Raw genomic sequence first — 113,312 nt, 5'->3', positions numbered from 1 at the left:
AACGAAGTAATTTTAATGTTATCGTTTATAATAAAATTTCTAACCTACTTGACCTTATCTGGGGCATTAAAAATGTTGTTCAACTTCAAATAAACTCAAAGTAAAAAATACTGAACTTTCTTAACAACAACAAAAAACGGAATAGGTCAGATATCACCTAAGTAGAAAAAACATTCGCCGTCCTTCAGCACATCGTAAGCATTTGGCTAGGAAAAACAAATATTAGTTTTTACTTTCTTCGCTCCAATAAGTATGTGAGATAAGCTGTGAAGTGGCTCGAGTTGTTGACTCGAATTAATTTAAGCGTAGAAATAAACATTTTGATTTATTACTGCTGAACGAAACATTGTTAGTATTTGTAAGATATACTGTAGACATGTCTATGAATTTCATTTCGACATGTGATTAATGTGAAAATGCTATCTTTCTTCTTAGAATAAATATACCAAAGATCATAACTACGAGTGGTACCTATGATGCACCCTGACTCGACGTAATTGGTAACTTCATCGCATAAAAACAAACTTGGTACAACCCTACAGGCCTAAGCTGCTCTTTTTTTTAAAGTAACAACCTCTATTGTCCATTGACAAAATATATACATTTATACACACAGTACCATTAACGATTAACCTCAAACTAAGGCGAGTTATAATAGTTGCAAGCTGAGGTAATTACCGAGAAATTACGGGAGCTAGAGTAGAGCAATCCAATCAGATGACGTTCATAGGCTAAAGGAATCCTAGTTACAGGAAATTGTGTTCTAATCCGCAAAGCTAAATGGATTGTGAATACTGGTGCTAGTACTATTTGTCCGGGACGGTGACAGTCCGGCGAAACGCACTGAAGAAACGACTTGACATTTATTGTTATGCCCACTTTTATAACAATTTGGGTGCTGTTACACCAGAAATGTGCTATGATACGTTGCTGTGTGTTTGGCTTCCACCAATCATATACATTGGTACACCGATGGAAACGGGTTCAACTAAGGTATGTTTTTTATATGGAAAGATGCGTGCTATGGATGGTTTCCCCTACTATCGATACATCGCATACTCGAGCTGCGCATCTTCGTCGTGCGGCACATCTTCATAGCTCATGTTACTCGCACCGCTAAATAGCTTAGAATCAGTGAAAACAGGTACATAGTTTCATAGCTATTACATCCTCGCAACATAGCTATATGGCACATCTTTGTTGGAAAGGGGAAAGCAATTATCTGTCATGTATTTAATTCACAGTAGCTATAACTTTTATAATTTGCTGTTGTATTTGTAAATGAATATTGTAATTACCGTGAAGCGTAAGTGAAATTATGTAATGATTTAAATTGTTTTGCTGCTAATATTCATGAATCAACTCAATTCTACCATTGAATGGATTGTCATACACAACATAACCACTCACAATTCAAAATGCATATAATGCAGAGATATAATAGCAATAAAGCAGTTTCTAAATCATAACACTAATTTCATCCTCAGCAGTCAATCTTGAGCTCTATGTTACGTCTCACATTATGTTAAAGAAAAAAATAAAACACCCACGTAATTTTTGTTGTCTTAGACAACTTAATAGCAAAAATATACAAAGGAATAACATAGAAAATGTCCCATGTTCAAGGAAAACGACTAGCTCTCAGCGTAATACTGCGAGACTGCGACCCATTCTTAAATAGAGTGGCACTAGTTTTAATGCTAGCGTTCTTGGAACTAACATAGCACTAATGTATGTAATACATTACCCATATATACATAAACATGTTTAGTCAAATACATATCTCCTATTATTTAGAATTCAAAATCCATTATAATTATTACATGTATACTACGAAGTCCATTATACCTAATTAGCAATATGTTAACAGTTCATGTTGTTTCAGTGTGGCTGTATTAAAAAGCTCTTACAGTGTTTATTTTATCTTGCAGGTAAAGATGATGGGGGATTTGTGTTATGTATTTAAAATAAGTCCACCAATCACTAGATAGAGTATGCTTTTTTTTGAGGAGGGGAATCGTTTAATGACTTCTTCCCGCCTTGGGTTAGGAGTGTCAGACTCTTACTTACTAAAAACCCTAAAATCCACCCCGTTCCTTCTCCTGTTTTTTAGTAGTTGGTATTGTATGAATTAGAAACAAAAGAGTAACGACGAATATTTTTTGATTTATTGCATTGTGATGAGATTAATGTTCAGTTTGATTTTTTAATAGGAAAATAAATATTTTAGCCTTAATCGAATGTGACGCCATCAATCATGAAAGTATTGAATCTGTCAACGATACTCGAAGCGTTTCTATTGCTTCCAGATTGCTAGCTAAATGTGGGAACCTTACAAAGTAAGTCAGTACTTACGTGCATGTATTATAATGACTTACAGTTACATCTGACGTCATTCCAATTGTTTAATTATTGTGAAAAATAATATCTTAAGAGTCAATGTAAATGTCTTATTTATAGGCCGCAAAACAGTATTTTTAACAGTATCTTGACGATGAAATGAATTGAAATACAAATAAAATGTTAATTTGTGTGTTATTTTGAGAACAATGAAATGTATTTCAATATTTTATTTCTATGGTGGTTTCAGTTATAATAGTTAGATAAATATTTATTCAGCAAGTAAAAAGGTTTGCGCTATTAAAATAAAGATATAAAAATGTTTGCTAAGTGCATTGTTCTCGAATTACCTTCCATACTAATCTGTACTTAAAAGAGATTAGCTGAAGGTACCATTTGCAATTATTAGGATTTTCAAGGAAGTTATTTTTTTCATTCCTAGGAAGAATTCCGGATTAGTGTTGGGATTCATTATGCGGCTTATCCTGCTTCTGACTTTTGTAAATTACTGCGGGCTTATTTCGAAATTGAAAACATTTCTGGTTTACAGATCTCTGATTTCTGCTTTTAGCTTTAAAGGTTATTTGGTTTACTTCTTCAATTTAAACGACAATGATAGTAACATTTTTTATTTGAATATTTTGAATCAAAATCGGTTAAATGTCCGTGTACTTGGTGTTACAGCTGTCAGCCCTTCATAATCCATTAGGGGTGACACGACATTCTTAGCAAGACCCGACGTCACATTTTTCGGGTTCCGAATGTCCTGATTCCCCGTAACGATTGTCGCTAGCTTGTACGAGAACGGAGATATTGGAGATCAGGAGATATTCCCATTGACCTTCGACATTTCTTATCAGATCCTTCCCATTCAATAAAATCCTGCTTTTCTTCCAACACTACGTAGTTACGTAAGCAGCTTTTTTTGAGAACTCTGCCTTTAGGTTTACTCTATGATTTTCTCCTGTGTAGTAGGTACGTTTACAAACATACAGGTTCATATGCACATGACACCCAGACCAATACTTTGAAACAATAATTTGTGGATCACACAAAGAGCTGCTTCGTGCGGGAATTGATAAATCTACACGTTGCAGGGCAGTCAGTTGTCCAGTCACCGTGCCAACCGTTCAGTCGTGAAGCTTTATTTTTTTTAAACGTTGTCTCACGTTACTATTTTCTTCTGTATAGGCGTGTTTATAAAAACACCATTTCATATGCACATCACACCTAGATGCGGAGCAACAATTAGATCGCATAAAGAATTGTTACGTATGGGTATCAATCCTGTGACATATTGCCATCCTAGTCATTACGTAACAGTCCTTTAAAATAGATTGTTTACTTTATTGAAAAATCGTAAGATTGTAAAAACATGACAGATATCTACATAGGTTTTGACACGAAAACTTACATAGAATTTTAGTTCCAATTAACAGCGTAGCAAAATTTAAAATAGAACTAAATCCAGTTTATTATTCCATGGTCCGTGTGTATGATCCCAGATTTATTGGGATCGCGTCTTAAGGTAGCTGTTTTATTAGTTCAAACAAGAATATTGACCTTATTTCCTAAAGAAACACCAAGAGAAGCTAAGCTGCAAATCGTATGTATAGTCTTCAAACATCACATAACATTACTATATAAAAGTTTGTACACTGTACACTATCTTAGGAAGGTAGGAAGTGGTATCTTTAACTTCTTTTTTAAATACTTATGTATTTAATGGCGTGTATAAAATTTGATTTTCGTTATTCTGTGATATCTTGCACATCTACAATACTCACATAACTTGGTTATGAAAAGCAAATAAGTACGGTACTTATAATTTTATATATTACATACATTTACGAGTGCATATTATGCTTCCAAAACTAACGGCACGGTTGGCGCGGTGGCGGCCGTGCAACGTGTAGCAGTTTCCATTCCCGCACGGAGCAACTCTAGTGTGATTCACAAATTGTTGTTTCGGGTCTGGATGTCATGTGCATGTGAACTTGTATGTTTGTAAACGCACCCACGACACAAGAGAAAATCCTAGTGCCCACACAATAGCGTGCATTGCATTGCATTGCCCCAGCAATGCTTTTTAAAAGAGAAATAGTCTAAAGATATAACATTTTCAATCACTAACTGTATGTTGGGTAAATAAATACGAGTCTTATTACAACAAACTAATTATTATGATACAGATGACATAATCACCGATATCATTGTTTAGGTAAGGATGATTATTAGAAATTAATACGTTGCTAATTAATTTGCCCTGAAATTAGATTGGCCAACTGATATTATTGAGATGGTTGCTTTGTGGAGATTAATAAGAGTTTATTGAGAAGTAATTAATTTTCTACGCAACCGAACAAAGGGCTTCTAAATTGTCGGGTTGGACAAAGTGTTATTGGGATTTTCTTCCAATTGATTTCTGATAAACGTAGTTGAAGACTTTATGATACACTTTCTTTGTTTATCTCTTTTAAGAATATATGTATATGTACCTACGTTTGATGTGCAGTTTTTAATATACGGGTAGTTCTTCGAAATTTGATTCTTCGACTGATTCATATGGCCAAAATTTAATTCCACTTTAAGATCTGTAACACGTGTTCATATGAAAATAGTTATACCAAATAACGTATATTTGAATGAGGGACTCGTTTTAAAAATATAGTTTTCGAAATATCGACGTTTGAATATTTTCTGCCCAGATGAATCAGAAATTGTTACAAATGAATCTGTTGAACAATTGAAAATTGTATGTAAATGAGCTCTGTATTTATTTTAATTGTTAGCATACCATTTTCGAGTACTTTCGCACAGAGAAGTCACGAGCATTCATCATCACGCTTGCTCAGGGCGGATTAGCAATTTCAGACTCATATTAATTAAATTCCTCACAAAAAGATTTTAAATTGTAGCTATAACATTTATAGCTAAGTTAATTTAAAAATAAGACTAGTAAAAAAATGGACAACGCAACAAGAGCATTATTTTATGATTCATATGCGGTTTTGACCATACGAATCAGGCACAGATAAATCAGGATTTTGCTTACAATCATGCATAACTCATCGTATATACAGACTTCATTCTTATCACTTTTCTACACGAATGTATAACCAAAAAGCTTCACACGAAACATAGATTGAAGTTTTAAAACTGTAAAGTAAATTTTATAAAATAGGCATTGTAATCAGGATGACATGTAAACCAAACACAGATGAATCAGATATTTACCTTAGTAACACCTGGATCTAAGCCAACCAGCCGCACGTCCGCCTCCTAGCTTGTCCGTTGCACACCTGGTTTCCCTCCGCACAGGAAGCCAGACTCTCATTATTAATACCCGACCAAGTATGGTCATTCGTAGCTTACGCCATATTAATCAGTATTATACGCCGGACACTTCTTATTTATTTATTTATAATCATACTAACATAGTTATAACGACTGCATATTTTTTTTTGAAGAGGACAACTCATCTCCTTTCGATGTAATTATAATTTATATTGAAGTATCAAAGGGAAAATGCGAAATCGACTACTTTGTTCCGGAAAATGGCAAACGGACACACCATATGAATCAGAAGAACAAGCTTTAAAAAAAATATTTTGTACCTAGACTGCAATTATTTAAAAAATATTATTTGTCCTAGTAACTGATATAGCTAAACTGTATTAAAAAAAATATTACATGCCGTTTTGTTAGTTGGTTTCAAAAATATTCCCAAAGACATCGAAAATTTTGTCTCTGAAGAACTACCCATACGCGAATTTTCGGCACTCACAATCGCGCACATATTTTAAACATATTTCAAGCGATTCAACGTTGCGTTCAATTTTAAAACGGCCGTACACTTACGTACGTACATATATAACATACATATATCTCTACGGTTATATATTGACTCGTGGTTATTCGTTACCGGAATTGTCGAATAAGCCGTATGGAATGGAAACTTAAAGCGCAGACATTTTCATGCGAGTTCAGTTTTCTGAAAACACAAGCTGTTTAACTGGAAAATTCGCATACGCATATCTACTTAAATGATAAATTGTTAACAATATCTCAATTTATTAATGAATTTATTCTTCATACAAAATAATTAAATTTCATTGGCGGATTTAATGCTACGTACATTGTCACCAGACAATCTTTGATGTGATGCAGAGAAAAACGTGTTTTTGTTGTTCTGACATTTTATACGCTTTTATTTATTTATGTCCTTTTGTCTGTGTGTATGTATGCAATTCAACCTTGTAAAGCTGAATTTGACCCATTTCCAGTGTAACGGCTAAGTAAATATATGTATTATTAGTTGGATGACAATGCAATATTATGGCAAGGTGAATAAATATGAATGTCATGTGTAAAAGCTTGGCGCCAAATTACTTGAATTTAATTTAATAACAACAAGCTTATGTGTATCTAGTAAATGATAGGTGAGATTACGTTTAATTTTACTTTTTTTTGGAGGACTCTTATCATCCAATGACTTCTCTCGCCTTTGGCGAGGCGAGAGGGAGTGTCAGACTCTTACTGACTAAAAACCACCCCGTTCCTACTCCTGCTTTTCAAGCCGGAGCCCCGCTAGGTAGTCCGCAGCCCCGGAACGTTTCATTTTACTTAAAAATATATTTAATAAAGTTTAAATAACGGTTATTTTGTTTGTACTGCGTGTTTTTAAGTCAGTAAAAGAATGTAATATTCTGCTTCGTAGGCGGCAATTAAATCAATAAAAATAAAATAAATTTCAATTCAATTACGGTTTTATTTCTTTAAAGAGACGGTATGAATGACTATTGATATATTTATGGACATAGCTACTCAGTCCACAATACTAGACGCTGTAAGTACTAAGAATTTAACCATAGAAAAATCAATAAAACATTAACCAACTCTGCGACCAAACATGGCAATTAACAATTAAAGCAATTTCATTCTATCCATACCTTTGTCCTTACCAGAAGAAAAGAGGTCTTTACTAAAAGGCAATCCAATCATATGTTGTACGGAGTCTTTCTATTGTTTCAAGTTCGTTTTATCCGAAAACCTAATAAAACCGATGTCGGCTCCTATACGCTTATTAGATCTCCGGCTAAACTAAAAACTTTCCTTCTTTTTACAATCAGATCTGATTTACTGCTTATAGGCTAGCTCATAACTGTTGGGATATTTTTTTCTTTATGTAGCCCACTGACAATGTAAGGGCCTCAAACTTTTTACGGTGGGAGGATATTTGCATAAAGGATGCGAATTTCTAAGGTTTTATATGAATATAACGGTATTAAATGGACGTGTTTCGGATATCAGCCAGAATGGAGGTTGACTTTTAATAAAATACGTAAAAATCTTGGCTGCGAGTGCGGCGGGCGGCGGGACCAGTGTTCCGTATCTATTCGACTGTCTGTAACGGAGATGACAGTCGAGGAAGATACTTGCAAATATATTTCACTAATCTGATGTAATGTAGATGAATCACGATAAAATATTACGCTTTATTTTAGAAAAGGTTTTATTTTTATTTTGACAAGTAACTTTATTATTTTCATGTTGACTTCATAGTTTCAGAACCTGTTTTACTAAAGAATTACCAAACAAAAATAAATGATTTTCATTGTCAGGCAATTTAATTCAGTAACAAGTTCGCGAGCAACAACAACCATCACGCCATTCTATTACTTTCTCAAAAGTAACAAAAAATTATAATTCGTTTTAGGAGTAAAGAAAAGAATTTTGTTGTCACACAATCTGAAAAAACTTAGCTAAGTGAAAACGGAAATCATGTTTGAAAGACTTAAATGAAGTGGGCACTTAGCAACAGTACTTACCGCAGATCTGTTAAACTCTTGTTTACGTAACTGAAATTGTTTACAAAAAGTAAAATTGAACAAAGTAAACAGTTATAAACGGTAACTGAGTCCCGACGTAGTTTTGTTATAGACGTCTTGTCAGTTATGTCAGACGGATAACCGCCGCCTTTCATGAGCTTTTTACAAAAAATTAACTCCCAAGTTAAAATTAGGATTTCCTGTAAAGTTCATCACATAAATCATACGACCGAGGCGCGTGCCGCGAGCATCGTGGAACATTAATAATTCCTGTACCTGTGCGCTTACATATAAATATTTATGTACTTACATTCGTACATTACGTAGCTTAGGATTTTGTTAACCCCAAATTACTAAAGCAAGTCGAGCTAAATTCATTTTATGAATAAAAATAAACACCGGTATACAGTGCTGTAGAAGGTAGGTATTCTTAAATAACATTCATTTTTAAAATAAGTTGGCAAAATAAAATCTTATAACAGAAATAAATTCGAAAATCACAGAAAAGTGAAAGAGTAGCACATCATACCGGAGAGAGTCGCTAATTTGTAATACTGGGGTTTAGTTTATTTGTAAAATAAAATCTAAGTAATTGTTACATCAAAATGAAATGTTAAGACTTTGTCAAGCATAAATTTAATTAAGCGGACCGTTTGGCGAAAGTGTCCGAGGGATTTAGTATTCCTGTGGAGGTGCCGTACACTACCACCGAGTAGGGCGCCTGACAGCGGCCTATGTCAAAATTCTAATTAATTTACTCAGTTCAGGAGGCCATCGACGGTCTATAAATTAAATCTGCGTCTATTTGGAACTTCAATAAGGCTTATGGTATATAATCCTCACAGACAGACGTGCCAGGTTTCACTTAAAATGATCGATCGGAGTTGCGTTACCAATACAAAAACAAAATTAAATTGTTCCCAAAGTTTTGGTATGAAAACACCGCGGAACTTATAAGCGGTTTCAGTATGGGCTTGGTCAGCGATTCAGTTGTTGGAACCAAACAACAGTAACATGTTGGATTTATGTTTTGGGGCATTTGTAAGTAAAGGCAGTTTGTTAGGTGATCGCGCATTCGCCTGGGATGACAAATAGCCGACATCGTGTACAGATGAAACAGCTGGCATGGCTGCTGGAGCAATTTCTTTCGGCTCTCGTTACTCTCACGTTACGTCACTGCGTGGAAACTTTCACGTGCCTACATGTTGTCTACTGTGTACTTTGTACTGTATTCATATTTATTGGAAAACTTCTGGAAACTAATACGAACCTTTAAAGTGTATTCCTAGTTAATATTTTATCTAATAAAACCTTCTTATTATTATACTTTTACGAATGGTTACGTTTGTAAATGAGAAAACATCCTTTACCTTCGTCTACCCCCGACGGAAATAAAGATTTTTCCGCTTGAAAATATCTTATTTAAATACGGGAGAAATGGTTTTTTAACGCACTTCAAAAAAGAAGAGTTTTGCTCCATTCGACTTTTATATATATTCGGACTAACTCACCCGATAAATATATGCACCGGGTTTTGATTTGCTTTGGGGGAGCCCTTTTACATGTAATGCGTGTTTGATGATTCGTCTCGAAGTTAAGAAAGGAGGTTTAACCAACATAGACTCAGACTTTTATTTAATCTTATGCTACAAATCCAATAGTTTTATATCTGATATCGTAGAAATTAAATCTATTTATATGATATTAATGACTTGGAAAGTTTCGCTAATATTTTAGATGAAAACTAGCCTAAAACAACGAAGTCTATTATAATAACAATGTAAATCAAACAAGACTTTACTTGTAGTCAGTGACTAAGTCAAAATTATTGGGCACTTGGCTGCTTCAAGTGGCTACTAATAGCACTCTCTAGGGGGAAATGATGTCATAATCTTATCCACAATGAGAAAACGGGAGAGGGATAAGTGTTTCTATGTAAGTGTTAGTGGTTAAGGTAAGTACACAGATGTTGTTTGGCGCATACCAAGCTGTATCTGTGTCCGACAACATTGTTTTTCTTTGACCCTAAGAAAATAGTCTTCTTTTTCTAGGAAAATCTATTAGCTAGGGTTCCTGTAAAATTAGCATGCAATCAATATGAATCTAGTTAGGTTGTAATTGCAGTTTAATGATTTCCTTCCCTAGCTTATATGATTTATTAGGTATATGATTAAAGAGTACGTAGGATAAGTTCTAGCATCAAATTCCCGATAAACATTGCACTGATGACTAAAAGGAGCTCTGCTTTGTCTTTAACTAGAGAGAGATAAATAGAATAGCTTACCCAAATACAAAACATCTATTTATCTCGGTCTCTTTCACACCACTGGGAAATGAAACAGACTTACCTAGGATTTAAACAAAAGCACTGAAAGTTCGCGAGAAACTTAAACACATGGGTTTTAAACACTCCCTAAATGCGATGGAATTAAATCGTGAACTGGTTTAATCAGTTTGTTTAACGGAATACAACGAACTGTTACCGTAACTGTTGAACAATGAACAATGAGCTCTGTTACAAAACTAGAAAGTTTCTTTTCAAATAGAGGTTTCAATGTTACTGATGTGCGAACAAACATTTCACTTTTTCATAAGGTTTTTAATGATCTCATTTCTATCTTTGCTTTACAAGATGTAACTGAAGTTGTTATTTATGGTTTTATGTTGAACATTAAACATAAGAAAGTTGGTGCCCACGCAGATATGTCTGATAACAAGACGCCTACCTATTATAAACATTTGCTTACATATTAAATGTACGTAAGGAACTGTAAAAAAAGAGGAAAATGTACGTACACAATGTATTTATAAAAATTACACATATGTAGCGAGAATATCATCCGTCGCGTCGTTTACGTGCTGTGTTATAACGAGAATATCATCCGACGCGTCGGTTACGCGCTTCGCGCGCTAACGCAAGCCGCGGCGTTCCCACCGCTCCTCACGTCGCCAGTCGGCCCTACACGCCCGTAGTGAAAGCACATGCGCGCGCGACTGCGTCGCGCGGCGCCCTACCTTGTACCTAGATTATTGTTTGAACTATATTACTGCTATCTGTGTGTTACCTAATTGTGATTGTCACTAACTGTATAATTATAAAATAATAAACTTTTGTACATCCATTACAAAATGGCGCCCAACGTGGGGCTCGTGCTCGAAAGTACCTACGCGAGTGCGAACGTATTCCACGCTCTGTTGAAGTCTGTTGTGTACCTACTGTACCGAGGCTGTAACCGTCGTGTCTCGAGAAGATGCCGAAAACACGCGGACAGACGGCCATCGAGAACCGCAGTAGTGATAGTGACGAAGAGTTCACGGATACGCGAGTGGCGGGAACCGCCGCGGACAACAACATGGCGGCGGCGTCACCTACCACAACGGACCGACGCGATACGAATATGATCACAATGACGGAAGACCAGCTATCTAGGATCCTGGCCAGCGTGATGAGGGGGTCGACTCAACCTCCTGCTACAGGAGTGCACGCGGTGCACACTGCGCAGAGCAATTTTACCCGGTGCACGGCTCGGTTCGATGGAGCCGCCTGCAACGCCGACGTCGTGGAAGCGTTCATCGAGAGCGTGCTCGTCTACAAGGAGTGCGCAGGCGTCTCAGACGACCACGCGTTACGAGGACTGCCGATGCTGCTGACCGGAGACGCCGCCGTGTGGTGGCGAGGAGTGCGACCTACGGTGGAGAGCTGGGACGACGCGTTACGCCGGCTGCGCTTCATGTACGGCGCGGCGCGCCCAGCCCACAGGGTCTTACGCGACATATTCGCGACAGAACAACAAAGTGAAAGTGCCGACGTATATATTTCGCGTGTGCGTGCTAACATTTCGCGGTTACCATATCCTTTACCAGAACAAATGCAACTCGATATAGTGTATGGCCTGTTACACCGTAGAATCCGCAAACGTGTTCCGCGTGATAGCGTAAGTAGTGTCGACTGTCTACTTGAGAGAGCTAGGTACGTAGAGGAGATGCTGGGCGAAGCGAACCAATCTAGTACATCGTCTCACAACAATAATACCGCGAACACGAACTTACGTGATAAAGATAACCCTTCAACCTCGACCGGTAAAAATATTAACCCGCAAACGGCTGCGGTGAAAAATGTTAACCCTCAAACGACTACGTCCGACTCTAGTTCGAACATAGATAGTAGTAGCGCGACTTCTAAACGTGTTAGACCACGCTGTGCACGCTGCAAACGTTTCGGACACACGATGGACGAGTGTAAGTCGAAAGGTAATGAGTTAGCTTGTTATGGTTGCGGTCGTGAAGGCGTTATTCGGTCGAAATGTCCCACTTGTAAAGGCAAGTGCAAGGAAGATACACCAGCCGCGGCCGCCGACGGGAAGGTAAGTTTCCAAAGTGCTTATACACACGATTCCTCCACGTCGCAGCCGACGATAAATATTGAAGTGGCTTCGTTATTAGGTGTCGCTGTGCTTGATACCGGCGCTACCGAAAGCTTAGCTAGCCCCGGTTTGTATGCTATTTTGTTAAAGAACGGGACTAGTTTTACATCGGCCCGCCGCACGATAGGGTTGGCCGACGGGACCCAACATACACGTGACGTGTTGTTGTGCGATACGAATGTTGTAGTACGGGGACGTATTGTACCTACAACATTTATTGTTATACCAGGGGCGGAGAATAGGACGCTTCTCGGACAAGATTTTATTACGAAATCTGGTATTTTGCTTGACCTTCAACGTGGTTGTTGGTACTTTTCAGATTCCACAAAGGTGAAGGTACCCTTTGTGCGCTCTTACAGTCTTATGTCCACCAGTGACGCAGAGCTGATGCAGGTTAACACCACCGGCCTGGCACTGAGAGAAAACGAGGGATCTAAGCTGTCACCTGCTCAGAGGACGCAGCTCAACCAGCTTATAATATCTAAGGCTGCACGCTTCGCCACCGAGGGACCAGCTACATCTTACGCTACTCACCACATTCGAGTAGGCGAGAGGCAGGAGCCTACCGCCTCACCACCCTACCGGATGTCGGCAGGTAAGAAGCAGCTGCTGGACGGTGAGCTCGAGAAGCTGCTGCGAGCAGACGTTATAGAGGAGTGTGAGTCGCCGTGGGCCGCGAACGTAGTGTTGGTGAAGAAGAAAGACGGTGGCGTCCGGTTATGTGTGGATTACCGCAAGCTCAATGCTGTGACGGAGCCTGACCGGTACCCACTGCCGCGCATAGAAGACGTTCTTCATGCCGCGAAGACCACCGCCTACATGTCAACGCTCGACCTTCATTCTGGCTATTTCCAGGTAAGTGTCGCGGAAGAGGATCGTGACAAGACCGCGTTTGTTACGCCCTCTGGTACCTACAGGTTTAAGAGAATGCCCATGGGATTGCGCAACTCCGGTGCCACGTTCCAGAGACTGATCGACCGGTTCCGGTCGAACCTGGTTGTACCAGCACGGACACTCGAGACCAGTGACGGCGCTGTGACATCCTCAGACCCCCGGGGTGGTGGTAGATCGGTAAGTATCCTAGGCTACCTAGATGACCTGATTGTTCTGTCGCCCACATTTGAAGAACACCTCGAGGATCTGGAGGCAGTCTTCGATAGGCTGGATAAATTTAATCTGCGTGTTAACCGCAAGAAAAGTTGTTTTGCCTGTGATTCGGTGCGTTTCCTGGGTCACATCATTGTACCCGGTGGTTTACAGGTAGACCCGGAGAAGACCTCAGCCATAGCTGACATGCCTGCCCCGAAGAACGAGAGGCAGCTTAAAGGTTTCTTAGCTACGTCAAGCTGGTTCCGGCGATTTGTGCCGAATTACGCCGCTGTCGCGAAGCCTTTAACTGACCTTCTCAAGAAGAATAGCTCGTGGAGGTGGCATGAGGAGCAGCAGGCTGCGTTCGAGCACATCAAGAGACTCCTGGTCACCGCGCCCATACTCCGTCAAGCCGACGAAGGTAAGCCCTTCTCTTAATACCGACAGTAGTGGTTACTGTCTCGGAGCAGTTCTGATGCAGGGGAGGGCCCTGATGAGAGGCCTGTGGAGTACGCCAGTCGGTTGCTGTTACCAGCTGAGCGCAACTATACCACCACGGAAAGGGAGGCACTAGCTGTGGTCTGGGCGGTGACTAAGTTCAGGGGCTACATCGAAGGATCGGAGGTCATCGTCAAATCCGACCATCAACCCTTACGTTGGTTGATGAGTTTGAAGTCCCCCAGTGGCCGTTTGGCAAGGTGGGCATTGACCCTTCAGGCTTATAACTTACAGATCCAGTACACCCCCGGTAAGGTGAACGTGATTGCAGACGCGCTAAGCCGCCCCGCCTGCTGTGGAAAGGACCCAGGTGGATGCGAGGTATGCTTAGTAACTGTAGATATACCGCACAGGGCACCTGCCGACGTACGTGATAACCAGCTCAAAGACCCCGAACTGAAGACGATCGTAGAGGATCTGGAGGACTCCGATCCGTCTAGGGGGAGGGGCTGGTCAGAACGAGGTTATCTGATGTCTGATGGAGTATTGTATCGGTGTGCACCCGAGGCTGACGACGCTGACTCCGCTTGTCTCGTGGTACCGAGTCATGAAAGAGAGGGCATCCTTGCTGACTTCCATGACGCTCCCACCGCAGGTCATTTCGGTGTTGAGAGAACCCTGCAGCGCATCAGAGCTCGCTACTTTTGGGTAGGTATGAGAACCTTCGTTGCTGACTATGTTAGACGTTGTGCTGCTTGTCAGCGTTATAAAGCAGACAACAAGAAGCCTGCAGGACTACTGCAGACGCCTGCTGTGACTCGCCGGTTCGAGGTCGTGTCAGTAGATTTGTTTGGACCTTTGCCGAAGACGGCTAAAGGTAACCGTTGGATTCTTATTATAGAGGACGTGTGTACTCACTGGGTTGAGTTATTTGCGTTGGAGACCGCCACCAGCGTAGAGTGCGCTGAGATTTTAATCGGCGAAGTCTTCTTGAGGTTTGGAGTCCCGCGTAGGATGGTCAGCGACAACGGAGTTCAGTTCGTAGCTGAGGTGATGCAACAGGCATGTCACGTGATGGGTATCAAACAGTCTTTGACGCCGTTGTACCACCCGGAAAGCAACCCCGTTGAACGCAAGAACCGGGACCTCAAACCCCAGTTGGCAATTCTGGTGGGGAAGGACCACGCCTCTTGGGATCGCCATCTCGCAGCTATAAGGTTTGCGATGAATTCAGCCGTGACAGCGAGTACGGGGTTTTCACCGGCTTTTCTTACCTTCGGAAGGGAGCTGCGCGCACCATCTGACGTCGTGGCTGATATGAAAGCCATCGTGGATAACGATAATTTCGTACCGAGTATTACGCCTTACCTTCGTAGGTTGTCGACAGCACTTCTAGATGCCAGGGATGTCCATGAGCAGGCCCAGTCCATCAGGAAGAAGTATGCTGATGAAGGTAGACGTACGCCTCCGGATTATAAGGTAGGTGACCTTGTCCTCCTAAAGACGCAGAGTATGAACGACGCAGGCCGTGGACAAACCGCGAAGTTCATCCCTAGGAGAGACGGCCCGTATCGTATTCGGGAAGTGGTAAGTCCCACCACTTATGTTATCGAGGGACTTACGCGAGCTGAACACATTGGACGGTACCATGTGTCACACTTAACGCCATTCGTCGGCGACATCGTGTCTCCGGTTCGTGAGAAGCGCAAGCGTGGTCGACCCCGTAAATTCGATGCTAGTCCGAACGCGAGGGCGCTATGTCCGAACTAGAGGGGGAGTGTGTAGCGAGAATATCATCCGTCGCGTCGTTTACGTGCTGTGTTATAACGAGAATATCATCCGACGCGTCGGTTACGCGCTTCGCGCGCTAACGCAAGCCGCGGCGTTCCCACCGCTCCTCACGTCGCCAGTCGGCCCTACACGCCCGTAGTGAAAGCACATGCGCGCGCGACTGCGTCGCGCGGCGCCCTACCTTGTACCTAGATTATTGTTTGAACTATATTACTGCTATCTGTGTGTTACCTAATTGTGATTGTCACTAACTGTATAATTATAAAATAATAAACTTTTGTACATCCATTACACATATACATTATAGGTACACCGTATTCCACGAAAGTATAAGCAGAGGTGCACACTAAATAGGTACATATCATAATTATTTACTACCAGTAATGTACTGAGCTTCTTGTCAAAGGCGATGGGAGGCGATTCCTGAAATATTATATTCGGCGACAATACATACACCTACTTGTAATATTGAAAATATATGACCTTTCAGATTTCGTTATAGTGTAGGTAGATTTTAATTAATTCAATTTCAAAGGACAGCCGCGGCTGGCGCCTACGCTTAGGCTTATATTAAGTGATTTCCATGGCTTTTTTCTAACGAGCCTCCTACGTAAACCTAAACCTAGCTTTTTAATATTATCTAGGTCACCGATTGGTCGTTATCTCGTCTAGTATCCACTCTTGTCTATTACTAACGCATTTACCTAAATTCTATTTTCTGTAAATAAGTACCTTATTAGAAACTAAAGTCTAGAATAAAATTGTCAATTTGCATTTTTTTTCTGAACACGATGAAACCGATGAATTATTCATTTACAAATACATAATACATTTTATGTATCATACGAAAAATATTTTGTAAGTAAGTAGATAATATTAGTTTTTAATACAGAAAGCTAATATTAATTTTGCGTATTATCAACATAAATTTCTTCTGTAACAATCACGGTAGGTAATAAATCAAAAGGTTTTACTATGAAAGAGTCTTATAGACCTCTACATGCCCTTGGGCCGGAGGATTGCCATGCATGAGGATTTGCATACATAAAAACACCCTCGTTGGCCTAAGGCTTTATATATTTCCATAGTACGCCAATTTACGTACGAAATCTGTTTGGGTCGTGATTTATGTAATTAACTAATTAGTGGTGTACAAAATCCGAAATACTGCCTCTTATAAAGCTCGACTTCTGGGCAACGCAATGTATTAAGTTGACCTCATTGGAGTGATTTTAGATCATGATCACTGTAATAGATGACTAATGTTTATTTTAATGTTCGTCTTGTAGGTTAGGTTAGATTTTTATTTTCTTACGCAAACAAATACTTTCGAAGATATTGATTTGAAATGTCGCGGAAGATCACTACTTGGCGAATAACTTACTTAATAAAATTTCTTCTAAATAGATTTTAAATTTTCATACGCAGTAATCGATTTCGTTGATTTATAGTAGATACCCAGATACAAAGGCGGCATGTATTGTTTTGTATGACTTGAATGTATAAAGGTGTGCAAGAATCGCAATAGGTGACGCTATACAGTTTCTGCTTACCCCCGTGGCAGAAAATCTTGAGTTCATGTAACAGAATGTATCACAGACTTTTTCGTAAATCTAGACTTTCCAGACCCTTCATACCAAGACTAGTAGAACGAAGGTAGGAATGTGTGCCCTATGTACGGCAAAGGTACGTCCTCTTATTACATGGCACTTATTACATACCTGGTAAAAACAGGCTACATTTAATATGAGCGTGTACTTTCGCCTACACATTCTTCGAATAAAAGGTTATTACGTTATATTTGTATTATGCTTATGAAGCTTATTAAGAGCTCTTAATTCCAACAATTAGAGCTCCTAATGCGTATAATATTAGGATCTAAAAAGAAACTAAACAAAAATCTCTTTATTTCGGCAAACATGGGCGGTATTGGTAGAAGTATCTAGAGTTTTTGTTCGTAATGGTATCTACTATAGTTGGCGAACTATGGGCCGATTCGTATGCGCCGGTACAACGGGCACCGTGTGTACACTGACGAATTTACACGATTTCTCGACCCTTAATTAAAAATGTTCGATCGGTTTACATTAGTTCGTTTGGCGAGTGATGTGGTGGAGAAATCCGAACCAATTTAACTCCAATATAAGACTAATGTTGGCTCAATATGTTGTCGATGATGGATTATTAGTTATAGATTACAGATTTAGGGTCATTAACGAGGATCGACTAACGAAATATTTCATTAATAGCTTATAATTAGAATCATTTACGCAAATTAGGGGAAACGATTAGTCTAAATGCCAATAAGCGCAGATTGCAATTGCGTTTATTTATCTAATATTCTAATGAATGGTGTGTACTTAAAATTCCTGCTTTATTGCTACAGTTATCTAGTTTGAAGTGATTAAAATTATGAATTTCATCATTTTTAAATTGGTCACATCCTTTCTCATGGATATTAAAAGTTGTTTGTCGCATGACTATTATTCATATTCAGTACTTGTCGTTTTTCAAAGTAATCTAATAGTTTTAGACTAGATACGAAAATAGATTTAAAGACGTTAGTGTTATACATAAGTGCTTCTCTTTGTTGTATGTCCTTCATCCGACCCTTAACACTATTGCCATGTGGGCAGATGGTCAAGGACTCTAGACCAGTCCAGCAGTAAATTACCGACAATGGACACAATTACAAACTATTACATACTTAAATTATGATGACGTAATTACATATACATATGTACCTAAGTGTCATTTCTTTAAATGCCACAATTACTACGAGTATAACGAACTTTTCTATTCGTCATTTTAGTTTCTAACATGTACGTTAAACTTTTTGACGAATTATTTTACTAGTTAGAAAGATGTGCAGAAGTATTGTATTTATATGTCAGATACAAAATATACAATGGGTTTGGCATAATCCTCACGCTTGGTCAGCGACTTGGGCTCAATAGCCCAATGGCTGTCCACCCCACTGTCGTCGCAGGCTCAAGTCCTCAGGTTTTAAAACTGTTTTTAATATTACAAAATACATACAAAACTTCACGCCTGTCTCCCATGGGGGTAGGCAGAGGCAAAGGACCGCCAATTGCTACGAATCTAACATAATACATTGTTACATAAAATACTTATTAAATAAAAAATGTCCACCTCAAAGCAACGGAAGTATCTATATTGGAAGGAAGTCTAGATATTGTGAGAAACGAATGAATGAACAATATCTGAGTACAATTTCCGATTCATGACAACCGCCTCGTTCTTATGATCGAATAATATCACTTTGGAACGTCAGATAACGAAAACATGTCTGGTATTTTTTAGCTTTAGCTTCAATTCCTCAAGCTAAGCCAAGGTCTAAATAGTTATAGAGAAGAACGAGCATTGTCCTGATCTATTCATCTATTCCCGTACCACCCAAAGAGGCGCTTATTGAAATCCGGCAACAATGTACATAGGCGTCCAATAACACGCTATTGTAAACTATTAAGTGATATCAAGTAAATTCATTACAGGTACGCTTCTGGCCACCCATTGTATCGCCATGTAATGCTACAAACAATTTCCGACACAATAATGTTTGTCACACGTAGGACGGCTTACGGTCACCGACAGACGTAGCCAATGGTCATTGATTTCAGGACCAATATTGGTTCACTTAGGTACATACAGCACTGCCGCTTCAAGCCACCACCGGTTAATGTTTGTTATCAAATACACATTATCTAGCAACTTGTTTACATAATCGAACACACTTTTTAAGTAGGTAACATGAATCAATAGATACCATATTTTTTTACTTGTAAGTAACAAAAACTTATAGAGCATATTATGAAACAAAGAAACTTCAGTCGTTTTCTGATGTTCAAACAATACGGAGATTAGCTTAACAATGAATCACTTACTGTCCATATTTCCTTTTTACTTTGTTGATTTGTTTGCCGGCCATTTTATCGATAGCATCCTTATTCAAGTAACCAATGAACCAATTCGACCAAGTTCACCGAATTTTTAAGAGTACTTCGAACTTTATGTTTTTGATGAATGGATTTATCGAGCGTGTGCTGAATAAATTCGTAAATATGATTTGTTTATAGAATCGTAAAATTAACAGAGTATCAAAGATTTCTTGTTTATATTGAACTTGATACACCATTTAATCAGAATCCACGTTCTTATTCATGAAGTATTCCTCTTCTGGAAAATCCGTAAAATATCAAAATCGGTTTAGACGTTAAGGAATTTCATTGCAACACATACACGCCATCGCCCAAGACATTAAATCGGAATGTGTCTGACTTGAAGAGCAGATAAGGGTAGTTCTTCAGAGACAAAATTTTCGATGTCTTTGGGAATATTTTTGAAACTAACTAACAAAACGGCATGTAATATTTTTTTTAGTATAGTTTAGCTATATCAGTTACTAGGACAAACAATATTTTTTAAATAATTGCAGTCTAGGTACAAAATATTTTTTTAAAGCTTGTTCTTCTGATTCATATGGTGTGTCCGTTTGCCATTTTCCGGAACAAAGTAGTCGATTTCGCATTTTCCCTTTGATACTTCAATATAAATTATAATTACATCGAAAGGAGATGAGTTGTCCTCTTCAAAAAAAAATATGCAGTCGTTATAACTATGTTAGTATGATTATAAATAAATAAATAAGAAGTGTCCGGCGTATAATACTGATTAATATGGCGTAAGCTACGAATGACCATACTTTGTCGGGTATTAATAATGAGAGTCTGGCTTCCTGTGCGGAGGGAAACCAGGCGTACAACGGACAAGCTAGGAGGCGGACATGCGGCTGGTTGGCTTAGATCCAGGTGTTACTAAGGTAAATATCTGATTCATCTGTGTTTGGTTTACATGGCATCCTGATTACAATGCCTATTTTATAAAATTTACTTTACAGTTTTAAAACTTCAACCTATGTTTCGTGTGAAGCTTTTTGGTTATACATTCGTGTAGAAAAATGATAAGAATGAAGTCTGTATATACGATGAGTTATGCATGATTGTAAGCAAAATCCTGATTCATCTGTGCCTGATTCGTATGGTCAAAACCGCATATGAATTATAAAATAATGCTCTTGTTGCGTTGTCCATTTTTTTACTAGTCTTATTTTTAAATTAACTTAGCTATAAATGTTATAGCTACAATTTAAAAACTTTTTTTGAGGAATGTAATTAATATGAGTCTGAAATTGCTAATCCGCCCTGAGCAAGCGTGATGATGAATGCTCGTGACTTCTCTGTGCGAAAGTACTCGAAAATGGTATGCTAACAATTAAAATAAATACAGAGCTCATTTACATACAATTTTCAATTGTTCAACAGATTCATCTGTAACAATTTCTGATTCATCTGGGCAGAAAATATTCAAACGTCGATATCTCGAAAACTATTTTTTTAAAACGAGTCCCTCATTCGAATATACGTTATTTGGTATAACTATTTTCATATGAACACGTGTTACAGATCTTAAAGTGGAATTAAATTTTGGCCATATGAATCAGTCGAATAATCAAATTTCGAAGAACTACCCATAAGATGTAGTTAGGGCTTAAACAATTGATAATAAGCAACATGATATGAACATACTACACTTCATTATGGTCGTATCGGATTGCCGTTCCATCGGATAATAAGTGACGGAACAAAGTGTACATCATGCACGTGCTTTATTATCTAGATTATAATGAAGTCACTAAGTTTAACTGGGTGATATTTATAAGGTTGTTATGTTAGTAAATTTTAACTTCTAGCTAGTAAGTGTGAGAGAACCTTGCTTCGGCACGAATGGGCCGGCTCGACCCTAGTGATACCACGGCCTCACAGAAAACCGACGTGAAACAACGCGTGAGTAAGGTTACCGGAGACCCAATTACCTCCCTTCCTAATTAATATCCTCAATCCCCGATTCCCCAACAACCCTTAAATACCTAACCCCCAAAAGGCCGGTAACGCACTTGTAACGCCTCTGGTGTTTAGGGTGTCCATGGGCGGCAGCGATTGCTTAACATCAGGTGATCCGTCTGCTCGTTTACCGGCTTATACCATAAAAAAAATATGTATTGCCGCAATCAAAATAGATTAATTAGGACGTCACATTCTAACACAACTTAGGGGATAGACAAACGATATTTAGCGCGTGTTTTGGAATTGGATATGGACATAATTACTGTTATAGGGTTTATGTACAACATAAACCGCAACCACATAGTCCGTGGCTTCGGCATTTCATGGAAAATATGTCGAAAACTGTGGTGTATGTGTAAATAAATCACATAGTGTATTTGGATAAAGCGAGCTATTACGTGAAAAGGTTTCGTATGAAATTCAATGCTATATCATAAATGATAAGCTGAACCTTTTACGTTTCGTGTGTGATTTGAATTTATTTTTTCAGAATACTTCTTGTACTCAGTATGATGACCAGGATATTAAAGTAAACCCAGTTTATATCAAGTTTCATCGTAATCGGACTGGTAGTTTTTGCGTGATGCTTGAACATAGGGACAGACAGACAGACAACAATTTTTTTAATCACATGTTTGGCTTTAGATCTTAGTGTCTTTCTACTAACAGTATTTTACTACTATTACTATTTTACTAATACTTTTTTTATATTTTCAAAGTACAGAATTAACACTTCTACAGTTTTATTGTATGTGTAGATATATACATGATTCCATCGTCAAAGTCCACAGGGGTTTACTATTCTTTCCTTTACCAATAAAATTAATAGTAACAAAGGTAATAGAGGAAATTATTAAAGTCAATTATTAAATAAAGGTAGGTACGCCAGTGTCCTCTTTCGAGTATTTTGCTACGGTCTAACTTTAAGTAAATATTGTTTCACTTTGAAGATACTCGATAGCCCTTTGATCGACTTTACTTAAATAAATTGCTTTCATATTAAAATGAGAATTTTAATTAAACAAATAAAATTCTATCGAAGAATATTAATTATTGAAATCAGTCTATAAACTACTTTGTTTTATATCTTAAAAATTTGACCAACCATCTAGCGCCTAGCTTTAAAAGATCTATGACGTAACTGCGGTCCCAGTCAAATGTGGAGACGATGGCTACCCTCTCTAGAAATGACCCTTTATCCTCCCATGAACGTAATCTGACTGATAATGATGATGGCTGGTGATGGTATGTAATATGTGTATTATGAAATTACATACGGTTGATTAAAGTATTAATAAGTTTTTTGAACTTTTCAGGACCTTACAAACTAGACCCAGGAATAGTGCTCGACTTTTATAACTATCGTAATATAACTCGTGAATAAGGTAGATAACTAATTTTTATTTTTATGTTCGTCTTGTAGATTATTTTAAAACGTGTCCAAAAATTAGTGTTTAATATTTTAGACATGTATTTTTTATTTTCTTAGTGAAACATATACTCTTAGATATATTGATTTGAAATATCGCCTCACTTCTGGGTACGTTTTATACATAGAAATGACGTATTTGCCCCCACTCCTAAACTTTGATTAGTTTTATCTGAGTATCTTATATGACGTACAGTGCATGTTGTGATACCTTAAAATGTTGTGCATTATAATTAATTATAACATTAGTGTTAGATGTAAGTCCGATTGTAACTACAACTGGTTGTCCAAATAAATAATAAATAAAAAAAAATCGAGTCTATTATTTTTTGATGACATCATCATCGCTATTGTTGTTACAAAAAAGAATCAAGTAAGTAGTAAGTAGGTACCTCATATTTTAAAAGAAGTTTGTTAAAATGAACTTCACGTTTGTAAACGCTTATTTGCATATCATGCAGCTGCTTTTCAATATTTACATATAAACTGGAATATATTTTATGTATGAGACTAAGTTCATATGTACTGGGTAAGTACATCACTTTAGTTATTTTATGAGTTAGGTAGAGCCAAACTATATAGCACAGCATATCGAATGAACTTGTGGTCCACATTACAGCTATGTAAAAGGGGACAAGTCTTTCACTATTATTACCATGCACTGGGCAAAGCTCCAGATGGTGTGCTAATATAATAGACTCGAGTATTGAACTCAGTTCTACAAGTTTAACAGTTCTATCACCGACCACTAAACAGTGGTGTAAAGATGCGGTCTGTACCAACTAAATATTGTTTGCAAATTACTTGAACGACGTAATTTATTAGGTATGAAAATTAATGTGTGAGTAGAAAGTTAGGTAAGCGTGCGTAACCCACGGCAGGTATTTTTGTGAGCCACATAAACTTCGTTAACTAAATATGTGTGTATAGGTTCGTCGGCAAAGCCTTTGATGCTGGCACATTTCCGCAAATATTACTTGTTTGGTTTGGAGCCCACAGTTTGTAAAAATATCTAGGCCATATTGTGTTTCGGGATTACTCGTTAATAAAGGAAAGCTATTATTTTGAATGGATACGATGGAGGTGGGGAAAGGGATGATTTTTTATTTTTATAACATTATTTGTTATAGGTTTTAGTGCGTATAATATTCTAACATCGCGTTTGGGTTTCGATAAGGATGTAATGTATGTTAATTTTGTTAAACATTTAATAAAATATAAATAATTTTTTGCTTTAATTTATTTGAGCTTTATGCCCGAAACCTAAAGCTGGATAAATACTAAAATAAAATCAATAACAGATTGCAATCTTTAATCGAGCTCCGTATTTAATGAGACCCTCGAACTGTGGCGAATATTTCATTCGAAGCAATTGCAGCCGCGTTCCGGCGCGGTAGTATTGAATAGATTTTGACAGTCATATTCCGGGTACATACAGTATCTATCAAATGATGGAACAAATGTCTGACAATGGAAGTTCGTGAGTGAATATAGCATGCATGTAGACAATGGTGAATTATCAGCGATACGACGTCGATGCTGCTGCGGCGGAGTTAGAAACGTCGGCTTTCTAAAGTTCCCGGATTACACGTCACCATGATTCATCTCTGATTTGACAATTGTTCAGTCCCTGCATTCATACGAACGTAAAAACCGGTACATTTCCTACTTTACTCGTAAAGCAAGTCAGAATTTCAGGAGTCCATTGCAAAATTTTCATCGCAATATCAAGCCTCGCCCCGAGATCAAAGCTTTTCAAAATGGGCAGAAAGGATATTGCAAGTGTTTATTAAGAATGAAGGAAAGTTGAGAGTCTCTGGAATGATCACAAGAACGGGTATCTTGACCCGGCTCAGTGTGAAGAATTAAACAAAATATCGAGTGTGTAAAAAGAAACCCTCTTGGCCGTTCTCGTTTTCTGTCAAAAATTGTGAAACCGAGCTTTGTATAAAATAATTTTAAATATTTTTTTGCATGGCGTAACAAAATGTTTATTAATTTATTTTTAAGAAAAATAAAAATAAATACAAATGTCATTGCAATGTATGGATGATGGATGCATCACACACATCGTATGGGTAATGACTACGCTTCAACTACAGATTCGTAACCATCCCTACGCGTTGACTACGCAGTAACTATGCAATAGCTACGAACCGGCTACGCAGTAACTACGCACACCCTACACACCGGTCACGCAGCAACTACACACTGACTACGCATTGGCTATGTACTGGCTATGCACTGGCTACGCACTGCATTTGCTGTGTCTAGGCACTGGCTACGTGCTGACTACGCAGCGGCTACGCTACTAATGTCTACTACGCAAGGACTCGATGACCACGTATCGTCTACGACAATAGGGTGGTTTTTAGTCAGTAAGTCTATGCCACTCTCTCTCATCTTATACAAGGCGGGAGAAGTCACTAGATGATTCCCCCCCCCCAAAAAAATGTAATTCAAGCGTGAGCAGTTCAGAATTAGTATGTGTATGCGGAAGTTATGACGTGTGAAATAAGAATGAAACAATAATAATCAAAGTCGACATTTATTTATTAAAATATCACAAAAAGCAATGTAATAATTGATTAAAGAGGTGTTATTTCTCTCTCGTGATGACTTATAAATCGTTATTGCCATACCTGGTCCGAGGTTTGAACCCAAAACCCCATTGCACGTGTAACCACTGGCTAAATCAACGAACTACTTTACGTTTCCACTTTTTAGTAAAATGTTACTTACTTAAAATGTACTGAAGTTAAACATATTTGTCTTGGAAAATATAAGAACATATTTTATAACAATTTTATAAAAATGTTGTAAGTTTTTAAAAGTATGTTATAACTTTTTCCGAGGAGACAAGACTGCCATCTAGTGAAAAACTCGCAAGATGGCATTAAAAACGACGCGTTGTTGCCACTTCATTCCCGGACAAGACAAGGCAAACTTTATTATCTGTCTATTTCACTCGGTTCATGGTGCCGTCTCTGTCTCGCGCGCCGCTTTGTGATTTGAAATTTATTCAGCCTTGGGCTAACCGTCGCCCGCGTACAACGTGCCCATGCTCGCCAGTAACGGAAATTTCGCGCCAAAGTTTACATTGAGGATTGGAAAATGAAATTATGTTTTGAAGTGCATCAAGTTTGAAAGTGTTAAAACTGCCTGTTCTAGTCAATTGGACTGACAAAAGTGTATCAACCGGCTACTTGGGAGTGTTTACGTGTACTTTGTGTGTGCAATGCATAACAGTTAAGTTGGAGTTAAGCACTTATTAAAATTGTGCAACATGGGCGCATAAGATTTGTTTGGAGTGTATAATTGATAGAAAGTATCCGGACTGCCAACATGGGGACCAATCGGCTGCTTTCACCATTTACTTTGCTGCTGATTTGTACAGGTAAGCGGAGCTACCTACTTACTTTCTGAGTCACCTTAGCTCAGCACGCCGCCGACGCTGCGTCGCTGTATCAACAAGCAAGGCTCGAGGCACAGTCCGCCTGTGTGCTAAGGTGTGACTATAAGTAGTACAATCACCTATGTGTGCGTTTGTTGACTCTTTAACCGTGTGCTGGGGAGGCTGGTTTAGCTACGTGGGGTAAGATAAACCTTTGTACGCGCTGTAGCCTCCTCAAGACGGACACTAATGTTTAGATTTATGCAATGCTGCAAGACCGCACTTTGTGTGCACTCTCAGTATGCCACTTTGTTAATTATGAGTAGCCGCAGTAATAATACACGGTTAGATTTTGTCCCACAACTACATACTTAGTTGACACTTAATTTTGCAAAGCATAATTCAAATTTATAAAATGGCACGCGCAATGCGGTATCCTTCCGTATAACGTACAATGCAATTTGTGATGATGGTTTGCTACACATTTAGAAACTGTTTAACTTTTAAAATTAAGTACTGTAGGCCCGTATTTAGTTAACTTCAATTGGAAGCCCTGGCATTATTATGTCAATAACAAAAGGAAATCAAGTCCTTTAGACAAAAAAATAAACCCATTTTTTGCAGAAACAAAATCCGGCCGGCGTGTTATTTTTTTCTAATTCGTACTGCTTTTTTATTACGGTCATAAAGTTAAATCAAAAATGTTCCTTTAAATCTGAAAAGGTATTTCAAGTTTATGTCGTTTTTTTTAAATAGAACTCATAACATGACAGAATTTGATTTCAAAAGAATGAATCCCTAGCGGTGACGGAACCAATTACTTTTGGGATTTTTAATGAAATGGGTTTTAATAAGTCTTTATATGTGTATGTGAAAATACTTCTGTGTGTCATAAATAATATACACAAAGAGGAAAAAACATAAGATACGTAAAATTAATTCGTTTTAAACCCACAGTTTATTTTTACTCGTAAAAAAGAAGTACATAGTCCAATAATTTCAAAACACCGGCTGTACATTGTCAGTAACACAAAACAGCCGAAAATTTTAACAAAAAAAAAAAAAATGTAATTTCTGTTTTGAATGTCGACAATTTTCTGCTCGGAATAGAGAAAGAAATATTCGTAGCCGACTCAAAGTTGAATGCGTAAATTAGGCAACGCCGGTGGTGCCGAGAGAGTGAAATCATGTTTATAAGAACCGGTTTTAATGCAGGTGTGCGGCGTTCGAGCCCGAGTAGGTCCACTAGTGGTCTTACCAAGTTATTTTAGTAGATCTTTTATATTATTCTTGTGTCCAACTATGCGTATCAATTAATCCACTTTTAAACTAAAGCATGCAGTTGTACGAGAAACAAGTAATGATGTTGATTTTTTAAACTGAGTGACAGTAATGAGCAGACAAATACAAATTGTTATTTTTACTTACATGCAGCGCCACGCCTTTATTTTTCGGAGTGTAGTCGGCCAATAAAGAATAAGTAGATACTAAAAGATTCATGTTAAAGTTGTATAACAACTTTTCATTAGTTTTGAATCGAAATAAGATAGACTTTGGCCAAGCTGAATTTTGGCCAAACCAGTTAAGCTGAGTTTTTACTGGCACTGCACACTGCATTGTAGGTATCTACTCTGTTATTAATCCTTAAGTAAGTTTGTTTTAATAGTTATCCCAAGAACAAATCTCCTATAAGCCAGTATTACGATTTTGAAAATTCAATAGCTTAAAGTTTTGGTTCAGCGAATCTTTATATTTCTGCCTAGAAATCACTTAGCTTTATCTAAAAGAAGAATCCAAAGTAGCCCAAAAATATAAATAGCATATGTAAAAAACAGCGAATACTTTTATTGTTGCAGCGAACAATAGTTTGTAACTTTATCGTTTTATATTTTCACTTCATTTTTGCATTGATACGTAAATGTTCACATTTGTGTAAATAACAGTACATAGTAACAATATTGGATTTCATTTCAATATGCGGATTATTTTGGAAATCCAGAGATTCTGGTTTTTGTTTACTAAAATCGTACGTTGTGATTCGGTGTAAGTCTTTTAGTTTTATATCTTCGGCCATCATCAATCAACTTCAATGTGGCTGCCCTCTCCCGCATTAGGTCCTCAAATCATGTCTGCTAACTTCCCAGGTTTATTTTTCATACCTTTCCTTCTTGACATTTTGTTTATTATTCTTTTTTTCTATGTAAATACATGTAATGAGATATTATCTATTTACTAGGATTGTACAACGTTAAAAAATACACATTACTTATGGGCACAACTTTTTAATTATCACATAAAATTAAGTATTCTTTTCCAAAGGATTTTTTTCAGGAACAGGTCTGTAGGTGCCCTTTTCTTTCGTTTTTTTAATCACATATTTTCCTAATGATCACTTTATTAAAACGGATAATTAATAATTACAATCGTTTAACAAGTAGAACCATAATCAGTTCACAAAAATGTATTAATGAAACTGACATCATGTAAATTGGGCATATCATTTATCGAGGGATGAGCATTGATTGAGTTGCAATCCAGCAATAATAAATAGATTTAAACTGAAGTCACTGCCGCTTTTAATGGACAAAGCATTTCCTACTGAATTAAATCATTCAATCCAACAGCAGCTTTGTTTCGCTTGCAATAGAATTGGAAATCCTTTGACTACTCTATATAGAATAAGCTAGAAAAACTTTTAAGTAATTAACAATTTAAGTTTAACCAACACAAACACTAGAAATAAACTTTTTCTAGATACTTTAAAAGTATACATTGTTAGTAAAATGGAGGGAAGCATTCAGGGTTTACATAACAACATAAAAGAAGACGAGCGTACCCGAGTGCTTCAACAAACTTCTCAAATTGTCCCAATAATGTAGCCAAAACAATTTACTAGGTTCGCAAAAATACTACCACTTGACTCCTTACATTATTAAAGTAGCTACGTAGGTACTTGCTGTGCAAAAACAAATAACTTTTATTGCTTAACTTTCCCTCTCTGCAATCGCAGTTACAGTTCGTTCCAAAACTCCTTTAACTACCGTGGATTTTAATGAACTAATCCAAAATAGCACTGAATTATTTTTCCCTTTTCCATCGCGGCCATACTATCTGTGCTAAAATTAGTTTGGGATATTTCAATGTGCATATTGCAGCCTGTTGGACTGCATGTAAGCATGTCCATATGTGTTCAGCAAGTTACTGTACTTGAGACAAGCGGCGCGTATTCCAATTCTATTTTTGTACATCCTTAGGTATCTTTCCAGTCTCCATTCTTAGCGGTTTGGATCCGTTTAAAATCGTTCGGTTTTCTTGAGAATGGTTTATTGAAATACTTCAAGTACTTAATTCAATAAACCATTCACTGTCAAATCGTATTTCTCAAAGAGTTGGAGGGAAATTGTTAGAAGCAGAACAATGAAAAATTTAGGATGAGAACGAAATTATATTTACAGACGATTGGAATTTTTTGGAAGACGCTTGTTCTTTCTAGAACCGAATTGTTAACACCCAAGTACCTATGTAGTTATATTCCAAAAAATGCTATTATTTCAAACAGATAATTTGGTAATTGATATTGCGCAGCACTTGATGGGTGTAGTGACCTCATTAGTTTCGATAAATTTAGGAGACAGGGTCACTTAGCAAATGAGCCTTATTACAATGAAATTTTAATTCTTCAACAATAAGTATTTCGTTCCCAACGGTTCGTTTGGTCGTCGTGGTTCAGTTCACAAGCAGCTCGTTTTCTTTTATTAGAACCTCGCAGGCGAACGAGGGCTTCCGTTTGCATGGGACTGATTGTCTACCGGTCCTTATTCGCCATTGAGTGACCCCGTCATATCACTCTTCATGCGTGAAACAATCGCTCCGCATCAAATAACCCCGTCCCTACCTGTTCTCATTATTATATTTGTTCCAAAGATAAACGATAAAGAACTTTCTGTACGGAATTGATGATTGAAATTAATAATTAATAAAGTTATGTGACAAGTTATTTTATACGTAATTTGGTGCCTAGTCCGTAACTTTCGTAACTCCGACACGTAACGTACACGTGTTATGTAATTATTTCCTTTTGAAATTAGTGAAAGTAATTTTCTTCAAGTTTCCTAAATTGTGATAATGTGACGTCCCCACCTTAATATATTAGAGGGCCTGTGTACTTGTTTACTCGTAGTTTATATTATTATGTTTAGTTGTACGAAGTAAAATGTTTCAATACATAAAATTCTAACGTTTTCAAATATATCTTTAGAGGTTTTACGACACCCAACACAAGTTCTAACAATTTGCACCGGTATTTACAATTAATTTAACGGCTTTCTAAATTGCTATAGTTATTCAACAACAACGAAACCTGATATGAATTGTTATCGTAACGTTTAAGATTTTTTCTTTAAAAAAGTAATTAATAAAAAAAAATCTCGCATAGGCACACGAAACACAACGAAATGAAATCAGAAAATTTTGAAACTAGTTGGTAACAGACATATAATGTTGTTAGCGTCATAATTTAAGTACTTCTCTCGGTAAAGAGGCTATTTTAATAAATTTAATTAAACATTATTTTTACTTGTGTAGTCTTAAACGCCTAGACACCTGGCTAGCCTAGCGAGTATTTTAATAGTGGTTTAAACTCACCATGTTTTATTTTGCAAGAAATTCATTAAGACCAGTATGTTACGAAGACTTCGATCGTTTATCGAATCGTTTTTGGAATCATTTGTATCTGTCGCCCAAACGTGACATTTTCCTGTAGGATTCTTTACTTACATGTCTGTCTTCTTTCTAATTTATCATCGACAGTGTGTCGAGAATGGTACAATGCCCTTATTTCATCTTAGACGTAAAATCTACATGTATCATCAAATAACACGAGCCGATAACACAGTAAATGTTACGAATGAACTCCTATTATTTCACGAGACAACAGCAGCTCATATAATAAGCTCTCTACAGCCCCCAAGCGGTACAAGACTGGCTGTCTAATGACTTACTCCGTTTACCTGTGATTTTTGCTTCTCCTGCACTATATTAACTTACATTTTCCTTCTATTTATACCACATATACGACACGTAATCCTCCGATCCAATTGGGTTTCCCTATAAATGTTATACGGTTAACCAATTGATCAAATATCGCGGGGGTATAATTTGGAGTCTCCTCACTGACTATGCTGACTCACGGTTCGTACGTCTTATCGAAAGTACGTTAGGTCCATTATTATATCGTTTTTCGTTTTGATATAGTTTCTGAAACTAAACGAAAACAGCGTTGGCTTATCTTATTGCCCCGAAAGTTGTTTTTCAGCTTAGTAAAAGTTTTCATATTGTTGTTTTGCGTAGGTGCAGAGCAACCGAGCCAAGTTGCTTGATTTCGGGGAAAACTGCGGTTTTTCCTTTTAAACCTTCGGGGTTATTATTACGCTAAAATTGTAATGTGAGTGGATACTACATGAAAGAACCCAAGTACGTTTTCGAATAGTGCTAATTAGGTTAACAAGTATCTTCCTACCCTATTTTTTGTAATAGCATATAGTTAAAATGGTTGCAACACAGAATTTATTTGAGTTTAAAAGATCACTACGTTTCGGATTTTCACATTGTCAATTAATTTGGATTAATCATTCTGTCAGTGACAGCACACACACTTACTGCCTGACTACTATCTATATTACCTACTGTTTTATGGAACACATTATTTACTTATTTTTGTTCTCGATCGATACATTAAAGGTTATGTTATGTAAACACAAAGAAGTTACAACAACAGTTTCTTTCATAAAACTCGCCACAAGTAAACTTGCGAATAATGTCAAACAACTTTTATTCATTCCATAACAGGGGTAAACTTTGCCTTCGTTCATTAATTCTTATAAGATGTTCGATAATATTGCAAATATTTCAGCTGAATATTCAGCAAATACTCTAACATAATGACAACGTTAATGATACCGGCAATAGAACCAATTTTGAAAGTGAATAGATTAAATTATGTAGAGCTACATTCAGTCATTCAAATTGCAAAATTCATTGGAATGTTTAGCGCCTTTGACCAAAACTTCATTTATGAAAATCATAGTTCGGGCAAACAGAATTTCGAGAATACCTTTAAGTATTTATCAGATATGATTAAAATACGAATTTGTAGTATAAACATTGAATTTTGTGTCATATTTGTTAATCAATAAACACCTTCACAAATGTATAAAAATAATTCGATTCTACATTTCCACGATGTTATTTTTTATTATCTTCCACAAAATGTAACAGGAGAGCGACACGACGCGCGCCGTCGAATTCGTGACAGTCAAGGTTCGAAATTAAAACCTAAACAAAAGAATGTGGATAGGTATCGCAATTTCGGTTCGAACGATTTTCGTTTTGGCCTGCGCCTTACAGCGCAGCGGCAGCGGTCTATCTGTAGTTGTGAAATAACTCGGTTACCCCGATCACGACTGTGGCTAAGAACTGTTCAAACTCTGTTCAAGAATAATTAACATTAATTAAGTAGTTTAGGGTTAGAGAGAGAAAGTGATCATAATTAACTGTTATTGACAATTTGACGCGCACGTCGCAAGTAGGCACAGTCTGCGCATGATGTCGAATTTAATAAGGTAGGTAATTATTAGGCTGGCAATTTTCATCATACGCCATAATTAATTCAAAACTTGTGAAACGCCGAACTAAGTGCTGCGTATAGAAAACGTATCGCAGACACGTTGAACAGAACTTGGCTGAACCCAAGAGATTTGCTACATGTGGAAATGTGACTAATTGCTTAAAGAGCATTTACTGGGTTTGTGATAAAATTTCACCGTATCAAGGTAGCGATCGTATTACGTTCTATGTTCACACGATAGTGCATTACAGGGACGTATAATTATACTGACGTGACTGGACATAATTTAATAGTAAATTATCCGACATCATGAAAAGATTGTGACGACACGCCTCTATAATATTCCCTGTCATTAAATTCCTAAATAAACAATTAAATTTAAATGGATTGAATTCTATCATAATATTATGAATTGAATGATGAAAAACCTAATAGTCTGTTTATTACAAGTATTAACCTAAATCCTTAAACATACCCATACATTACACGTATTAATAAATTGAAAATAACACACACACAAAGTCATAATAATAACGTTTATAAAACGGTTTTTAGTTAAAGTGCTATGCGCATTGAATAATAAGTAGGTGAGTGTTTGTTCTATATAAGCATTTACCAAGTAAATTAGTAAGCTAGTTTCAAATCGTGCTACGTATATCTAGATCTATGGAGCCGGTTTAACGATTATTTTCCTAAACTTACTAGCCCATATCATGTAATTATATTGTATCACGCTAACGCCACTACGGCAACTCGGTGCATACTTAAACGTGTTATGTATTAAAACAGTAAATACGTTATGTGGTATGCCGAGTCTTGAGAATATTCCGAGATATTTGCAATATTTCCAGTGGCTTTGTAGGGCGGCGCCGCGCGTTGTCGCCGGCCGGCTTGTCAACCACACTAATGGTCAGGGTGGAAGGATTTTGTAACGGAACAAAGACAATCTCCAGCGAAACCTTTCATAACTTGCTCAATTTCCGTTTTTCTTACATTGAGGGATTACTGCCGCATCATTTTGTTCTAATTATTTTCTTAATGTAGCTGGCTATTTGTGCGTCCGCCTCACCGACTTGTTATTTTAACGGTGAAACGACCATTAATGACAAGTAAATGGTGAATAATTTGTAACAATTACAAGTATGGTAATAGCTGTCTCCAAGAACTGTTTAGGTAAACTGTTCATGATTAATTGATACAGCAATCAATCATCATTCATTTGTCACTATTTAATGGAACATTTTTTTGTTTTACTTGCGCTGATGTCACTATTTTTTTAGAATTATTTCTACTTTACTGTAGGTATTTTCTTTATGAATTTCTTAAGAGCCATTTGTATTTCCGATATGAAGAACATTACCTGTTGTTTCATATAAAAATCAATTTTTAAAAGAAGGTGTTATTTTCTGTTTGTAATAACAGGCTATTCCACGTTCCGCATTGGTGTAAAGGGATTCCTTTTCACCAATCTGGAGCATGTTCGTACGAAACTCGAGGAAAACGGCGCAACGAGAACGACATATTAAGTGCGTCTATGTGGCCCTAGTTACTGCTCTCCTCTTCACCTTTTCTTTTAAAACCTTTGGAAATGGCTGCGAATCACGATATTTCGGATTCTTGGTGGTAAACAAAAGTGTTTGGGGTTTTTCGTTATTACGAGTATAAGACTGAAGTCTTGCGATCTGGGAAGTTTGGCGATCTTAAATATTTAGGTATTGTTCTTAGAGCGAGTGGAGTGTATAACGCTGCTTCTTTGCACTCAGCTGTATTATAATACTAAATAGGGAGACTTGCAGACTTGAGTAACCCGTGCATGTAAACCCTAATATTTTCTGTGTCAAACAGACTTGAATTGAATACTACAACTTCAACTGGTTAAGTAACGTCAGTGACATCAGATTATAATACGACCAAAATGGATGAATAGAGGGATGTATACAAGAAAGCTAACAACTCAATATTACAGCGCACCTGTGTGCCTACCCATCTATTTCACAGAGCTACATGAACGTTCTGTCAATACAATGAATTATTCAGCCGAAAACGAAGCGAACAAATTATGAACGTTTCATGTGCGTGTCATAATACAGGTTATCTGATAGAAAATTAATTTCCTGCGGTGTTCCATTCGATTTTGATGTTTGATCTTCTGTTAATTATTCAGCTAAGTAAGTTTTGGCAGTCAGACATTGCTTTTATGGCGGAATAGTTGCGTTTTCATTATAGTCGATAGCCAAGCGCGTGTTGCAAATAGCTAGGAGAGTACCATTCTCTTTAACATGGGGTTAAACAGACAAGTAATGGATGTACAAAAGGGTGTTACTATTCACCCCTTAAAAGAAAAACAACCGTTATGGTAAGAAGTTACGCTTTTTTAATATCACGTGGGTGTACACCTATAAGGGCGAAGAAAAATGGAATAAGCACCGTGTCCTATTTAAAAGAACGTCGATCTTCGCAGTGAATGCTTGACACTTATACTTATCTATGTATACGTATTATGTATTGCGCCAGTAATTCACGTGTTATGACAGGTAGCGCTTTCACCCCGTTGTTAACGTTGAAGTGAATTTTCTTGTGGTACCTCCTTGACTATCACAAATGATGAATTGTACTTTACCTAGAATTATGTCATGAAAAATAAATTACGTATTTAATGTGCTACTAAATATAGCTTTTATATTACAATGGAGTGAATTGTGAATGTGAATTTCATGTTGTGTCATTGTTTCGTTCATTAATTTACCTACGAGTACTTGTAATGAAACGATCTTTATAATTTGAAGTATTTGATTATTCATGTCATTTGCCTTTGTTGGTTTCTGAGATACACAAACCACTGGTTAAACATGGACGATGGATTCTTGAAAGCGAAATATTATTGAGTTCCGAAACTGACCACGTCTCGAAACTTTAATATTGTGTTCAGTTTGTCACAGACGACTCCCCATATGTCCACTAGCATATGATACTTCCGAATAAATAACCAAGAACTATGAACCTTTTTGTTTGTTTTGTGATAAACTTATTATTGATTTACGTTACATTAAGATTAGAGAGAGAACTTCATACAAAAAGAGATTTTCAGTCAAGCCAAGCCAAGCAGTCGCGAGAATTAAGACACGTACTTATAGTGGGCACTTTACTTCTACCAGTAATTTGATTAGTTCCACTGGCGAGGTGCCAAAGTCCAGGCAGGGAAGTAAATTCGTAAGAAAACGTCAAATGTCCTTTACTTCTTAGTTATAAGTAAAAAACTTAGGCAATGTAGCTGATTGATGATCAACTATACATAATAAGGAATAATTTAAGTTATTTATATATACTTTTTGTATATAGGTATCTTATTTACAAAGTTGATAACAATAGAATATATACTACAATCCTTTACTAATTCGTCTAATAACCTAACAAAACTATTAGATGTTGCCAAACTCACAGCTCACTGAGTTTGTACAGATTTCCAATTGGCACGGTTAATCGTTTCATCTCCAAAACCGCCTACAACAAACTGACAAATAGCCTAATCGATTGCAATATATCAATGGCTATCACTGTTTAACATAAAATCGGATCTAATTGTGGTTTCCATGGAAACTTAATTAGGGAAACATTAATTGCTGAAATCGTTATCGATAGTGCTTGTAACCATGAGCACTAAGGCTCATTTTCAGATTTATTTTTATCGTCTTGCATTCAATTTTCTATTCAGGTACCATATTGGTCAGGGTGTCTTGTAGTAAGCATACATTCTTTTACACGGAACAAAATTATGGGACATTATTGGCGAAAAGTGGGCATTTCTCTGCTTAAGCCCTAAGAGAATGATAGACGGAGTGTTATTGTCTCCTAACATTTAATATAGGTGATGTTATAAGGTATATTCCATGCAGACTAGTGTAAGTCTTTCTTTGATTACTAGTTCTGTTATTATTAGTTGCTCCATTACAAAGTTTCAATTGCCATGCAGCACATTAAACTACTCTAATCAGTGAAATAGGTTTTCAACTCTGTCATCAAGTATTAAAGTAGATAATCTATTGAAGAAATTTAAAAGTTTGGAGTATCTTGACTTGAAGCTGTCTGAACTACGGACAACTTGGGAATAGTTTAATGAAACTAAAAATATCTTTATGTATTCTGTATATTAGCAAAGTACCTAATTTACTGAATTTAGATGTTACGTCCAGTTTAATAAAGTTGCTAATTCAATGAACGACCTTTTTGATAATTTTTGTTAATACATAACCTTAATAACGTTTACAAGATACCTAATTATCTTTGGTCTAGAACATGACATTTAGAAGGACATTATACATATATTTGCTAAGTCGAGAAATGGTCCACCGTTTAGTCCAAAAAACTACGCCTACTATGTAATAAGGGACAAACATTCATACGTATAAACAACTCTATGAATATCCGATAATATTCCCTTATTCATTTGTTTACAGACAATATTCCAACCACACTTTGTGTTCAAAGAAAAACAGAAGCTTTTGATTAAAAAATACAACATCACATTTTCTTTATCCAATAAACCATGTATTAATGAGGAAATTATTCATTTAAAATATCACCACCACATCTCATGTACACGCATCTCGCGTCCGTGTACTTAACTTTTATTTAATGATCTCCTCTGTACGCTTGAATTCCTTGTCTCTTACATATTTTTTATGATTTACAACGCTTTTCCAATATAACGGGAGCGCCATTATAATAATCCGGAAAACTGGAATACACTGCTGGCAACGTGCTAATCTGTCATCTAAATACGCTAAGCCCATCTGATATTCGGGTTTAAGAAAGATAAAGATGACTCGAACAGCTAATCTTTTACAATATTTTGTATAATCTCCAGTTGGGTATTTGACTTTATTTTCTACTTAATTCATATTCAAGTCTTTTCTGGTTTTTAATAAGTAAATGGGATAAGGTAAGTTAGTAAAAACTTTTTGCAATCAAAGTATTAATTACTGCTTTATTAGGTACAATACTCTCATTGAAATAATGCCAAAAATTACTTGAATGAAACAAGTAAAAACTTTCCAAGTTAGGTAAAGCATACCAATCTCAAACTTTTACTATAACGTGGCCAACAAACACACGTAACACAATACAAAATATAGTCAATAGTTTGTTTATTTCTAGCATAAGATACGCTATACATCACTGTCCTCATTATTCTGCCCATTACAAAGGTATGTCTACACTATAGCAACCACATTGAGAGAGAAAAAAGTATTAGAGGTATTTTCACAAGTTAAAAAATGTAAAAGTAAACAAGGGTAGAACTGTAACCGTGCAATTAATCGCGCTGGTTGAGACTATTTGTTGAACACTTTAAATAGTAAAGAGCTTTCTGCAAACACTGTCCTCTGACCTCTGTATTAAGTTTACTCAGCTATCTGGCTGTATGAGCGTTATGGCTTTACTCATTACTTCGCAATTAGCAGCTACGTAAGTGGATAATATTTGTTTTGTGTGAGTAAAACTACATTATAAGGACATATGTACAGCCAATCAATAGCATTTAATATGAATAAAAATATGTTACGATCAGTTCTACGAATAATTATCAGCTATCTCTAATATGTATAGTCGATACAAAACAAAATTAAACAATCTTTCCCCTTAATCCCGTGTTATGTTAAGGCGAAAATATCATCCCGCCCACAAAGCCATTTTCTCGTAAAAATAAAATATTATGCTCCTTCATTGTTGGCTGTATGTGTTTAATCAATCAATATAGCTGTTCCCAGTGTACTGTTTCACGTACTCTCGCATGCCTGTGCCAATTCCCCCAAGTTCCATAACAACACCAGGTTTTCATTCATCATTTGTAAGAATTTCTTTTTTTCCCTACATTATTACGATATGTACCGAAACTTTTCAGTCGTGTTAGTATTTCGAATTTGTTCGTCCATTTTTGTTGGAATTCGCTTTTCGAATGAATAACAAACAAAAACTACTATTAATTGGTAAACGTCAATTAGTAGTAATCTGGTTTGTCGATGTACCTAAGTGATTTTTTGGGAACAAAGCTAATTTATGAATTACTTCTATTAAAATAAATCTCCAACAGATTTATGCATACTTATTTGTTTTTTAAAGTAAGTCATACATGACAAACCGAATGGATGGGGTCAAGGGACCGGCACGTATTTCAATCTTCTAGATGTTGAATAAATAAATTCAATACAAGCTAAATAAATCCACAACGTGCCGAATGTAGTGGTGGCCTACCTTTATAAAGATTCGACGGGCTCTTGTTTTCGCATAAGATAGGAAAATGTGAAGTCGGCCTTGTGAATAACTTTTCCTTCCCCACGCATATATCCGAGGATATAAAAGCTAAAAGCGGTATAATAAAACAATATGGCCTCCGAATAGAGGTGTCTAATTAAAATGTTCAACACGAGGGAATTTGTACAGTTCCAGATCTCAGACTGAGGGTCGCGTCGTCGACTCCATGAACTCTGAAATCTTTATTAACTGGAATAGCTTTGGCTTTGCACTTTAATAATTTTGTCACTAGAATGAAAGGCGACGACTGCGGAGGAAAGTTGAAAATGAAATCTTTTGCTACTGTTTGCTTTCTATAACAATAATCTTTCGTATAACGCAGCTCTTCGCGGATTTTCCACTTAAGTTTTCTTTTTCGAAAAGGGTTTCCCCGGGAAAAGTGTTTATTATTTATCCAGGGTTGGTAGTTTTATATACGTATTTTTTAAATCACAACCAACAAAAGGTTCTCAGTGAAGATTTATAGCGGACGATATTTGACGACTCGGCTTATGCGGCGAATTCATTTAAACTGAGTTATGTTTCCATTGCATGACGCACGATAACTTACTTTGTAACCGTTCCAAGTCATGGAATAACAACTATTATAAAATCGATTACTTAGGCATTTTGTTACCTGTTGATTACGCGAAACGCCCCGCAAACGGTTAGTCTATTCAAATAAGCAAGTTAATTCCGGGTCCTCTGTAATTACTGAAAGACATAGACCGCGCACTGTATTACGATTGTCCCCCTGCATCATCCACACAGTGTACGTGTGATCCACGTTATTTCATACCATTTTCTAGTAACTGCATCGACGTTACATATGTAAGTGGGTACTTCGGTGTGTATTGTTCGTCGTCTGCAAAACAATAGTCGCGCGGTTATTTGCACGCCACTGTTCGACCTGATACAATGGGTGTTTGTGTCTTATCTCTCCGTTCCCACTATCCCATTCGCACAAAATTTTCTCATTACACTTTATTTCTTTTTGTGACGGAATAAGGTCAATGTGCGTAAGAAAATGTCTTTAAACTTACATTACTATTCATTGTTCGTTGGAACCAACTACGAGTAGAGTTGTTTACTGCTGGCATCCTTTCATAGTTATAAAAAATATTATTCTGATTTCATGTTGGCAGTTATTTTTCCCTACGAATTCAAAATATAACACCCGTTTACGGTCTCACTTGCAGTCTCACTCGTAAGGCGTAAGTAATACCGCTTCATTGATACAAGTACAATCTCTCCGGGGTCGAGAATAATGGCACCAACTGTACGGTTTCCAACATTTATTTAAAAAGGCATTGGTGAAGTTATCTGCAAAATTTGTTAAGTGGAATAACTTCCAGTTTATTTCAGCTAGAAAGTTGCGGAATGTCGCTTTTGGGAATTGTTTAAGAGCCGAACTTGAACACAATTAAGAAACACTTAGAAGAACTACGGCTGTTGAAAGTTCGGACGAAAGTATGAGTGGTAAGAAATACTGTCGTAAAAACAAGATTGTATTCGGTGGAGAGGTTTTTGAGGTCAAAATGTTTTAGAAAATTCTAGTCTCGTCCTGCCTATATTCACTAAAATATGACATCCAAGTACTATTTTGTCTCTAGAGTTGAAGAGAAAACCTCAGAAAACCAAAGTTATATAAGTCCTTACATAAAAGCTAATGACGCCTGTAAGATGACGGATAGGTCTGAAAATGTGGGGCAGTCTGCAGGGAATGTGGGAAAATATAAAAGATTATTGTAATTATCTTAAAAGTTTCGGTCCTGGCCCTTAATCACGGAGTTTGGAGCGGGTCTTGTGTACATTGCGTTCCGCGTCACGTGTGAAGCGTCCGTTAACGAAACTGCCTCACACTCGAGATACGAGGGCGCATTATGTATTCCTCGCGTCGCGCGAGTACCGGCGTGCGGCGACAGAGGCTTCTAAGGTCGTGCTATTTGTCCTACGAACAGGCACGTGTGAGCTTGCCCAACGTTTGCGAGAAAAAGATACTGGTTTTTGTGGCGTCGGATTCGGCAGCTTAATGACGCTCCACAATGAAGACGATCTGTTATCAGACGTATTGACGCGTACCCGCAGACTTATTGTCATTTATCAATAACGTGGAGCTTCCATCAGTGCTACGGTGGGCGAAATGAAAACATTCCGGAATTTTATTAAAATCGCTGAATTGCTGCAACAAAATTGTCAATTTAGCCGACCTTTTATAATAGCGAACCAGATGTTCACAGATAAAACATTTATTTGGCCATAGGCAAATTACATTCGGGACCATGTAAATAGGAATGAAAACATTTTTTTAATAACGAGAAAGGTGAAATCGCAACAATAATAAAATGAGACGATACTCCGTGGACGTGTTCTAACGTCTTAACAAAAGTGATACGGACAAAGGAAGAAAGGGGAATCAGGATTCTAAGGGATAGGTAGGGTTTTTAGCAACAAATAGCGAATTAGAAGAAAGTAGCCCATTTATTTAATTGCCAATAAGCCTGATATAATAGACAGAGCCGAGCAAACAGACTACAAAACTAAGGATTACACGTCGGTTTTGTTCCCAACAGTATTATCTGACTTCTACAGATTTTTATTATAGTTACGGAGAATTTTGTATGACGCCCTTTGTAATCAGTGAATGGTTCCGTTTATAGTGCGGGGTTTGATTGCACTTTAGATTACATTTTTAATTAACGAATAGGAATATTCCTTGTAGGCAGTACTTATAACGAAAAGTGAATTAATCAAAGGATTAAAGTTGCATTGTAATTCAGATATCTCAGAGGTATGCAGTAGTACATATAACAGTGAGAAACCGCACATGTGATTAGTATATAAATTATATCGGTACATAATTAATGTTTGCCAAAAGGCGAACCTCATGTTGCGTGTCTGTTGGCTACTTGACATTAATTAGTAAATAACCCTTCGCTGTACTTATATATTCGAAAATAATGTTTGGTCTGTAACCAGTAAAGGGCCGGATGGTTAAACATAAGCTGGTAATTAGGGATCTTAGGCGAGGAGCCTGCTTACCGTCCGTAATCCAAAATTTCTGTTGAGACTCTTCTCATTTAGCCCTTCGTTTACTGGTATCATCGTAGACATTTGGCTCAGTAGAGTAGCGCTTTAATTTACTCCGTATTATTTCATCACGAAGAGAATCTTTGACCTTTAAGTTTTTTCGTTTTTCCTATACAAAAAAATAATTTAACTTTGTACAAGATACCTAAATTACGTTTATACGTAGTTATGTACCAGTACCTATTTAAAAAAAATGTTCTTTGATAAATAAATCTGTTTGTCAGCTAAGATATTAATTTAACAGTATTAGTATGTAGATGAAATAAATAAAGAATGTCTCTTATCACTTTTTAAGTATTTACTATATCCGTTCCACTCGTGTTTATTAAAACCAGCACTTTCATTTTGTTTTGTAAACTTTCCAACATCTTCTCGCGTCGTGACAGACTTTAGCTTATAACAACCATAATAAATGATACACTCAAGATTTGCAGTTTATTAAATATGAGTATAAACTGTAATTAATTTATTATATGAAGTGGAATGAAACCACCAACGAGGAAATTTGTCAACGAGGGAACTAAATATAACACAAGGCTATGCCGCGCGTTAAAATGTACAGCTCCAGTCATTAAAACTACCCAAACTTCGAGTTCTCGACCCCAAAATATAATGAACGATTTTCGAGTGATAACTATGAGAGTTAATTAAATAAGAGCGGGTTCGAGCGCGAGATGTTACACGTCATTAGCACGTTTCTGTTTAATCGAGTTTAATTTCGAGTTGTAATTGAGGCCACATAAAACCTATGGTAGGTAACAAACAAGGGAGGTTAACCTCCCCCGGCGTGTGCCTAAGCGTTGCGGCGCCGACCAATTCAATTGCTCCGCTTTTCTTGCTTTAACCGAGCCCCGAGCTTTTTGATTAAAACTTTAATAAAACCGAGCTAAGTGGAATATTAACTGCTATGCAACGTTTAATTATCAAAATAAAACTGATTTCATATTTTAATGTGGAAAGTGGATATCACTTATTGCATTTAAGTAACTCATTGTTTGCCTAGAAAACTTGAACTGAATACTAAAATTCTAAAGCGACCCTTTGTACAAAAAACGAGTAACGTTATTATTTAAAAACACGATTCAAACCTTAAAAAGCTATTAGTCTGACTTTGGTAAAGATTAAATTCTAACACAATAACAAACTAGAATAATAGGGAAGAATTTTGCGAGCAAAGATGAAACAGTTTAAGGCCACGCAGCCCACGCAACACGTTTTAGGTTGAGAACAGCTTATTATGTACAGATATATATGTATAACTGCAGATCTACTATACAACGTATATCTACCTGAGTGGTGAACAGACGGTCGATGCATCTGGCTTCGTGATTTCGGTGTACGCAGGGCGGCGCCCGCGCCGCTTACCTGTTCAGCCAGTCTTTGCCATCCCTTTCTTTCCCTCTACCAATAATAACTTGATCTCTGTCGCACGTGAATGTAGCCATGCAACATCGCTTCTACGTATAAACAGTGCTGCCAACGGTATAAGACGAATTGAGATGTAGGTTGTAACTTTCTTTCATTTTGTTTACTGTGAAAACAGCACTGCTTACGTTATTCGCTAATTTGAAGCAAACATTAGACCAGTCTTGGTTCTATCAAATTTAGATTAATGCCGCTACAATTGGTCTACATGTAGAAAAGTTTATATTGCAAATCAAATAATAAATTGTTCCACACTATCTGTATGTATTTCCTAAATTAAACCAAATATTTGCAAATACAAACAATTAAATTAATTAATCTAGAAATGAAACAGTTGAATAAACTCTATCACATTTACAAAATTTTACTGCGTTTCTGGTAAATCCATTTTATTTACAGATTAAATATTATCTCGATGTAAAGTTTAGATATTGGCAGCACTGCGTGCCACTCAAGCTGTAGGGCCCGCGCTCACGGCCGGCCGGCGCGCCCGCAGCCGTTCTGAAACGTGATCGTTTTACTTACCTGACGGCCGAGTCTATGCATAATGCCTTCTCTATATTGTAGATGATCACAAGTCGCCAAACAGCGTTATTTTAACTGTGCCATATGTTTCACTCGCTCGTCAAGGTTTTTACAATCTCGTTGACATTTTACAATGCATGCGTCGTTGGTCATTATTATTTATACGAGATATATTATGTTCAATGTATCGAATGGAATCCGAACCAATCTCGCTAAGACCGTCTGTTCGTGTGTAGCCTGTTAGTAGACGTGTACTGGAAGTTAGTAGGAACCACTCGACATTCTGTGCTGAACCTGAACGAAGGTATTTGGCAATGAACGAGTCGAGTTGTAACGGTATCGGTGGTATGACGACTGAATGCAAAAACACTTGGCCTTACACATTCAACAGCTAAGTGCACTTTTTCATTTGATTCTTGATCTAACACCGTCTCACACTGTGTAAATAAGCTGCAAATAATATAATTCGTTACTCACAATTCTTTATTATATCTACGGCCTCAATGATGTGCAGGTAGCAATAAGATTTGGTGTCAGGGTCTAACAAAGTTTTATTTTTTAATTTGCAAACACGGCACAGCCCGGTTCTGCGGTTGATGAGAGTAATTAGTTTACTCCCTCTCTAAAAGTAACCTCCTCGACAAAGGAAAATTGAGTGTGAAGTTACGTTCAGAGGTCCCAAGGAATTATGTAAATAAGAATTAGATTGCTGTTATACTTGTGTTGAAATCATTTCAATAAGCTTTTATCTAAAGTATCAGCATTACCTTAAGTAAGGTAACACGAGAACTAACGAACGAATTACTGGAAAGCTAATTCAAATTCTTAGTACAGATAAGGAAGACTATGGCAAAGAAGCCCTAAAGTCTTGAATCTTATTCACAAAGATATAAAACTTAGTTTCCTTTTGAGGCCAGAGCGCAAAAGATTGTGAAAAAAGAATATTAATATTATTCAACGTTATTACACTGAAATTCATAAATCCGTAACTAGCATTTCTCTTGAATAAGATGAAACGAGTAATAAACCAAGAAACAGACAGTGTTAGCTAAGCTTGAAATATTATAAATATTCATCATCAGTCATCTTGTCTTCAGTGCGTTTCATTATTCGCCTTTTTGTTTGTGTATTGTTGATGAGTCCGTAGTGCTTTCTGACCTAGACAACGTTTTTTATTAATCAATCGCCCGCTGGCCGCTGTAAATAGCGAAAAGAAAAAAGAATTGTCTTGTCTCGCACAGATACAAATACAGTATTAATTGTTTATACACGTTAATACGAAAGCTATTCACGTGAGTGTCAGTGAGGACGGGCAGAGTGGGGTCGGGTGTAGCGGATTCTGTCCCGGATGTGTCGTCGCCGCGTGAGGAGAACGCACCACATGTTAGCTTTTACCAAGAGTTGCCCCTCGTTCCACGCACATGTCGAGCTTTGAGCAAAAAACGCTCACAAATATGTATAGCACCCATGACACGTTGAATAGTTCCTGTGTAATGACACTTTGAACTTGTTATCTTAACTATTACTTTTCAAGTGGGCCTTTGGCCCGACACGTGTTATTACAAAACGATGGCTTTCTTGTGGACGTCACAGTCGCTCGCTGTTTGATTAATAACCCTGCCACTTCAAACTTAACGCTTAAATTACATTGTTCCGTTTCCAAGAAAGTTAAACTGCTTCGAAAACATTGTCAGTTTTCATAAAACAAAGTAGCTTGTAGATGATTTCAATTAACAAATTGGCCCTTGTACTTTTACATTTATTTTTATAATAAAATTTCACCAAAGTTTAATCGACCAAACTGAATCGGCTCGACGTTTTGACGCTCCCAAAGCGGGGTCTGATATTTATACAATTGTATTGCTATAGCAGTGATTGCCGGGTAGTTCAATAGACATTGTTCGATTTTTTACTAACATTCTGTTAGAAGGGACCGTCAGAAAGTGTTATTATTACATAAGCTTCGTATCTAGACCGAGGTTATAACAAGATATTAAATAATTTAGCGATAACGCTATCCCGTCATTAATAGCTTCCAATTTATTCATGTTGGTGCTGGTACTTCGTCGATAATGACAGGAGCAGCAAGTCGAGTGGCAATCCAATCTAGCTAATGACAAAACTTCCTCCTAGGAAATTCGCTCTACGCCATGCCAATATTAGCAACACAAATTAAAATTGGGTAAAAACTTTCGGCAGTTTTAAAGTTTCATTCTGCTGACGCGGTGTGTGTAGGCAGCCACTAGTGAACCCTGGCAACAACTAAAATGTATGAGTTTGTACATTGAGATTGGTTGTTCGCACGCGATATGTATTATTGATGGCCCTTCCTTAAACTGTGATGAAGTGGACTTCTAATAAATAAAGATGATAGTTGCGGGAACAGTCTGGAAACTTGTCGCGTACTGCTCTAATACAGATGCTATTTTGTTGTTGGAAACACTTGTGCATTAATTCTAATTTTGGAGTGTTGCAGTACATCAGAGCAAACAACTGTTCCGTAACTACTAATACTGTGCTCGGCGTAACAACGCGGTTCCGTCACCGCGCGCGTTGCTACTAGCACTGGCACTACTAGGGAAGCCGTTAAATGTACACTGGATGCATTTTCAGCGTTTGCGTTGTAAGCGATCGCAGTGATTTAATGTCGTATCAAGAGACTCGTGCATTAGCCACTCCATGCACGTTATTAAGCTTCCTACAAATACCTACCAGTTTAGTCATTAAACTTTCCAGAAATTTCCTTTTAATCGCCTCAATTCAATGGTGATTAGTTACAAAGTATTTGAATATAATTCCAAAGTAACTTGGTAGGTACATTTGGGTTCACAAGTCCGCGTTTTAATGGGCATCGGATATTTTAAAATGTCTCTACATTCAACAATACAGTGTCAATACACAATTTCGCCAAGTGTATGGTTCTTTACAATGTCATCTCGAGTTTCTATGAGGTCCTATTGCGAGCAGGTAGGTACGTAACGACAAAAGGACTTGGGTTATTCTTGAATACAACAAAGAAAGTAAGGTGTACCTTCTTACCTGAGGCAAACTCAAACATGTACGAGTATAAATAATATTTCAGATGGTTCTACTCAAACATACTTTTGAATGAGTTCTACATTTTCGTCGTGGTTATTATTATCGTTTTAAGTGTGCAAAACGAGGGTTTAAAACGGCGCAGTGGACTAGTTAGTACGGCGGGCCCGCGGGACGTCCTGCGAAAGAGATTTATACATCGTTAGACCGACACAAATGTCCGCGTCAATTTATTATGTAAATAACATAAAGATATATCCAAGCTTCGCCGAAACATTTTTGTAAACCATAATCTATCCCCAAGTTTTACAGCGACGCGTTTCCCGGCCCTGGGGGGAAATCAAAAATGTATTCGTTTCAAATGTCCCTAGCAGGCTCTGGCTGGTATAATCATAAAGTCAATTTTAACGAAAGGAGACAAATGCGTTAAACATTAAAAGCTTCCGAATAATAAGTCTATTTCAATCTTAAGAAATAAATAGCTTGTCATGAATTATTGATGTGGATTAAGCCAGGTGGGGCGTTTTGTTCACGTTTCAGCAATTTAAAATTGTACTAGGTATTAAAACCTTTTTAATGTGGTTTTCATAAAACATGTCTGTGCGATAAAACCAATCACATTCCTGCAGTGAACAGCTTTAAAGCAATGTAATGAAATGTAAGAAACCACAATATAACTTAATTAAATAGAAATCTGTCGGTTAAGACTCATACCTACGTAATGAAATTCCAAGGCTGAATTGGATTTGTAGCAAATAAACGGGTCAAGCGTGTGCAGAGCACGCTCCGATTGCAAATTCTAAGTAAATAAATAAATTATTGTTATAATAGTCTAGTCACCTTCATTTGTTTATTTCAAAAGGCACGTATAGTCTAAATTCTTATAATTTCGACATAATTCATTAATTATGACAGTAAATTTAATATAAAACAAAATTTAGACTTAACAACGCGCAAAACTTTAACAAATTAAAGAACAATTTTAAACTTTAGCTTTGCGGACTCCTAAAATGCGGGCGATACATCATCTGCATAGAGGCTTTCGGATTATCCCTTGTAATTTATGAAAGGCACCAGTTTCACGAACTTCCTTCCTTAAGTACATCACTTTAATGAATATTTGATTTTCTATAAAAACACTTGGATCCTTGTACATTAGCGCGGTTAGTTTACGGAGTTTACGCCGTCTAGCCTTCTAAACTGACCTTTTAATGTTTTACTTTTACGGCCGTCAAACTCACAATTATAAACTTGTAATCGAATTTTTACCCACATTCCGTCAACTCAAGTTTAAGGGCACGGCTTTGAAGGGAATAACTTCTAAATAAATTGTATTAATACGCAGAAATTTCGATGTTAAATTATATTTTATGCCAATTATATTGCTCTTTTCGATCTATTTTGTTGACTCTAATTATATTCATTATTCATTTAAACTATTTTAAGCCAATATAGGCGTTATGAATTAGCGAGAAAGTTCATTGTCGCGTAGCTAGTGTTATGATCTGATAATAAAGTCGTATCATCCTACGAACTGAAATGACAGAAAATTGGCCTGAGGAAAATACGTTGGAATTTAATATTGGCAATTATGGTAATTATATTAGTATCTAGGTACTTGTGTGTTTTAATTAATTTGTTCTATGATTTTCAGTAATTAGTAGACGCTACATTTACTTTGCTAATAAGCGAAATACAAATTGAATTTTAGATAGTAAAGATCTGCTTCGTAAACCTATTTTGTGCAAAATTAGGCGTTAATGCTGTCAAAATAAAGGCGCTGTCGGAATGTCAAGATGTTACCGTAATCAAATATACGTTTACCTGATATGGTATATGTGCGTTCGTACATTAAGTCCCCGGGTTCTATTTATAATAATTTCCGGGAAACGTTAGCTACGTTTGCCAGCATACCGTGAAACTCGACTATATAAAATTACCACTACAAACGAATTTCAGACGGGCCAAATGATCACACGTACCTAGGGCGATAAGAGTGCTTATCTACAATAACCTCTTCATGTTTTTGTAATAGTTTCGTGTAACATTCAAATTATAACACTGAATTGAGTAAATATCTTTTTTTGTTGTTGTCTAAAGTAGTTGTACGAGTAAGGAGTGCTGAAAACATCATATCAAAAAAAAAGTTTAATAAGCATATCAATTCACCCCATAAACACACACAACAACCATCTTCTTACACAGATAAGGTTTGAGCATTAATCACTCAAATTTCAAACTTATAATTAGGAATTATAAGTTCAGGTTTCCTCTCGATATTTTCCTTTACTGTTTACCAGTGGCAAATTTTGAAAGTAGATATAACTTGAAAATAGTCACTTTGCTATTTGCCGTTGGTAGGTTTCACCCCACATCCATGGAATAATTTCATTAAATAGTAATAACTTCTAGTTGTTGACATGCCGAATAAAAATTCCACGTTTTCAGGTACATTATAATTAAGTGTTTTTCACAATTAGATGCTTACAAACATGTTGGTATCACAGCTCGGCAATCATAAAACATTTTTCCTTACAAAGTGTTTAATTATCGAGTAATATTCGTTACTGTAGCGACCGTGTGGCAATTACCGTCTCGTTGACAACCCACTTAAATTAAATATTAACAGAAAATTAAATATTTTCACTCTCATTAAAATTCTTTTCCGTTTATTAAATAAATACTTACCAAGTTACCGATATAACAGCTACAATATTGCTCGACTTGTATCGTGCGGCTCTTCTACGAAATAAAGTACCAAGAAAAATCTCCCTGTGGATAAATAAAGAAAGGCACTGTAATCACTATAATTCGTCTGTACTAGGTAGGTAGACTCCGTAATGATACGATATTAATATTAATCTAAAAATCGACTAAGTACTTATTTAAAATTTAATACGTCTCTAGCCAGTAGGTGTCTAGAGCCAGACACAATAAATTTTACACATAAAACGCTACGTGCGTAGAAAATTCTTTAAATATTTTAAATGAAATAACATTCTAATAATTTCTATTATATGTAGTTGTATCGTAAATAAATATTATATTATAAAACCTAAAATTTTATTAACTATTGTATGCGACATATCATTAAAATACTATCTACAAAATGTCGCCAAAAAGAATGGAAAAAAATCTTAGAACAAAAATCGTACAAACATAAGATTAATGAATGGAGTCTATTTATAATATCTAAAACAATTAATCTAGAGGGCGCAAACACGTGTAGCTATAATGTGTATGTACATATGTATGTAGGCATTGTTTTGTTTAGCTTCCCCAGTCCTGAATCTAAAACTAAAAACCCACCTGTTGCAATTTCAAAGGATAGAAATATTCAAAAACGTTTTTAAAATAGGTAGTACAAAAGAGAATGGCCATTTGAAAATACTGTTTTTTGGTGACAAAGAAACGGTTTTCTGTGCAAACACAAACGGCATTGCGTTACTTTACTCGCATGTTAACGTAATCCACTTATTTCGCTAAAAAATGTGAGAGAACAATGTCTAATTCAAAAGACGTGTACGTAGATGTGAGAGAGGACGCTGAATACCAAACAGCAGACATTCGTAGACTTAATTAAAATAGCAGTAGTTTCAATTAAATAAAACATATACTGCGTACATACACAAGTAGCAGCTTTAACATAGAAAAATAATAATAAAGATTTTTATTACATTTTGTTCATTTGTGACGTTTTATTTAATTTATTTTCAGTACATGACTCCCTCGTGGTCAAGTGATACAAATGCGATACCGTGTCATAAAAAATGTAGTTGCTATCTTTAATATTCATTTTGCATATTTGCAGTTTTATTGTTCGATTTTATTCCAACAATTAAAACTATTCGATCTATTAAATAAACAAGAATCGAAATAGCACAGTACTTTTAATGAAATAATATTTTTATTGTGGAAATAAAGCTGAAAATGGCCCTCTTGTTGAGTTTTTTTAGAAGTCCGGTATATAAAAATAAAACCTCACATTAGATAAGTATTTGGGTGCCTGAATTCGACCTAAATTGCACATGTAATCCCAGTGTCTCGTATGTGCTTCTGTCTGTCTATTAAGCAGTCTGTTTTAGCTTAGTTATTTTAAGCTTGGTTGACCCAGAGTAAACTATAGCTTATCACTGTCGAATGGAATTAACAGTAACCTTTGCCTCACTTAAATAAACTGAACAAATGTTGCATTAAAACGCAGACATGGTTGAAATCACTTGAGCTTCACACGGCACATATTGATTGAATCGGGTACAAATCCCGTATATGTACGTATTTGATTAGCGACTGCCATCTTAGCTGCATATGTATGTTTCTCTACGTATAGTAGTGGAACTACATGTCTAGGTAAGCCGTGTCGAAGTGTCACGACCGTTACCTGCACGGCACCGCCTGTCCGAGACCTAACCACTTCGCACCTTACCGTAGCCAGCTTGTGGTGTGTTTAATCTATTGAAGGAAAATCAATTATTCACTTATTCCAGTCTTAGTGGGTTTAAGATTTACGGTACTAAACAGTTAAGCTCAATTTTTTTGCTCTGTCTTTCTAGGTAAAGTTCAAGGGGACTTTAGACTGAGCTAAGATTTAGATTAAATGTATTCTGAAGTCGTATTAGATACACATTATATCAAAATTTTTGTGAATACGTTACCAGCTCCAATTTAACACGGTACCATTTATAATTAAGATGAGATCAGCAATCAACATTTCCTGACTGACGAAGAACAAACACGCTGCTAAATCAGAGGTTTATAGTCCCTTTTAGAATACAAGGATTTTATTGGAGATAAAATATTTTCATGTTTGTTATGACTAGTCCAGCCATGTATCTGTCAGTAGTCCGCTCTTGAGCTGGAAACAATAGCCAAAACTCGACGAACCGTAACAATACCATTAAGAAATAACGTTCGCCATATTTTTATCACCAAGTTACTGGCGTGTGTAACGTGTTTAATCAAGTTGTAATTGTAACGTCTCGCCTTCACGCCCGGGTACAGTTGATTGCTGAAACAGTTTAGAGCAAAGTTTCAACCGCCGTCGTGTATTAACTCACGTGTAGCAATATCCAACCTATATTCATATTCCGAGCAAATTCTACTTAACATTTCCCCTTTGTCGGTCCTAATTGATTTGCTACTAAAAATCCTTTTCTGGTTTTGTTCCTAGTATATAGCAATTAAGATTCGTCTATTTTATTATTCGTATTAATTTTATTAGCCATACAAATGTCTTACTTTAATTTAAATTTAGTGACGGTTGTGTTATAGCTGTTTCAAAGCATCAGCTATTAACTTTATAGCAGTTTTGTGGTGCCTGTCCGTCCTCGAAGAACAGCTAACGCGATAAATTAACAATTTTTTATAACTTTAGTCTACTTAAATCGGTACAATCGGGTCAAATGGGCAGTTACTTAAAGAATCCATCAATACGAACACCATTGATTACTACTTAACACACTTTTAGATGGCCAAACACCTGAATATTTATGACGTAAACGGTGACTGTCTTAGTGTGAGTGACTCATATCACGTTTTAATATTAAAAGTTTATGTATTCAATAGTCCAGATGTGTTTCTGTGATGTGTTTATTTACAAAAGCCTGGCGCTGCGGCTGCCGACCAAACAGGAGCAACGTTATGTATATTGTTTGTTTGCAAAGGGTTCAGGGATGTGATGGAATTATTAGATTGCCACTTTCGTTCCCAGCCACGCTGTTTAGGTCTTGAACTTCATTTCAAATACTCGTTTAGATGATCAAATAAGGCATTGTGTGGAGCCGGCTGGTATCGGAATCCGAAAAACAAGTACTCATTTCGGGAAAAATCGACATTCGGAACGAAATATCCGAAGTTATGTTTCTAAAAATTCTATTTGTTAGGAAATTGGTAGAGACAAAAACTTTTGTGCTTCTTTTCATTTGTCGTTACTTTAGGAAATTGTTATTTTAGCTTATCTCGTTTTCTTATTGAAGTAGTGATTTCGATAATAGATATTGGTGTCAGCAATCTGTGCGAATGGTGTCGGTTGTGTAGTAAGCCGACACGCGGCGTGGTGGCTCGGCGTTGGTGGCGGCCCGCATGCTCCCACGGTCTCGTCTTACGATGCGTGCGCCTTCCCACCGCGCTCGCCACTTGATCAGACAACTTGGTCGTGCCATTAACAATGCGGAACACGTGTGTCCAAGTGCCTGTATACTGAACTAGAACAAAGACTGCTCAATGTTCATTCGTACTCGCTGATACACCCGCTTAAAATAAATACCCAGCTATTTAACACCGCGGACTAAAATTGTCATGTATACGCGTAGGACCCAGTAATTACGTTTGTAATCCGCTTGTAATTTGATACAAGATAATTCTAATGATAGCATTAAAGTTAAGTATTTTAGCTGTTCTACAATACAAGATAACCCAGAAAATTTCATTATTCGAAAATACTCTAGTTAGGTACACGTTTATATGCTCATATTTATGTTAAGCTAACTAAGTATATGAAGTTAGTATTTTACCATAAATTCTGTTATGCTAAAACGATTTTAGCTCGAGGTTATTAATTAGCCATATAGAGCTTAATATTATTTGATGGGAGCTATACATACAAGCTAAAAATAATATAAGCTCGTATCAACATAGAGGGTGGTCGGAAAAGCAACCCCAGGGCAAATATTCTCTTGTAAACACTTTCTCATTAGCATGTGAAGTGAAGTGTAAGTTGATGTACGAACCTAATGAATCTTAATTAGTTAGTATGTAGCAACTGTTATTAATACATCGATACACTAACATTGAGAAACATCTGTCGAAACAATGTGCGCGGTACTCGTCACACGCTCCGCAGATGAAACCAAGATTGTACAAAACAATGTATGGGAATAGAATATATCACGTTTTACCGACGAATAAAAAAATCTATGGTCGACTATGTCCTTTTTTCAATTTATATTATCAATAAAATTCTTTCACATAAATGGGTGCCATTTGTTAGTGGCCGGGCGCGCGGCGCGGCGTGCGTCGACCGCTGTCGCCGGTGACATCCCATGTTGATTCAAATACGTACACGTTCCGACAATCCGCGAACCGTACTTATGTACACGCAATTTGTTCTCTAACATCTCTAAAGTTATATTAAAAATGTCCACCTTTCATATATGTACATAATTTATTGGATCACTCGAATCGCCAACGTTGACGTTGATACGTTATTTTTATATTTTCTGGGTAAACCATTCACAGACTATTTTATTCTTGGTGTTTTATTTTGAGGTGGAAGTTTCAATTTATAAATAGAAATTATATGAAAATGATGGATTGGTCCGCCGCTTTGCGGATTCTTTGGATCGCAGCTCGTGGCACTCCTTTAGTTAGTTTACATTCAATGAAAAATTGATTGTAGCACAGAGTTTAAAGCTTTGTTGTTTCTTTGAGTCAACTCAACTGTCTGGGGATTATTTATGAATTGCTTTGAAATTTTCTTGTAGCAATTTTCAATCACTGTCAATATAGAAAATTGATCAAACAGAACAACGTCTTTCGTTGAGTAGACAACTGATATAAACTTAATTTCCCAATAGTTACCGCCCTGATCAGTATTCTTGGGAATAACTTGAGCTAGTACGAGTATTACAATATAATACAGTTCAGGAAAATTATGAAATAAATGAGGTCTTGCCACGTAATCACATGTCGGTTTCAGTAATTACTACAGCCTCGGTTTCACGAACATTTCGCTCTAAGTTATGTTAAAAGTATAATTAAAACGAGGACACACTTTAAATACCAACATTTGTTTCACAATTGATACGAATGGTCAAATTTTAAATAGCAACTTACTTAAGTATTTGTTATTTGTTTCACTTTGTTTATCTACGAAGGTCAAGTTGGTAATAACATAGGTCATGTAGGGCTGTCAAGTTTTCTACAATTTTATTATAAGTTATTATATATGTGGATATCAGTTGCCCTACTTACTTCTTATCTTAAAAAGCTTTCAGTCTGGCAATTGAAGGGATCGCTGTACCCGAAGTTATTGACCTTAATTGTCCTATTAACTTGTTTAAAAATAATAACAAATTAAGAAGGAATTTGTGGGAATTTGGTCTAGTATTCGTACACTTGTGATTGACGAGGAATGTGTGTGTATGTGCTGCGCTCAGCTCAGGAACATTGCTCTATAAATCATAAGTGAAAACATTGGTACCTACTTCGTGCACACGATATGTACACGTCCGGATTTGTTGACCCAGTTTTGCTTACGATTGCATTACTTTGTATATTTAAAAACTAATATTTAAACGTGTGTTTGTTTGTACGCCAATGCAGATGTAGAGCTATTTTAAATAAACTCTTACAGCAATTTGTTTGTTTGATATGAGGAAATGATGAAACTTTCGATCGGCCCGTGCGGTGAAACCACGTATCTTAGAAGAAATAGATATGTATGCGCAATGAGGCAACTTCGAAATATATCGGTACTTTCATATGTTTGAAGATATTTTTGTTTTTACTTCTAAACATCCCTAATTGATGACTTTTTTTTTAACGTTGCCCACACTAGGATTTTCCCTGTGTCGTGGGTGCGTTTACAAACATACAATTTCACATACACATGACACCTAGACCCAAAACAACAATTTGTGGATCACACAAATAATTGATCAGTGTGGGAATCGAGCCTGCTACACGTTGCGCGGTGGTTCATCGTATTAAGTCCTATTTCTTCAGTTCTAACGTGGTGAAAAACTAGTATTTTTCTCTTATTACTCTCCTAATTACATTAGTGATGATTATAGTTCACACAGAGTCCTACATCACGCGCTAATGTACAAATATGACCTTGCAGATATCAACTAGGTATATACAGTTGCCCTTAATACTGCCTTTTACTACTTCAACATTTTGCAATTCACTGTGATTTGTATTTAGTGTACGTGATCGATTCACAACACAATCACGCTGATTATATTATGTTCGATTATATTTATTATATTGGTATAAATAATATATTCAACTTTCACTTTTTTCATAAAAGACTGACAAATTGCGCTCTACTTTAACAATTTATCATTTTTTGCGAAACTCAAAAAACGTGCATTGTGGTGGATGTTAAGAGAAAATGTTTCGAAACTAACATAATAATGTTAAAAATAAATATGTTTTTATAATGGTTTAGATAATGAAAAATGAAACTGTTCTTTTATAAATATCATACCAACACGTTTGTTTATTTCAATAGTTATCTAGTAATTGGAAGCCCAAACGTTATTTAATTTACCTATATGATTAAATAAACTGGTTTAATTTTATTTATACTACATAGGTTTTACGTCTTTTCCCATGTTTAAAATATCAACACACACCCCATTGTCCTTTTAAATATTTCTATGTAAATTCCATATTACATAAAATTGCTCTTGTTGTTATTCCCTGAAGAGAAAGGCAGAGGGGTCCTCAGTACAGCCACTTTTCAACGACTCTGTATTAATCCCTTGTATGTCTTGCAGTATTTGTTTTGGACTCAGAGTTTAATATTTGTTTTGTATCTTGTCAATGGAACCTTTAACATCAAAGATTCTTAATGAGTTTCCCAACATATGTAGAAGCTTAAGAGCAAGTTTTAATAAAATAATTAGAGGCACGAGTAGAACATTCCACGCGTGAAACAAATTAGGTTACGTTAGGAACCTAAGTAATAAACGTATAGGGCTTTATACCCGCGTACGTTGGTTGTAATATAAAGTTTAATACGATATCAATAGGTGGCCCCCACAATATTATTATGGAGGCCGTATATTCTGAACACATTTTCCGAGAAATCTGTATAAGTTTGTACCTATTCCGACCTCGGGCAAAGCATATCCATGAGAGAGAAAAAGGGATGTTACAGTGTTATGCATCCGAAAGCATTACTACCGTACCTTTGCTAAATAAAATGTAATGTAGTGGAAGAATATACGTACTTAGATGAGATCTTATGCGGCTCGCCTACGTCGGATTAATTCCACGTAGAAATTATTTTATAGAGATGTCTAGATGTTATGCCACGGGATCACTAAGTAGGAGATTACACGAGACGTTTTAGTTACCGTTTCAGTTATCTTAGAGTCCTATAATCCGGGTGCCGTCGTTGTTGTGGTAATAAGCACGTCTAATGACCCTGACGTTCCAGGTCGAAATATTCTTACAACTTTTAGATTTCGAGTCGGGTAGGTAGTCTCAGACTGTCGAGTTAACTTGAGTTTTTCTATTTAATGTTTTTTTTAATGTCATGGCAACATGGATTTAAATGTACCCCCATATGTAGTAAGTGCGTACCTTTGCCCACTTATTCGGGGAATTTAAGACCTATGAATAAATGTTTTCCATTTTTTCTTCTGATCTCGTGTTATTGTGGGAAATATATTCATATGTAGATTCTGGTGTGCGGCAAAAGACTCGTCTTTATAAGGATGAACTGTCTAAAAGTTAGAGGAAACGTAGTCTATTTATAAACCTCCGCCCATCACTTTTGACAGATTATGATCTTTAACTCACATCAAAGTATCTTGCCCTTTACCTCTGTGTTTAAGTATTCACATTTAAAGTGTTTGTCTGTGTAATACATTAATTTTACGAGGATTTTGTTGTATATTACCGTCATCATCGTCTTCTTATCCTGTGTTACTTAGGAGTTCTTCACCATTTTTGTTTAATGTTGTACTTCATACAATCTTTAATTACCGTTTCTCTTTCCATCGATCCACATTTTAACAATACCGCAAATATTTATAAACCACACACTATTTTACCAGCCCTAATCTATTTGACCCCTCGACTAAAAAGGCAGTAAAACTATAACTATCACGAACTATTATTCCTTAAAGTACTTTAATGTAATACGTTACAGTGACGCGACATTTTTCGTTAGACTTGTCAGGCTGCGGGATTCTCGTAATTACTATTCTGTCTGGTCTCCGAGCCAGAGACTCGAGTATGAAGAATGGTCTGGAGCCAGATGACGGCAGCGTTGCTTAACATTTACAACGGTTAGTCCACGATTTTTCACTGAGTTCTGTTTAGAAGAGGAACTGGTCGTACTGAACACTTTATACAAGAAAAAGCTTAGCCAAAGATGGACATGGGTGTCACCTAATAATAAAACTAAAAATGAGATAGATTATCTACTAACAAACAAAAGAGATTATTTTATTAATTTCGAGGTGCTTAGGAAAATTACATTCCCCTCAGATCACAGACTAATAAGAGGTACACTAAGGATTAAAAGCCACAAAAAATGTCGCAAAAAGTTCTCGCAAACTAATTCCTTGTTGAATACAGAGAAAGAACAACAAAGATTTTTGGAAATGTTGGAAAAAACCCTTGAAGAAAAAGCCTACATAAACATGTCTACTCAGTGTCTATATGATCACATAGAAACAAGTATTATAGAGAGCCTGAAACAAGCGAGAACAAATCAGAAATTAAAAAAATGCTTTAAATTATCAAAGGAAACTAAAGAATTAATTAGAAAAAGGCATACATTACAACTAAATAACAATAAAAGCAAAGAAGAAAAAATAGAGTTAAAAAGTTTGTACAAAACCATCACTAAGAATATACATAAAGAATACGAAAATTACAAGCTAGATATCTACGAAAGTTGGTTGCAGAAAACAGGCAGTATAAAGTCGGCAAATAAGTCTCTACGTCAGTGTAAAATGTGGATCCCAAAGCTTAGCACCTCTGAGGGTAGTTCGGAGAACAGGAAGGACTTAGTTTTGTTGGCCACCAATTTTTACAGAAAACTCTATAAAAAGAGACCTTCTGAAGACCTATCAATGGACAGAGTTTCCAAAGAACTGAATGTTGAAACCGAAGTGAAGGAATTCTCCCTGATGGAAATTGTATGCGGTATCAGAAACCTAAATAACCGGAAAAGCCCAGGACCCGATTCTATTATTAATGAAGCACTGAAAATAGGCGAGAAAATTATTTCAGGCTTAATTACCATACTGTTCAACAGAATCCTGAAAGAACGGAAAGTGCCAGAGCAATGGACGGTATCTGAAATTATTCTTATTTATAAGAAAGGAGATCCATCAGATGTCTCAAATTACAGACCGATTAGTCTTATGGCTAGTTTATATAAATTGTTCTCTCAATGTCTGCTGGAAAGAATAGGATCAAAGATTGACGCGAAGCAACCCATAGAGCAGGCCGGGTTCAGGTCTAAATACTCTACTATAGACCACATTCACGTTCTCAGCCAAGTGATCGAAAAATATAAAGAATTTAATTCCCCACTCTACATAGCGTTCGTGGACTACCGAAAAGCCTTTGACTCTATTTCACACGCGTCCATCAAAGAAGCTCTACAGTACCACGAAGTAGAGACAACGTATATAGACATAATTAGTGACATATACGAGAACTGTAAAAGTAAAGTCAAACTGGAGAGAACTGGACCAACTTTCAAAATAGAACGTGGCGTCCGCCAGGGGATCCCTTGTCACCAAAAATTTTTATAGCCGTTCTAGAACTCATTCTTAGAGATTCAGGCTGGGAAAACAAAGGTATAAAAATCGACGGCAAGTACTTGAGCCATCTGCGATTTGCGGACGATATTGCATTACTAGCTAGCACCGCGGAAGAACTAAATGACATGCTAAGAACTCTACATTTACAAAGCATTAAAGTCGGACTAGAAATAAATTTTGATAAAACAAAAGTAATGACTAACCATATCCTAACATCTATCCAAATAAACGGCGAAAATGTAGAGTACGTCAATGACTACATATACCTGGGTAAACAACTATCCTTTAGAGAGATAGACAAGGAAGAGGTGGAGAGAAGGATCGGCTCAGCATGGAAACGTTACTGGTCCTTGAAACACATACTGAAATCAAAATTGTCCATCAAACTAAAAAAGAAAGTATTAGATTCTTGTGTACTGCCCTGCCTCACATATGGCTGCCAAACATGGTGCCTAACAGAAAAAACGGCTAACAAAATTTCAGTATGTCAAAGAGCGATGGAAAGAAGTGTACTGAACCTTAAGCTTTCGGACAAAGTAAAGAACACTGAAATCCGCAAACGAACACAGGTCACAGACGCAGTAATCCATACTAGAAAGTTGAAATGGAAATGGGCGGGTCACCTGTCTCGTTATGAGGATGGAAGATGGACAAACAGAGTAACCAAGTGGAGAGGCCCCAGCACGGGCAAGCGACGTGTGGGCCGCCCGCTCAAGCGCTGGGCGGATGACATCCGAGCTGTCGCTGGGGAGAGCTGGATGAAGGAAGCTCTAGATAGAGAGAAATGGTCTAGTCTGGAGGAGGCCTTTACCCGCACAGGGGTTCCCTCTAATTGAATGCTAATTCAAGTATATTATTATGATTTAGATTAATTACATTAAACATTTTTATTTGATTCAAATTGTATTTAATAGAATAACATTTATAAATAAATTAAATGCATTGTTTTGTTAAATTAATCATTATATAAACATCTAAAATTGTGAGTATATAACTAGTTGTATGAAATGAAATGAAATGTATTGTTATTATTTTACCTACTGGGAATGAAATAAAAGGCTTATTATTATTATTATTATTTGTGTGTTCTTTACATATCTCGGGACCACAGGGTCCCGGACCTTTGGAAGGCGTACGAGGGGCCGAAGCCAACTCGCAGAGGCCCGTTGAACAATTTTAATCTATATGTGATGGGACATCAGCCGGCGATTATCCCTGTATGCACTATGGAAGTACACCAAAGGACAATCCCCGGCTGATGCAGGACTATTGTGCAATATGGAGGAAAATGATTGGGTTATGGGTGTGGGTGGCTAATGGACTGGTAAATATGGTAACTATGGACTACTATGGCCCCTGCCCCTGACCAATATTGAAAAATACGGATAAACAGGCAGGGGGTGACTCGCAAACTCAATAGTGGGCCCCCTGAAACGGCCGCTAGCATGTAGCGACAAGGGAAGCAACATCCGTTGAGCTGCTTGAGGAAGGGGGCATCCCACGGCTATCAGAGCAATCCCGGAAGTACGGTCAAGACCCCTACCAGCATCTTATTGGGATACATCCTTCCCCCAAGTGGAGTTGAAGGCAACTCCACTCTTGCGATCTCCACTCAAACCAGCCGGTTAAGGCAAGAATGAGGCAGGAGAGGCCGCTCCGGATAGTCACGAGTACTAACCGGAGTTAAAAAAATAGGGCCTCTCCCGGGAGTCAGGTCCGTGGGGTCGCCACTGCCCAACAGCTCGCCACAAGCTGCCTTGCGGACTTATTATTATTATTATTAGTCCACGATTTAGCCACGAGCTGTTCATTGTTTCACAGACTACAAGCTCATAATTTTTAAAATAATATCCCGTTATTATGGGAGGAAAGGTTCGAATGTCGGTGACAGAAGCTACGCCTAAGGCTCTGTTTTTTTTTTTATAAATATACTTTCGGAGCAATGTTTGGGGAAGGAAACCAATATATAATTTCACACTAACGTGTAATGTATGGGAAAATGGAATTCTGAAAACAAAGTTCCTACTTTCGATTCTATGGAGTCAAAGTGAGTGAAACGGGTCAATGTGCTACTTAAAGAGCATGTATATTTATATATACTTACAGTTATTACTTAATTAAAAGTTTGTGTAAAATTTTCTAATTACAAAGCAAAATTAAGTAACGCATTTCTCTGGTTTGGTTAATTTGAATGCTAACATTATACTACATGTTCAGTTCTGGTGGAACAACTGAAATCTCGTCTGTATCCGAATGCTGACCTAGCAACTAACGTATGTATCATATTGTTTGCATCATAATTACACGCGCAGACTAAGAGAAAACCTCATTAAAATTTATTTCGAAGATTTTACACATTTTGAAGAAATAACGTGAGGTCTGAGTGTTAATAGGTACCAAGCAAAATAAAAGTAGATTTAAGACATGATAAAAAGCAATTTTGTTCAAATGCTGAAACTCGTACACGTTGCAAATAAGTTACGTAACAAATGTTATATGTTTGTGTGAGGTTGCATTTCATTATGTTGTTGTGACGGAGGTGAGTACAAATTAAGGAGCGGTCGTCAGGCGAAGGGTGTAAAGGTCTCACCGCCAGACCCGCTCCTTCTTCAGCCACCACTCAAACGAGCACCTTTAATTGGGGTGAAAATAATTATACCAATCATAACATTAATCATCGTGAAATTACCCAGTACCTAATTTTATACATTAACACAATTTGATCATTATTTCGCTGGCAGTAAAGATGAAATCAGTTTGCAAAGTAGAGCTTTTTTACTCGTTAACGTTTTTACATTAGGAAATTGTTCAGGAGGGCCCAATTTACCGTGATCCTATAGATTAAAAATTACCTAGAAAATGTTCTTATGGCCGTCGCCGTTGTCCTTTCAAGGAAAATTATAATACCGGCACATTTTTACGTGTACGAGTAAGAAAGAAGTATTAATTATATAAGTACCGATTACAATAAAAATAGAATTGTGTAATTATTTCACGATTAGTTACCATATATCATAGATTGTACAACAGTGGAAAGAATTGCTGTGAATAATTTCTTTACGAAATGGAGGTTATTCGCGTGTACCGCTGTTTTTGTAATATTATTGGTATATTCGATGTAAATATTATGTAAGGCGCATGTGTGTGAACAGTTATGTCTGTTGCTGAGCTGGATGTATGTGGAACGTGTTATTATGATGACAAAGGTGACAATTCCTTTCATTATTCTCAGAAATCCTTTTCGGGTTACGAGAATTTTTCCTCCTTCTTAACAAATAAATAAAAGTACAATCGTAAAATTTAAGGTAAAATTACTTCTAAGAAGTTTTGTAACGATCAGTATAAATCATCGGGAAGGGGTAAGAGTGGTAAGCAAAATAATTTGCCGAGCAATCGAGCTCTATTGCCTATAACAGTGGAACAAAACAAAGCTCTTTAACACTCATTTAATTTTCCGTTAGCAGGAAACTTGAGCTTCTTGTGAAATAACTCATGTATAACTTAACGGTTTCTTCGCAAGAGAGTGAATTAAAACTAGGCCCGGCTTAATGAAAACTCAATTAAGGAACGGGTCAAGTAAGAAAACAAGGTTTTCAGGTAACATACATACATACGTGATTATTCTCTTTGTTGTATGTAAGCTACGAAACATGTGATTTCTATCTTTATACCCACACATAGAAATGTATCTTACTTAATAGTATAAATGCAAAAGTTTGTGAGATTGTGTGTTTGTTACTCAATCACGTCAAAACGGCTGAAAGGATCGGAATGTGAAATCTAAAAAAAGGATAGATTTTGGTCTGGAATAACTCACCGGCTACTTTATTTCTTACAAGATCGCGGGCGAAGCCGCGGGTAGAAGCTAGTAGTATATACAGCGTAACCTTAATACCTATAACGAGCCCCAATATACCTAACGATCTCCTCGATTTAACAAATTCCTCGAAATCCTCTCAAACTACCTACCCGTAAGAGTTGATATAAAAAAATACGTCTTAACATTAACGAGTACATTTTTTAAATATACAAAAAAATATCATTGTAATGTAAAAAGTACTTGAGATAAATAATATTTTCTTATTCTCTTCATTTTTGTTGTACAAGTGGTTTTTTGTAGCAAATATATCGAGTTTTCGTTGTATAACTATTATATTATACCTACTTGTATATTCTAGAAAACCCACACACACATGTTGATGTTTTTTTTGTCTGTAACTGTGTTTCTAGTCTAGACTTGCATTTAGATCAAGTTAGTTCTAAAATTAGCGTCTGTGAACTTCGGACAGGACTATGTCTGTAGGGGTTGGTGTAGAGATAACTTACGTATCTGTCACTATATATGTATGTACGTTCAGCACACAGCGGCTGAAATCCTAATCACTACGTCAATTAAGTGTAATTAATAAAATTATCACTTTATAGTACTATATTATAAGTAGTTATAGTATCACTACTGTACTCAGAGACATTTAATGGTTACTTAACCCAGTCCTTAGCAATTGTTTTCGGAACAAAATCGTTACTAAGGAATAGTTTAAGTAACCATTAAATGTCTGTGAGCGTGGTAGTAGGTGTTATTACTAAAGTTATCTTTACAAACTTAAGAAAACGAATACGGTACGACGTCAACAAACATGAACCATGTTTGGTTAATCCGTGTCATTTGTTATGACAACAGTAACCGAGTCAGCACAATTAATATCTACCATCAAGCCCACGAGCAAGGACACAAATCTTCAATACACATAATTAATATTATTATCTTACATTAATAATGTTATTACGAACTTGTTGCTTTGAGTAGGGATCACTGACGTTGTATATTTTGTTTCGCAAATCCCATTTTGCGTGTAATGTGACTAACATACATTTGTTTCTCGTTTAGCTAACAGACTACGCCTGTCTTTGCCATCGGGCTTTTATGTTATATTTATAGTTACGACTATGTACCGCAATCTAATAATAATATGACATAACACATGATTATGCTTTATTTTATTATGTTTGAGAGCATAAGCATTAAGGCTTTTACCGCATTAACATCCTTGCGTCCATATGTAAGTACTTACTTTTTAAGTCTGTATGTACCGTACGACGTCGACTAACTATTTTTAAGTTTGTTTACGGTTGTCCGGCTCAACTATGTTAATTATAAGTTAACGTTTACGTTATAGTAACATGAAGGTGATAATGTGGGTGGTGTCGAGGAGTCGGGCGCGTGTTAGGGTCTAGTGGCTCCGGTTCGAAGCTCCGGTAGCAGGCAGCGGCGCGGGCGCACGCGACCTCGTGTCATTGACCGCCGCCATCGCTGCGCTGCGCTCGCGCCAGTGCCGTTGCTGCTTCTACGAATGGGTGTCAGCCTAAGGATGCCAAAATACCCACCTTAGTTCATAACTTCCAAGAATCAATGAGGAAAAAATGCGTCATGATCAATGATGCCATAGACTTTCTCTTTGCAATACAAGATCTCTCTGTGACGTCACTCTATTGTTTTGCATAACCAAATTACTACTTACATACATACTTCAAGAGAAGTTATGTATGTTTGTATATACATTTAATACTACTTATCGACAAAGTGCAAGAAGTCCGTTTATTTTAAAGGTGAAAAGTAAGTTTCAACTGTGACAACCTTAAGTAAAACCGTTTAGATGGACGAGAGAGGGAGATGGCAATACAAAGTCGTTTCTTAAGAGTGAGTGAGACGGTCAATCCTGTTGTGGCGATAGAAAAAGAGAAACCAGTGTGAGAAAAAAACACGTTAAGTCATTGTAATTTTCGAAATATAAGTATTGTTAGTATTATACACGTAAATGAGGACAAGAACTTCTTAGGTTAAAAGTAGACATTGAATAAATCGTTAGAAATGTGAAACAAAATCTAGAATAATGTGTTATTAACGCCAACGCAGTGATTTCACCTCTGACATTTAAGTTATTCCATTCATACTGAGAAACATTGATTAGAATTTAATTCTAAGAACACGTATTCAATGGAATGTATTTGAGATGAGTAATGCCATACTCATAGTGTAGTATTGATAGAAAAAACTTGTGAAATAATTACATATTTGACATTTAGAAAAAAATCTTCCATACCAGAAAAATACTATAGATTTATCTAGTAGAATAGCATTTTTATTTCGTTTATTTAGGCATCCACATATTAAAATAAGGAACCAGTAAAAATACTAAATCACGAAATCAAGCATGCTTTGAGTAAAATAACACGGGCAGTACTAAAACCGTGAAAGCTCCACATAACGATATAAATATATTTATTTGTATATACGTACAAACACATACCTGCGACCTTTTTATCTATATTAATAGACTTGTGCGTATTAGAGATACTCTTCCTGAATTCGCAGTTCACCCCTAGCCACATAATTGGTTTACTGAATAATTAAGGGACGGGAGACGTCTGCAGAGGATATTAATGATCAGATAAGAAATACACTATATTACGTATATGTCCATATGTTCAATGTTGTTGTTTTCCTTACCCTTTTCTTAAATAATCAGTAGTTCAGCCACACGAGTAAGAAAAAGAAACCATTGGCTATTAGAAAACACAAAAGATCTCGATATCAATACACTCAAGAATTCCAATAAGAACTAAAAGATAAGTGCGTCTCTTATAAATAAATGAAAGCGAAAAAAGCCAGTGATCCAAAGACAAATTTCTATGAAGTCCATTTTTGTTGCTGCAACATTAAGAACTTTTTCTTGTGGACCATTTCTGAGAATAAAAACAGGAGTTGGGGTTTTGTTCAATTATTTAATTTCGAAATTTATTTTACGTGATATTTCCAGTAAATATTTTGGTAGCTGGTGAAAATCCCCGCGTCATGCTCAATACTGAAGATTAGATACATTCTCCGGGCCTAAAGTTAATTCAAGTTGAAATTTGCACTCAAAGTTCATACAATTGAGTAAACGCGCTGAATAGATTGCTGAAGTGATAGTTCGATGATTAGTTTGCTCTTTGTTTAGACTCGAAAAGCCCGCAGCGAGCGAATTTAAATGCATTGCATATTACGAAAATGCACTAAGTCTATCGCTACAATATTATTCAAGCAATAACTATAATATTCTTCGGAAGTTATTGCTTTCATTTAATCGATTAGACGAGCATAGAAATGATCACTTAGAAAGAAAGTGATGCAAAGAGGAGATTATCGTCTGACCCTCTTATTGGCGTTACCGTTCAAAATGACTGGATTTATTATGGACGTGATTGCCGCAGTCTTGTACGTGACGTTCCTCGTTAAAGTTCTTTGGTGATATAACCTGCCTTTTAAACCAAGCCCTGAAAAGTCTGTGTTCTATTTTTATTTTAGGAACGTAACTAGCATACGAAGCTTTTATTATTAAAATATTTTAAAGTTTCTTATATGAAAAACTGCAGCGAATGTTTGCTATCTTTCCACGCTGACGAACAGTAAATTTCAAAAAGCAGACAAGTTCGTAAACTTTTTATAGTTAAAGCAAAAGACGAGGCTAGGACATTGCCAGCATTTTCTCTAACACGAACGCTTGATTTATTTTCTGCATTTTGTTCCAGTCGGGTGCACGGTGCGAGGTGATGACGAGCAGCATGACGCACGGGAAGGTGATGACGTCACCATGCAGTGCCGCTTCGCCCTGGAGCCGCTCGCCGGGGAGTCGCTCACCTACTACTGGGTCAGGAGCACAGCCAGCGGGCACGACAATGTTGCCATCGGCAACATACCGCTCGAGACCAATTACCAGTAAGTTCGCCAACATTGGATTACCCACGAAAGTATCTAGAAAATTTCATTTGGCTGCACACCGGGTTTTACCTCCTCGGACAAAAAGAAATTCCATTTTCTTTAAGCTAAGGTCCGCAAAACACCGCCGCTCTGTATTGCAAACACACGGCGTTGTTTGAGTTCGCACACAAAACATAATTTTTACCTCAAAATAAAGCGGCTTTAGCAATATTTTTGTGTATCTAGGACCAAAGGTTCAATGTGTCAAGATGCAAATTGTAGCTACGTGCGAGTAGCTTATGATATTCTAGTGAAATCCTATCTAGTAGCTTATGATATTCTGCCATATGCTGCACGCTTTCTATGAAACCCTTTTTATTTTAACCCCAACAAGAAATTCAAATAAGTACCGATCTCTTGGGTAAATATCGGACATCTGCCAACCCTTATAAAATAATTAATATTCATGAAAAAGTACAAAGAGTTTGCGTGCTAAAACACGCAGTTGGCTCGAAATAATACCGCCACAAGGCTATAACTCTTCGAAGTAAGTAAATTATTGGGGATTAAAAGTTATCTAAAAAGTATTATAATTTTTATTGTAATTGGACCTGCCACAAGAGACCGGGTTGGTAGCAAAAGGAAATTTTAAACAAGCCCACTCATACCCGTACAGAAATAGAATGGGTATGTTTAAGGTGAAATTCATTTGTGTAGTAAGACATCTAAAACCGAAAATAAGAGAAATACATTTACTTAATTTCATGCACGAGTAGCTACATTGAATGCGATACGACATCGCCTAATGCGAGGAAGATAAATTCAGCGTCCAAATATCGTTCTTTCGGGGCGAACATTATAGCAAGCGACAGCCTTTAAACTGTACATTGGAAAGATCCCTCGACGATAAAATGATACCTAGCTTCATGTAGGTACATATAGATACGTATAAATTGGTAGACCCGAGAGAGGGGATTTCGAGGATAAAAATTAAATTATCACACACTGATGGCATGTCAGACGAGGTAAACGTAATTCCCTGTAGCGGTATTTTTTTCAGTAAGAAAAGTCATGTGATACTACAGCCCTCTAAGTGGGTAATGGTAAAAAATACACGTTTCTCTTTCGACTTAATTAATGTGTACACAATATTCTTTCTCCATGAGGTACGGTACTCGTTTGAATTAGATACCTGCGTAGTTGCAAACCTTTTTCTTGCGGGAAGAAACTGTTGATGTGATGTGTAGTTGCAATCTCACTTGACGAAATGTTTATATTGCTAACAATGTTCAGTAGATAGTACCTGATATATATTTTTATGTATATTTTCAAGGACTTGCCCCTTCCAAATAGATGCTGACAAGGAATAACTGGAGTATTTATTTTTCATTTAACAAACAGTCAGTCAATATTAAAATGAAGCAAACAAAATTCACCACGTAATACAAAAATTCGAAAGTAGGCTATCATTAATTTACCTGTTTTGTATATTTGAACAAACTGTAATTTGTAATATAATAATAATAAAGAAATACAAAATGTTTTAAAACAAAATTCAAAAGCTATTAGGAACCGATGATATGAATAATAATTTGAAGATATCGTTATCTTCCCCGACTTAACACCAAGTGTTCCGAAAAAGCAATTTTCATTAAACGCTCCTACTTTTTATGGATTGCCTACTTTATTTGTTATTGATGAAGTTATTTCCGAATCCACAGAACATAACTTTATGAGGTTTCCTTCGACAATAATATGATTAATGGCGCAGTAATCACTATGTGCCTTGTCTTTGTTACTTATAAAAAGATAATCGAGTTTATTCCTTGGAATATTGTCTTTGTATTTGTATTACACTCGTAAGCCCAACGTTATATTCAATATAGTATTCCAGCTCCGCTAATTAGGACTCCGCCCTGTCAACATTTCACAGAAATTACAGTAGTGGCCTGAACTACTATTTTATTCAGTCGATTCGTACCTAATATAAAAATACCTGTCCCAAGGGACTAAAAATATAACAATCTCCCAGACACCTCAATAACCTGAAAGCTTGACAAAATATATGAAATGTCGAATTATTATTTCTATACAAAATTGCTCCCTTTGACAAACGTATATTTTTCCGGTCACAGTAAAGACTCAAGTGGGATTGCCGTTCAAAATATACTCGTATATAATCCAATAATGCAAATGGAATATAGTTGTCACTCCCATCTCGTTGTAATAAGCCAAAGGAGGAAATATTTTTGAGCGCCCTGATAACAAACAACCACAATAATATTAAGGCTGTACGTTGTTGTACATGTTGGGCCCTGTCACCACTAAGAGGGAATTACGTAAAATTCCTTTGTGTCATTTCTCTAACGAGATATATGTGTGTACATTATTACATACACACGATTAGCATCCTCTCAAACGTTGAGCGCTACAGGGTCCCGACTTAAATCCGCTTTTCGCTAGGAAAATAGTTTTAAAATCTGTGTTTTCCCGACGTAGGTACACTATTAAAAGTAAAAGATTAAACAACAAATACGAACTATACGTATAGGAAGTTAGTTCGCCGTGGTATATTTCTGTTTACAAACGGCTTGCAAATATTTTACAAGCAGTCTGAAGAGTCGACGGCCTCGTTGCTTAAGCGTGAAGATCTCAAGGGAACACATTCACGTTGGCTCAAGCTTTTGTTCTTTGTAGGATCGTACAGGAATCTGTCGATCCTGGAAAATAATGAGCGAACCCATTAGGGATTGGAGCGGGGTGTACTTGGAAATTAAAAGGGAAATGTGTATTGTTACAGAATTTCGTACGCGCCAACGGAGGGTCGTTTCGACCTGATGGTGTCGAACGTGTCTTACGAGAGGGACAATGGTCGGTTCGAGTGTCGCGTGAAGGCTGGAGGGTCGGGGCGCACGCTGCACGCGCAGGGGCACGCGCTCACGGTGCTGACCAGCCCGCGCGCGCCCGTGCTCACGCCTGGCTCGCACGCGCAGTCCCAGGAGGGCAGGGAACTAAACCTCTCCTGCTCTAGCTCAGGCGGCTCGCCCGAGCCTTCCATCAAGTAAGTGCAGTCTTACATTAAATATATTTTTTTTAATGTTTATGTACACGCTAAAGATGATTAAGATATTGCTCAAATTTTCAATATACCTACATAGTTACATACAATAAAATTATTGTCTAAACTCTGTGTCACATTCCGTCTAGATTGCAAATAATGATAAAATATGAAATTATATAAAATTAAACCTCTACCAAAACATTCTACATATATAATTTTGTAAAGTTTCAAAATACCTCTCCACACAATGGTATTATATGTGGGAAAACAATTTGTGACTTCAAATGAACGGCATGAGTCTCGCAGTACCTATTTACCGGTGATATGTATGGCTTGGCAGTTTTAAAACTTTGTCGTGACATAAGCATAAAGTAACAAAATTAAACATCTAAATGTAATTGCTAGATAACACGTGTGACTTTGTAAAATTGTTCAACTCGTTTGTTATCTCTCACACATAAATGATTTAAATAAATCTTGCTTACCATTTAATTCAGGCAAATGTTACTTACGATGTATTTTGGACTCTCGTATGTATTGCCTAGTTTGTCATTGGGTACAGAATTTACTCAGTATACCGTCTTGTTGTGCACTGTGCAATTTGCACGTACAACTACGCATTCGTTTGTGAAATATCGGAAGTAGCTCATATAAAGGAATAATTTATTTGACATATTGCTAAAGCCTCAGAGAAATAAAAGCCATTTACGTGAGCCCGTACGAGCACTGCAGGCTAATTATATTCGTCATAATATTCCCTCCGACTTTAATTATTCATTGACATTTTTCCTGAGAACAATGGAATTTTTTTATGGGTTGAGCTCCAGGCAAAACACGAGTTATCTTTGCGACAAATATCACGTTTTAAAACAATACTCCTACAATGCTACTTGTGATTTGTACAAATTGCGGAAAACTTGACCCGGCTCTATACAAGTGTTCGGGCCCTACTAATCCTCCCTACACTTTGTACGTTTTCGTACCAAACCGTAATTGGCTTTTACCTAACGCATTAAGAACGGCGTACGGGTGAGATAAAAAGCTGATAAATGTGGTGATAAATTTCATGTAGGCAGTGACTCGGATTCAATTAGAGCCGGGGTGGAAATGCTGGGTATGGTAGTCGCCGGCCGGCGGCCGGTGGGCAGCCAGTTGTCGAAATGACCGTTGCCGGCACACATATTACATGCCGGTACAAATAATGAAATTGAAGCGGTGCAGTAAGCCAGGGTTAGTGGGATATTCGAAAATGATGTCATATGAGGGCGGCTCGTCGTTGCCGCGGAGCTAGCACTACTTTGCATAAAAAGGTCGGCATCTCGGCCGGATGAAAACTAGGTGTTCTGGATACACGTCACAAAAACTCGGTGGTACTACGTTTAACCGGATATGTGTCCCGGATACATGAACTATGAGACGGTGCTGTGAGCGAGGAATAACTTTTCGCCGCAGCATGAGTTTGTTGCGGGTATTTTTAGTTGTTTTAATTGGTATGGCAGTTACAAGCAACCGAGATTCAATCGCAAATAGAAAATAAATCGCTGTGACAGATAAGAAAGCCTAAAATAAACAGTCTGGTCTCAGTACATTATGTGATAATGTTCTCTTTGTCAAAATAGTAAATTCATTTAATTACAAGAGTGGAGTGAAACTCTACACGTCTGAACAATTACACTAGATTTAGAATGAACATTGTGTTCCCTAATGTGCCTAATGTTTGCGGTATTTGTGGTATTTTAAGTTTAGAACTTTATTAACTTTAATTTGAAAACACGATTACCAAGTAGCAATCGTTTTACAATTTTATTTCATCTGTAAGACTGACAGCGTGTAGGAGTAAAAGTGTGAAACAACTTTTATTTCATTACAATTAAAATATAAATTTGTGTGTCGCTAAAAGTTTATATTTTGCACCTGCGAGTTACCCGTTCTTGTCCCGGCTTCCCAAAAAGTTGAGGCTTCGTTACGGACTCTGAAATAGTACACGGACCGAGTATATAGAGTGACGGAGTACTAGCCGAATTACACTGCGGGATAAACTAAATATACACCACTAACTAGTTATAAACACTGCAGTTTCTTGACAACTACCAGTGGTGGGAATATTAGGTGTTGTCAACTTAGGATATTACAAAATATTATGCTCTGAATATAAATGTCTTAATAAAATCGTTTGGTCGAATAGTCGTAAATTTTAATGGTGTGGTAATCTGTTTCGATTGTATGATTAGTTTCATATTTCAGTCATTGGACAAGTGGCAAGAAATGAAAGATGTGCTTAGTTTTGTATAATGGGGAAATAGGTGTGTTGTTTTATAGATAAATCTGTTTTATAACCAGTGAAATCATAAGAGAGTACACATGTATGTCCGTACAACGCGAAGTAACATTTGTGAAACACGAAACTTAGGCACCTTCCTGTTTAAATTTTAAATTCTATTCTGAGTGGGATCTAAATTCTAAAGTAAATATGCGTGGTTTTATACGTATGTGTGTAACCCACGTGAATATATAAATACTGGTATTTTTGTGTTCACATCATTCTCACGTAATTAATTTAATATCGCTCTATAATTAACACATTCTATGGGCACATAACAATTGCATAACCTCGATTTAACCATACCGACCGAAATTACAGCTTAATTTAATGTAACCACCTTGTAATTCTTGTAAACACAAGCGATAATAAAATACGCCATTAAATATTTATTGATGCGTTGCTTTTGGAAATGAAATTGTACTTAACCGTTGATTTAAAATGGAATATTTATCACAATTATAGAACAAAGAGATTTATTCCGTTAATCGCTGTTTGAGAAACCACAGTTCTTAGCACCGAGTTTAAATAGAAAATGTATTACTGTTCGGTTTCTAAGGCGAGCAGGATACTGAAAGGTTCGCGATTAGTATGAATTCATTCACAATTTATAGCAATCAACTAACAAATGTTTATTAAACTCTTAATTCTTTGTTATTATTAAAAAAAAAATAAGTCTCGTAATCAAATGTCAAGCTTGCAGCTTGGCAATCATATAGAGCATAAGTTACATATAAAAACGTTAGTTGACTTAAGTTTGCGTGGAAACCTGCGTGACAAATTGTGCTCATACAAATGTTAATGAGAGTAATTTTTCAGGTGGTACCGTGAGGGTTCAACGTATCCCTTGGACGCGACGATTGTTCACGCCAAGACTCGGTCGGAGCCGACTGTCGCCACTCTGACCCTCATGCCGACCAGGGAAGATGATGGAGCAGTCTTCCGCTGTGTGGTGTGGAACCGAGCCATGTCTGAGGGCCAACAACTCGATGCATCTGTCGACCTTAGTGTCAATTGTAAGTACAAACTTAATTTAAATAATGAATTAACATTTGTAAACCTGAATCTGCTATATTTGAATCGGTGCTTATCAAGTTTCTTTTACAATGAACTTAGGAATATTCTAGTTTCACGTAATCCCATTCATACCCGAGACTTCATTGTTATTCACTGGGCTTAAATCCGAAAACAAATTAACACTTTGCCCGACTTAGGACATGTTTACCGGCAGCGCTTGTAGCCACGACGCGCGACGGACGACGATTGTTTAACCCTTAATTCTATTTGTCTTTTCAATTACAAGTTTATATTAAGTTAAAAGTTCTAATCGTCTTCTAAGAACGATGCATTATGAACCCATAAACTATTACTAGGATATCGGTTGTTGTGGAAATGAAAGGAAAACATTGTTTATCTATCAGCTGCATAAATTCTCACGCGAATTGTAAAAGTCAAGCGTGCTGGAATGAAACATTGGTCATAGAAGGCGCCGCGACGCCGTTGAATTATATCGGAGTCTTATGACATTCTTACAGCCAGTACTTACTAAATCATTTTAACGCTCTTCTCACAGAAGTCGTTTAAAATAATTTAAGATCTTTCATCATTGTTGCTAATAGAAACTTAACTTTTGAACTGAGAATAAGTGCTAGGAAGATGAAGTAAACTAAAATATTAAAATAACACTAGAAACTTTGTCATGAAGACATCACGGCACAGACTGAAATCAATATCGATGCAATTTATCACGTTTGGAATCCGCACTGCGAGCGTGTGTCCCCGGTGTGTGATTGGGCACATCCATAGTGGTCACCCGTTACTTGAATAACCGGTTACATTACCACTACTTTACATTGAAATATAGCCCTTAAGGACTGTAGGCTGTATGAAGGTACGACATAATTTCCGAAGCAACCTTAGAATTATAAGCACGTACCTAATAAGACAATACAGACTAAATTTGACTAGCCTTCGCCGAGCCAAATATATAATTGAGCTCCATTACACCACGAAATGTAAACAACAGGTTCATTCATCACGTCTAATATGAGCACCTCCTACATTTCGTTATTTTTTCTTTCACATATAGTGTGATACTTAAGCCAGTTACGTCATCCAATTCCTTTCACGCTCTGAATAAACCTTTTCAGGAGTTTAGGCAAGTATCGCGGATGTGCAAAACAAATACAACGAAAAATATTTATTTCCTAACTTATACTATCATTGATTTCATATATTTATTGTGGCAGTAACTCGTGTCTGAAATATAAGTTAAGGCTATTTAGTTTTGAGTTTTCCTTTTTGTTCTTACAATGAAAGTAGAGAAACAAAGAGAGATAAAACGTGCGTGTTTATTCCTTTTCCAAATTTTATTTGACTACCCACCAGGTGGCGGTTGATTTGATATACAAAAAATATATTTATAGAGAGGCTACCTTACCTTTATTGTTACCAAAAACAGATTTAAAAGGTGAAGGAGGTTATATTTCGACTTAATATGTAGAATATATTCTCTTCCTGACACGTAAATAGGCAGTATTATATGATATTAACGGTATTCTTATTTAAGTAAGAGGATATCCTGTTCAATTAATTCATTTCGTCAGAATTTTATATCTTCAAAGTGAGTAATAATTCGTAGTAAAATCTTATTTTCGTGCAATAAATCTTTGATGATTTGCTGGCCGTAAAAGTTTGATGTTTTCCACGCTGTCCAAGAAATATCTTTGTGTTTTGTATTAAGATCAGTTTGATTACTTATATTTTTTATTACTGTGGGAATTAGTTTGATGTAATTATTGATTTCTTCTAACTTTGTAATAAGTTCAGGAACGATGTGTAAATGTTTAAAAGCTTTTTAGGTTTATTTACTAACCTCTGCAATTGTATTCAGCTATTTAATAGGGTAGGAGAGGTAGTTGTAGATTTTAGTTTAAAACCTGTTCTATGCAAGTCGTATGTGTAGAGCAAAGAAGCACTGTTAGATGGTATTTGTACGAACTCCTTTCGCGCGTTCAAATGTAGAGACGTCTCGGGTGAATCCCTGAGCGAAGCCAGCGGCCATCAAGGAAACGCAAAAGCTCTCGGCAAATAACCTCAATGACCTAAACTTGCTCCCGCTACCTCGGGAATGGAATCCTGCTCGGTATTATTTACATGACCCTACTGAGCAAATACACCACTATGAATGTTCTTAGCCATTTATTTCAGACTTAATATATTACTATATGTTACGTAGGCCGTAACGCACAAAATACCAGTCTTATTAAAACCGGACTAAAGAAAATAGTACGCCATTATAATCGTATTATCCTTGTTTAATTTATAAAACTTAATGTTTTGAATAAATATTATATTCTGAAACACTCAACCTAAATCAAAAGAACAAAAAACATATTTTATTTTTTCAGCGTATGTTTTTTTGTCTTGTTTCTTCTCATTGTAAAAATATCAGACCTTTTAAATAATACCGCGCGTGTTCCCGGATGGATAATCAAAATTGTATCACATACACCCACATTTCGCTATATTATGTCATGTGGCCCATGTAATAGGGGATGATTCTGTTATCATTAAAAGGGCATCTAGCCTCAGGCTTGTTTCTGAGAAAGTTCTAATGGAAAAACCCGAAAACACTTTAAACTGGGCTTTTAATTTTTAATCTGGGTTCTTGTAGATGGATTTATTCAGGCGTCCGTTGTATCTACTTCAGCAGGTAACAATTTGCTGTGGAGCTAGTAGCATTAGTAGTTGTTCCAGTTAGTTTAGGCCGGGCCACACGTTAAGACAAATCCCGCAATCGAAAGTTTCCCAGGTGGACTGGCCGACGGACAAAAACTTTCCTGTTTGTTATAGTTGGCAACAATTAGGTTCGGCAAAGGGACAGACGACGGATATTGTTCTAACTTTAGAACAACAACGATGAGATGATATTGTTTCGTATAGCGTAAGCTGTTAATATGGTAAAGAACTGCATATTTATCGCGTTTTTTAACTTAAAAATTGAAGACTTTCCGTCAATTTTGAAATCGGTTAAGTGTCTACGAATGGATCAGTTGGCAGCTTTCTTAACTTGCCGTGATAGATATATATTTAAACTTAAAAAACCAGTGAATACTACTACGTATAAACTATTTAAATGCTTCAAAAACCTAAAAAGACGGTTTTAACATCTTATTGAAAGATTATAAAAAGAATTACCCGAAGACAGGAAACAACAGAATTTTAAAGCGACAAGGCTTTTTAAAATTCTAGCATTTTTTTGCTTTGTCTTGAATGCCCAAAAATCGTCTGTTATATTTTAGAGCTTCAAAGGACTTTTTGGAATTAAAGCGCTAAATAAAAAACACAAAGAGAAAAAATAAACGGACATCCAGATAGTAGATAGTAATTCAATTAGGTTCTATATCGTTGTAAAGGAACTATTAACAAGATGAGAGAAAAAGAGCAGCGAACAACGAGATCGCACTCGGCACTATTCCAAAAGCCCGCTGTAAGTGCATGACATAATTGTTGTGATCGTTAATACAAAATGTTAGTTAGGTTTAGAAAAGACCATTGAACTCATGCTTTATTTTAATTCGCCTCGATCTTTAAAATGCAACTGCAGCCATATGTCGGCGTTCAATGATCGAAAATTAGGTTACAGTACGTAATTGAAATAAAAAGTTAACAGAAACGATAAATGATAACATCGTTTTGATGCTCGCTTCTTGCAGCAGCATCTGGAAACTGTTTATTATGAGCTGACCTGAATAAGCAACGTCTTTCACCAGATGAAGAACACGCACCGTGAATGCGCACCAGTGCATGTTTTAATTCTGACAGATTCTGTAAACACATTTATTATTGGTATGCTTCGAATAGCTTCGAATATAGCTAACCGGACCAGCTCATCCGCTTCCTTTGTACAATGTTGAGTCTGCGAACTATCGCCAGCTATATACGCAACACGTGAGACGTAAATGTTCCTTGCGGTTCTATTCCTGGCAGTTTACTTTGTATACAAACAATTGTTCATAACATTTCCTTATCATTTGTTTTAGATTTTCCTCGAGTTGAAGTTGCTCCAGAAAATCCCTTGCGAGTGGAAATAGATGGTGTCGCTACTATGGAATGTAAAGTCGACGCCAAGCCTAAAGTGACCTCCGTGAAATGGACTAGGAACGGAAAATACATCTCGAACTCATTCACGCATACTATACAAGGAGTTACGGTGCAGGATGCAGGAAAATACACATGTAGTGCTGACAATGGTTTAGGGCGTCCAGGAGAGAAAGAGATGTATCTCGATGTACTCTTCCCTCCTACTGTCACTGTGGTATCCAAAACATATGAAGCCGAAGAAGGTGGAAATGTCGAAATCCGTTGTGAAGTTTCTGCAAATCCTGAACCTACATCTATTGATTGGACAATGGAAGGCAAACCCGATTTTCATCAGAGTGGCAACACCCTCAGTTTGACAAGAGTGAATGCAGACATGGCTGGTACCTATGTTTGTCGCGCTGTCAATGTTATATCATCCAGCAACGGGAAACGTACCGAGCGCTCAAACAGTGCCTCTGTGGCTGTGCTGGTGAGACACAAGCCTGGTCGCGCGTACATCAGCCCTGACCGGCCAGTGGCCCAGGAGGGTGCGGGAGTCACACTTACCTGCAGCGCTAAGCCGCCGGGCTGGCCCGCTCCGCAGTATCGTTGGTTCCGGGACATGGACACTAGTCCCGACGTCAAGCCTGCTGTACTAGCAACAGGAAATCAATACTCTATACCCAGTGCACACCTTGGAAGTGAAGGTGTTTACCATTGTCAAGCTACAAACGAATTAGGGCACGGTGAACTTGCTTCAGTTACATTAGAGGTTCATCAGCCGCCGCGTTTCCAAACTAAATTACAAACACACATGACGAAGCGATCGGGAGAGCAGGACTTCTCCGTCACCTGTAGTGCACTTGGCAAACCACGCCCTAATATCAAATGGTTCAAAGACAACGCTGAAATTAAAGCCGATACGAATTTGTACGAAGTTAAAACTGATATAACTGAAAGCAGAAACGCCGTTTACACAGTTCAAAGTACTCTCAAATTTAACGGCAAAGCAAGACCGAATACTAATGACTTATTGCCCGACGATCGGGGTATTTATTCCTGTGCTTTTGAAAACGAAGTAAAGAAAGTCGAGTCTACGATGCATCTTCGAATAGAACGTAAGTATAAAAAGTATCATGTAATAATATTGTATACACTGAAATCTTGAACTTTAATGAGCAAACAAATAAAAACAAAAATGTTCGTCTTACAGAATTCATTATACAATGTTCTTTACTTTTTCTCTTCTTTTAACAGTATAAAAGGAATATTTATGTAAAAGGAAGTGAATAAGTAAGAAACATTTATATTAACACATTTTATAGCTATTATGTTGCTAAACGTATTTTCCTCATTGCAGACGAACCTATTTCAATTCGGCAGCAGAATAAAGTTGCTTACGATGTTATGGAAAGTGCTGAAATACTGTGTAGAGTTCAAGCTTACCCAAAGCCAGAATTCCAGTGGTTCTACGGGTCGAACACAGCTCCACTGCAGATGTCCTCTGACGGACACTACGAGATAAACACGACGACAGACAACAACGACTCATACCGTAGTGTGTTAAAAATAAAGATGGTGAAACCGCAAGACTATGGGGACTATTATTGTAAAGTGAAGAACTCACTAGGGAGCATACGTCCTCAGATAAGGTTACAGCCGAAAGGCGCCCCGGAGTCACCTCGAGCGTTAGAGAGTCAAAAGGTGGGGCCGACGTACGTGACTTTGAAATGGGAAGCTGGGTTTGATGGCGGACTGTCGAGCACGAAGTACTTCGTGCGCTACCGACGCGAGTCGCTGCGGGGCTCGGGATCCTCGGCCAGCTCCGAGCACTGCGCCTCGGACCGCACTTCTGAGTACGACTGGATGGAGTACGACTGCGGACGTATCAACCCTTGCAACGTCACCAGGCTCGACCAACACAACACATATTCCTTCAAGGTAAGACAACTCCAAAGTTTGAAAAATGAAGTTCATACAAAAGTTTTGTCGTTTAGTCAGAAAATAGAAACATACGTTTCATATCACTTACAACACTAGTATCATCATTAAAACTACTGTTTTACTACGTAGTCTGTACTTAGAAGGTAGCAAGTAGCAAAGAAGCGTACTTAATAACACAGTTGTTTGTTATAAATCTTATATGAATTGAGCTATTTATAGATACAGTTTTCATGTAGACCAATTTTCTTAAGGCAATTTGTAGTGATGGGCCGAATAATAACATTTCGTGTCATTCGGTTCTACTGAAACATATAGAAATATTTTTTGTGATCCGCTGAACGTGAGCCTAGACAACATGAACGTGAGCCTCAAATCAATGCTCTCAATGATAGCGCCACAATAACATTGGCCGACCTGTCACTGTCATCCCGACGCATGAAATGTAACTGGAGTTCCATATACCTTTCGGGTTCAGTTTCGGTTCTGTTTCTCGACAAGTCAACAAATGAACAGCTTCGGTCCATCACTAGCATAGAGCCCGACTTTGGTTTGAGATATAATGTCCCTCCAGTCATTGTACAAACTTGTTGTTTTGGTTAGAGTTTGTCCCGAATACGGTATTAACTTACATTTTTGTTTTTCATTGTTATCGCTACCGACAGCAACTCACATTTGTTTTCAAGGTAAATCATCCGGCGCGTGCCGTTAGTTTATTTAAGTTTACAATGTTCTCTTTACTTTTTGTGCCGTCGCTATGATTTTCGACACGCTTTAGAATGCTCACAATCGATTCGTTCGCCACTTCGAGGTACTAAATTTAATTTTCAACTATAGGTGAAAGCGGTAAATACTAAGGGACAGAGCAATTACTCGAATGAGATCACAGTGACAACGAAGGTGGACAAAATCAATCCACCGGAGCAAGTGACGTATGACCCCAGCACGCAGGCGATAGCATTCACAGTGACCCCCACTTGCCTAGCCCTAGTGGGTGTCGTCGAAGGACTCGCCAATATGGGAGGTACCGCAGGATGGCAGGTAATTATCACATCTTCATACACTAATTTACCTTATTTTTATATTTAATATCAATCTCCTGCACATCACACCCTCACAATTCTTTAATGTCGGCTCACATCTGTGTACTGGCTTTACATGTGTGGCTTTATATATTATGCCTTTCTTAATTTGCCTTTTAGTGTATAATACAATTTATATAAGAAAAATGCTTAACTATTGTGTACTGTACAGGTATATACTAAATGGGGTATTTTCTAATGACACAGTCAAAGATAAATAGATTTGTGTGAAGTTGCAAAGAATGTCACGTGCACGGAACTGGGTTGTGCATTAATACAATTACAGTTTATTGGCGCTCGTTCGCAACTCCTTTCTGTTCACCGGTGCAATAAAATACTATTAAATATATCTATTGGCACTGCAAGACTTGAAATTAGTTCTAGAACAAGCTTAACTAGGATCCACACAATGATACCTCAGCAGTTTCTATTTTAGATACTGGGAACAATGGATAATATAATATAGAATTTATTTGAAATGTTTGAGGACTATAAAAGGATGATAGACAGAAAAAATAAAAAGAATACTGTCGAGCACAGACTAGTTCTTGCACAGTCTCCATAAATTCTATAATAATGGATAGGAAGGATAGAAACCGCATCAATGGCTGTACGTCTTCATTAAGAAAATAATATTCATCTGTTCCAACTCCAACGAACTATGCTTTCCAGTCCAGGAATGCGTTTGCCATTAGATTCGACCGGAGGGATACAAAATTCCAGACATTCTGTCCAAGAAATAATTACTACTAAGAGCAGAATGTGAATGAAAATACAAGCTACGTTCAAGTTTCAACTGAGAGCTAACTTAGAGTGCCGACTTACTAAATAAGTTATAATATTTATTAAGAGAAAACTTTATGATTTTAGCGATATTAGTCAACCGTTGGTTTTGGCTATATTTACATTGATGATCATTTGAATAAAATACAAACATGTTCTATCGAGTTATATTTGCCAATATTAGCAGTACCTAGACACATCAAATAAATTCAGTTCTTGGAATTGGACGTAATATATTGATATATAGTTAGACAATAATGATAAATAGCGTACGTGCTTTGCACGATAGTAGATAGGATGTCTTCAATTTTTATCCAGGCTATAAATCCGTTAACTCCGCTGTGGTCTGCGGGAGAGAAATATTATTGACATTAAATTTGGCACTGAGAACATAAAGCTGATACAATGTTTGTGTAACAGGTAGTGGATACTGTGAACCTTCGGCTGTCTGGTGCAGTGGCGACTGTGCAGGAAGCCACAGTCGAGCTGCCCAGTAAAACGACTCGCACGACTGCTCGACACGTCACCGACCCTCCACTCGACGACTTCAACCCTCGCATACGACTCAAGCTTTGTTTACAAGTCAATCAAGACGTGTGCAGTGACTACACAGAAGCCGAAAGTAAGTCCTCGTACAAAACATTAACAAAATTAATCAAAACATTTTTGACGTTGCACTAAAGTTTCCTGATTTATCTTTAGCTGTTCACTTTCATCCTGACATTTTCCCTATGGCTAATATTACTTACTGTAATAAACTGGTCTTACGAAAACATAAGGAAAGCCTTAATGGCTTTTAATCTCTCGCTGTATTTTGTTAATAGCCAACTTTGAACTCGCAATACAAATTACAAGCAATTTTAGATTTTTGTTATATGTATGGGGTGTTTTAAATAAGATTTTTGTTCAACAGTTGGTACATCGTACATCAAGGAGACATCAGCGCGCACCACGGCCGCCATTGTAGGAATATTCGTCACGACAGTTGTAGTTCTCCTCTTTGTGGGACTATTGCTATTGATCTACCAGTGCAGGCGCAGGCCTAACAAGAAGGACAGGTCCAAAGACTACGAAATGGACTCAATGAGACCCGCTAAAGTAACACCACAGAATCAGGCCCCGCCTCCGTACTATCCCAGCTCCGGTATGGAGAATAAAGCTCTAGAACATTCCATGGACATGGCGCTATCAATGGACGACTCCAAAACTGCCGTGTACGCGACCCAAGGCGGCTACTCCTACCATGTACCACCACATACACAACCTCATCCTGGACAAACGATGCCTAATTCCGACTGTGAGTATCTAAACATGTTTTGTTTTAAAATTTTAGTTCTCATGACCATATTTGTTTTAATTACAACACGATTAAAGGACATAATTTTATTTTTGTTCATTTATATTTTTATTTCAATTTTCGATTTTATCACTTTGATTTATTTTTCTCATACGCAATCACTCAGGACTAACTGCAATCGACATAGAAGGTAAAACTAACCTATATCTGGAAAGCACGCTTTGCATGTTGCGTTCCTCTCGTGGTTGTAGGATTCAACATTAAATAAGTTGATTGTTCGCAGGGGTAAACATGGGCTTCATAGAAAATAGCTACACGAACAGTAATAACGGGGGCAGCGTGAACTCGCAAGACTCGCTGTGGCAGATGAAGATGGCGGCGGCCAATAATGCGGCGACGTTACCGGCGCACCAGGTGCTCGACCGGCAGAGCAACTACGACTACGACCCCATCTCTCACGCGGGCTACAGGAACATTGATGACTACGCGCATTATTCGCACTTGCCCCACGCCAGCCAGCCGCCCGCGCCCAACGACTACGACATGCGCGCCGCACAGAACCCCTCGCGACAGGAGTACTGCTCCGACCCATACGCCTCAGTACACAAACCCAAGAAGCGGATGGATCAACACATCGGTAAGCATTTATTCATCAACATTATATGCATAACAATACTTACGCACACAATACAAACATTTTCCACTTGAGGCAAGTCTTTCTTCTCCCGTGAAAAGTTGACCATAAATTACTACTATAAATTTTCGTGGAACGTAGAGGCTGCGCGTTAATGACCTTACGCCCACACTTCTGCAAAAGAAAGCGTTTCTAAAAAAGTGTCAAAATAATTTTATTTTGTAAGTTGTCTGTAATAAAATATTTTTTGTGCAGAACAATTTGAAATAAAAACTAGATTATCTTTACTAGTCTTCAAATGAAAACCTGGCGTTTATTAGGATAATCAGTCTACCGCGTTTACTTTAATATTATTTTATTTTAATACCGTTAATAAAATACCACTTTTATACGTCTGCAACGGATGAATAGTTTGAAAGAAGTTTGAATTTCTGTGCGCTTCAGTTTTTATTTTCATTTTTTCGAGTGCGAGTGCGAGCCTATTGCCATGCTTAGATATTTAAATTTCTATCTACTAGCCTTGAAAAAAAAACTCAGTTGTTTTTAACACTCGACTGAGCGATTGAGAGATCGACTCGACGACGAATTTCTCAAAGTGTAGCAATGACAGAATTTTTTTCTTCATCAGAATCACCGTACCATGAGGTGAGTGGTCTGCCGGAGTACGGCATGCGCGGCGGCGCGGAGGAGGGCGGCGCTGAAGAGAAGCCGCTGCACATGTCGCTGGGCTACGACGAGTCGCTGGAGTCGGGCTACTCGACGCCCAACTCGCGCGCGCGCCGCGTCATCCGCGAGATCATCGTATGAACACGGCTGTAAGATGGCCGACGCGTGTGACGCTCGGCTGCCGACGACCGTGCTCGGGTCGCGTGGGCCCCCGAGTCCGCCCCTGACTTCCGTTTACTTGTTACCCCATGAACTCTCATTGTCACCAAGTTCAAGGGCGACGGCTGCGTGAACTCATAAGTGAAGTTGGTGACAATACACCAGCGTCCGTGATGCGCAGCTGTTGCTCTCCAATGATAACAAGTTAAGTGTAGCTAGTGCGTGTGAACAATACATGTTTTGTGATAAAGTCGAGTAAAATATTTTTATACAGGGAAGGAAATGAACTAGAAATAAGTCGGTGGTGTCGGACTTAGAAACTTCGCGAGTGACGTGGGACTAAAAGTGTTGTTAACTTGTAAAACGGAAACCAAATTGCCTAATTAACAGGTGATTTAATTTGCCTTCAGTTTGAGCAGTCGCTGTCATCTTTATTCAACAGAAAATTAATGTTTAAATTCAGTTCGTTTATGGGCAATTTTAGAGAAAAACAACTAAAGTTTGCCTTTTAAACTAGTTGTAAAAGAAATATTATGGTTACTCTCGCAGTAAATCTGGATTAACTGTTCTTGTTTCAATATTTTTTATTATGATTAGTTATAATTCAAGAGGTACTCGTAAACAATACAAAGGTATTTAAGATAAAGAAGTTGCCATAAAATCGCTTAGTTCTTAAATTAAAATACCTGTCTGTCGCGATGAACTGGTACAAAAGCGATAGAATGTATTATGTAAGCTCTTGTTTCTCTTATAAGTTTTCTTTCATATAAATTTCGGAACTAAGGTTTCGATCGGAAACGAATGATATGTGATCTCCATAGCTCATATTTTGTAAATGTGGTTTATTATTGACTTGATGCAAGTATGGTGCGAGTGGTGTAAATAAATCATCGAAGTGTAGAATAGTGATCATTATCGACATTGTCAATTGTGATGCTAGGGTACGAGTAGATGTAACGCACGTTCGTAGAGTTTACGAGCACTGAAACGAAGGAGCCTTCATTTGACACGATAGAGGTCGTCAAACGCTTTACACCCAATAAACGCTTCGGGTATTAATTTTAATTTCGACAAACATTTGATATTGTAATACATCCAGCTTTGTATCCGAATAAAATTAATAACGAGATAAGATATACAAATCCATTAATATCTCCCAAGCCACATTTTACGAGACCTCATTTTTGAACAAGAAATTATGTGCAGATTTAAATCTCCAAGCAATATTCCAAGCCAAAATAATCTTGTCGAAGTCTCAAATTCCTTGTTACGCGGCCTTAAGCCTTGATCTGGTAATGGACAAAATTTCTGTATGAATTGCACTGATGGGGGAAGATTACGACTCCCCCGGAACATTGTTTAGTAACGACCGTAATTACGTTTTATTGTATATTAAAATGGTGTTTGTAAAAATTATTAACCTTCTACGTGTCTACTTTAATTTCGTTGGAGTGACACTCAAGTGATTAGTATAATCTGGGGGCACGGCAGTGCCCCCGCCAAGTCGAGCAAAAAAAAAGCGGCACGGCCGTACCATCCTTTTCTCGAAGCAATTCGGGCCTTTTTCGACCCCCTATAATTCGGTTGTGGATAAAACAAGAAACCTGAATCTTCAGTAACTAATCCGGCATTGTATAAACACGGAATACAGTAGTTTAAGAATGACAACTTGTTAAAGTTTCTAAATTTTGTCACTCACTGACTCACCGATCATCAAAAGTCCAAGGCACTTCTAGCAGACTTAGAAGCTTCATATTTGGAATACATATAGAGTTTAGTGTCTTAATCATGGGAAAACTTAAATATTTTGTAATTTCGGTCCAGTTTTCCAAATACACCAACTGCATCAATAACTTTGTAATCCCATATAAATATATGGGATTACAAAGTTATTTATGCAGTTGGTGGTTGGTGGTGGTTATAAATTTAATAGGTGTAGATAGGTACCTACCATATGAGGCAAGAGAGGGGGTATAGGGTGGGTAAGGGTGTGTTTAGCCCATGAAACTGAACAACATTATTACTTGTAAAATGGTCGACGTAATGAAAAACACATGATTGGACATGTCTTGAAGTACGAAAATCTAATCTACAAAAAGAAGTGAGATCCCATCAAAAACATCCTGTAAAAAACCCAAGTCTCGCAGCCTTTCTACCGTCAAAAGTTGTGAGATCCATGTAATACCAAGTCGGTTAATCTATTTAGTGTCTACTTGAAGGACCTTCTGTCTTAAGTTATTACATAAGTTATTATCATGCCAATATTAAAAATATTTAACGTTTTAAACAAATAGATCGACTTGGACATCGCTTGATTTGATTATTAGTATGTATCACACTACACAGCACGACGGGCCAGCGACCAACAGGAACGAGAGTTTCAATCTGAGGCGCGAGAGACTAAAGAATCTAATATAATATTGTAATTTCAGTTTTCATGCGATCAAGTCGATCTATTTGTTTAAAACGTTACTCTTATGTAATAACTTAAGACAGAAGGTCCTTCAAGTAGTAAATAGATTAACCGACTTGGTATTACATGGATCTCACAACTTTTGACGGTAGAAAGACTGAGCTGCGAGACTTGGGTTTTTTACAGGATGTTTTTGATGGGATTATCTTAACGCAATTCACACGAGTTACTCGTAAATGTATTGAACAATTTGAAAACACAATACATTATTTCGCAGCGCGATCTCACCTCGTGTCACTTGGTAATTTCTAGTCTCATAAACTCTATACGTCTGACGGAAATTGAAACAGTCGGCATTCATCACAATGATGTGTTTATTGAAATATTGACAAGTTCAGACCTTTAATAGGATAAGATTTATAATGAGGATGTTATCGGTTTCACAAGTAAAGTTGTAAGGTAAATATTGATTATATTAATTGTAAATATACACTCGTGTTATGTCAATGTTTATATTTGACTGTACGGATTTTCGAAATCTTGATATTATTCTTTTCTAGTAATAATGAGATCTTGGATTTTGATGGGAGCTCAAAATCTAGTAAATGTAATGATTTAGATTTATGAATGTAATAAATGTATAGGCTGTAGCCAGGGGTGCGTGCGGGGCTCATTCATAGTACTTACACCATTGTGTATTTTGTAAGCGAACGGGTTGTCTAGGGCGGAGGACTATGAAAGCCAAATCTCCTCTTTGCTAGCCAACCCCTTTTTACTCGAAGCCCGTGGCTATAGCCTTCGACAAAAGACTGTCATACTAGTATCGGGGACATGTCTGTGTAATATTTTACATCGTGTGTTCGTGTCCTTTAATGTATTACCTATTTCCTCGTAAACATTGCAGGACGTGAATTCAAATTGCTGTTTATACATACAATATTTTTACCCACATTAAAACATTATTTGTTTTGTGTCCCTTCGTTCTTGTCGGAAACGATTTAATTGCTATCACTGCCTATGCCATTCTTATAGTTAGGGGAATAAATGGTAAAATTGATGACAAATATTCTGTAACAGGTAGTTGTGCTAATTTTACGAATTTATTAAATGCATCTGATTAATTATTTAGTCGCTTTATATTGCTATGATATACCTACGTATGTCTATACATACATTACGTTTTCTGGGAAGTTTTAAGGTATTTTCTATTACTTATCCGCTTAGTCGCACATCGCTAGGTATGACAAAGTCGGTCTATGTGAGGTGCCTGCTGTTTAGCAGAATCTGTCCCCAAACATATAAGCAGTTTATGTTTTTATTTTATTATGTAAATTCGCTTTTTGAAGCTTATTTTATACGTCTAATGAATGGTCCTAGAAATATTTGCTAGCTATTTGTTTAGTGCCAATCTACTTTATCAATATTATGAATGACTACTTAAATAAGAAACACGAGATTTTGAGTTTCGTTTATTTCAATGATTTATAAAATTATGAATTATGTATATTTTTATTATTCATACAATAATGCAGTATGCTGTTCATTGAAGCAAATCTTTCGTAATTAGGTAATAGCATCACTCCGAGCTTGATCTTTAGGTTCGACTATTAGGTTAGAACTTAGAATAATGTAAAGTATTTGACACAATTTTCGACCTAAAGTACAGTTTCATACGAACCATCAATTTTGTTGTGATCATAAGTTCATTTAGATTAAAATTACGAAATTACCCACCTTAATGAAATGAATCTTCAATTTTTTATTTTACATGTTTTTTTTAAATAAATTATGTTAAAGTTGTATAATTTAGATTTATAATTCCATTTTTTGTAATAGTTATTTTCAATTGACATTATGGCGGTTTTATATGGTGCCCGGCTTCTGTAGCGCACCAGGGATGTTTGCAGATTCACACATAGACTGTTTTATGCAACAATGCGTTAAAGATGTGCATCCCTGGTGAGCCGGGTGCGGGCCAGCTCCAACAGTATCCTGGGCATGATTGCGAGCAGGCTGGACTGCATATACATGGGTGTTATACCATGTCCCATGAATTAGGGTACAATATAGGACGCAAAATGTAACTACTATATAAGTTTTACTAACATGTTTATTTATGATTCTTGGTCACTTAAACCTTTTTATTATATTATGTTATTTATTAATTTGTTGTTCAAAATCGTCGTCTGTGTACGTGTTCAATGGTTGTTGTAAACACAGGTATTCATTAAGTCACTGTGACGTTTATCACTTGTCAATTAATTCAATTAGTGTAGGGACATGGAAGGTTCAAATCTCATTTTATGTTGTCGAAAAAATCGGTACTTTTATTTTTAAAATGCCGTTATGGAATCGGTGAAAAAATATTGTAATGCGTGTGTAGAGCCGGGTAGCAGCGGTCGGTTATAAAAGGAAATTCTATTAATGGTCATAGAGGCATGCTCTCACCGCCGCATTCACGTTTATGTAAAACGTATTGAATCTCAATAAATACACGCCACGAATAATGGAAGTCTTTTGACAAACGTCCGCGTCCGTAATGACTGCAATTCATCAAAATGAATCGATTTTTGATTCGATCAGTGTTCCGTCTCATTTCGCTTTTGGTATAATTATTTTTATAAAGTCAGGCTGCTTGTTTGTATTTGTGTTGTATAAATTAGTATTAAAATCGATATTTTTGCGTATTTAGCCATCAGCTACGTGTTTAATGCAGCTTTTAAAATCACTTGCAGCTGAGCGCTCAACAATTATAATTCTCATAAACATAATTATAAACACTGCCTACATAATTTCGCCTGTTTACTGAATTAAAAAACAACACAGATAAATAGAAATATAATTTTATAATTATAAAATAAATTGAAAAAATGAATGGTGACCATCGATATTTTGTAAATAGTTAATTTTTTTTACAATTACATATTGTAATTTACAATTAATAGATATGATATTTGAAGTACTTAAGTGGAAATATAAATATATGCCATATGGATATTTGATCAGATTTAATTTTCTTGCTCGTTTCTGCGTCCTCGGGTAGGGAGCGTGTTTACAGTTTGGCAGCCATCTTTAATTATACTTTAACGTATAAGACATTTAACAACGTATGTAAGTAGTACATTAAACTCAATACCTGACGAAGTGGAAACGATGCTTTAGATATACAGCAATGAACGTTAAACTCATTGTTCATTATAGATAAGTATTACAATTAATGTTACGACCTGTATATAGTACTTTAAACCACAAGTAAGACTTATTAAATAAATTTTGTCCATAATATATTATTGTTTTTTATTGACCTTTTCCATAAGCGCCTCTAGATTAATTCGATACAACGAATCGTATCGTCAGATATGAAATGGATATATCTGTGTGTACTCTTGATCCTATGTGATAATGTCAAAGAGATTTATAAAATAAATTACAGCAACGAAATGTTTTCCTTGATATCTAAACATAACCAGGAAACGAATCGTAATTTTATTTTGATTTATTTCCACCTATCAGATTAAGAACAGTTATGGTTGCTTAGTCCTCATTTTAAATTCAAACTACGTACTACTAAACAATTCATCTCGTAAAAGTTACAAAGTTGATGCGTGCACTGAAACGCTGCTGAACCAATGAGAAAAGCTCGTAGCGCTGCTCGTAGCTCGTAGCGGGCTATCTGCTACGAAAGCGTAGCAGTAACAGTCTTCGCTAAATTGACGTTCAGTCAACCTTTGTTCGTGTATCACAAGTTTGCAACAATGGGATTATATGTACTTGTATACATACATTTCGTACATGTATACAAACATGTACATACTCAGCCTGAGTGTGCAGAATATTTTATTAAGGCAACTCTGTAGCTTAGCAACGTACGCCTACAATGTTGTGAGGGAACAATCTGATATATGCATTTGTAAATTTAATGCAATACTCTTGGGAATATAAGAAAACATAAATGGCACAGCAAAAATGTCAACGTTAATAACATTGAAATTTAATAACTCTAATTCCGTTAAAACAGTTAGGAAAAATCAACAGTGAAAAGTTCATTCTTCAATATGCTAATCGAGCTAACTCGGAGAGAAGATGACAATTACTTTTCGAGGATTTTCACCGAGAAATTAGTAAACCGGAATAATAGACCTCAGAGGAGCCAACGTCAACCCTTTCAATTTTAATTTAAAATCTAGAATATATTAATTCTTAATTTTTCTATCATCGTTTCTGATGTATCTTATATTCAAACAATAATATATGCATAATAAGGGTGTCTTTCACCTGTCAATTAAAATACTTATTAAAGTAAGTACCTATATAGCAGTGGACATTCCACTGCTGGGCTGTGAGCTGCCCTGTCCCCCCTATGCATGATACACACACACACACACATAAGGTTCATGCAGCCGACACACCTTATGATTTAACTGTACAGTTTTATCTATTCTTGATTCGATTCAATTAAAACTATACAGTTCAACTGTTTGTTCTACACACTTACGTAAACTGTACAGTTAGAACTGCACAGAAATTGTATGAACATACAGCCTACACATCTTAGAATTTAACTGTACAGTCCGACTGTACATTTAAAACTGCGCAGTTAAATCGTAAAGTGTTTAGCGTGTTTTGTTTTGCAATAACCGAGTGAACAGGTTGCTGATAGGTAGGCGTGCTCCATCGTCGGCCACATGATCGCTTACCACCAGACGAACTGGTGGCCAAACGCCATCCTAGTAAGTATTAGAAAAAAATCTCCAAGCCTACCAAAGGCGATCTTTGTAATATGTTGAGTCCCTTATGACACTAGCAAGAAGAATAAAGGGGACAAATTTAATTAATGTACTCTAAATCACCACACGGTTTCATTTCATATCTATTCATAGAAAATTATCGCGTTTGATATTATCAGTTTCACACATCATTTTGATTAATTCTCGGTTTTCCAAATAATTTTCTGGCTAGCTTAAATATAACTTTAATTCATAATTTTCAATACATATACCATCTACATATTTAAATATTAGGCACAAATTACGTAAATGAAACTGTACAATTAATTATGTGAGAAAATTAATACATTGCTAGCAAAAGGTTTCATTTCAATAGAAATAAAGCTAAAACTACATTATTTAGTTACAAAATAATCACTTTTTTACATAAAAAGCCATTTTAGTTGACCATCAACAATAAAATATGACGTAAAAATAGGTTGTGCACTTATATGACCAGTAACAGTGCAAAAAGTCGAAAAAGGCTTTCCAATTTTAAAATACGAATAGTAGCAAACAAAGGTTAAAAAATATTTTCACACTTAATTTATATTTTGGTGAAAGAGCTTAAATTTTAGCCGTATTTTTTCTACATAAAATAACCATGATTATATTCGTAGCATTTGATCAATTGCGTAAATCTTAAGATAATATATTAAACTACATACATACTTAACCTCACGGCTGTTTCCCATAGGGGTAGGCAGAGACAATGGTACGCCAATTGCTACGAATCTTACATACCTCTTTCGCTTCATTAACAGTCATCAGTCTTTTCATGCATGCTCGTCGATGAAGTGTACCTACTTTTAATTTGGCCCTTCTTTAATATATCGCCAATCTGGTCGCTATATGTTCGTCTAGGGCGTACGCCATATATTTCCGCCTTGTATATTTCTTTCGTAAATCTGCTTTCATCCATCCTTTCTACATGTCCAAACCATCGTAACATTCCCTTTTCACTCCTTGTCACTACATCGTCTTTCAATCCACACCTTTCTCTAATAACACTATTTTTCACTCAATATACTCGTAAACTTCTAAATTGAAATTATTTTATGATCCTTAGTTGCACTTGCAATTTATCCCTGTCACTAAGGTATTTAAGGCTCTTGGAAATAGCGTAAGTGCATACATTTTACGTGGAAGACAGAAAAGGAAACTCCTTGACATGTCTTTTGCCTCGAGAATTATTTATTACATTGTATGTAATATATTATATGTATAAAGCTAACTTGTAGTTGCAGGGGCGACTGCCATATATGAGTAAAATGAGTTTGATACAACGATAAAGTTTTTGGATTTGCTATTATATTATACCTAAAGATATGGCAATGTGTTTTACACGTGACTTCGTTTTCATGAATAATCATGTTCCTATTCAAATAAAATTGTAAAACTTCAGCTTTCAAACAGTTGGCAGATAGAGATTAGTTACCCAACCATCATCAACGGAAAACTAATATCCCATAAACATCCTGTAAAAAACCCAAGTCTCGCAGCTCAGTCTTTCTACCGTCAAAAGTTGTGAGATCCATGTAATACCAAGTCGGTTAATCTATTTAGTGTCTAGGGGAAAGTAGGGTAATTGAGAACGGCGGGTAATTGGGAACACGTTGATAAGTCCCACTTGTCCTGTTTGTCTGTTTGTCTGTTTGTCTGTTTGTCTGTTTGTCTGTTTGTCTGTTCGTCTGTGCGCGCTAATCTCAGAAACGGCTGATCCGAGTTGGATGCGGTTTTCACGAATATATTGTGGGATGCTTAAATTTACATTTAGTGTTTGTTTCATGTCAATCGGTTCATAAATAAAAAAGTTATGTCAAATTAAAGAATCACGTCGAACATTCTATGCTTATACCATTAATCTCCGCAACTATTTGACGGATTTGGTTGAAATTTGGTACAGATATAGTTTAGAACCTTAGAAAGGACATAGATATATTTTTATTTCAAAAATAAAAAAATAAAAATAAGAAATAAATTATTTATAAATAATTCTATGTCGATCGTTACACGACTTCGGTTCATGTTATTGTTTTAATTCATCGAAAAAAGGGTAACGGGTAAATAGTAAAAAATATGAAAAAAATAATATCAATATAATTAAACTTTTAGTACAAAGAAAATGCCCGAACGGAGTATAAATAAATAATCCAAGTTGTCTTTATCCTCGATAGATGGCGTTGGGATCGAAATAGATCGCGCTATGGTTTCGTTACATTCATTTGGTTGGGTATCGGCCGAGCGCTTCGGTACTATCGTAGAAAAAGTGTATTATCAGTCGTATGATTATTTGTCTGTAGTGGTCCTGCTGTTTCGTATATTCTAAATTGGTTTCGTTGTATTTGTCAATTAATAAGTTTATTTGTTGGGTTTTCCTGGTTTTTTGGTTAAACTATTTAACGTAGGTTTAGTTTGATATCGATTATTAGTAGTTACTGTAGTTAGTTTTTTTAATAAAATTGTAAGTCTAATTTATAAATTAATTAGATTAGATTTAAGTCGTTTCTTTTAAATTATTTAGCGACCAAGCTTGGTTATTATAGCATAGAGGATAGGTTGTAATATAGTTTCTTTTTTAATTGTTATAAATTCGTAATTCGTAGCTTTCTTTAGTTTTAAGTTAGTTTAAGTCCGTTTTTAAACTATTTTTTCAATGCCCTAAGTGAGTATACATCTATTAAATTCAAACGCAGAAGCTCATTATGTTGATTTTTGAAGAGTTCCCTGGAATATCTTCCACATCTCATTTTTTTAAGAGATCCCGCGAGATACAATGGGAACTATGTGGTTAAAACCAAAAATTTGCCGGAAGTCACTATTCCACGCGAACGAAGTCGCGGGCAAAAGCTAGTTTATAAATAAATACGAAACTTTATATGTTTGTGTGTTTGTTACTTCTTCACACGTCAAAACCGCTGAAGGTATCGAGATGAAATTTGGAACAGGGGTGGATAGTGATCTGGAATAACATATAAGTTACTTTTTATGCGGGCAAAGCCGCTGGTAGAAGCTAGGGTTTTATGAAATACTATCCTACATCTATTCTGATTGATAGATCAGGAAAAAAGTCAGTTTATTCTATTTTTAGACATGGTAGCCTACATAAGGTCCTACGAGACACGTGTCTGCTCTACTGGGCTTACATATAAACGGACCTAATGATGTCGTAAATATATTATTACTTCAGGTCTCTCTATTTAGAAAAATATGTCACAACCTATATCTACTTTTCATATGTTATGTGCACTACATATTTTAGTTTCTATTTTTCTAAACCTGAAGTTAGAAGACTTACTGACTCGGTACAGGATGACTTATGATGAAAAAGTAATTTTCATAAATCATATTTATTATGTATTGAAAGTTTGAAAGGTTTTCCTAAGTTTCTTACTCAGCGGCAGCTTCTTTCTTTCGCAGACACTATTTAAAAAAAGTGTACCTGTGTGTGAAGTATATATCACAACAGTTAGGTCCAGTTAGGTCAGGTGTAGTTATACCTATATAATTGGCATTAATAATAATCGTTTATTTAGTGAAATACATGCAAATGTATGCTGTAAAGGTGTATAATGAAGGTTAAATTTTATACAAAAAATATATAGAAAGGTCATAAAATATCGTATCGAAAAAATCGGATGTATGTCTCACTGGTTATTTATATCTGACATAGCGACAGTCTGTCTAGACAGAAAAAAAGTATATTCTATAGATAAATCTACACAAAACAGTAGATAGGTATGTATAGTAAAGTATGAATATAATTATTATGTAATAAGGCTTCATGCTCAAACAAAATTATTAGCATCTCAATTACCTTCTTACTGAAATATTTATATTTTGCCAAAGTATGGACTTAATGTGATATACAAGCTTCAGCCTGAAGCTTTACTTTTGTTCTTTACGTTAATATGTTGTAATACACAAACAATGTTTCGCAATAAACGTAGTCAACATACCGTTTTCTATATCTTCGTGTCTATTTTAATTCCAAAATTCATCAATTCGATTTACTGCTGATTTCAATTCTAAGGGGTTTTTCCACTAGAAATATGCTATGTAGCTATGCTACGAAGATGTAATAGCTAAGCTGTGAAACTATGTGACCGTTTCCATCGATACTAAGTTATGTAGCTGTGCGAGGAAGATGCGCAGCTCGAGTATGTGATGTATCGATAGATAGGAAGCCATCCATAGCACGCATCCATCCATATAAAAAAATAGTTCAGCTGAGTCCCTGCCCACCACTGCTAAGCTGTCTACCAATGAATATGATTGGTGAAAGTCAAACGCATCCACAGCAACGAAACATAGCACATCTCTGGTGGAAAATCATCCTTAATATTAAGATTAAGATCGATTATTGACATTAGTTCTACAGAGTTCCTGTCAAAAATGAAGATCGATTCAAATTTTGGTTTAAGATTCAAACGTCAAAGCGAAACAAACACACTAACTTTCGTATTTACAATATTACTTAGGACAGTAAGAACTGTTTCATATTTATATATTCAATACAATAAATTAGAAGACAGGAAATTACTTTTTGATCTAGTACCAGTAGTTTCTCAAGCTATTATTTTGTTATTACACCAAAACTGGGTTTTGATACTTGGAAACTTACATTAACGAATAATTATAACACAAAGGCGAATGCAACTGCAAAGTTTGTGGTTTGTGTTCCATCTCTAGGTGGGCAAAGTATTATTAGATGTAGTTTTGGGACTCTTGGTCAGGCGGTTACAAGTTCGACTCCCAACCACAACATGCTGGTTTCCAACTCCCATGGAAAGTATTCGACAACTTTATGGCTCGGAAATGTATCTGGTTATTCTCCAAACTACGTATGACTCATTATAATGATAACAGACTGATAAAGGTAGTGTATAATATTCTAACTCTTTGAGGAATAAGAGAGACTATTATAGGTATACACGGTGTAACAAAAAGGGGGTATACATATCAAGTGCACGGTTTCTAGATAACATAACAAACGATACGGGAAGGGTTTTTTAAACTCATGTTTTCATGGTACCAAGTTATGAATTTTTCCAATATTTTTTTAATTTTTCATGCGAATTAAAATTAGGTAGATAGGTACTAGGCGATCAGATTTACAGAAGAAATGTTTCGTAATTAGCGAGTGACCCCTGTAGTGTTGTGACACGTTTGTATGATTTATAAAATCAAGAACAATGCGACATCAAGTATTTGGTACCAATTTTTTTAAACGTATTTTAAGCTAAAACTTTGTGTAGAGATTCTATTCAACCTGTATTCTTCAGTGCTTCTTGATGTATATGGATATTTTGTTACACGCTGTATAGTTTGACAGACATTTTAATTTTATAAATCTTTTAAACCTTTTACAAGGGGGATTAACGTCCATGGGGTGGATCGTGGATGTATGCCAACAGATTTTTCAAATCATCGTATGAAATGAGTTCGTTTGAAGTTTAAGCTGAGTAATTAATTACACGACTCACGTGTCTAATTACTGAGTCGGAGGGAGTTGTTCCTCTCAGTCCTCTCCCCTAGCTAGTCCCTTCACTAGAGAACTCACGGTTGAATGCTGAGACTGAGACGTCATTCAATTTCAAGTTGCCTCTACGTCTCACATCGTTCTGTCTCACTCAGTTTTAGGTATTTGGTAAAGACTTTGTTAAGATTATGCATTTTCGAGTTAATTTAATCCAAAGAATGTTATCAAAAATTGTCACAGGCCATTTGAAAAAGGTTTACATAGTATAGACTATTGACTAGAAAACTACATGAAGTGACCAATAAGGCGGCAAAAAGGTATTCCGACATATCATATAAAGATATTTCGATATATCAGTGAGCAGGTACTGATAAAAAAGACATAAGTACATACACAGTATTTACTTATACATACACACATACATACGATCATAAAGCATACCTTCGAAAATAGTCGTTTGAAAACGGAATTTATTGAATTTGTTTTACACGTGAATAGAATCTGGAGAAAAACGAGGTCATCACCTGGGTGAAAGCTTATTGTACAATACATATTGTAGAACAATACATTATATAGTGAGTATAGGTACTAACGTATATGTATGGAAGTTTACCATCGGTGTATACATTTATTCCTATTTACTTCTACTGGTCAAAGACTTGCTATAAAACATATTAACATAATTATTTGCGGAATCAGTATGAATAACTTTTCTCCAAAAATATTTATTACATATTGTATTGTACATAAGTTTTAAATATATCACAGCATAGAGCATGTATAGGTAGTTACTACTCGTTGTTCATAATATTATGTAATTGTTAATGTATCTTACACTAGCCAATTTTTGCTGATTTTCTACTTAACCCAAAGATTGACTGGGAGAAAATGCCATATAGGTAAAAATGGCACGTAGGTATTAAGTCTGCCTTATGTACCTTTATTTGTACTCATATTTTATTTTATATTCAAATACAATTTTGACCTCCCTACGATCTTGTTACGTGGATCGATCCACCAAATAGGATTATAATATTATTTGGATAGAAATTTATTTTTCAACTGCGAAATGTGTTCATTTTGTCAAACTGAGTGCCTCTATAACCGGTTAGCGTATTTTATTTACGATCCTTTTTATTTAGTAAAACGTGTAAAATGGTAAATAAAAAATATGTAATTGCCACGTATCCTGAACAACAATGGTGGAATATTCGTTTTTAAATATCTCTTTGCTTTTCACACCGATATTATGTGTTAGGTTTTCAACATTTTACTCAATATTTTTTATATTTATTTACCTACTGTTATAAAATCCAATACACTGTAAATATAGAGTTAAATTAATGGAGGACTACGATAAAAATACCCCTAAAGGAAATACTGTAACTAAAATGGGCATTGGAAATTGGCTTAAAAGTAGTTAAAGGATTTTTAAAATTAGTCCAATATAACTCTACTGAACGCTCTTATCTATTAAGAGTGTAGCATACACTTATACAGTCTAGACACCCGCTTAATTGAAACAAACAAACAAAAAAATCTTCTTAATAATATTAGGATAGCAATACTAAACTACTGGATATATTTTGTTCTAAACTTTGCCTCAACAAACTTAGTCTTGTAGTTGAGATAGGGCGACGATACGATGAAAGTGGTCCACCAGCCACTAGCCAAAAGCCAAGAGCTAAGAGTATGGTGTTGTGTACCATCTTGAAGGGAGTTTGTCTTCAATTAAACTTCAAGTTGCTGTTTACACCCCACATTTATAGTGCGAACGGAAATTCATCGTTTAAACTTCGTGATTGGTCATTAATTTACTTATAGAGGTATTTAATTTATAAAGCTTTCTTATGCATTAGATAACATAATGCCACGTCACGCTTTTCGGTTATGTTATTGGCCTTTTATAACAAGAGGGTGAGCATTTCATTGAAGATCGGACCCAGCACCCATTTGTTTAGTAGACGCTGTTGCGCCATTTTATCCTATGACTAAAGTAAAAAATACTATAACTACATTTTTTGTAAGTAACATTTATGTTAATGTTATATAGTGTTACATAGTTATATGTAGCTTTTATACAATAACACTATATCTATCCTTTTATACATAAATAACTCTGATTTTGGTCTAATATTGGTCTATTTAGCTAGAAGACTGTCTGTATCGATGCTAGTCGAAAAAATAGTCTTCGAATTCTTTATTTTCGAATTCTACAAAAAGTACGGATACTAGAAAAAGCTTAAAACTTTACTAGAAAAAATGGCAACTTTACCATATTTTAGAACAAAACACGAAATATATTTTTAACCATAAGACGCATAGAAACCAAAACTATATATTTAGAATTGTAGTCTATCTGGCTCACTTTACCGTAATCGTCATTAAATACAAACACTTATTTTAGCCGTAGTAAAGAAAAAACAACATGGGTAAAGATACCAAATTTTTGGCAACTTTACCTACGCGCCGTATTCATCGTGTATTGCATATTAAAGAGTTGTTGAGGTACAGAGGGCTTCATCTAGGACCTCTTCGTATTATAATGCAAACAATATGAGGAAATCTATAAAGATAACGGCTACACAGACATTAGGGAAAGTTGCCACGGGTTTCATTGTAATTTACATACAAATAATTTGTTACGCTCGGGGTTGTCAAAAAAGGAGGAACTTTTTTATGGCATGTATATTTAAAAAAAAAATTAGTAAACCTTAAACCTAAAGTAAAAAAACGCACAAATTTCTAACATAAATATTATTCCCTTTTAAACTAAATTAAGTTCTAAAATTTTAAGTATTTATGTTTAAAATTGTAAAAAAGGCTACAAAATAATGTTTAATCCTTGACTTTTTAATTTTATGAGTTCACTATCTCCATAGCTAATTATAACATCACTTCCGTATAATTTTTATAGTGTCTAGCTCCGAGTTTTCTGCGGTTTTGTTTCATGGGAGCCATTTTGGCTGTAAAACAAAAGGTATTATTAAATACATTATATGTTATCATCCAGGATATTCACTATTATGCTGTGAAATTTAGGTATTCGAAAATGGTTACATACACACAAACAAGAAAAAACATTTATTGCCAACCCTAACTGTAGGTAAAGTTGCCACAAAGCAGGCCGTGGCAACTTTACCTAACCTGTGTCAACATTACCGAAGCGATTATTTATCAATAAATTAAAGAAAAAGCAATTGCTGACATTACAACAGTAATCCCAACTATAATATACATACAAGATCAAAATTTCACTCACCTGTGACAAATAGTTAAGGCTCTGTAAGCACAATTTAGGAACAACTAACTTTTAGCTCATTTTCACGCATACATTGTGACGTCCATTACTGGCATAATAGCAGTCTTACATCTACGCAAAATATAGTAAATATTTCCTTTTAATGTCTAAAAAATGCTTCTATTACAAAACAGAATTCTAGTGGGTAGATTTTTAGATAAATGAGTTTATACCGAATACCTATAGTATGGTAAAGTTGCCAAGGGCCCGGTAAAGTTGCCATAGTTTACCGGTACTAATTATAGGTATATTATGAGGAAGAAAAACTCGATTGTTCTTTTGTTTAGCTCTGAAACTAGTAAACCGATTTGAAATATTCTTTTACAATGAAAAGCTTACTTTTTAGAAAAGGGCTAGGCCACAGCTTATCTCCGTTTCACCGTATTCCTACAGCATCGGGATTTATTTGAAAAGTATCAAATTTGACCGGACGAAGCCACAGGCGGAAAGTTAGCTTAATAAATATAAGTACGACCATGCGACGTTGTTTTTCCTTCATTCAAGTCACGTGATTTAATTTCATTCATACAGATATGTTTTCTGATTAGGTTTTAATTGGCACCGGACCTCCACCCGAGCGGATACCGCCACAAATAATTTATTTATAGTTAAAGGAAATTGATTTCAATAATTGTGGCTACAAGGTCGTTTTTATTAAAACTTAGACCGCATTTAAAGGGTCAGGAGTGACACGGTTCATTACTTTTAATGGATGAGAAAACAAACATAAATCAATTTATTTATGTAGGTATATAAAACTCTTTCGTTATTTGCAAGTGAATAGTCAGGTACGATATTGTATGAGAGATTTACAAAATGGAGAATTGAGGCAGAAAAGGGTGGACGCCTATAGTTACGGGTAGTTCTTCGAAATTTGATTCTTCGACTGATTCATATGGCCAAAATTTAATTCCACTTTAAGATCTGTAACACGTGTTCATATGAAAATAGTTATACCAAATAATGTATATTTGAATGAGGGACTCGTTTTAAAAAAATAGTTTTCGAGATATCGACGTTTGAATATTTTCTGCACAGATGAATCAGAAATTGTTACAGATGAATCTGTTGAACAATTGAAAATTGTATGTAAATGAGCTCTGTATTTATTTTAATTGTTAGTATACCATTTTCGAGTACTTTCGCACAGAGAAGTCACGAGCATTTATCATCACGCTTGCTCAGGGCGGATTAGCAACTTCAGACTCATATTAATTACATTCCTAAAAAAAAAGTTTTTAAATTGTAGTTATAACATTTATAGCTAAGTTAATTTAAAAATAAGACTAGTAAAAAAATGGACAACGCAACAAGAGCATTATTTTATGATTCATATGTGGTTTTAACCATACGAATCAGGCACAGATGAATCAGGATTTTGCTTACAATCATGCATAACTCATCGTATATACAGACTTCATTCTTATCATTTTTCTACACGAATGTATAACCAAAAAGCTTCACACGAAACATAGATTGAAGTTTTAAAACTGTAAAGTAAATTTTATAAAATAGGCATTGTAATCAGGATGCCATGTAAACCAAACACAGATGAATCAGATATTGACCTTAGTAACACCTGGATCTAAGCCAACCAGCCGCACGTCCGCCTCCTAGCTTGTCCGTTGCACGCCTGGTTTCCCTCCGCACAGGAAGCCAGACTCTCATTATTAATACCCGACCAAGTATGGTCATTCGTAGCTTACGCCATATTAATCAGTATTATACGCCGGACACTTCTTATTTATTTATTTATAATCATACTAACATAGTTATAACGACTGCATATTTTTTTTTTGAAGAGGACAACTCATCTCCTTTCGATGTAATTATAATTTATATTGAAGTATCAAAGGGAAAATGCGAAATCGACTACTTTGTTCCGGAAAATGGCAAACGGACACACCATATGAATCAGAAGAACAAGCTTTAAAAAAATATTTTGTACCTAGACTGCAATTATTTAAAAAATATTATTTGTCCCAGTAACTGATATAGCTAAACTATACTAAAAAAAATTACATGCCGTTTTGTTAGTTGGTTTCAAAAATATTCCCAAAGACATCGAAAATTTTGTCTCTGAAGAACTACCCTTACATAGCAGTAGACGTTTTCAAGAAAAGATGATAGAATTACTAATTTTCATAAAATATTGTTCTCTTGTTATATTATCTATAGTTTTTCTTTCTCTATAGTCTCTCTTTACCTATTTTCTCTCTATATCTTATATTATCTCTTCTTTAGAATTCAGTTCATGTTTAGTTAATTGAATTGGCTTTCCGGTGTTTCATTTAGAAGAAAAAAATACCTTTTAAATATAGTTTTTAAAGAGCAAAGTTTTCGAAAAAAGGCAACATACGAAATAGGTGACTCACAATGCTCGTATTTGTTTCAAACATTTATTCTGGTGCCGATTTCAATTGTTCTGGAACCAATGGGTGCTTCCAAAATCTATCGATGTTAACATGAACGGTACAATCTTTTTAAATCCTTTTTTTATTTTGGAATCAACTCGGTTCTATGTGGTGGATGAAAACGAATAGCTACTGAATATATGTATATACCTAATAGCTTTTTTATAAGTAGGTTAAATCTAGGTAGATCTATATATTCTCAATAAGATCTACATTATTTACTGAGTATATATAGTCTCTATATAAGTTACATCAACTTAGTGGACTGGATTACTGTTTTAGTGGTCTTACACACGATATAAAACCACTTGAAGTCTTTAAGCCAGATTAGTTTCTATGCCCATCCCAGTAAATCGAAGTGAATAACGGTGGTATTAAAAAAGTTGTGTAGGTACAGTGGAGAACAGATCCGCCTGATCATTTTAAAATTTTATTACTTGAACCCAGTAAAAACATTAAGCCATGGCCCATAAATGTCTCATCTAATAAAAAAGAGATAACGTTGCAGCTTAGTGACGCAACACGTGTAATCCCTTAGTCAGTGGTGCGTTTGATGTTGTTCGGCTACCGGCGCCAGCACCGCCAATCTGCTTCATTCTTCAATTCAAGGTCAGGGGGCGGGGCTAGAGAGCAGACCTCACCAGGTGCAAGTAAATATTAACTTAGTGGTGGTCAGGCGCATCTGACCACTATTGTACCTACTGGACAAAACACTATTATGCCGCTATATTGTAAAAACGATGTCAGTCAACAATACAATAATATACATTTTTTTTGTGGCATGGGTCCTGGTTAAAGGAGCTTAGGGAAGACCTATGTTTAGCAGTGGACGCTTTGTAACTGGTGATGATGGTAGTCACAACGAAGCAATGTGACGTCGCCTATAGGTAGACAACTTTGGAAACCTATGAAAGTAGGGGTAGCTGATGAGTTGGTGGCGAGAGGTAGTTTCCGAAACGCAGTAAAACTTTTTATTAACTAAGAGTTAGTTTGCATGATACCAATAAAGTAGATATTAATAAAATAAAATTTTGTTAAAGCATTATTAAGTTCTTTTTTTTTGAGCCAAAAATATGTATTGTATATAAAATTATTTCGATGAAAATACTTGTTTTTCAGGTAACAAGTTACTTTAATTTGACCGCGCTGTAGTGAAATAGTATTTCGTATGTAGCTGCTGATATGCTTTGTATTATTGCCGCAGACAGCGAACAGTAAATGAACACGAAATTTCATTGCACGTGGCTATTCATACAAAAATAGTTGTGTATTTTTTGCATTCAAACGATTCATTTATGTGGCACATTTATTATGTATGTTGTATAATAAGTTTTATTTCTGTTTTTTTTACGTTAACAGGTTAAATGTATTGTAGTAGAGTGGTATTTTCAGGAAAATGCTCTCGAAAGTAAAAATATCACCTGTAGGCACATGCTTAATTTATGCCATGACTATTATTACAAATACATAGTGATGATGATGATGATTCTCGTGAAACACTGAACACAATATCAAGACTGCCTCGTCGGCTGAGTGATTTCGATCAGGTTCGATTCCTCGGTCGAGCAAAGTATACGTATTGCTGGGTTTTTTCGGGTTTTCAGAAATTTCTCAGTAAGTCTGGAAATGTGCCCGGTATATGGCAATAGGCTCACCGCCTATTACATGGGACTTACAGCATAAAATGTGAAAAATGGGTGTACACGGTTCAGTACCAAAACGTGCACCCCTGCCTACATCTTCGAGGATTTTTTATCCAAATTTGGAAACAAAGCGTCATAATCGACAGTTACACAACTCAACCAAAGACCCTAATGGGAGAATCAAAAACATTTTACCCTAATTACCCCATCATTGAAAACAACACACACAGACATACCTACACATACATACGTAACTTCACAAAAAGGGGTCAACATGCACGCTTCTAGCTTCTCCTTCTGGGACAAAGCGTGATATAAAGCAACGTTATCTTCTAATTTACGGTTCAAAAGGTCCTTTAACAAAAGCGGGACCTAATATCTGAGTACCCATATCGTTGCATCCTTCCTAATGAGATTATTATCCCGCAGACTTAAATAACAAGATTTTGTGCCAATACGCGTGTGTTATCAACATACTCGAAATCAATTTTGACGTGAGCGATCCACAAATCCCTTATTCCATCTCAACGAAAATCCCAATTGCATTTCTAGACGATGGATTTGTGTATGTACTTCCAATATACACTTGGTATAAATTTAATAATTGTTTGGTAAACCATTTACCTATGTTTAGGAAGCTTTTGCACCAGAAATGTGCTATGCTACGTTGCTGTGGATGCGTTTGACTTCCACCAATCATATTCATTAGGTACACATAGCTTAGCACTGGTAGAAACGGAATCAGCTAAGCTATATGTGTGTTATGGATGGCTTCTTTACTATCGATACATCGCATACTCAAGCTGCGCACCTTACTCGCGCAGATACATATGTAGTTTAAAATCAGTGAATACAATCACATTGTTACACTGCTTAGTTATTAGGTGCACCTTTACATAAATATGACTTATTTTAAAAGAGCTATCTGATTCTATATTATAATTTAATCCATTCATGTTTATCTAGTCTTAATATTAATCCTTTACCATTATTTGACGGCTACAAGTTTCGGTAATAAACTGTGAGAAATGAAATATGGCGAAGGAAAGTTTTGCACTAAAACCGACTTTGTAACTATTAAACAGTGAGAGGGAACTGTCATGGATTATTGCAATTTCGGGTATTTCCTGGAAAACAGGGTCTCTGGTTAATGTAGCTAGAATCGTATTGGGAGGACGTATTCGATTGTTGTCCTAATTGTCATATGTATTATAAAGCATAGTACCAAATATTTGTAGACATGTACATATAAAATCTTTTTAAGCGTTGCACCACACTAGTGTATTCTCCTGGGTCGTGAGTGCGTTTACAAATGCACAAGTTCACATTCACATGACACCCAAACCCGAAACAACAATTTGTGCGGGAATCGAACCTGCTACACGTTGCGCGGCAGCCGGTCGCCCTGCCCCCGCGCCAACCGTGCAGTTATGTTATTAAAACCTTAATTTATATCTTGGAGACACGACCGGTTTTTGCATTTCGGAACACTAGAAAAGAAATTTAAGAAATATCCACAGTTCGCTTGAGCGAGTTACTACCATATTCCCCGATTTTCACTTCTTGTCAGAAATATAGACCCGGGGAAAGATCTCAAAGAACTCTTGGAACTCGTTAACTGCACTCGTGCATATAAATGTCTAGTCGCGACCCATGATAAAACTGCCAAACACAATATTAATAAAAAAAAAATAGTTCTCTTGTCACGTAATTGTACTACTCTATTTGTCAGAAAACTACATATACAGTAAACCGATCCGGAATATAACGCGATGTACTCGTATTCCAGCTGTCGCTGGAAGATCGTTAAGAGATATCAAAAGTTCGAATTTCTGACAACGCATCAAATATTTTACAATATTAGTTTTCATATAATATTAGTAACTATCTAACGTACTCTATAACTAACGTCTTTCTCCTTCAAAGGCGAAGCAGAAAAGTTCATTATGTAGCACTCCCTTCTTGACAGTACAAAAGTGTTCTGTAAAACAGGAAAAGTCTATCATCCAATGATTTCTCCCACCTTGGGTGTCAAACTTTTACTGAACCGTTACTACTCCTGTTTTTCAAGGAACCCCAGTAAACCCACGAGGTAATCCATACTATCGACATACTAACACTATTTCATAATTCATGCTCTACTCGACCTGAGAAACGAACCTGAAACTGACCGAATTCTACATATAATCAATAATGGTCCAGTTTATTACCTCTAACATAAAACTGAGAGAAACAAAATACACAACACTTTGTTAGTTAGCTATCTATTTACCGAAGTTTATCTAGGATATAGTAAACTGCGCGGATCCATCAATGTTTTAAAGTTAAAGTTAACTTCAAGCTTTTTCCGACGTACTGGTAGCGGGGGACTAGAAAATGTTACGGACTTATTGCTCGCAACGGGTTTAGTTTTGCCTAGAATTTGTCGACTCAGACCTTATCGAATGGACTAAGTACGTCAGATACATTATTTACTTCCTACATGACATTAATATGGCCTTTGTGAACAAAATGCGCATCACCACGTAACGCATTCATTATGTTTCGTGCCCCTTTACTTTGTTGTTTAATAGAACTCACACAGACACGGTAAACGTGTTATTTAAAACTCCATTAAGAATGGCTAGCGCAGCTGAAGCGATTAAAGCCCAACAGTACGTACACTCCACCTCCGCCCAGTCTAAATTATGGACCTTTTGAATACGCCATGGTCGAGTAAAACGAGCTCACTTACCTGGATATATTTGTTACAACGTTAGCCAAAATGAGCTTTACCATTTGGTAATTGGAGTGACTTTTCTTAAAAGTAAGAAAACTACTTAAGTATAGATCTGATAAAATGCGCACGGTTTGTTTTGCAGCAACTATTATTCGATGGCTTGTTATAACGACACGGCGCGACGCTTTGTTGGAACGCTTGTAGACGAACCTAATCCCTCGATTTCAAAGTTTGTTTAAACATCTTTCTGTGTTACCAGTTTCTAGGATTGTGACTGTTTTCGTAATCATTATAGAAATGTTAATGTTTGCAATTTAAATAGGAATTGGAATTGTATCTATATAATATAACAAATCGAAAAGAGGAAACATTTTGAAATGAGAAATCAATCAAAATGTTTAAACAGGATATGCGAATCAATTAATACAACCTTTAGTTGTTGAATAATAAATTAATCGCGTAAGTAGATACTGGTATTGAATGCTGTCCAGAGCACTATTTGTTTGCTTTCAATAAAATATTTGCCTCGAAATATTATCTCAAAAAGTCTCATTGATATATTGATTGGTTTGCAATAAATCAGCATATTTTGTGCCCATGCTCAGTATCTGGGACACGGTAGTGCACTCGCCAAGTCGAGCCACACAGAAAAGGTACGTTCGGATTATGTCAATTATAAGCAAAATTCTTTACCATACAAATGGTCTAATATTATAACTGAAGTAGTTTTTTTTTTATTGAAAAAATCTTACTTTTTTTCGTCATTTAGTCACAGAATGAGTGTTGAGATCATAGAAAATGTAAATAAGACTTTAAAGGTTGTTGTTTTTATCCAAAAACAACGCCGTAAAGCCAAGTTTCTAGCTGCACACAGATGTGTAGAGAAGCTTGGCTTTATAATAAAATCTTATATCTTTTGGACAGTGCAAACCATAATGGCCTCAACTTGGCAACATTTTACACGAAAACGTTTTCGGACCTACAATTTGTGTACACGGCTTAAACCGTGACGATAGCTCAACGCAAATGTCTGCTGTTTCGTTTCGTCTGCCATTGTGACTGGGAATTTTCATTGGACACAATTTATTTTTAGTATCGACAGACAAAACTCAATGTAAATAAAACGAAACAACTTGCCTTGTACGTAGAGACGTGTTTGTATACTCGAAACAATGGACGCGCGTGTGTGTGTGACTCTAACAAGCAACAACAAATAAGTTAGTCAATTAGTTATATTAAAATGAATTGAATAAAGTATTCCATTGCCGTTTTTCACACGATTTTGTTCTGTCAGAAAATACGAAATATACTAAAATTTTTGCTCCCGTATCTATCTAAGCGTAAGCAAAAGTACTATAAAAAAACGTTCAGCAGGATTCGTGTTTTCTTGTTCCGTAAAATCAGTTAGCTTTCCAAAGAATATTCCAGGAAATTCATCCGCTTATGATATTCGAAAAACGACTCTGTGCTATGGTTCTTATGTACCTACGTATATTGTACTTATTTTTTTCTCATACTTCGTCTGACATATAAAATAGAAGAAATATGTCAACGTCACACTTGTTTGTATGAGTTTATATCGAATCCTAATATAAATGTTACCTAAATCGTGTTCTGGTGCGTGCCTGCCCCCACTCGTTGATTTGTCACTGTTTCACGCAGCATTGGAGCAGAGGATCAACGTGATTCTTTGCGTGAATATAATTTATGAGAGGAAAAGTATATTCTTTTGTCAGCGAAAATGTGAAATAGTAGGTAGGAAGAAAGCCTTGGGGCAAATCGTGTAGATTGTGAACGACACGATTTTATTTTGTTAACACGGTTAACGTCACTGCACTCGATCGTAGCTGTTTTGAATTCGGGATGATTTGTCCTATATAGCTAGAAGCCAAGACCTTATGCTCAATGACACACTTTACATTTCACACACTTCATGTAATAACATATTATGTAAATAATATTGCGCTAGAGACTGCAACTGACAGATTTTCAACCACTCCAAAGTTCACACTTTGTTATCAAGTTAATAAAAAGTACTAAACGTAAAAGGTGGTCATCATTTTCACGTTAACTTCATTTATATTTTGTTCATAAAATTGCGTTTTTCTAGCTGTGTAGTGCAGTAATTGCCTTTTGCTTCCATGAAATGCCTGTTCCAAGCCTACGATTACTTTCCCGTCCATTTTATAGAGGTTTTCTTTTGTAGCGACATTCAATTTCTACTTCAAATACTTTAAAGTTCACTGCATCTGATCGCTCATTTCTATCGCCCTCCTCCCGTAACGTTTCATAAGTCCGCTTTGGAATATTTCTTAAATGAAATTCCTTTGCTTATCAATTGAATTGATCCAATTAAAAATTATACTTTATACCTCCAGAAATGTTGGTAAATTAATTTCATCCTATATTTGTACATTAAAAAATAAATGAATTAATTAATGTGATATGGTATCCTATAGACTATACTTCTTTCTCAATTCACATATTCTGGCTTCTCTGTAACAATTTCCAAACATCCCAGGTCTTTTGCCCGACTGTTTTAAGTTATTAAGGTTGTACCGGGAAAAAGATTTTACGTGTTTTCGAGACTCAACTCTCAGAATCAACACGAGCATTGTTAGAAGATATGAAAAATGTTACACATGTCTACGTCATATCGACTTTACGTAACCTCGATTTGGAAATGTGATTGAACCTTTACCTATAGACATGTACGTACCCACGTAATTATAGTCGACGTGTGTATTTTCTCAATAATGGCGGAGGATACAACCTTCCACGTCCTGGTATTTCGTGTTCATCTGTAAGACATTTCTCGTACGATGTCATGTTCTGTAATAATTAAGTATGTTGGTAGATTGGATTACGTTCTGCGACGAAAAATATGACAGCGACGTGAAACGTGGTCGTGTTTCTTTTAATGATGTTTTATTTTTAGTACAATTCAAAGGAAAGTGTTTAAGTGCCAGTCATGTACGTTCTGAAAGGTAAGTAGAATATGATCGATCACTTAAAGGTTAAAATATCCACGAGATTCTTATTATTAAATTAATTTGCAAAAATGATTTTAATAGACGTATTTGTCCATCTGCTACGTAGTAAAAGTGCAGTTTGCAATCCTATAATCCCATGGTGTCGCGGCGTAACTTGCTGCAATAAGCATGATAATTTATTGTATTTATTTTGAGAAATCTACTATGTACAGTTGGTAATTTGACGTTCCATCTGTAAATGTGTAACAAGCCACGAAAATATTCATAAACTAATTTTATCAATGTACCTAAGTACGTAGGCGTCGCAGATTGAAGTACACTGTAATAGGTAAAAGTACAATCAAAATAAGGACAAATGAATTTCATTTATCTTAATCTTTCCGAGATGAAAACACGGTAAGTAAACTCAAAATATATTATATTAATTCAAATAAATTACTTCCACTATTTAGTTCTGCCATGACAAGATAATCGCGCGAAGTAATTACAACGGTGAAGACTACGTGCCTTGCTAACTTGTTCATAATTATTCTCATATTCTGGCAAAACATGTAGCTGGGAAAATTGTATTCAAAGCCCAAATATTTTCTTGGAAATCAGTAATGTTGAGTTTAGTAGTAACGTTTACTAAAGAACGTCTAAGGTTCAATAACAATTGCTGGTTTGGGCGAAGTAGCTATCTCTGTATTTTAAAAGTGAATTTGGAATTCTTCTTACAATGACGTTTTTTTAAGGTTAGCAACGATTCAGGTCACCTTTTTTTTGAGGGGGTCAAATCATCCAATGACTTCTCCCGCCTTGGGCGAGGCGAGAGGGAGCGTCAGACTCTTACTGACTAAAAACCACCCCGTTCCTTCTCCTGCTTTTCGAGCCCAGGTAAACCCGCTAGGTAGTCCGTAGCTCCGGATCAGGCATCAGCCCTGCTGGGCCCCATCTTTGATTCAGGTCACCTACACTCTTAATATCATCACATGCTGTGTCGGAACAGTGCTTGGTGCTAACGGAACCATTGTTGGTAATCGGTAATTGAATAAGACTGACTGGTATAATATAATCAAACCAAACCTAAATCCAATAGAGATGATATGTATATCTATTCCTAGAATCCAAACACGTACGGGTCTACTGAAATACAATATATTACACAGGGTTAAACCAGTACCTAACAATAATACGGCATTATTAAAAAGGTTTTCATACAATGGGTCAATCACATTTAGGCACAAAGAAGGTCCATTGTGGTCATATAAATTCGAGTTACCACCATTTCGTCTAATCAAATGTTTATTTACCCTTCATAAAACGAAGTACGGGTAAACAAGTTTTCGATGAACGAGTCACAATTATTATTATTACTAGCATTATATTCACAGAGCTTGTTTATCCAGACTACTCAGTTATCATTGAATATAACTATCTCAATCTCTCATTCAGACATCCAGGCTCCACAGGTCGACCATTAAAAAAACTCAATACAAAAATACCAAAGTTAACGTAAATATCAGTATGACGAATTGTTAGTTAATTTGACAATGATACTTCATATAATTCCTACCTACACGCTCACACGTAACAATAAAAATGAATAAATCCTGATTCATAAATAATCTGGCTGGGCTAAAGAACTCTCATTAAATACCAAGCGTTGTAAGCTCCTAATTTTGTACACAATGTCTCTTTGTCCAACAGAAAAGTATCCCTAATTATATTGTCATTACATTTAATTTCGAATGACACACGAAATTAAATTGGTATCATTACAAAAGTACTCGTATTATTATTCCATTGAACGTGGAAGATCAATCGGTAATGCATAATGCAGAGCTATTAATTATATCATCGCATCTGGTAACGACATAAGCTTGATTCATATTTATCAAACCATTAAAATATTGTCTGTCCATTTGGTGAAAATGGACGCGAGCAGTAGTGTTGTGAATGAAATTGTCTTGTCAGAGTCTGTATGCGAAACGTAATATCCCCATTAAATACGGGAATCGAACCAGGAATCTTCTTCAGCACTGTCTCTGATCAGTAGACCAATGACCCATGTTACGTAACTTTTAACAGAAAAACTATTTGTTAAAAACAACTACAAGTTTTCGTGTAATAAATTTGTCGTTAGTCTATTTGCCGAGCAATATTGACGCAGTATATTGATGGGACTTCCCTACAGCTAGTTCGGATGAATAGCTTGCATTTTTCCCGGCCGAACGGCCCCATGGGACGCAGGCATTGTCAGACAAACTTGTACAACCTTCAGTGTCCGCTGTCACAAAAAACGAGAAAGTAGAAACTTTTTGGTATATAAAAACATCGATACTAAAACGAATTAGGTCAATATTAGTATCGGAACTTTCTGTAAATATGTCCCCGATCTAATTTAAGCGATACCAGCTTTGGGTCATTCTTCTTTTTTCTATTTTTATACTTTGTGACGTCATTCTTCAAATTGACGTAAGTCTAACTCTTACTCGTTTTCTCTTGAATTAGGCAAAGTATTATTCAGTTTTTAGACTACAAAGATATCTGGTGAACATATGATACAAACCTTTTTTACCTTGGATTCAACTTGTGTTTATTATCAACATAATAACAGTTGTATGATGTTTAAAATAGAAGAAATATGTTTTTAATATACTTTACATAAT

At 36.4% G+C, this 113,312-nt stretch overlaps 1 protein-coding gene across 1 annotated transcript; it reads left to right on the top strand.

Moving 5' to 3' along the window:
* The first annotated feature begins 26,273 nt into the window (after positions 1 to 26,273).
* On the top strand, positions 26,274 to 86,572 carry LOC118265498 (titin). The gene is made up of 11 exons (XM_035578400.2): positions 26,274 to 26,663; positions 67,734 to 67,920; positions 70,703 to 70,963; positions 74,103 to 74,299; positions 78,329 to 79,486; positions 79,729 to 80,309; positions 81,147 to 81,350; positions 82,595 to 82,796; positions 83,088 to 83,471; positions 83,755 to 84,108; positions 84,734 to 86,572. The coding sequence occupies exons 1-11, from the start codon at positions 26,612 to 26,614 to the stop codon at positions 84,910 to 84,912; spliced, it is 3,759 nt and encodes a 1,252-aa protein (XP_035434293.1). The 5' UTR covers positions 26,274 to 26,611; the 3' UTR covers positions 84,913 to 86,572.
* The last annotated feature ends 26,740 nt before the right edge of the window (positions 86,573 to 113,312 follow it).

This window comes from Spodoptera frugiperda, chromosome 28 (assembly GCF_023101765.2).
Source record: "Spodoptera frugiperda isolate SF20-4 chromosome 28, AGI-APGP_CSIRO_Sfru_2.0, whole genome shotgun sequence".
In the NCBI taxonomy this organism is placed as follows: Eukaryota; Metazoa; Arthropoda; class Insecta; order Lepidoptera; family Noctuidae; genus Spodoptera; species Spodoptera frugiperda.
This window is presented reverse-complemented; position numbering and strand designations above follow the sequence as displayed.

Excerpts from the sequence above, each read along its gene's own strand:
- LOC118265498 (XM_035578400.2), top strand. The coding sequence starts at position 26,612 with ATGGGGACCAATCGGCTGCTTTCACCATTTACTTTGCTGCTGATTTGT. Across the intron at positions 74,300-78,328 it reads TGTCGACCTTAGTGTCAATT|ATTTTCCTCGAGTTGAAGTT; the intron begins GTAAGTACAAAC and ends CATTTGTTTTAG. Across the intron at positions 81,351-82,594 it reads GAGGTACCGCAGGATGGCAG|GTAGTGGATACTGTGAACCT; the intron begins GTAATTATCACA and ends TTTGTGTAACAG.